The sequence below is a fragment of the Arachis ipaensis genome, chromosome B8 (assembly GCF_059453495.1).
Source record: "Arachis ipaensis isolate K30076 ecotype BB chromosome B8, ASM5945349v1, whole genome shotgun sequence".
Taxonomy (NCBI): domain Eukaryota; kingdom Viridiplantae; phylum Streptophyta; class Magnoliopsida; order Fabales; family Fabaceae; genus Arachis; species Arachis ipaensis.
The window spans coordinates 140,376,969-140,519,233 of NC_142443.1; the positions used below are offsets into that span (position 1 = coordinate 140,376,969).

Genomic DNA, 142,265 nt, shown 5'->3' on the forward strand with positions numbered 1-142,265 from the left:
AATATTATTTTTATTCTTTTATTATCATTTAAATTAAAAAATATAAGCCAACGAGATATAACAACGTAGTCTTTTCATACTCATTTAAAAAATTACAATCTAACCAATAAATTATAACTCAAATAGAATAATCTTTCCATAAGCAAATCGAGTCTTCCTTTTTTTTTTTTTTTTTTTTAAAAAAAGGTTACAATCGAGTCTCATTCCAATAAAAAATAGCTGTCTCCAAGTGTCCTGCCATATAAAATCCACTTTTACTTATAAGTTATTTAAAAAATTATTTATTTTTTATTTTTTTTTAATCTAAAAATAAAATAAAAGACAATATTTTAAAAATAATAAAAATTTATATGTAATTATTTTTATATAAATTTAATAGTTAAAAAAAGTTAAATTATAATTTAGTCAAATTTTGTAATTATTTAATAATTTTTAAATATCAATTTTACATAAAAATAATTATACGTGAATTTTTATATTAAAAAAATATTTAATTACACTAAATAAAAAAGAGAAATGCTAGAGATAGTAATTTTTGTGATTTGTAATTATCAAATAATCATCAATGATAGTTTTAATGGTGTAAGATTGGTGTGAAATTTTATCCAATAACTTATTTTTCTTTACTGATTATATACCGGTCAAAATTTAATAAAATTGCTGCCGCTATACTTTTTCAATAAAAAATTAGATGTCAGTGTCCTGCCATCTAAAATCCTTTGCACCAAAATTGACATTTGGAACGTCGCCACGTCACAAATCAGAAAAAAATATTATTATGTTGCAAACTACGCGTAGAAAGCAGCAGTGAAGCACAGCACCCACTCCAACTCCATTACATCTCAAAATGGAAAAGACAATAATCTCCATTCTCCAACAATCACGATAACTCGATAAACTTGAATAAAATAATCGTATCTCTCTAACAATGTCTTTCTTTCTTTCTTTAAATCTTTCTCCATACATAAATTAACAAGCTAAAGATATCTCCTTCTTCTTCTTCACGCAGTTGTGACTTGAGTCAACAACTTTTGCATCAGAATATCCGTCACTAATAACATGGAAAAATCTGATGAAGATTTTTATAACCGTCACCACCACCGTCGTGATAATTCCGACATCGAACTCGTCGCCGGTGATAGAGTTCCTCATTCTGGCCCTCTAAGCAAAAGACTGGCAAGAAGAAGTTCCAAGTTGAATAATAATAATAATAATGAAGCTCTTCTTGTTCATGGAAATGATGACGTCATCACTTCAACTTCTTCTTCTTCTTCTTGTAAGCAACAAGTGGATCATGATGATGGAGGAGGACAAGACTACGTTGAAGTCACAATGGACATTCATGGCGGTTCCGTTGCGCTTCACAGCGTCAAAGACGTTTCAGGTAACGACCTTAACGAAGACGAGAAGCTTGTTCTTCTCGGTAAAGGAATGGAGAAGAAGAGATCCTTTGGTGCTACTGTTGTTAGAACCGCTTCCATTAAAATGAAGCAGGTTTCTCAAGAACTCAAACGACTCGCTTCGATTTCTTCGAAACAAACAGCACCTTCTTCTTCTTCTGATGCTGCTGCTGCTGCTGCTGCAAGAAGAGGACACTACGATAGGACTAAGTCCGCGGCTTCGAGTGCTCTCAAGGGACTTAAGTTCATCGCTAAGGGTGGCGGTGGTGGTGGTGGTGGCGGTGGCGGTGGTGGTGGTGCAGGGTGGCATGAAGTTGAGAAGCAGTTTGATGTTCTTACTGCTTCAACTGATGGATGGCTTCATCGGTCTCTCTTTGGAAAATGCATAGGTAATAATTGAAATTGAAGAGTTCATAACAAATCTGCACTATTTTTTTGTTGTTGCTTTCCAAGTGTTTGTGAAATTGTTTGTGTGTGTGAGTGAGTGAAATAAGAACTTGTTCTGAGTAGTTTTCTTTTAGGATGTGTTTGGATAACTATGGTTTGGATTTGTTGAATTGTTTGTATGTAGGGATGAGCAAGGAATCGGAGGCATTTGCTGGTGTGCTTTTTGATTCTTTGGCTAGGAGGAGAGATATTCATGGGGATTCAATTAACAAGGCTCAATTGAAGGACTTTTGGGACCAGATTTCTGACCAGAGTTTTGATTCCAGGCTCAGAACCTTCTTTGACATGTAACTAATTCATTACCTCTTTACTTAATTTTAGAAGTAGGAAAATAAATTGGTTGGTATTTTCTTTAATTCCCACCATTAAGTATGTTAACCTTGATTTGGAATAATGCAGGGTTGATAAAGATGCAGATGGAAGAATCACCGAGGAAGAAATTAAAGAGGTTTATATGAATTTTCTTTTTAAATTCATCAACAGAAAAATTAGAATGAGGATAGTGAAGTAGTTTTTATCAGCAACCTTTTTTCCTTTCCTAGCTTTGCATTTGGTTCCCATGAGAATAGGAGTTTCCGTGATCACAAATGATCAATTCTGTTTTCAGATCATCGGCCTTAGTGCCACAACAAACAAACTCTCAAACATACAGCAGCAGGCTGAAGAATATGCAGCTTTGATCATGGAAGAACTAGACCCTGAAGAGACAGGATTTATCATGGTATTTACATCATCCTATTTCATATCGTTTTGGTATAAAACTTATCAAAATTAAGTAAAATTCGTCACTATTACAGTTTTACATACAGATAAGTACTTATATTTCAAATCATAAGTATGAAGTTGATTTATATGTAAGATGATGAGAGGGACTGATTTCACTTGTATTTAGGAAATTAGATCAAATCCATAAGAAAAATTTTACAAAGACCAAAATCATAAGTAGCTAACTCTAGAAGTGACTAGAAATTTATTTGAAAAGAAAAACAAAAACCCCATATTACTCATGTTAATCTCATTTATTTGGCCAATTGGTGATTACTTCATCAGCTGGATAGCCTAGAGATGCTCTTATTGCATGGGCCAAGTCATTCTACAAGAGGTGATAGCAAGTACCTAAGCCAAATGCTAAGCTTGAAACTGAAGCCTACATATGAAGACAGTGCTATTAGGAGGTGCTATACAAATACCAAGTACTTCATACAGGACAACTGGCAAAGAACTTGGGTTATGGCACTGTGGATTTGTGTGATGTTAGGTTTATTTGCCTACAAATTCATACACTATAGAAGGAGAAAAGATGTATATCATGTTATGGGGTATTGTGTATGCATGGCCAAAGGTGCAGCTGAGACACTTAAATTGAACATGGCTATTATCTTGTTACCAGTTTGCCGGAACACTATTACTTGGCTGAGGAATAAGACCAAGCTTGGCATCATGGTTCCTTTTGATGACAACCTTAACTTCCACAAGGTACTATTTTTCACTTGCCCCAAATCTTTGTTGGGACTTGTGTGTTTTCACAAGTCAAATTGTCAAAAGGGTATGAAGAATATTGGGAGTGTTTCATGATTTAGAAGTGGCAAATTTGCTTCTCAAGGAACATATTTGTTTCTCAAGATTCCCTTGCTGAATAAATGTGTCACCATTTTAATAAAGTTAGTAGTACAAATAAAGTGAGGGTATATATGTTGTTGTTCTTGCAGGTGATAGCTGTGGCAGTAGCAATTGGTGTTGGAATACATGCAATTTTTCATCTTTCTTGCGACTTCCCTCGCCTCCTTCGTGCAAGCCCTCAAAAGTACAAGCCAATGGTACAGTATTTTGGACCTCAACCAAAAAGTTATTGGCATTTTGTGAAAACATGGGAAGGAGTCACAGGGATTATAATGGTTGTTCTAATGGCAATAGCATTCACATTGGCCACACCTTGGTTCAGGAGAAACAGGGTTAAGCTTCCTAAACCACTCAACAGTCTAACTGGCTTCAATGCATTTTGGTACTCACATCATCTCTTTGTCATTGTCTATGCCTCGTTGATTGTTCATGGAATCAAACTTTTCTTGACCAAAGAGTGGTACGAGAAAACGGTTAGTAACTTCGATCCCTTTTCCTTTGTATAAATTGCACTGACACTTTCCTGAGGTTAAAGTTAAATTATATACAACACTTTATTTTTTTAATGTTTGCATTGACTTTGTTAGTGTTGTGTTTATAAAAGAAATTAATATCACAGGCTCACAGCTTACAATCTATAGAAATATTAAGTATTATATAACTTTAAATTGCACTAGAAATTCATTAAAAATTTAAAATATACTATTGGAAATATCAAAACAGAGAAGTATTGTGTGTATTATTGTCTAATGTCAAGACTAGAGAGAAGCCATCGCAATTTACCCTTTTCCTTTTTAGAATAAATTATCATTTTTAATCATAAAGGATTCAAATGCCGACAATTTTAACTATAACAAGCTAAACTAATTCAATATTTAATAAAGATTGAGTTAGTTTGACAAAATTACTTAATGAATTGTCCAATTTTAGTTTACATCTTTGTTGGTTATTAGAAATGATAGTTTATTTTTTTATTTGTTATTGTTTATTTATCTTTTTTACCCTGCAAAATTTGATGTTGTATGAATATGTTTTGTAGACTTGGATGTACTTGGCAATTCCCATGACCATTTATTCATTGGAAAGACTAACTAGAGCACTAAGATCTAGTATCAAACCTGTAAAAATATTAAAGGTGAGTATCAAATCAAACAAATAGAATTCATTTACTCATTATATGAAAGAAACACATTTGCTAATATTAGCACATAAAATAGTAATTCTTACCACATTTTCACTGATGACTAATTTGAAGGTGGCTGTATACCCTGGGAATGTGTTGGCTCTTCATATGTCAAAGCCTCAGGGATTTAGATATAAGAGTGGACAATACATGTTTGTTAATTGTGCTGCTGTATCACCATTTGAATGGTATGATGAATAGTTTGGAGAAACCTAAGTAACTTTTTTTTTTATATAGAAATTTTGCTTCTTAGTTTCTTTCATATAACTTTTAGTAGTATTAATATCTAAATTCTTATTATGTTAATTTGTTTATGCTTTTACAGGCATCCATTTTCTATAACATCAGCCCCTGAAGATAACTATCTTAGTGTTCACATTAGAACATTAGGGGATTGGACCAGAAGTCTCAGAACAAAATTTTCAGAGGTGAATTACCCTTCAAGTTAACTTTTGTTGGTAATACTATTTTGCATAAGAGTTTCATTAAAATAGTAACAACAGAATATCACTAGTATATAAATTATTACATTTGCTTCTAGAATTGCAATATCACATCAATTTTATTTTAGTATTATTATTTAATTATCATTATTATTTTCAAATCCGCGTGCTATCATTGTCTTGTGTACATATGTGGTCTCTTTTTGTCTCCCTCATACATAATTTAATGTTAGTGTATCCTTTTTAAATAAAAAATAAATGAACTGGGTTTCTTGTAATTAAACAATGAATAGATTAATTCTTTGGGTCCTTTCAGGTGTGCCAGCCACCCAACAATGGCAAGAGTGGACTTCTAAGGGCTGAGTGCATGCCAGGAGATTGCTGTCCAAGGTCAGCCACCTTTTTAATTGGGAAAATTAGAAGAACAAATGCCAGTTCCATAATGAAAAAATAAAATAAAATTTTGCAGTCTCAAAAGTGGACTTTAAAACGATTTAAGGGAAAAAAGGGTTTATATAAGTTTTAAATTCTTGTAAAATTAGCAATCTAAAATTTTTAATCTTATATTTTCTAATTATATTTTGGTCTAAAAATTTGGAAAATAAGTAAATTTGGTTTCTACTATCATTCCATGTACAAATTATTTGGGATATATATATATATATACACAATCATGATGTACACAAAAAATTAGTCATTCGTATAAAATACAGTTGAGATACAAAATATATTAAAAATAAGTTAAACAATACATATATTTATACACAAATACACGGTGACATAACATTTTTGATATACATATATATACTTGAATCACAAATATATGTGAAATTTTGTGAAGTACAGACAAGGACTTGTTTCATTTACTTATAAAAAAAATTGTATCGAAACCCAAAAAATATTAGAGAGACCAAAATCATAAATCACTAATGTCAGACAAACATTACCACAACATACATAAGTATAACCAAGCCTCTATATATATAAAAAAAAAATAAGTATAATCAAGCATGCAGTTTATGGCGTACCAAAACTACTTGGTATGGTTTATGAAATTTAAAGAAACTATAGAAGTATAAATGATCTTATTAATGTTTGTTGACCAAACAACATAAATAGAACTTATTATATATTTGGCCTTTCTGGTTTGGTTGTAAATAAATAGCACTTGTTGCGGAGATTCCCTTAAATTCTTAATAATCAAAGTGACCAAATCTAATAAATATTAATAATGATTGTTAATGAAAACATGTGATTAGTTGTTATTCGGATCTTGGAAGGTTGATAAGGACTCCAGTTGAAAATTCTTGCCTGTGTGTGATAGGTAGTCAAACCAATCAAATTACTGTATTCATGAAATAGTTGAATCAATCAATACGTAACTAATTATAGATTGTGAGTTGTGATGAAATGAAATAGTTGAGTTGAGTAGATTGACATTTTTTATGGATTTAGATTTTTTAAATTTTGGATTTCACTTTAGAGGACAAAGTGTAACATCTCATTGTTTATTTTATAAATAAGACAAAAAAAATATAAAAAAAATTATTTAAACATAAGAAATTACACTTTATCTTCTAAAGTAAAAATTTAAAATTCGAAAGATTTAAATTCTTTTCTTATAACCTATATTTGATATTGCTGCCGACATATTAATACTACTTTTGCCAAAAAAAAAAAAAATTACCCTACTTTATAATAAAATATTCAATCAATATAAATAGTTATCCATTACATAATTACTCGTTATGATTTGCCATTGTACTAAAATTTTATCTACTAGTAATATAAAATTATTTAGAGTAAAGCGACAAATAATCCCGAAAAATTTATACTTTAAATAGATTAGTTTTTAAAGAAAAAAATATTAATAAAATTTTTTAAGGTAGTAAATGTGGACACACTATTTTTAAATTAGTCCCTATAAATATAATTAGAATAAAAGAACTTAATTTAAATTAACTTGTTTACGTTTATTATTTTAAAAGATTTTATTAGTACTTCTTTTTTTTAGTGATTAATTTGTTCGAAATATAAATTTATTTGTCACTTTTCTCAACTATTTAACACTTTCAACACATGAAATCAATATATATGTGGATATTTTTTTGTTAAGAATATATAATTGATACTTTGTCAAAATCAAATTCTATTGCCTAAAGACAATCAAGATTATTGATGATTAACTTGGTCACATCATGGTGCAGTACCTTCCCTAAGGTCCTAATTGATGGTCCATATGGAGCCCCAGCACAAGACTACAAACAATATGAAGTGGTTCTATTGGTAGGGTTGGGAATTGGGGCCACCCCTATGATCAGCATATTGAAGGACATAGTGAACAATTATAAGGCCATGGAAGAGGATGAATTAGGGTCCACCATGGAAGAAGGAGGAGTAGCATCAAGTGATAACAAATCACCAAAAAGGAGGGGTAATTTGGTAAATTTCAAGACTAGGAGGGCCTACTTCTATTGGGTGACAAGGGAACAAGGTTCATTTGATTGGTTCAAAGGTGTAATGAATGAGGTTGCTGATGCTGATCGTAGAGGAGTGATTGAGTTACATAACTATTGCACTAGTGTTTATGAAGAAGGTGATGCTCGTTCAGCCCTAATTGAAATGCTTCAATCCTTAAACCATGCTAAGAATGGTGTTGACATTGTTTCTGGGACAAGGATTAAGTCTCACTTTGCCAAACCTAATTGGCGAAGTGTTTACAAGCGTATTGCACTAAATCATCCACATGCTCGCATTGGTGAGTTTTCTTATGAAGTTTTTATATCTATATTTCTTTATTCTTTGCTTTTTCCAAAATTTTAAAGGGAAAAAAAATTAAAGTTAAAAGAAAAATAAAATCAAAAAAATTAAACAAATCAAAATTTTTCTCCTTATTTTCTAAAGAGTAAATAACAATTTTGACACTCAACAAATTTTAAGACAAAATAGACTTCGATTTTTGTTTTTGACAAAATAAATTTTTAAATATCAGCCCTGCTTGACAAAATAGACTAATTATTAATCCATCATTTTAGACGTTTAGACTATTTTATCAAACAGAACTAATATTTTAAAGTTTATTTTATCAAAAATAAAAATTAAAATCCATTTTATCAAAACAAAATTTTGTTGAGTGATAAAATAATTATTTACCCTTTCCTAAATAAAGTTGCATAGAAAGAAGAATATGTCTAAAAGATTTTTGATAGATATAGAGATGATCTCTAGATGAGATAAGCATGATCATTAGATGACATTAGCAATAAACACATATTATATGATTCTAACAACCAAACTTTTTTCCTTCTTTCTTTTAACATAAACATAAAAGCAATAAAACAATGCCTTTTTTCAACAGATGGCAATAATCCATGTATCTTTTAGAAGATCGCATAGAGGCCCATTTAATTAAAGAACATTTATGTTTATGAATCATTGTCTTCCAAAAAGTTGGAGTAATAATGCTTATCATCAATTAATATATATGTCTGCATCATAACAAAAAGCATAATGTTTCGTGTTTGCAATAATGTATGTAGGGGTTTTCTATTGTGGTCCACCAGCACTAACAAAGGAGCTTCGTCAGCTAGCTTCAGATTTTTCACACAACACAACAACCAAATATGATTTCCATAAGGAGAATTTCTAATATACTGAGAAATTATTGAAGACAAAGGGCAGAAATTTTGGCAGAGATAAGATGGTCCTCTATCAACCTTGAATATGACACTATATATATATATATATATATATATAAGGATATATTGATGTACATTTAATTTGTTGATTATAATTTGAGGTAGTTCAAGTAGCAATTATTATTATAGGTATATAATTAAGATTAAGAATGGAAAAACAACCAAGAAGGTTATTGTTTGCTAACTCTTCTTGTGTGGTTTCTCTCTTGAAAGATCTTAAGATCTTTTAAAAATTATTTATGTTCCACCTAAATGTATTATTAGTTTAATTTCAGCTCCTATAAAATTTTTATATATCATTTTCCCCCTCCTTTTTTGTTGTTTCTACTTTCTATTCCATGTTGTTTTAAATTTTGCTTCTCATCATTCTAATGTTACAAGTTATTCAAACAATTCAAGGAGTAATGTATGTGGTTAAGGGTCTGGCGCTGTCCAATAGGTTACTAAATGCACAAGGTAGGATTCGAACTCCCGACACTTGTTTAAGCGGATGAGTGAGCTGACCACTCGACTAACCAAAGTTGGTTATTTTAAATTTTTTATATAAAGAAATAGTAACTCCGACATTTGTTTAAGCGGATGAGTAACCACTCGACTAACCCAAGTTGGTTATTTTAAATTTTTTATATAAAGAAATAGTAACCCCTTCTTCCCAATAAAAGGATAGTCAATTAGTCACATTGTAAAAACAAAGAAAATGTTTTTGCTTTGGGTCATATAAACTTGTTTTTGTTGGAGTCAGGAAGTAATGTGTCAAATTCCAATAAGTAATGTATACGGGCTAAACGATTGGTAATGGGTTTTATTTTATATGGCGTGAAACAAGCAATGTGATGTATATGTTGGGTCTGTCAAATTAAGCCATGAGATTGAGGGGAGTGTTCTTCTCACAAAAACTATTTGATAATTTCCAGCCAAAAAGACAAAAACTATATGTGATAATTTATTAATAGATTTTCTTGCAGCTGAGGCCTGGATCATATGGGCTATGGCAAATTGGTTGTCTCTTAAAATGTGTTCTAATTTAAGAACCCGAAAATGTATGAATAGTATTCTGACCCAAAAAAAAAAAAAGGATCTCATTTCTTATTTGAGAATAATATGACACTTTTGGTAATATTAAAATTAAAACCATAACCAAGTTGGGTTGGTCTAGTGGTTAGCTCACTAGTCCGCTTAAGCAAGTGTCGGGGGTTCGAATCTCGCCTTGTGCATGCAGCAACCCATTGGCCAGCGGCAAACCCTTAAATGGAGCTCAGTACCGCGACGGATTAGTCCTTGACCTGCCGGGTTGGGGGATACCGTGGGAAACAAAAAAAAAAATTAAAACCATATTTTTTTATATTTTGGTAATATTTTTTTAAGTAACACTTTTAAAAAAATATTATTTAATAATAAAAAAAATATTACTTTAATTTTAACAATACTTTTTAAAATATCATAATCACTGTAGTCATTCTAACATAGTTATAATAAAATGACTATATATATATATATTATTTTTAAATTGTCCTCAATGCCTATCAGTATTTCTCATCGCCAAATAATAATAATAATAATAATAATAATAATAATAATAATAATAATGTTGGTGAAAGATAATTTGGACAAATCACATTAGAAATGAGTAACATTATTAAATTCAGAAGTCACAATATCACTCTTCAATTATGATGTCAACCCACAAAAATTGTGGTAAGGGATTGTGAATTTTGGAATAAGTTACGTTAGGTATGTAATTTTTAATGGACGAGGAACTACATCTGTGTGGGAAATGAATTTATTTAGTCAGTTTCATGGACTGTTACAGTCTATCAGTTTGGTGAGCAAGAAAGCGAAAATAAGGTGGTGAGACAATTTGATAAAAAAAATATATTTTTAATTATCTCTTTAGTGAATGTGTTATGGATTGAGACGCTTCTGAAAGACACTAGGATGAATATTCTTGAAATTAGTAATAATATTTGTATTCTTTGTAAGAAGAATGTTGACATCGCTATATATTTGTTTGTTGTTTGTGTATTTAATTGATAGGAGTGGTGTGCATGATCCCAACAATTTAGACTAACATGGATGTACCTTGTTGTAATGAAAGAACATTTTGAGAATTAGCTGACAATCTATATGAGAAGGGAAGATTAAAAGAAGTGATTGATATATATAAATATATTTTTGTAATTTATAAAATAAATGGTTAAATTGGTCTTTAAAAAAAATTATTTTTTAAATTAGTCTCCAAAAAATTTTAATTTATCCTTTAAATATTTTAAATTAGTTATGTTAGTCTTTTCGTTATTTTTTTTATGGTATCAAATTTTTCTAGTGTGACACGTTAAGTGACACCCAATACACACCTACGAGTCTCAATTGACTATTAATATGATAAGTTTATGAAATTAAATCAAATCAAAACTTAATTGAGAAGAAAACTTGAGGCATTAAAATTCCTCAAATTAGGGTTAATTTAATCTAATTTTTTAAGGACTAATTTGATCATTTATCCGTAATTTATAATATTTAGTCGAGTAAAAATAAGAATATATTTTAAAATATATTGACAGAGATAAATGAATTATAATATTTTCATCGTAGAATTATTCTTCATTATTTAATATTTATATTGGTCTCATGTTATTATTCCTTACCTTATGTTGAGCTCTTTTTTATTAAAATAAAAAAATAATATATCTCACAACTATAATACTGAATTACTGGTTGTCGGTGGAGCATAATCATAGATCTATATTCAGTGTTATTAGTTAGATTCTTTGCTTAAAAAGACAATCTAAACTTCAAAATTTTGAAGTATAATTGATTAATTATTTTTCAAACTAGTGAATGCCAGCAAGCTAATAAGTAGCTTATATCAGAGCCAAAAATAAGGGAGAAAAAAAGTCAAATATTTCACATACAAACAAATGAAGAACCACAAAACCAAAACCTTCATCAAATTAATACCAAAACTCAATTACTAGAAACCAAATTAAATCGCCTTAGAAACCATATATGCATTGATTCAAAATAAGAATTAACCCAAAACATTAATTAACAATACACAGCCCTTTCAATAATTGGTTTTTATGTATATGGAAGTAAAGTACTAATTTCTAATTAAGAATCACAGCAAAATTACTTGGAACTTGGATAATAATGATCCATCCACTAATTAACTTAATTAGAGGATCATTATTATTATATCTATTCACTAATATGATATTTTTTTTATCTTTTATGATATCTTTCAATCCGATAGCACGAAGATTAATCTGTCGCAAATCGAAGTTACATTTAAGAGTTTGCCGTGATCAGTGAATTGCTACTTGTATAAGGCGAGATTCGAACCTACCTGAATATAATTATGATTAGGAACCAGTGATACAAGAGAACATTCTCTGACTTCTAAACCTCATTAGTTGTTGTTGCTTTGAAATTGGAGGGGGTGATGATATTGAAGAAGAACCAACAACCCCGTTTCCAAAATCTTCAACAGATTTATGTCTCCGATGATGATGATGATCTACATCACTTTGTGCATGATGATGATGATGGTAGATCTCAGCCATGGTGATGTTATAGCTTAGAGATGAAGAATCAAGACACTCATATTGGCGTCTATTTCTGTTCTTCTTTAATGCTCTTAACACCAAAGGTACAAGACCCTCCATTTATAAAATCTTGATCTTCAATGAAGGATATGAAACTTGGAACCAAGTATTTGTAGTTAGAGAAAAGAAAATGGAAAATTTGAGGAAATGGGAATGAAGTTGCTGAGTTAGGTGGGTTTTAATTTGGATTCTATATTTTTGTTGTTATTGTTGTGGGCCCCACCAACGAACATTGTCACACGTTAAACTTGGTTCTTTGACTTTGATGACAATGACCAAAATGGTAAAATTAGAGCCAATCAAAACAAAATAAAAACAAAAATACAAATATGGAAATTAATTACTACTACTTGCTATGAATAATGAAAAATAAATCTTGCAACATCACAAATTAATACTTATCAATAAAAAAGAGGCCGGCCCAACATAGTCAGCAATTAGTGGAAATTCTTAATAATTTTAGGTAAACAAGTGGCCTAATCCAATTTGTCATGTAGTTGGATTCCTTCAATTATTTAGTTTGGGGGTTCAAATCCTAACAATTTGTGAGGAGGGTTTCTACTAGTTTAGCCAGCAGTTAAAAAACCGTTTACCATCTCAACTTTCAAACCAAAAATCGTTAAAAAATTAGACGATTTTTTTGATTTATTGGTTAACCGTCAATTTAATCGATTTTTTTATTGATTTTTTGTTAGACAGTTTTTGACATTATTCGAACCAGTTAAATAATTGGTTTTCAATTATTCTAGTTGAACTGGTCGGTCTAGTTCGGTTTTCAGAACCATGGCCAACACCCATGCCCATTTGAGAAATCTTTAGTGCAAGTGAATTTTTTTTTTGTCTAAATATGCAAAAAAATAAAACAAACACTATCTTATATCCGAGCGGATGATTTGTTAGAGATTAACACAGGGCTCAGAACAAATAACATGATTAGAGTCTTGGTACCATATCTAGTCATCCGCAGCCCTATTTACTTCTTAGGACACCCACTCAACGTGACAAATCAAGATTGGGATAAAAATTCCTGAATTTTGTGAACTAAATCTGTTACTTCAGATAAATATCCACTTATAAGATGCGAGTAGATTTAATTATTACTATAGATAGTGGATGTTCTAGATAATAATAATAATAATAATAATAATAATAATAATAATAATAATAATAATAAAGAACTTATACTTTTAAAAAATCCAAACACTAATTATATAAGCAGAATCCGCTAAAATACTCTTTCAAAAGGAAACTGTTTGGTAAGTAATTTATTTTGCAGTAAGTTTGACTTTTCTCAATCTCCTATTTTGGACTTGCAAGTGGGAAGTGCTAAAGACTATATAACGATAGCTTTATAAAAACATGGAGCAGTTGGGTCTGAAGTATCAACCTTTTGTGAAAGGGGAGAAGAATATGATGATAAAGAGAAACAGAGCAAGAGGAGGATGCCCTACAAGGCTAGGGAAGCAAAATTTCTATTGATGTCAATTGTTAAGTCCATGTTACAATCTTTGTGTTAACAATTGCCTTGAATGAAATATGATCCTTAAAAGTTATGTTAATAGCAAAAATAATGACTGAATTGGTTTATGGTCATACTTAATATACAGTACAAAATTAGTAAAATACAATTTCATGATAGCAAATACCCTTTTAAAAAAGGGTTGCCATACAAGCAAGATTTAAAGTACAAATAATTTATTTATTTTTATTATATTAAAGTTTTTGTACAGTATATTTAAGTTATTTTTATTTTTCTAATGATGTCACATCAACACATTTACTTGACAAAATTTAGAAATCAATCAATCAAATTTTAGAAAATAAAAAATAAAACCATAACTCCGACAATTAATTAATTAAATACAATAAACATCTACATTAAAAATGTTATAATAATATTATCACAACAAATTCTAAGTTATAAACTATTCAAATTTCATACTATTTTTTTTATGATCATCGGGGCAGAAACACCCAAAAAAAGAAAACTAAATAGAAACTACTCTAGGGAGAGCCATACCTATAGAATTAGCATGAAAAGCTAAGGAAATACAAGAAGGCAGATTGAAAAAAATATGATAGCCAGATGGGAGACTATGACCAAAGTGAGCCAACCTATCAGCACAAGTATTTGCTTCCCGAAACTGGTGATGAATATTCCAGCTAGTAAGTCTGCTGCATCTGTTTCTGATAGCCAATACTAAAGATCTAGTAGGATGTAAGTCAATTTCCTCTTGGCGGCAAAGCTTCACTGCAACAAGGGAGTCCGCTTCAATAATCAGATGGGAGCAACCAATATTCAAAGTTAGCTCCAAGCCTAGTAAAATTCCCCAAAGCTCCGCTGTCGTCACTGTTCCGCCGTCCAAATTCGCACTAAAGCAAGCCATAAATCTTCCATCAGAGTCTCTTAGGATCCCACCACAAGCTGCTCTTCCTCCATCTAACACAGAGCCATCCGAGTTGAGCTTAATAAACGGGTGATCTGGTGGCTTCCATTTAATCTGTCTTTCAATGAAATTACAAACCTTCTTCCTGCTCTGAGCAAGCTCGAGCTGTGCCAAAGAGTAGTCCTTCGCTAAGTGGAAGGCCAAAAAATGAATGATATTCTCTGCTACGGCCTCATTGCTATCAAAGATCACCTTATTTCGACGAAGCCATAGTGCATTCATTGTGCATACAAAAAGGAGGGGCCAGTGAACCCCTTTAAAGAGTGATTGGGATGATAAATTCTCCAACAACCAAGGGAGGAGGGGGTGTTGAAAAAATTACCAAATCTCAATCTGGCATCAATGCTCATCCATGTTTGTCTCGCGACTCTGCAGTCTCGGATCACATGGAGCATCGATTCGGTTGCCTCACCACAAATAACACAAGATCCATCCTGGGCCATATTTCTTTTGACTCTAATCTCATTTGTTAATAGCACCTCATTTGCAACAAGCCAGCAAAAAATACGCAGCCTTTGGGGAACTTCAAGCTTCCAGATCTTCAAAAACAGCTTAGCGCTATTACTTCCAGATCTTTTAACTTCAAATTTCATACTATGTGACATACTTATATATCATAAATAAGACTCTTACCGCTATTACTTTATTTCACAATTTGTGGTTTGTCTAAGAAAAATATTTACACCAACAAATAAAAAAAATCTATTTATTTAAAAATGATTCTATTAGATGATTTGGTATAAAATAAAAATATTTATTATATTTTTAAAACAAATTTACAAGAAAAAACGTTATTATTACTTTTACTATTTATACTTTTTTCATTATTTTGTAAACATATAATTATATTTTAAAATTTTTATAATTATACTTATTTAAATATGCTATTTAAATAAAAAAATCAATTTTAATTATTTTTTAGTATTATTTTGAGTTTGTATTACTTAAGACATTGTTTGACAAAGTGAGTTAAAAAAATATTAACAGATATTTTTACTTTATGCTATTTAAATTATTTTTGTTGAAAATAACTTATTCAATATATATACACACACAAAATACATATTTTAAAAATTTTTAATCTTATTATTATAAATGTCATTGAAAAACTGTATGTACTAGAAAAAAAAATAAGTAAATATCAAAAGAAAATCCACAAAAAATAACATTTTTGTACTACAAAACAAAATATTATTAACATGTATTTTTACTTTATACTATTTAAGTTATTCTTATTAAAAATAGCTTATTCAATATATTATATATACACATACAATAAATATTGTAAAAATTTTTATTCTTATTATTATAGATGTCATTGAAAAACTGTATACATTAGGAAAAGAAGAATAAATAAATGTCAAAGAAAAATCCATAAAAAATACAAAAAATTAAAATTTTTGTGCTACAACATAAAAAAATATTATAGATTCAAATTATAAAAAATTTCATCAAATTATACCTATTCATACAAAATTTCATCAAATTATAAATTACTAACTCAATAATTATGAGTTAATAGTCAAAATCGTCCCTGAAAGATACCCCGATTTCTATTTTTGTCCCCGAAAGATAAAATTAATCGAATTCGTCCCCGAAAGATAACCAACATGGGTCACGTTCGTCCTTCCGTCATCTACTTCGCTGAGATGGCAAACATTTGATGACGTGTCTCGTTAATTGCCAGCGTGGCAAACGCCAAATAACACCCTTTTATTGCTGACAAGATAAGTCTTTTAAAATAATTCAAATTAATCCTAAATAGATGAACCCTAATCCCAAATGCAGGAGGCTCACCGGGCTAGCGTTGAGGTCCCAGCAGCTTTCCTTAGCATTATCACCTCCCAATTCATGCTGGTTCCACCGGTGCTCGATGGGCCCACGTGTCCCGCGAACACCAGAAGGAACGGCGGCAAGGACCCGAGCTCGTAGATCAGTACGCTCTTCTAAACCTCCATCCACCTCTCTATCCTCTTTGTGTACCCTTTTATCCTCCACCTCACCAAATCCATCACCATCACCATCAATCCCGTGTTGAAGTAGCAGGGCCTGCGCCCCTCAAATGTCCCCACAGTGGTGGTCCGACTAGAACGCCGCCATGAAATACTTGCTGAAGTTGGCGTGGCAGTACTCGAGTGTTCAGATGGTCCTGGAGCTTAGGCTGGGGCTCCAAAGCTTGGATATGTCGTCCACGACAACCAAATCAGAATCGAGATAGATGACTCTGTTGATGCAAGTTTCGAGGTCAGCGAGGTAATTTCTGGCGTAATTTAGCAGTTACTTGATGGAAGTTGAGATCAGGTTGCTAACGATATTGGGATCAAAGTAGTAATTCTAAGATCGTGAAGCTTATTATCCATGCCATAGCAACAATTTGCATGCATTGTACAAACTTAATTTAAATATTTGCTTGGTTCACAAAGGCCACCAAAATTTACTGTATCCAAGAACCTCATTTCCAGTTCTATATCAATGATGAAAGGGTCTACCTTAATGAAATTGAGCACATCCTGATCATGGTATCCCGGATAGACTTCTTGCAAAGAGTACCAAAATTTGTAAAACTCTATTGATCTAATATTGGACTTTACAAAGTTAAACCCGTCATTGGGTCTATTCTCTAAATCATATGAGCTACCCATGAAAATGATCGCATGCTATCTGGAAATCTGCATCATGGTGAAACTGAGGAAATGGGTCCCTGAACCACATGATATCGACATCCTGGAAGAGGAATATAATCACATCAATCTAATGTATACATCTTAGAAATGTATCTTGCTTTCTATATAGAGTATTTCAATTCTACTTTTCCTTTTAAAATTTTTATCCACCATGTAAAAAAACTCATTGTGTGTATAATGAAAGAACAGCCATTAAAATACTTACTGTGAATACAAAATTGTACCCCATCTCAGGAACAGAACATAGGAAATTGTCCTATTAACTGCGGAAAGGTGGATTGAACGAGGAAATTGAGATTGGAGTCAGAGACAAGGAAATGGAAGAAGATGTTCTCAGGGCAAGGGAGTGCTGGAGGATGAAGTGGACGGCAGCAATGGAGCCGGCAATGGAGTTGCGGAGGTACTCGAGGTTGAGGGTTAAGGCAACACGGACAGGGGAACGGTTGCAGACGGTGGTTAGGGTGCAGTTGTTGGGACGGCATTGCTCTGCATTTCTAAGTAGCTAGGTAATTCCAAGAATTTGGGATTAGGGTTCATCTACTTAGGGACTAATTTGAATTGTTTTAAAAGACTTGTCTTGTCAGTAATAAGAGGGTGCTACTTGGCATCTGCCATGTTGGCAGTTAAAGGGACACATCAGCGAATGTTTGCCATCTCAGCGAAGGAGATGACGGAAGAACGAACGTGACCATGTTGATCATATTTCGGGGACGAATTCGATTAATTTTATTTTTCGAGGACGAAAATGGAAATCGAGGTATATTTTAGGGATGATTTTGACTATTAACTCCAATAATTATTATAGATTCAAAATTAAAGGTTTTAGATCAAAGTGCTACAATAACTTTTGTGCTATTTGATAGAGAAGCAAAAAAATTATTGGACACAACTATCTAAAAATCTAATTACACTCCAAGATAACAATGACACTCAAGCACCATCCTAATTGAAAAATTTATACGTCATACTTATATTTGAAGTCAAAGTAAATTATTTTAACTATAACTATGCTCTCATCAATACATTATTACCAAAACATTTGTCCCAACAAAAAAATACCAAAACTCAACTCCTATTACAACAAATAAAATAGGTAATACAACAAAAATTTTATTTATTCACAACATCATTTATATTGCTCATTTATATTCTTCATTGATTATAGAAACCAACTTCATCAACACTAATATCATCACACCTAGATGACATAATAATCAAGTAATTAAAAAAAAAACAAATCTAAGAGACATCTTCAGATGAAAAACATATATACAAAGATGAAATAAAAAAAAGATAAGAAAATACATACAAGTCAATAATTCAGAAAAAAATATGTCTCTACAAGAACATATAATAGAAAGAAGAAAGAAACAACTCCAACAACCAAAAATAAAAAAGACAAACACGATATAAAAAAACTAAATCCGTTAATTAAAACAAATACAAAACTAAAAACAACAAATGAAGATATAACTCTATACAACTTCAATATAAAAAACTTATATTATAAAATATTTTAAATAAAAAACACGTCGAGTTTAATATTACTTAAGTTTGTATATATTTTAATTAATTTTTAAATAATATAATATTTTTTAAAATATACTATATACCATCATTAAATTATCATCCCGCTGGGATGTCACTCTAATTTCTTTGTTAAAATGTATTCTAGGTTTAACCGTTTTAACTTTTAAGTCAAGAGGCAATCTGTTATGAAAGAATGTAACTATCTTTACAAAAATGCCTCAACTGTTGCAAAGGAATATAATTCAAAGGAAAATTCCTTTTACTTCAGTACCCATTTGGCGTTTTAAATGAGGATTTTGGTACGGAATACATACAATGCTACTGTCATTAATTTCTCCTCTTAAACACTAAAACGTGCTTGTCTTGCCTATTATTAAACAAAACCAGGCCTAAATAATTCCATGATTATCATACAAATCAATTTTTGAATTGTCCAGTTATAATTATACAGTGCTAAAGATCTACGTACCTAACCATAAGTAAGGCCGAAAATTGCTCATCCTTTATGTACAATATTAAACAGGCCAACATCAAAACAATAGTCTCCAAAGTATAAAGGAATTCTCTCCTCCTCAAGCTTCCATTTTATAATTAAAATCAGAGAAAGATTACAAAACACTCGACGAGACTAATGGCGCATGCCTCCCGAAAACACTCACCCAACACAATCAGAAATCAAATTCCCCTGTCGCCTGAAATAGGGTAAAGTAGAATTCATTGTAACATTTTGAAAAAGTGAAATTAAAGGATGAAAAATACCATTTTTTGTCCTTGAGACCAACATACCTTATTGAAGAGAATGTCTTTATTATTTATGTGCATGATGCCATCCTTCAATGTGCATTTCCACCTGCTCTTGGTACGTGTCACCTGTATTTATAGTAAGTATAAGACTTTTACTCAGCAAAAGGATTCGACAACCTTGAACCATTAACTACATCATATTACAACAGCACTCATATCTAACATGTACACAAGGAGGAAGGTTGTATCACCTTGTCAAACTGAGCCAAAACAAGATGATGTGTATCTTGATCTTCTCCTTGATCCAGATCATCAAAATCATCATCGTCGTCATTCTCATTTAATGGCTCATCATCATCATCGTCATCTTCATTGTCATTTGCTGCCTCATTTTGAGCTACAAGAGCAGGGGTGCTTGCTGGTATCTCTAATAAAACGGCAAAACATCATCAGCAATATATATCTTCAAAATAGAACACTTATATAACCATGTTCCAAATATACCAGGAGGAGCCGGTGTATTTGCAATGTTGTAGTCTTCACTCAACACTCCTTCATAATTGTATATCTGCCACAGGATCAACAGAACCCAGCACAGATTATTGCACAAAACATGGTGAGAGTAGTGTTAAATGAAGCACGAAATGAATTACCAAAGAAAGATTGAATCTGCAAGCAAATAAAGAATCGACTAGGATTACAGAATCCAATCTTATTTCTTACCAATTATTTGGCTAACTATTACCAGCCACCAAAAGTAGCACCAAGTGTGATATGTATCATTCTCAAATATGCAACTACTTCAGGTTCCTTACATTACAATATCCACCTTTAATTGAAAATTTAACCACTAAGAATTCGAAATGCTTAAATGTTTCCTCAAGACTGTGAAGTCCTGTATTTGGCAATAATGAACAGGGAAAAAGGAGCTCATATTTACAATAAATCAAAGAGAACCGTGCAAATGTAATCTACAAAATTCCTTACTAATTATTACCTACCAGAAAGATCAATTCTGAAGTGATTATGAAGGAGTCCCCAATCCCAACAAATTAAATAGATAACAAGTGAATGTAACCTTATTTTAACATTGTACACAGTTATTAAATGCTAAATTGAAAGCTAAGGTATATATTAACATTTAACAAAGACCAAAAGTTCAAGGGATATGTATCCATTTTCCCCCAAAAGGAAAGGAGGCCCATAAAAAGAAAAAAAAATATCTACTCACATTAGGAGTAGAAATCATATCATCATCAAAAGGAATTGGTCCATCAAGTTGCGGAATCCTAGAAGTTGGCCTCACTAAATCAGCTGGTATTTTCTCTTTAGAAGTTATAAGACGTGCATTAATGGAGATTCCGCCTCCGCATACCTGAAAAATGTGAAATTAATAAAATGACAGAAATATAAGTATCTGCAGATAATGTTCAACCATTTTTCCCCCTCTTGAAAGATTTTAAATTTCAACCTATATGAGGGTAAGATTTAAAACTGAAAACAACACAGGCTCTTTTGACAATAATAGAGTAGAGTGATAGTCAACAGATTAACTGCAGATCAATGTCTAACAGATTAGTGTACTCCCAGTTAAATTGTGAATTGTCATAAACATAAGTGTAACTTTGATTCATTCAGGGTAAGTCAATAATCACAAATTCAGCAGAAATAACAAATATGGCAAATATTGACAATTAACATCAATATCATTAGTTATTGCAGAAGTAATTACAAACAAGATGAACCACCAAGAATTAAAAAAAAAAAAAAAAAAAAAAAAAAAAAAAAAAAAAAACTTGCCAATAGAAAACAAGATGTACCTCAACTTCAAAAGATCCAGATGCAGAATCTCCAGCCCCATCCTGCTGAGGTATATATCCATCAGCATTGTTATATTGTGAAGCCAAATCATCGCGTTTTCGTTTTCCCATGGGCGCTTTGAAGAATTCCTTGGTGTTTTTCAAGCATAAATAATATCTAAATGAGATGACCATATTTTACCTCTATAAGCTCACACTTAGCATTCTATAACAAATCACCCATTTAATGTGTGCAACAAGACAGGAGTATTTGCTGCTTCATACAAGAACACTATCATATGATCCCTTCAAGTTTTAACAGCAGGGAACAACAATTCTTCTTAATACCTCATTGGTTTGCTTACCTGTGTAAGAGGTTGATTAGAAGTTCCTCTACCAGCTTCATCCCGTCCATCATCGTAAGCTACAATAATACACATCATCATTGCACAAAGACGTTTCACTAAAATTTTGTCCCAAGTTTAAATGGACTCACCAACATTAACATCAAGTGAGGGCCTCTGGTTCATCCAGGGAGAGGGAGGCAGTTGTTGCTGCAAGATTTAAGAACAATCTCAATGTAATGATAATTAAAGACCCATGTGCAGATTTCAATAACAAGGTTCAGCCAATGACTATGTATTGATCCAACTGAATAAATGGAGAATAGTGATTGAGAAACTAAAACCAATTGGGGAAATTTTTCCGAAACTTTGTGATACAATTATGGAGCCAATCAGACAAAAAAAAAAAAAAAAAAAAAAAAACTTTACCACGTATGGACTAGGTTGTCCTCCTTTTACATCAGCATCATTTCCAGAAGAAGTGTAGTCGCTCGGTCCAGTTGGGATGTTATACATAGAGTTATCCACGGTTCCTGGTAAAGGGGTTTGCATTGGAGTTTGCAGAGGCGTCTGCACATTCGGAAAAAAGCCCATAAGTTATTAACTCATGAAATCACATAAAAGGGATAACCTTAGTGGTGAAAACTTATGATTAAGACTCACAGGTGGAAAAAGCATTTCAGCAGTAGGAGTTTCATACTCTTCATTCCCCTCATACGGCACATTAAGATCGTGAACTGCACCGGGGTTTGTCTTAGTTCCACTGGACCTTTCTATGGGAGCAACAAGAACACCAGCTTGTATCATCTTTGATTCCCACAACTAAACAAATCAAAATACAATAAACAAAATAAATAATAGCAAAACCAATAACCGATCGGATCTAACCCTAGATCAAGCAGGTCCAGCTCAGAAACAAAATATCTTGCAAACAAAATCAATTGAAGTAGGAATCTAATTCATGTAACTGAAGAAAATGATACGAAGGAATCAAAATGAGAAAGGGAGAGAAGATGAGATTACAGCTTGGAGCTCCTTGAGAACTTCCTCGCCGGGACCAGCGTTGTTGATGAACTCGTCGCGAACCTTGACGATGACGTCCTCAATTACGTCGATATAGACCTGGCTTGTGGTTACGGTGGCCGTGGCCGCCATGACGGAAAATTGCGGAAGCTGGGAGGTGCGTATTAATATTATTGAGTGTCTTGTGCTCTGAAATTGGGTCCGATTGGAAAGGAAGTGGAACGGTGTTTCTAGGGTTTGGGGGAGAGAGTGGAGTTGGAGCTGAGTGATACGGCGAAGAGAGAGAAAGAGACGGAGGAGAGAGAGATTTAGAGAGAGAATAAAAGAAAGAAAGAGAGAGAGAGGAATATAAATAGGTTTGCATCCGATTTTTAATCATCGATCCACGTGTTAATAATGTGTGTTTCCTTCTTTCATCTTTTTTTCCTTTCTCACTATACTTGAGATATTCACAAGGAAAATAAAGAATGTTAATTCATCAATTAGGGAATAAGATTGACAGTTATACTTGCGTTTAAATTGTAAAAAATACATTTAGAATATAGGGTCTGTCTTTGATAACTACATTCATTTTGAACCTTTGTAATATATACACATTAATTATTAACTATATAGACGTTTATGATTAGGTGAAAATTCAGGTATAGTTGATTTTATGTGAAGTTGATAGTTGAGATTTGAGAGTTGTTAGATGAAAATTTAGTCAAATCTGTTAAATTATCTAACGACTCTCTGTTATTCACTTCACGTGAAGTCAACTGCACTTAAATTTTCACCTTAAGATAAATATTTAAGCCTCCTATCAACTATACAAAAATTAAAAAAGAAAGTTACATTTAAAATCATCAAAGATAAAATACAAAAGAAGGTACAATCTTGAAATAGAAATTATTGTCAACAAGTGAAAGACATGTCCTGATTATAACTGTTGAAGAAACAATCCCTGTGTATACCCTATCCTGTTTTAAGTTTATTGATTCACTTTTAGATGAGATTCATAGGATTTTAACACAATTTTGGTGGAGTTAAAGAGGCACTGAAAGGAGAATGTGATAAATTAGCTGGGACAAAATGACAAGATCCAAAAGAGAGGAAAGATTGAGTTTAAAAGACCTGCATGCTCAAAATTTAATTTTGCTTGAAAAACAGTTTTGGAGGTTGGCTGTTAATTCTAATGTACTACTTAATAAAATGTTAAAGGGTCAGTATTTTAGATATAAGTATTCTTTGACTGCAGACAAAGGGACTAACCCTTCTTGGGGTTAGCAAAGTCTCTTAGAAGATAGAAAAATAGTGAAAAAAGGATTGTTGTGGAGTATAAGATCAAGAGATGATGTTAATGTTTGGCAAGAACGCTGGCTGTCGTCCCCATACCCATATCATATCAGTCTCAACAATCAATCTAGCAACAATATGTTTTCAATAATTAATAGAGTAAAGGACTTACTGACCACAGGAAGAAGATGGAACAGAGAGCTTATCGATTTAATCTTTTTTCTTGAACTAAGTACCTGCATCCTCTCCATAGAGCTGAATAATAACGGCAAGGACTCTCTGATTTGGGTCTTGAACTCGAAGAAGCAATATGATGTGGCGTCAGGATATGTGGTGGCGTATGGCTTTGCGCATGAGCCGATCAATCAACTACCTGCAATCATGCAAAATCCAAGAATTTAGAAAAAAAATTAAGGCTTACAGATACTAACAAAGATAAAAAAAAATTTTTGTGGAGAGCTGTGCATGAAAGATTACCTGTACTGAGGCTCATCCACCAGCGTTTCCAGTCGACTCCACCTTTGTGTCCCAGATGTAGATTAGCTCCGAAAACCATCATCCACAGCCTTCGATGGTGCAGTCCTACTCAGGAGGTACGGGGAGCAGTAAATTTGAAGCTGGTGCCGCTATTGCAAATTAAAGTGTTTCTCCCTTTGTGTAGTGGTGGATCCAAGTACTATTAAGTGCTGGAAGTGGGAGAGAAGATGAGGACGCCCTCAACATCTTTGTTGCTTTTGTTGGGCATTATGAAAAGCATATAATAAAGAGGTGTTTGAAAATGAGAAAATTCCTATCCAACAGATTTCGAACTCAACAAGAAAGATTTGCTAGGAGATGAATAGAAGACAAGTTTCTTAATTTCCTAATATATTTCTTTTTTTTAGTTTATTGGTTATTAGCGTAGCCACTTATTGCTTCAATTGGAAGAACCTCTACTATTTTTTTAGTCTCATATAGAACTTTGTATCACTTTCTTAAAGTAATGCAATTACTTTCACTTTGGAAAAAAAAGAATAATTATTTTAAATATTATTCTATATGGATTAATAGTAATTATTAATTTTTTACATAGGATACAAATATTTTTAAAATAAATAAAATATATTTTTTGTTCCTAATATTTTTAAAATTTTAAAAAATTATCCCTAATATTTAATTTGTTTCAATGTTATCTTTAACGTTTTCGATAAGTTTCAATTTTATTCTTACTATTAATTTTTCGATAGTCAACATATGGTCAATATTTTTCTTTTTAATTTTACTCCTCCTCTTATAATCACTACTATCATCATCATCAACATTTTTCTCTTCCACTCCATCCACCAGCCACTATTGTCATCCTACCCTCACTACTAGCTCTCCATTACCCACCATTCACTGCACTACTAGCACTGCTTCAGAGTACCCTCTCTCCCTCATTTCACACTACACCCACTATATCATCAACCTTCAAACCACACTACTGCCACTATCATTGAACCGTCCATCATCCACATCAACAACAATAGCCACCATCCTCTTTCCATCAAATCGCCACCCCCTATCTTTCTCTCTCTCTCACCAAAGCCTTTGCCATTTTCTTTCTCATCATCACATTCCACAACCTTGTGCCCCACCATCACAAATCCAACCTTAGTTCCATTTAAAATCATCATTAACAACAACAAAAATAACATGCAACAGAGAATGATGAGAAATTAATAGAAGAAGAAATTGAAATTGAAATCAAGAAAATGCGAGATCTGAAAAAAGGAAGAGGGAGAGCGAGAGTGGTGCGGTGGCACAATGGTGTCAATGAAGGGTCGTGGTGAGGTAAGGTGAAAATATGTGATTTTGTTCATGTTGATGATGATAATGATGGAACAGTAAAATGGGAAGATGTGGTCATGCAAATGTAGAGGGATCAGGTAGTAGTAGTGAGTGATAGTGGTGTAATAGAGTGGAGCAGTGGTGCAATACTGGAGCGGCTTGGGCAATGGGATAGGTCGGAGGTGGTGAGTTTAAGCACTGTGTTAGAAAGGTGCAGAAAGAGGGTGGTATATGATAATGAAAAAATATGGGAAGAAAGCGATACATGAGAGAGGGGTAAAATTAGAAAGAAAAACGTTGACCATATGTTGACTATTAAAAAATTAACAGTAAGGATAAAATTGAAATTTATCGAAAATGTTAAGGATAACATTGAAACAAATTAAACCTTAAGATATTTGTGAAACTTTTCAAAAACGTTAAAGACAAAAAGTATACTTTATCCTTTTAAAATTTATTTGGTGTAACCCTAATATCTTTACTTTGTAACTTATATGCTGAACTCTTCTCTCTTTTCACAGAATCACCACCTCTATTCCTCTCTGGTCTCTGTCGTCGCTGTCCAACCCAACAATTGCTGCCATTCTTAGTCCCTATCCCGGTGTCGTTCTTAGCCTCTCTCTCTCCACATCGTTCATTCTCAGTATCTCTCTTCACATCGTTCATTCTCAGCCTCAGAGCGTCGTCGTTCTTTCTGCCATCGTCATGGCACCGGCGCCCTTCCATTGCCGTTCAGCGTCGTCGTTTTCACTGCTCAGCGCCGTCGTTCTCATTCTTTAGAGGTGTCATCCTTAGCAGGCAGCGGCAGCATGGTTCTCAGCAAATCATCATTGTCATCAGCATCATGTCGCCATGGTGTTCCGTCTCTCCCTTCATAGCTACGTTTCAAGAGTTCCAATGGAGCATCAACCTTAGGTATGAATTTGTTTCATTGATTTCATTCAATTTTTTTGTTCTATTTATCTCATTTTCTTAGCTAGCTATTTCGGGATCTACTCACATATGGCATGTACTAATTAGGTTATCATTGATCATTCAAAGTTAAAAAAATATCACGACCACCCTAAAAATCAGATGAATTATAACTGACACACAACGTATGGTTCTAACCTAAGGTTGCGCCTGGCAACCCTTGGGAACTGGTAGCTAGGGGTGTTCATGGGTCGGGTGAAACCGGGTTCGATGTGACCCAGACCCGGCCCGAAATATATACCAGGTCTATTTGTTAGACCCGAACCCGATGAAACTTATACACTTTCGGGCCACGATTATACCGGGTAAAAACCGGGCCATTAACATTACATTACTTTGATACCTTCTTATAAGTTAGCATGTGAAAATATCCAAATTTCTAAGACTCCAACCATTATTTGACATGGTAAAATTCACTTAGAAAAATATAACAAGAACCAAATCTTCTCTAAAATTAAAGCATAACCATAATCAATACTAATATTGTCTAATAACACAAAATTTTTAAATCAATACAAATAACACAATATTCTGCCATTAGTCTAAAGTCTTATGCATTTTAAACATAAAACATTAACTTATAGTCTTATAATGACTAATAACACAAAGTATTAAAGTTTACAATACTTAAATTCCACATAAAAATAGTCATCATCCATCATTAATAACACAAAATATTAATTGTGTATGATGACCGGGCCGAGTTTGGGTGACCCGAGTTATGGCCCGAACCCGACCTAAAATAATGACCGGGTCTATTTTTGAGACCCTTACCCGACCCTAAACCCGATGAATTCACACTAAATTAGCCCCTAAAGTGTTCGGGGCCGGACCGGGTCTTCCGGCCGAGCCGGGCCATGTACACCCCTACGTGGTAGCGGTCCACGACATGCCTGGCGCGAAGCAAGCGCACTGGGGCAGCGTGTTCGGCGATGACCCAATTTTCCGCAGGCACTACATTTTCTCTTCTTTGGTTCATTTGTTACACGAGAATCATTTCCTCTACCAGTGCCTTTTGTCCGCACGCGGACCTGATCATTTATCCCACCACCCCCCTCATCGTTAAGGTGTGGATTCACATCTGGGGCCACACGCAACCCATTCTTGACCTCTAACATGATAGCATCTCGTGCCATTTTTTCATTGAAGACCTTGTAGTCCTCGTCCCTTAGACAAGCCACATTGGCAAAAATCTTACATTGGTCTACAAATGCACCAAGTCTGCTACGGTATCGGGATGCAGCATCGCCCGTATCAGTAACTTGTCTATCGGCAGTCACATTGTTCTTGGCGCTTTTGCACCACCTCTTGAGGACCAGAGTCTTTGGCAAAGAACCGATATCAATACCAACCAGAACTACAATTATGTGAACACAAGGGATCCCATATGACTCCATTCTGCGGTAATTACATTGAAATGTTCCATTGTGCAGTTGATGCAAGACTTGCCAGGTTACCTCCGGGCAGCAATACTTCTGTATCACATAGCAACATTCATTTTCACAATCCTGCCAGTATACAATGTAAAATCTTACGTCTCGCAAAGTAGGTGCCACGCGCAAAGTCTATGATGAGCATCTGGAAACACATGCATAATAGCTAGCCTCATAGAAGGATCCTCATCAGTTATAACTGCCTTCGGGGCCTTTCCCGGCATGCATTCCAGAAACCGTCTCAGCACCCATTTATACGAATCCTGTAACTCAGATGAAACCATTGTTGTTGCAAACACGCATGTTTGATTATGATGATTAACCCTGGACAAAACAATGACAGGAAGGTTATACGTGTTCCTCCCATAGGTCGCATCAAAGGCGAGTACATTACCGAATGCCTCATAATCTTCCTGGCTTCAGCCATCACTCCATATAAGGTCATACATATGAGAACCAGCCGCTACCTCATACCTCCAAAACAGTTTTTCATCATTTCTGGCAGCACGTTCGAAAAATCACAGTGCGGCATTTACATCTCCATTCTGTAAAGCACGTTGCTTTCGAACCTCATTGTGCATATCTTGCTTAGTAAACCTTACTAAGTTAAAGCCCCCAACCTGCATCGCAAATGACTGGTATATCTTTGGAATGCTTATCCCAACTTGCCTCATGCTATTCATTTGAGCAATTTCTACATCGGACATATTTCTGTGTGCAGATATCCAATAAACCTTTCTGAGAGTAGGGTGTGGTTATGATCATCCACAAACTGTGAAACAAACCATTTTCCATTTGTCTGATTCTTCTTTATCCTCATCTCTGCTACACACCTGCATCGCGTTATAGGCTTGTGCTCTCTTTTCCTATCCAGCTTATCTAGCCACTTCTTGTGTCTAAATCCTTGTCTATTTGCAAACAAAAGTGTATCTAATGATCTCTCCTTTGGCATTTTTTACCCTCTTAGTCTTCCTTATTGCAAAATCTTTTAGCTTACTATAACTCATGTAGAATTCTCTTGCTTCCCCAGGGGTAAAGAACTCCATCTTCAACGCTGACATGACTTGGTACCTGAGCCGATTGAGGCTTTGTGTTTGTCTGCATCATTTTCGGAAACCCTGTTTCGTCCCCTAAGATGCTCATGTCAAAAAGTGTCTCCTGCACAACAATTAACAATGCTACAATTACCCTATTTTTCATTAACTTATACCATTCATCTTCACAAAGACAAAAAACTAATATAATACCAATATGCAAGTTCTCCCCTATCATATACCTCATTTAAAAGCCCGTCCTCTGGATCTGGAATCGCCGATTCATGATTGGTTGATGTCGATATCGGCTCATGATTAATGTTGTTCATTTGTTTCCTAATAGGCTGAAGCTGCTTCTTCTAAAAGATCCCTTCACTTGTGGTTCTTAAAAACTTCAACAATTGCATAGGCAACAATAATAGCCAGTCTGGTCGTCACAATCTGGCCAATTGATGCAACCCTGTTAACAAAGCAAATTATTGTAACATGTTAACATAGGCAACACAGAGCTTCTGCTCCAATTTCAATACTTCCAGGAATCCATTACACTCACTACATCATCATCGGGAAAACCCATCCTATACAAACAACTACCCCACCTTGTTCTCGAGGCCCTTTTTCATAACACATGAATTTATCATACCAAACTTTACTTGGAAGATTTCATTCAAACCCCGAAACATAATGCAAACGATTCAAATACAGAAGCATGGGGTTCATTAGCATTTCCATCATCAACAATAAATGAGGAGTTAACAACACTCACCTTAGCCCAAGTAGTCGAGGCACTATGACGTCTGCGGCGTATACCCAAACAGATCACACTGCATCAACGTCGGCCGCCCATTCACTCAACGAGACGCCCGCGATTCATGCGTAAATATCCAGATTCGGCGCAGGTAAGATTTGTTCTGAATCTGATCCGCTTGATCCAAACACCTTCCTCAACGCATGCTCAGCTCAGAAATCTCACCAAAGTGTTTACGTATTTGATGATGACCTGCCTCCCTTTACTCTTTCTCTTTGCTATCCTGCCCACAAACCAAAAGACCCCAGCTAAAAACTTGTCTTTCTCATTTTAGAGCTGTGTATAATAGACTTTTCTTATTAAAAATTAAGGGTAAAGTAGTCATTCACCTCCACCTAAAAGACAAAAAAAAAATTGGAACTTGTTCGTACATGGCTCACCAGTATGCCAAGCCCGTATAATGCCTCACCTGAAATGTTTCCTAAAGTTTAAACTCAGTTGTCGACTTTGACGTGGAGAACCAAAATAGTAAAATGATATATCAATCAACATACGTATGGAAATTACTCTAAAAACAGAAAAAAAATATATTATTTTTTTGAAGGCGATTTTTCTTCTATATTAATAAAAATTAGTAAGAAGATATAATAAAAAGATGAATGAATAATTATAACCAAATATAAAAACATAATTTTGTATTTTATAAAAAATGATAAAATCTCTAAAAAAAATACATATGGGAATTAGTAGTTACTATCTTATTACCAATGTTAATAATGAGGCTTAGCACAAATGACAGCTAGTTTAGGCTGTGTTTGTTTGTTGAGACATAAACATTAATTATTAGACACAGCAGTATGTATTTATCGTTTGTTTATTAAAACATAGATTTAAATAGACACAACGATTCATAAATACACACAAAATATATGTATATCGTATTCTTTTTTAAAATTGTGACACAGTAACACAATACATAAGACACAAAATTTGATCTTTTATATTTAATTATTTTTAAAATTACCAATTTTATCCTCGTATCTTCTTTTCACTTCTGTTCTTCCTCTTCTGCTGTTAATGATTTTCTCTCTTGCTTCCTCTGTTACTGTCGCTGCTACTGTCGTCGTGCCATCTTCACTTCATCCTCCCTGTCTCACTTTCTAAATCCCCTTCTCTTTGTTTAGACGTGTACTCTCACACCTGCAGTTCAAATCAACTAATATCCAAAAACATAGAGAGAGAGAGAGAGAGAGAGAGAGAGAGAGAGAGAGAGAGAGAGAGAGGTGGAACTGGAGAATAGGATATATAATGGAGGTTGTACGTGCGGTGGATCTTAGTCAGAATCAGAGATTATTGGCGAAAATGAACAATTTCGTAGTTATTGATAGCATAAGAAGAACGAGACCAGAGTTCCAGGTGAAGATGATAGCGGGACCAAAGCTGACTACGAAGCCATCAGCGAGCCAATGAGATTCCAAATGCTGAGTGTTGACAAACATTCCCAATTCTGCGCCGCAGCACTTGATTCCTCCACCTCTATCGGCATACTTCTTCCATTTTTTTCTTTTCTTGTTTATATCTGGTTTAATTTTTTTCTTTTATTTTTTTAAAAACATAAGAAGTGTTGAGTTCATTATTGATATAGATTTTTTGTTGAGTTTTTCGTAGTAATTTAGGTTGATGTTAATTTTAGTGATAATAACGATAAAAAATAATAATGATTATGACAATAATAAAATATATTAAAGAGAATAAAATTAATATTTAATTTATACATTTGTATCTTATACATTATTACTAGATACATTATAAGATTTGTGTACTTTTATGTTTATGCATTTTTATATATTTATGTATGTGTATATATATTTCTAAGACACTAACTAAATAGTGCCTTAATTTTTATAAGCATTTAGTCATCCTGATAATTCTTATCCATTGTTAATAAAGACTTAACATAATTGACACTTAACAATTTAGCATCGGTTAAAGTTTTTATTTTTCACCCAAAAAGTTTTTATTTTTCAAAAATACTTTATTAAAACACTTTTAAAATTAATAATTTAAAAATTATAATATCTATGTTTGACGATAAATTAAATTAAAATTAATTTTTAATAAATATAAATAATAATTATATTTAATAATATAGATTTTAATTTTTTAAAAATTATAATAAACATAAATATAAAAGTAAATTTTAATATCTATTAATACATACAATTGTATTAATTTTTTAAATTTAATATGCACAAACTAAATTTTAAAAACATCTTCTTAATGCTTTCAAAAACACTTCAAACACATAATTCTTTTCATTTAACATAAACATATTTTTTTACTTTTGAAAATCACAAACTTTTCTATAAAAAAATTACCAAAATCATACCATAGTCGTTATCTCAAAAAAATATGTATCAATATTTGTTTAGAGATTTTATTAGCCAGCATCCACGTCCATTTAGGAAGTCTTTGATGCGGGCATAGATATGTATATTATATTATTATTGTTAATTTTGATACATATATCTGTTATATTATAAAATTAATAGATATTTTAAGGTGTATATCAAAAAAATTAAAACTGAAAATAACATTCTTACCAATTTTAAATGTAATTTAACATATAAATACAGTAGAACGTTAACATTCACTCATTTAGAGGAAAGAATGAAGGTTGCAAATTTTCACTTTATAAGAATAAAGAATAGCAAATATTATAAAATGAGTAGCTTTACAAGCACTCTATATCGTTATTCTTTTTATTCAAATAAGTTTAGATGTTTTATTTTATATATTTTATTATTTAGTGTTTAATACTTTAATGTGAGAATAATTATAATAGTTGGTCTAGTAGTTAATTTACTAGTTTGTTTAAGTAAGTGTTAAGAATTTGAATTTTGAATTAAATTTTATCTTATCGAGTCAGAGGATACTATAAAAAAAAATTAAAAGAATTAGACAATTATTGTAAGCAAATTTACACAATAAGGGGTGGTGGCGCAGTTGGCTAGCGCGTAGGTCTCATAGCTAAGAGTTATCCTGAGGTCGAGAGTTCGAGCCTCTCTCACCCCAAACTTTTTTTTAAACATTTTATGTTGTGTGTGTTTAACATTTTGAATTTGCTATAAAAATAATCAAAAGAATTAGATAATTATTGTAAGCAAATTTATTCAACAAGGGGTGGTGGCGCAGTTGGCTAGCGCGTAGGTCTCATAGCTAAGAGTTATCCTGAGGTCGAGAGTTCGAGCCTCTCTCACCCCAAATTCTTTTTTATTTTATTTATGCGTGTTTAACATTTTGAATCTCCTAAATCATTAGATGCTTATAGTATAATGTACAAAATCAAATCTTACTCTCATTATATAATGTATTAGCCAATTACCTAAGGTTAAAATTCCATATATATTTTATATATATATATATATGGAAGTGGATAATGAAACTCCTAAATTAATAACATTATTCCTTATCTATTAAATTGTTAATTTTCTTCCTATATTATCCCTCAATTTAAAATAAGCTTACGAATTTAACCAAAATAATCTTGAAGATCAAAACACCAGAAATACAAACTAAATCTATTTCAACTTCTATCATCTTCTTCGCTTTTATTGGCTCCCAAGTCCCAATTTTTTTAATTTGATTTTATTTGTGTTAGAGTGTCTTTTGTTAAGATAGAGCTAATTATTTTAATAGTTAACTCAACTTATTTGTTTCGTTAAACTCTTGTTTTTTGTTCTCTGTTTGTAGTCGAACAAACCAACTAAAGATCGAAACATGTGTTAATATAGTTATTAAACCTGGATTAAAACGAGTATTTAAATAAGTCTGAGTATTGTTTGAATTGAATAAATAATTAACTCGAACAAATTCATATAAAATCGGTTAAAATCATTATTCTAAGAACTAGACCAGAAACTTGTTCAATTAACTGAAAATTAGTCATTAAATTAGTTCGGTTTAGAATAAAAATTGACTAACAATAAATCGATCAAAAAATTAGTTAAACAATTGATTAACTGATTGAACCAGTTTATTTTTTAACAGTGAATTATTTAACATAATAAAATATAAAAAATTATTTTTTTAATATTTAATTGAATCTTTAAATTTTTGGTTTTATTGGTTTGATTATTGATTCAAATTTCAAAATTTTTGTCAAAATCAAAATATATTAAAAATGATATGTTTTGTTTGTCCTTCATTATACAAATGGGTCGCCGGGTTTAAGAGGAGTCTTTGGAGATTGATTAAACAACTAGCTCATTAATCCAATAATTCAGTGCGTTAATCAGATTGATTATCGGTTTGAACTTAATAACTGTGGTCGTTGATAATTTCACAAATAATGACGTTAGACTTTAAAGAAGTTAATGGATATCTGTGGATATGGTACGTCAAACTTTTTACAAGAGACATTCGAAGTCAAAGGTAGTTTATTTGCTAAAAACTTTAGCGTCATTAAAGTGGGATACTGCGAATACAACAAATAACAATGCCCCGATTTAGGTATTTTATTACTTTTAATGGTGGTGGATGTCAATATCACTCACACCCTTAATTGTTGCTACTTGGTTGTTGGAAAAGGAGAAAGAAAATAGAGTAAACTACTAATTGACTAAATTATTAATCCAAATTTTGCATAGTTGGAAAAACGAATCTTAAAAGATATTAGTGATAAATAAATTTTTAAAAGATTTTAAAATATGATAAAAAAAATAGATATTAAATATATTTTAAAAAATAATTTAAAAATTAAATTTTGATGCAAATTTTTGTAATCATTATTAAAAAAAATATTTTTGTAATTATTATCTTTTGTAATCATTACTTTTATTATGAACGACCACAATTGTTGGAAAATAAAAAAATTTAGAAATCAAATTTTGAATTTCTTTGTCTTTTTTAAAATATTGTCACAAAAATTTAGATTTAATAGATAAATTGTTTGTTAAATATAAAAAGTTTTTTTATTATTTATAAAAAAATATAATATTTATTAATTTTTTTTTGTCATATTTTTAAATAATTCAAAAACTGTTTTGTCGAAAACATATTTCACGACTTTTTTTTTAGCGGTCGAATCTTTTAGGTAACGAATTAATAATTAATCAATAAAATAAAGGCTTTACAAAAAAACAAAAAATGATTTTTTAATATTATTTTGTATATTTTTAGTATGTTGGTAATATAAAAATTAATTAATTTTAATAAGAAGTAAAAAAAATATATAAAAAAGTGTATAAAAAATAGTAAGGATAATAATCTTTTTAAAAAATAAGAATAAAAAATATCATTTTCCATGTTCTCTAATAATAGCCACGTGCTCCTTTAGCGCAAGCTTGGTAGTTGGTAGTTGATACTCACTAGTACTAAACACTTAAAAGTTAAAACTTAGCAGATGCAATATTTTTTTCTTGAATCAAATCCGAAATTCTGATCTCAAAATCTTATGCCATGAAATACCTAAAAGATATATCCTAATAATTCATAGTCATTTTTATGATTTGAAAATTATTTTTTGAAATTTAAATTTATAACTAATATTTAAATTAAATATAATTTATCTTTAAAAGAAGAATACATATAATTTTAAAAGAGAATGAAATTTGAATTCATATTTTTATCTTTTTTTTTTCTTTTTAAATCAAAATTTCAATTTATATAAAGTGAAATTTAATTTTCATATCTTTATTCTACCTTTTTTACATTTAAATTATAATTTTTTTAAAGATAAATATTATTTTATTAATATAAAATAAAAGTATTTTCATAAAGAAGTACAAAAGAATTGGGTACTTCTATTTATTACCAACTGTGACTGAAAGACCTAGCTTAAAGAAGAGTAAAGTAAGAGTAAAGAAAATTAGTAGCATCTATCAGGTATATTCACTTAATGAAAAAAAAATCATAATTCATAAAGTTAAAAAGAGTGAAAATAAGATTATTATGTTAGTTATTATTTATTCAATTAAACAATTAAGAATTTTTGTTTTTTTAGAAAATATAACTAAATTAGTAAATTCAGTTATTATCTAATAACAATTTTTTTTTTAAATTTTAAAAAATATTATAACATAATGATATAGAATTTAATTTTGATATACTACCATTATAAAATTGTTTTATAGGTATATTTAGGATTTATTTGGGTGCCATTTTTAAAAAGATTTTTTTAAATGATATTTTTTTAAAAAATCTTTTACAAAAATAAAAGTAATTTTATATTTGCATATCTCATATAAAAAGATCTTTTTATCTATCAATTATGTTTAGATAAAATAAGATAAAAATACTTATTTATTTATTTATTTATTATATAAAAAATAAAAATTATAATTTTTCAAAAAAATATATTTTTTATTTTTAAATATTTTTATTTTTATTATTAAAAATTTGTCAAATATATTAAAAAATAAAAAATATTCTTATTTAATTACATATATATTAATAAAAATAATTATTTTTTATAATAATTATTAAAAAAATAATGATATAATTATAATTATTTAATTATATAAAATATTTTATATTACCAATGTATTAAAATTAAATTATAATGGCGAAATATTATCTTTATTCCTAACGAGAATGGATAAGTTGGATGACAGTTTCGTAATTATTGGAAACTCTAGGGTCATTCTGTAATTCAGCTCATAACCCACCCACTCTCGTCCGTGTTTATATATATAACTCTCTTCCTTCGAAACACACTCTTCGCTTCTCTCTGCATCTTTCACTCTTTGTTCCGCCGCTGAATCTTCTGATATCTTTTCTTCTTTGCACGCACGCTCGTGCTTCTCATTCCGATCCCAAAAAAAAAAATTACAAAAAGAAAAAAAAAAGTAAACAAAAAATCACCTTAATTTTTTATTTTTATAGAATTCAGTGTTTTTTGTTTCGGTTTCAGTTCAAACTCTTTTTCAGAGATCCCGAACTGAGAGCAGTTTCAAGGTAACAGCAAATCGCCACACGTGATCGCATTCTTCGATCCGTGTTTTTCTTGTTTTTCAATCATGCATGCGCTGATCCATCTTCATTTTTCTGTTCTCTGTTTCTGGATCTAAATTTTCCAGCTCTTGGACTTTTCTCCTTAAAGTTAATTATGCAGAATTTAAGATTTCTTTAAATGCGTCGTGTTTTAAAAGAGTCTGTGAATGTGTAACAATGGATTTGACCTTGTGTTCAGAAAACTTGTTTTTTTTTTTTAATATAATTTGAAATTTATATATTTTTGTGTGTTGTGATGGTTGCAGATCGTGAGGTAGCTGTTGAAAATGGCGTCAGCAGCGGCTGGACCGGGTTGGTTCAGGGGAAGGGTGAAAGCAGTTCCTTCGGGGGACTGTTTGGTCATTGTGGCCTTGTCAAGCTCTAAGCCTGGTCGCCTTCCTGAGAAGACTCTCACCTTATCATCTCTCATTGCTCCTAGACTGGTAAGAGAATTTCACCTTTTTTTTTTGTTTGACTTCATTGATTTAGGTGTTAACTTGTTATGCTGTTATGTATTTATTTATTTGCATGAATGAATTTATATATTTATATCTGATATAATGCTTTTGGTAATTTATCTGGCATTGATGCTATTTTTGCTACTGATGATATAGGCACGTAGAGGTGGTGTGGATGAGCCGTTTGCGTGGGAAAGTAGAGAGTTTCTGAGGAAGCTCTGCATTGGGAAGGTGGGAATCATGAGTTAGTTTTTGTTGTTCTGATTTTTTTGTGATTGAGTGATGTGGTTTTTTGTTATTTTGGTTGCCATTTATGTCCTTCTGATGAAAATCTGATTTTTTGTTTTGTTTGATTAGGAGGTGATCTTCAAAGTTGATTACACTGTGCCTTCCATAGGCAGAGAGTTTGGGAGCGTTATGCTTGGTGACAAGAATGTTTCACTGCTGGTTGTTTCTCAAGGATGGGCAAAGGTTGGATACTGTGTGCTTTCATCTGACTGTGGCAAAAGCACAAGAAATTATCATTATTAATTATTAACACCAGATTTCATTTATTTTCCCACACATATTTTCCGCCATTATATTGCCATTGAAATAGTCATATATTTCTAATTTCTCAACCTAACCTTCACAAATTCTAACACAATCTTCATATATTTTTTATTTTTCAACCTAATCTTCACAATTTCAACACAAATACATCTCTATCATGTATTAGGTATGAACTACTATCTATTTATATTATTTTTTGTTCGTTGTTTTTGTATTTTTTAGTAGATGTTTGTTTTTCTCTCTTCTTTAAAACGTGAAGAAGGAGACATTGGATAGAAGGAGACATTGGATTATCAGTACTAACATTGGATTACATACAAGTTTTATTATTGACTAATGATAACTTTATTTATATTAATATAGAGAGTAAATCAAATAAATATTTAAATTATTGGTCTCTAAAATTTGAAAAAAAAAATATTCTTCGTTATAAATATGTTTATTATAACTTTTTAAATTTTTAAAAACTGTTTTACCAAACACAATTGCAGTGCTTGTGCTTATTAAAAGCTATTTTTAGAAGACAACTTTCATAAGCTACTTTTGAAAAGTAAAAGTTTTGCCAAACCAAGCCTGTGTTTGTTTGAGTTACTTTCCGGCTGCAGGAGTTTTTATTGTTGCAATTTCATTCTTGCAGGTCAGAGAGCAGGGGCAACAGAAAGGAGAGGCGAGTCCCTACCTTGCAGAGCTGTTACAATTGGAAGAACAAGCTAAACAAGAAGGTCTTGGTCGTTGGAGCAAGGTTTGTTTGAGTTTTCCTGTTAATGAAGGTTTCTGTTTCCTGCAAAACATTAAAAATTAGACTCCATCCTGTATGTTCTGTTGACTTGGTTTACTTGAAAGTTGAAACCAACCTGCAGTATGTTAGGCATCTGTGTTTGATGAAGTTAGCCTTTTCCTACCACCATTAATATCTCTTAAGTTAACTAAATAACTGGTTGCATGAAGTTTGTGTACTCTTGTACAAGATAATTCAGGTCTATTTTCAGAAAGAATTTATGCTTTGATATCCACTGTATCATAAGTATGATCTTCTGCTGCCAATCAAAATTAACTGGACAGAATGATGCTAGAATGAGACAGAAAATAGGGATGTAGTGACAGACTGACGGTTCCTATCTAATTATGAAAATCTCTCGAGTACAGCATATGTGATTTTTGTTTTGGCAATTGCAGGTTCCTGGCGCTGCTGAGGCATCCATTAGAAATCTTCCACCTTCCGCCCTTGGAGGGGATGATAGTAAGTTCAATGCTATGGCTTTGTTAGATGCTAAAAAGGGAGTACCTATGGAAGCAATTGTTGAGCAGGTTCGTGATGGGAGTACCCTCAGGATATATTTGCTCCCAGAATTTCAGTTTGTACAAGTTTTTGTTGCTGGAATTCAGGTATGTTCATGAATGCTGCTCTCATTGCCAACCTTTTTAGAATAAGCTGCTTAATATTCACCCTTTACATCAGGCCCCACAAATGGGAAGGAGAGCTACATCTGAAAGTGTTGTTGAATCAGAGTTGACAACTGATGACACTAATGGAGATGCTGCAGGGGAAACTCGAGCCCCACTTACCTCTGCCCAAAGGCTTGCAGCTTCTGCATCCATTGAAACTTCTGCTGATCCTTTTGCACATGAAGCTAAATTTTTCACTGAGATGCGGGTGTTGAATCGAGATGTGAGTAACCTTCTACAAGTTATATTACTGTTCACCATATCTGAATATTTTCTAAATTCTAAGTGGATATTCAGGTTCGCATTGTCCTGGAAGGTGTCGATAAGTACAAAAATTTGATTGGGTCAGTGTATTATTCTGATGGTGATTCAGCAAAGGACCTGGCATTGGAGCTTGTGGAAAATGTAAGTGATTTATTCGTGTAGTGATTACCGTGAATTTATTATGTAGACTTGGCTTTTTGTGATATTGAAACAAGTTTGTGTTCCTTCTCTGATTTTCCTTTTGAAAAAAAAAAATTTGGTTCCATCAAAAGGGTTATGCCAAATATGTTGAGTGGAGTGCTAATATGATGGAAGAGGAGGCAAAGCGAAAGTTGAAGAATGCAGAGCTCCAGGCAAAGAAGAGCAGGTTAAGGTGTTGGACTAACTACGTTCCTCCCGTTACAAATTCAAAGGCAATTCATGACCAGAACTTTACTGGAAAGGTAAAATATTTGCCACACAGCCATTTGTTTATGCCAAAAATTCAATTGCAAGTGTACATTTTTATAATATTGATACTTGAGTCTCACAGGTGGTGGAGGTTGTGAGTGGAGACTGCATCATTGTTGCTGATGATTCCATTCCATATGGTAGTCCTCTAGCTGAAAGGAGAGTTAACCTTTCAAGTATTAGGTGTCCAAAAATGGGCAATCCTCGTCGGGATGAAAAGCCAGCTGCCTATGCCCGCGAAGCAAAGGAGTTCTTGAGAACACGTCTCATTGGAAAACAAGTATGGAAATATCTTTTTATATATCTTTTGATACCATTGGTGACTTCGGTTATAATTCGTTTAATCTAATTTTTTCAGGTGAATGTTCAAATGGAGTATTCTAGAAAGATTGCTCCCACAGATGGATCTGCACCATCGGGAGGTGCTGATAACAGGGTGATGGATTTCGGATCAGTCTTCCTGTTGTCCAATGCAAAGCCTGGTGGTGATGATGCCCCTTCATCTGCTCCACCTACTGCAAGTCAGCAAATGGGGGCGAATGTTGCTGAGTTGGTAGTTGCACGTGGCTTCGGAACTGTCATTAGACATCGCGATTTTGAAGAAAGATCGAATTTCTATGATGTTCTTCTTGCTGCTGAAGCACGGGCCACTGCTGCAAAGAAAGGGATCCATTCTAACAAAGATTCTCCAGTGATGCATATAACTGATTTGACCACGGTGAGAAGAATGGTTACAATTTATCTTAAATCTTGTTATTACTCTGAAGCATACCAAACACAACTAAAATATGTTGTTTCCTTTTATCCATATTTAGTCGTCATCCAAGAAAGCCAGAGACTTCTTGCCTTTCCTACACAAAAGTAGAAAAATTCCTGCTGTTGTGGAATATGTACTCAGTGGACACCGATTCAAATTGTTGATTCCAAAAGAAACTTGTAGTATTGCCTTTTCATTCTCTGGTGTCAGATGTCCTGGACGTGGTGAGCCATATTCTGAAGAGGCAATTGCCTTGATGAGGCGGAAGATAATGCAGAGAGATGTTGAGGTAGTTTAGTTCCTCTTTGCGCCGAACTCCTTTATTTTGCTTTGGTTATTAGTCATCAAATAATTTTTTAACTTTCATGTTTGCAGATTGAGGTCGAAACTGTTGATAGAACTGGAACATTCTTGGGGTCTTTATGGGAGTCCAGGACCAATGTGGCTTTGACACTACTTGAAGCTGGACTAGCAAAACTTCAAACTTCATTTGGAGGTGACAGAATTCCTGATTTTCACCTTCTGGAGCAAGCTGAACAATCTGCTAAGAAGAAAAAGCTTAAAGTAAGAACTGATACCCAACCATTTTTGACATTACTACAGTTCCTCCCGTGCTAGCTATACTTATGTGAATTGTACTGCAGATCTGGGAGAATTATGTTGAAGGAGAAGAAGTATCTAATGGTGCGACACCTGTTGAAAACAAACAACAGGAAGTGCTTAAGGTGCGTAGGATATTGCGTCATTGATTACCCTTGTTTTTTATTTAAAAATCGTAAACAATTTGGATCATTGTTGTTCCATAGGTTATTGTCACAGAAGTCTTGGGTGGTGGCAAATTCTATGTACAAACTGTTGGAGATCAAAAGATAGCATCTATTCAGCAGCAGCTTGCATCTTTGAACCTTAAGGATGCTCCAGTGATCGGTGCTTTCAATCCCAAGAAGGGTGACATAGTCCTTTGTCATTTTCTTGCTGATGACTCTTGGTATCGGGCAATGGTAAGTTAATCGGAAACCTATTTATTCCATATCTTTACTCAAAGCATCTCAGTATGGTTTATATGTCATACCATATTTCACTTTGGCAGTTTGAACTTTGAACATAATTTTGCTTTTAATTGAGTAACGGTGTAAAACTGATTGAAATGTGTAGGTTGTCAATACACCTCGGGGACCAGTTGAATCTCCAAAGGACAAATTTGAGGTGTTTTACATTGATTATGGTAACCAAGAAGAAGTAACATTTAGTCAGTTACGACCTCTTGATCCGTCTGTTTCTTCTGCACCCGGTCTTGCTCAATTGTGCAGCCTTGCATACATTAAGGTTCCAAACTTGGAAGAGGATTTCGGGCAAGAAGCAGCCGAATATTTGAGCGAACTCACTTTGAGCAGTGGAAAAGAGTTCAGGGCCAAGGTTGAAGACAAAGATATTTCTGGAGGAAAAACTAAAGGTCAGGGTACTGGATCAGTCCTCGCAGTTACTCTCGTTGCCGTGGATGCCGAGATCAGTGTTAATGCTGCTATGCTAGAGGTTTTGTATTTTTCTACACATTTTTCATTTTGCCTTGTACTCTATTCACATTTCCCTACAAAATGCAATCCACCTGAACATTTTTTCTTATGGAACTTCCAGCAAGGACTTGGTAGGGTAGAGAAAAGAAGCAGGTGGGACAAAAAAGATAGGCAGCTAGCCCTTGATAATTTGGAGCAGTTCCAGAGTGAAGCGAAGACTAGCCGTCACGGAATTTGGCAGTATGGAGACATTCAATCCGACGACGAAGACTCCGCTCCTCCTCCAAGAAAGGCCGGCGGCCGGAGATAAGTGTAACAGAAGGTAAATTATAATATAGACATCTTCAGAGAGAACGTGGTAAGTGTTATTATAGGCATGAACATTGAGTTTTGAGGTAGAGAGGAGAATGAATATGCCATGCGGCAATACTCTGTAAGTTTTGTTTTGATTTTTGTTTTTTAATTTTATTTTTAGATAAAAGGATATTCGTTTCCATAGATGGCAAAATAAGGTGCATACAGGATTCTAAAGTTATGAGGACAGTAAGAGACGTTTCCATCATAGCCGAAAATTTCATGAATATCTTTTTAAATAATTTTTTAGTGGCAATTCTTTAAACAAAACACCCAAATCGCAAAATGAACTACATTTTCATTAAAAAGAATTTATACTCACTTCAATTTATCAGTGACATGACAATTTCGTGAATGAGAGAAGATTGTGAACGAATTTTTTTTTATCAAATAATTAGCTATTATTTTTTTTTAGTAAAGTATTGTTTTTGTCCCAAAAGTTTGGGGTAAATTCTATTTGTGTCCCTAACGTTTAAATCGTCCTATTTATATTCTTTATGTTTGTAAAAGTGATTCAATGTTATCCTGCCGTTAATTACACATCATGAGCGCATTAGTTTAAGTTTTAAAAATTTCTTCTTTCTTCTTGAAGTTAAAATACAAATGTCTGGGATAGAATCGATGATTTACTCCGAAAAATAGCTCATCAAATGTTGAAACTAATTTTTACAACATTTACATAATTTACTTTTCTAGGGACATAATTGAATCTAAACACAAATAGTGGATATAATATTAAAATCGACCACATCCAAGTGAGACCTAATTGAGAATGAATACATCCAAGTGAGAATAATTGAAAAATATAATCTGATTTGTTAGTATAATTAATAGTAGGATAACATTGAATCATTTTTATAAATGTTAAGGATACAAATAGGACAATTTAAACGTTAGGGACACAAATAGGACTTATCCCAAACGTTGGGGACAAAAACGATATTTTACTCTTTTTCTTTTTATTCTTTTTAATTTTTTCATCTACTATTTTATTTATCGCCTAATTGTTGATAGTTAAAAGTTAAAACTGTTTTTAAGTAATTCTCGGCCGATATAGTGTTTTTTTTTTTTTATTTACTCTATAGTGTTTCAAGTTAGAAATGTTGATTGTTTGAAGAGCAAATGAATAGGTAGTTCTATTTAAGGGGAGATTATTAATACTCTTTTAAAGAATAATCATGATCTGAATTGTATTTTCTTTTATTTGAAATTGAAAAGGTTTTCTTACATTTTAGTATTTCCTTTTCCTTTGTTCCCGCCTTACCATGTTTCGTCTTTATGTCGTTATAATGTGTGATTTTTTAAAAAGTTTTCTTTATATTATACCACCTGTTTTTGTTTTAAGGGATTTATATATTGTAACATAATTTGATTTCATATAGATTATGTTAAAATAAAATAAAAAAGATGAAAAAAAGCTTTTTGAGAACTTTGGCTGAAAATTTGATTACAAAAACACCTGTTTATCTGATATTTCTTAATTTGATAAGACAACATGTGAATAGGGGTGGTAATGGGGCGAGTTTTTTTTTTGTCCTATCATGTCCCGCTTTACAATAATTCCCGTTTTACAATAATTCGCATAGAACTTGTCTTGCTCCTATTCATTAATAGTAAAAAATTAAACTCTAACTTATCTTTGTAGGTATACATTCCGTCTCTACCCGTTTTTATAATTATTAAAGTTCAACAAATAAAATTAAATTTTAAAATTTATATAACTATCAGTATATATATAACATAAATTAAAATAAAAATTTAGATATGATACAATATTATTAATAATTTCACTAATTATTTTATATGTATTATATATACTGGGGTGAGTATTACCTAAATTCGATCTTGTCCCACCCAAGAATCTACCCCTGTTAAAAACCCGTTCCGAGCGAGCTAAGAGTAATAATATTGTGTATAATGCTACAGCAGCGGGGATAGTAAAAAAAATCATACGAAAAGAAACGATTTAAGTGCAATAATCGCACCGAGTGTTATTTTTACCCAAGACTTTGCTACTTCGGGTGTTTTAACCGAAACGCATCAATCTGCAATCAACTGTTTACCAAAAACACAGGTCTCCGCAAAGTTTCCGCAAAATCGTAAGACCATATATGGGGCTGACGCCTGCCTAGTGCCGGAAGGTCAAGGAAGTTGGTCCTGCCTAGGACTAGATCGCGGTACCAGTCCATAACGATCAAAGTCGGAAGTATCCCTGATCCCATTGATAACGAGTGGGGCTAAATAATTCAATCGGAGTTGTTGCTGAACCATACCACATAGTTCTAGCAACAACAAAAGCTGCAAAAAATACAGCTTTTCTTTCGAAATTGTCAAAATTATTCGTAATAAGATATTGGCTACAATAGAAAATGTCTTGTTAATAAAATTTTCATTTATCCGAGATCTAGGCATAGGTAGGAATCCATTCGAAAATTGAATTCTTTATCGGATTAGGTGGGTACTCGCGAGTTTAAATAGTGATGTCACCCCTACATGTAAACCTAATTGCAAAGGTTTAATTAATAAGGAGTGCAATACTATTTAACTAGTAAATAGTGTTTAAAGATGAATTAAAAAATGGAAAAATGTAATATGAACCTTGTAGGTAGATGGTCTACAACATTGTATTTGACAGATTTTAATATCATATACTATAATTGAGAGTGAATAAATTTGACTTAATTAATTAATTTTAAAGACTTATCAGGAATCAACTTTGTAATATAATTATTATAGAGATTTACACGATCTGCGGTTCAGCCTCGTTAAGAACTCATCAGAGAGAAACGAGAAATTATTAGGCACATTGTTACTAAAATAAGAGATTATTATTGCATGGTGATGAAATTTCAAACCCTCCTCGTTCTCTTAACAGTTTTTCTCTATCCACAAAACTATATATACATGTACAAGTTATATGATTTTATTTAAATTTCTACAAACTATAAACTCTCTAAAGTCCTCTAATCATATTCTACAACCAAGATACATGCATCTAAAAAATTTCACGTCTTATCGCTACTACCATTTGCTTTTCTTATATATATTTTCTTAGTCTTACTTTTTTGTCACATATGTAATGAGTGAAACATGTTGCTACATTGAAATTCCTGCACCATGAAAGAAAAGACGAAGTTCCTGAATCCAGCACATACATATATAGTGGCATTAGTATAATTTCGTTTCTATTTTTAATTTCTTTCATATCATATTATAGTATTAATTATGACAATTTGATTTGAGTTATGTGACATTTGTTGCTACCGTGGACTTTCTGAATAATTGCCATTGGCTGCCATTTGATGCCAACCAATATCAAAATTGGCACCTTCCCCCTCTTCTTAGCTTGATTAATATTCTTACAAAACTACAAAAATTAATTGGCTCATTTGTCTATTTAAATATGAGTTTAATTTTGATGTATTGATAGTGAATTACATTTATTCTTTTGAATGATTATTTACAAAATTAATGTAAAAAATAATTATTTTTGATAATGTAGCGTTACTTAATTAGATACATGTATAAAATTATTTTACATTGATGGTGCATCAAAATTAAATTCTCTAAATATATGTTAGAGGTTTAAATTTTAATTATGTATAAAATAATTGATATATTTTTAAATAAAATTTAAATTAATAATAAATTAATTCTTAACCTTATGAATTGAGAGTATTTTAAGAGAAAAATATAGGTATAGATGAAATTTTAAAGTTAAGATATTCTTTTGATACTTTTACAATGAACAACAGAAAGTATATAGGTTGGTTTGTTTTATATTTTCACTTTTTGTTTTTTAGAATTTTTGTAAAGAAAAAAATGAAAATAAAAAAAAATTAATTTTCTATTTTTACTTTATTTTTACATTTGTATAAAATTCTAAAAATAAAAAATATTAAAAATAAAAACGCAAACTAAACATATTCTTATTTCAATAAAAAAAAAATTAATACATTTCAAAATAGTCTTTCTTGATGCATACATTCCTTGTATAGTTTATATAACACTTCTTTTCTTAGATTAAAAAAAATGAAAAGTTTAGAGTAGTACACATAACAAAACATATTAAATTATTAATAAAGGCAAGGAATTATTTTCCATGCTCATCATGTTACACAGACCCGGGGCCAAGCTTTTGTCTCCCAATTTTCAACGACACCAATTAATTTATGAATAAAAGATTCCAATAATGTTCACGTTTTTTTTTCTTATTTTTAAGTCAAGATTCTGATTAGGTTATTTCATCTTGTTCAAAATTTTTAGGTCAAGATGCTGATTAGGTCATTTAATTTGATTTTGTTCAAGGTGATGATGGCTCTACCTAATAGCTATATTCCAGATCTCTCACACAGAGTTTGCATATATAATTATGACCACCAAAAAAAAATAGTTTTCAATATATATATATATATATATACAAAAACATTCACCCCTCAATTTGATTATCAATGTATTAATTCATGTTTTTTTCCTCTTTATACAAGGTCTCATGCATATTTAATTTTGTCACCTCATCGTATATATAAAATTAAATTATTCTGTCTTTATATTTTTTAAATTTATAATTAATTATATTTTTATATTTCAAAAATTTTAATTGAGTCCTTATATTAATTTTAAATTCGTAACTATTAGATATTTTTTAACCGTAAACGTTACAAAAATATTTTTATTTATCTCGCAACACTAACTATTGTGTTTTTGTGAAAATTAGTAAAGCTAATTTTAGAAAATAAATAAATAAATAATAACTAAATAAAATGAAAGATAATAAACAATCCTAATTTATAACCTTAGAATTTTAATGGTTGAAAAAGAGAAGAATTATATACCTCTAATTGACCAATGGTTCATATTGAAGAGACTCACCTATAAATTGAGTTTTTCTTTAATTCATTTCAATCAAGTCATCTAACAAGAACAATAGTAACATTGAGTTACATAGAGAGTTTTATTTCTTTAAGAGGTTTTCTCCTATATATAGAGAAAGGTATATTATTCTTTTGTCAAGAGAGAGTGTTATGATAATCTCTTTGTGATAGAGAGAAGTTGTAATTCTCAAAGAAAATTATTCAGTTATTTCCATATTTTATACAAATATCTAATTTTTCATCTCTATATTTTGCTGTGTCATTTGTCTGGTACCTAATTGTGGTATCAGAGCCAAATGTTGCTGATTAATATTTTCTTTTTCTGCTGCGAGTTACCGTAAAAAAATTACAGCAAAGTATGAAATTCTAAAATTCAGCGGGAGTAATTTTTCCGTATGGAAATTGAAGATAAAAGCCATTATGAGAAAAGGCAATTGTGTGACAGCATTTGAAGGTAGACCCACTGGAATTACAGATGAAAAACAGAAGGAGATGGACAACAATGCTATTGCAAACTTACACTTGGCACTAGCTGACTCAGTTTTATCAAGTGTAGTAGAGAAAAAGACAACAAATAAAATTTGGGATGCTCTCACCAAATTATATGAAGTCAAGTCACTTCACAACAAGATATTCTTGAAGAGAAGACTTTATACTCTTCGAATGAGTGAGTCCACATCAGCAAATCACATCAACAATCTAAATACGTTATTTTCCCAACTCTCATAGTTGGAATATACCATAGCAGAAAATGAACGTACAGAGCTCTTACTTCAAAGTCTACCAGATTCATATGATCAGCTTATCATTAACTTAACTAATAATGTTTTGACTGATTATCTTTCTTTTGATGACATGGCTGCTGCGATTCTCGAAGAAGAATCTAGGCGCAAGAATAAGGAAGATAGATTAGAGAACTCAAAACAAGCAGATGCTTTGTTGATGACAAGAGGGAGATCAATGGAGCTTGATTCCAGTGGAAGTCAAAGTAGACAAAAGTCACAAAGTAAGAAGCATGTCAAATGCTACAATTGTGGTAAGAGAGGGCACTTCAAAAAAGATTGTTGGAATAAGAAGAGTATAGAGAAAGTTCCAGAAGGATCAAGTTCTCAACAATGTGTTGCGAGCACCTCTGATGATGGAGAAATAATCATGTATGGCGAAGAAACAATTGGTTCTAAAGGTAGCAAACAACTCACTGATATTTGGATTGTTAATTTAGGAGCAACCTGGCACGTGACTCCTCATCGTGATTGATTTTGTACATATGAACCTGTCTTGGAAGGATCGGTGTTTATGGAAAACGATCATACCTTAGAAATTGTTGGAATGAGTACTGTCAAAATAAAATGTTTGATAGTTCTATTCGTTCACTTCAAGGGGTAAGACACGTGAAAGACTTGAAGAAGAATTTGTTGTCAATTGGACAATTGCATGAACTTGGTTGCAAGACCCATATTGAAGGTGGAATCTTGAAAGTTGTTAAAGGAGCTCTTGTGGAAATAAAAGCAGAAAAGATTACAACAAATCTATACATAATTGTGGGAGATACTTTGCGAGAAGCAGAGGCATCAGTTGCTTCATCAAGTCAAGAAAAAATGATGATGATATGGCATTGCAAACTGAGCCACATGTCAGAACGAGGTTTGAAGATTCTTGTAGAATGTAATCTCATTTCCGGGCTCAAATCGGTAAACTTACCGTTTTGTAAACACTGCGTTACAAGCAAGCAACATAGATTGAAGTTTGGTAGATCAACTGCTCGGAGCAAACACATATTGGAGTTGATTCATTCTGATGTGTGGAAATTACCGGAGATGTCCCTAGGAGGAGCAAATATCTTGTATCATTTATTGATGATTACTCTAGGAGGCTATGGCTGTACCCGATCAAGAAAAAGTCAGATGTGTTTGCGATGTTTAAAGAGTTCAAAGCAAAGTTAGAACTTGAATCCAAAAAAGATCAAGCGTTTAAGGACAAATAATGGAGGAGAATATGTCGATGGTGATTTTCTAACATTTTGCAAGCAAGCAGGTATTCAACGGCAATTCATAGTTACATATACGCCTCAGCAAAATGATATAGCAGAGCGAATGAATAGGACTCCCCTAAAAAGAGCACGAGCCATGTTGCAAACTGCAGGTTTAGCCAAGTCTTTTTGGGCATAAGCTGTTAAAATCTCCTGTGATGTGATAAATTGGTCACCATCAACTGCAATTGGGTTGAAGACACCAATGGAGATGTAGCAAGGTAAGCCACCTAATTATTCTTCTTTACATATATATATTTGGTTGTCCTATGTACGTAATGTACAATTCTCAAAAAAGAACAAAGCTAAACCCAAAGTCTAGAAAATGTATATTCTTGGGTTATACTGACGGAGTTAAAGAGATAACCACTGTTTAAATAGATGAAAAATGCAGAGAAAGTGATCTTTTTGAAGTAGAACCACAGCACGAAGAATAAGAAGCAGATGCTAATAACATAGAAGTTCGTCGATCCACTTGACAAAGAAGAACACCATCATGGCACTCAAATTATGTTTTGACAAACCATGATGCATATTGTCTTTTGACAGAAGATGGAGAGCCAACAACTTTTATGGAGGTTATGCACAATCCATATGCTTTTATGTGGATGACAACAATGCAAGAAGAAATTAAAGCATTAAATAGGAACCATACTTGAAAACTTGTTGAACTTCCAGCAGGTCAGAAAGCCATTGGTAACAAATGGGTTTACAAGATAAAACGAGATATTAATGATCAGGTGGAACGATATCGTGCAAGATTGGTTGTCAAGGCCTCAAGGGATATGCTCAGAAAGAAGGTTTTGACTTCAATGAAATATTTTTTTCAGTGGTGAGACTAACTACTATTAGAGTAGTTTTGGCTATGTGTGTTGTATTTGATTTACATATAGAGCAATTAGATGTAAAGACTGCTTTTCTTCATGGAGAACTTGAAGAAGAAATATATATGCTCCAACCAGAAGGTTTTAAAGTACAAGGAAAAGAAAACTTAGTTTGCAGGTTAGCTAAATCTCTGTACGGTCTAAAGCAGGCCCCAAGGTGTTGGAACAAGAAATGTGATTCTTTCATTATTAGCCTTGGATACAATAGACTTAGTTCAGATCATTGTACCTATTACAAGAGGTCTGGTGATAGTGATTTCATCATTCTGCTATTGTATGTGGATGACATGTTGGTGGTAGGTCCCAACAAAAATTAAATCCAAGAATTGAAGGCACATTTGGTTAGGAAGTTTGATATGAAAGACTTGGGACCATCAAACAAGATTTTAGGGATGCAAATTCACCGAGACAAAAGGGATAGGAAGATTTGGCTATCGCAAAAGAATTATTTGAAGAAGATCTTGCGACACTTCAATATGCAAGAATGTAAGCCAATTTCAACCCCACTTATGAATTTTAAATTATTCTCAAGTATGTGCCCTAATAGTGAAGCAGAGAGGATGAAAATGTCTCGAGTACCGTATGCATCAGCGGTGGGAAGTTTTATGTATGCCATAATCTGTACAAGGCCAGATATTACTTAAACAGTTACGGCGGTAAGTCAATTTATGGCAGATCTGGGTAAAGAGTATTAGAATGTTGTTAAGAGGATCTTGAGATATATCAAAGGGACCTCGGATGTTATATTATGTTTTAGAGGATCGGAATTCATTGTCAATGGATATGTCGATTCAGACTTTACAGGTGATCTTGATAAACGAAAATCTACTACAGGCTATGTGTTTACACTTGTAAGAGGAGTTGTGAGTTGACTATCTAAATTACAGACTGTTGTAGCTTTATCTACTACAGAAGCTGAGTATATGACAGCTACACAAGCATGCAAGGAAGCTATTTAGATCCAAAGATTGATGGAGGAATTCGGGCACAAACAACAGAAGATTCTTGTGTATTGTGACAGTAAGAGTGCCTTGCACATTGCAAGAAATTCTACCTTTCATTCAAGAACAAAATACATTGGAGTACAATATCACTTTCTTCGAGAAATAGTAGAGAAAAGAAATGTTGATATGTAGAAGATTCATATTAAAAATAACCTAATAGATGTCATGACAAAACCAATCAATACTAAAAAATTTAAATGGTGTAGATCATTATATGGCATATCAAATACATAAATAACATAAATTTTAAAAATTTACTAAAATTACTTAACAGTTTCAGCATATTCCGTTAAGTTAAACATTTTAAAAATGATAAAGATGCGATTATAACATTCCAATTAAAAACTTTTAAAATATATAGAAATTCAATGATACATTTAATAAAATTATAAAGACTAACACAATAATTTAATCTATATATAATGAATATGAATTACTAGAAGCTAGCATATATATTTGCATTATATATATATATATATATATATATATATATATATATATATATATATATATATATATATATATATATATATATATATATATATGGTGATTTTCTCTTTCAGGAAACAAACCAAAGATGAAATTAAATAGTATAATTAATTAATGTAATAACACAATCTTTAATTCACTTTCTTCCATTTCTGAATAGCTTGAGACACTGCTTGTTCCACTGATTGTGCATCCATGTACCGTGTGTCTTCATTGTTCTCCTAATTAAGGCACACACAAATTAAATATTTAATCATAATCACCCATGACAAATTAAAACAATAAGTACAAAGGTAAAACAGTTTAGTTTGTAATGAAAATCTAGATTTACGTACCCAGAAAATAATAAATAAATGAATAATGTGAGGCAATGATTTCTTTCCCTAATAATGAGTTGTATTACATTTATTTACATGTAATTATAATACTCCTCCTATACTAAGTTGACTCATTTTTTTTAACCAAAGGTATATATAATAGATCAACAAAATTGACCCTATTATAGTAGAAAAGAATGAATCAAATCAATGTATGAAGTTGATTAATATAAAAAAAAAAAAAAAGATAATATAAGTACAAGAATGATAATGAGTAATTGATTAATCAAAATTTACTCTCCTTTATTATTAGATAAATTTACTATCAACCTATTAACTAATCAACTTGGATTGATCTAATGATTAATTTTTTAATCTGTCGAATAGAAGATACTGTTAAAAAAAAAAAAACATATCAACTAATTCGTGACGTATGATCGTCACACTTTTTTTAGCATTTTGCTGGCACGTTAAAAAAAGTGACAAAAGAATAAAATCAACTCATTAATTAAAACAATTAAAAAAAGATGTGAATACCAAAATTAGGGAGTGGATCCTCTCTAGTGAAAAAAAAATTGGATGGTGTCAATTGTGATCTCTCATCCTTTATTGCTCTCTCTTATATTTAATTTTAACCCTACTTATAAAGTTAATAATGAGAAATCACACTACATTTTCTCAACTATTAAAAAAACTGGACAGGATCTATTTTTCCAAAATTACACCTTATAATTTATTAGTTTAATTTGTAATGAAAATTAGAGATGTGGGGGGAAAAAGTATTATAGAGATAGAAGTATATGATTTACTTTAACTCCAAATGTTTCAAGAGAAAAGGTGTCAACAGAAGAAACCCTAGCATGGAGCACATCAAGACCCAGATCTTCAAAGGCTTCCAATATGAACTCAAGCAAACCCTTGCAATTCCTTTCACTCACCACCTTTATCATGAACCCCTCTTCTTGTGCCTCAACTTTCATCTACAAAAACATCATTAATTAATTAATAATAACATGCACAAAAAATTAATTAATAAATACTAAATAAAAAAAAATTCTCCTTAGTATTTCCGAATAAAAAATATAATTACATAATTGGAGATTAGGGTGGATACATACCATAGGAATTATTGGATCATAGTCAATGGCTTCTTGTGCTGTTTCTCCTGCTAGTTGGTTCAGTTGATGTTGCAACTTTTGCTTTAAACGGCGTCGTATACAATAATCCACCGCATCCATTATTATTATTGAGGTTTGGTTCTACCGAGCTAGCTGCATAGAAAGCACCAAACAATTCCATCATCATCATATTATAACAACATATATATAGTTATTAATAATCTTTAGATGCAAAAGATTACAAAAAAAGAAATAAATAGTAATAATTAACTCACTAAATTTCCTTTTCATCCATATTTCAAACATGAAAGAATATAATATATAGTATATTAGAAAGGGAAAGTATGAGAAGCTAATGGAATATTTATACAATGTGTATAATGAAGGTTTAGGGAGTATTAGAGATATAATCATTAGTGTTATTTTTTTTCATCAGCTGAAGATTTTGGGATGAGTGGTATCATGACATGGTATTAGAGCACTAGATTCAAAAGGTCAAGAGTTCAATCCTTGGTAAACCCCAAAATCAGTTTAAACTTTTGGGAAGATGTTTATTATCGCTAGTACTCGGATGATTATTCTAGATAGTATGGAGATGTTCATTTTGTAACTTAATAATCTATTATACACATTGTATAAATAATCCATTGTCTCCCTAGCAGGATCTTATTAGAAAACATAGCATAGGAAATGATGAGATATGGAAGGAAAATTAAAGAGAGAGAGGGATACATATGTATGTATGTTTGACAGTTTGAGGGTAAAATTAAAGTAATTACCGAATTTAATGTTTATAATCTATTAGGCTATTCCTAATAAGTGTGGCTTTTTTTTTTCTCTTCAGAATAATAATACTGGAAATTAAACCAATAATTTGTATGTGTCTTTCTTTAAGTCTCACTCCCACTTCAGATCCACTCTCTTTTTATATATATAGAAAATGATAAATAGATCTTTTGACCTTTTGATCCACAAACATTTAAGTTTTTGAGGATTTGAAAATACATTTAAGTCCTTGATTTTTCAAAAACCTAGACATATTGATCTCTCATGTTCACTTGGATCCGTCCGACTCAATAAAAAAATCATAGATGACTCTTGTTGTACTAACTTGGTTGATACAGATGCATACATGAGAGAATTTTTAAAATTGGACAAATTAGATTCAGAGATCGATATGTCCAGATTTTAAAAAGGTCAGAGACTTAAATGTATTTTTAAATCTTTAAGAACTTAAATGTTTACAAATCAAAAAATCAAGGATTGATTTATTGTTTTTTTATAATCTATTTTTTATTAATTGACTTATGAAGTTCATGATATATGAGTGACGAGTGTGGGAAACTTTATTTATTTATCTATTTTATGCGATATATAAGTATAATTATATTGACTATTTTATAGGTTGACTTATATACAGTAATCTTATTATTGTTTAAAATAATAAAATAAATAAATTAAAATTATTTGTTTAATTAAAAAATTAATATTATTCTATTTTGTTTGAACTTCTAGAATTGGATGAGAATAAATAATCAAATATAAATAGAATTTCATATTTTGGTTTCCAAGATACTAAACTTAGGTTACAATTTTTATCCGTTTATTTGACCTGATAAGAACTCAATAGATTTTGATAAAAAAAAAAAAATCACACATTAGTATATATCAAGATTACAAATTAAGATAATGATAAAAAACTGATAAAGAATTAAGATTTTTTAATTATACTCATGAATAATGTAGATATGTTTTTACTCTTAAATGTTTTTCAATAATTTAATATAAATGAGCTGAAAGTTAGAAATCATCTAATATTTTCAACAATGAATTACATTTTGGAAAAAATAAGAAAAACGTTTTGATGAAAATTTATTAACATATTTTGAATGTTTTAAATAAGAGGCCTGCTACACATACAAGAATTTTTGACTTACAAGCTATACAAGTTGGTCCAAGTCCAAGAAAAAAACACGCGCACCACTCTTTTAAATTGAACGTCCAACGCACGCGCCTTACAACATGTTCATTATACTGCACTCTTCCTTTTCTTCCTCAATCAAAATGCAAACAGTCAAGATTCAAGCGACATTCGAAACAAACTACAATTCTGCGAAGAGTATAAAAAATCAAGAAGAAAAGATACAAATCTCCATAAAAAATCACCAGAAAAAACGAAGAAACATTATTCAAGGTACTGTTTTACTATTTTTCTAGATTTTTTTTCTAGATTGTCTCTGTCATGTGCTTCATCTTAACCAGCAAAACATTAAAAGATTTCAAGAAGAAATATACTGTCTCCCCTCTGATATTGGGTGTATTTCTTAAATCCTTTGGGTGTATTTCTTAAATCCTTTGGATGTATTTCTGTAATCCTTTGGGTGTATTTCTATAATCGTTTGGTTTATTTCTGTAACCGTTTGAGTGTATTTCTGTAATCCTTTGGATGTATTTCTATAATCCTTTGGGTGTATTTTTGTAATCGTTTGGGTGTATTTTTGAAGTTCCATTATCTTCAAAACAATTTCAAAGCTTGATTTCAGAAACCATGAAAATCGAAAAAAAACAGAAAAAGATCGAAGGCAAAGAGAGAACGCACTAAGGAGATCGAATAAATTTGGCAAGAAACTCGAAAAAGGAAACAAAATCTTTTGAAAAATGGAAGTTATACATTCACACATTAATTGATTTGGATTGATTTAAAAGTTTGTTAAAGAGGTCTGTAACATAAGCAGCACGTTTATGAGTTTCGTTCTCTTTAGACTTGTAAAATTTGTTAGCGCAAAACACTTATACGTAGAGATTAATTCTTTAAACAAAGGTATCTGATTTTATAAGCGTTAAAATTAATTTCATCAATGGATTGGTGATAAGAAATTAAAATAATAGGCATAAAGTATATTGTGTGTCATCTATATTTGCTTATTATTAGTGGTAGCTTTAGTTTGGAATGGAAAGGGAAATAATAAAAAAAAAAAAAACAGAAACTGATTCGATTTATACATCAAATGTTAAGATTTAAAAAATAAGAAATTATTTTATTTGTTGAAATTTCATGAGGTTTGACAGCTATGTGTATTTGAACTTTTATCAAAATTGATAAGAATTCATTTAATATAAGCTTTAAATATAAATCAAATTAATTAAAAAAAAAATCCTTTTTTTAGACAATCAAGTCCTACCTAATTAATGTACTTTTTTTTAATATAATAAAAGTTTAGATAAGTTGAGCAGCACAGTTGGCACAATTATCATATAAAGTTTACATAAACTTTTAGATATTTTAAAATATCGAAATTTCAATAATTTTAATTAATATATATATTTTTTATAATTAAAATTAACCGCTAAAATTATATTGGAATATTGGATCATCGATGTTCTAAGAACACTTAAAATTCTTTCTAAAATCTATGTCACAACGCTAGCCTTCAAACTTTACATACACACTGTGACCTACTATAAGATTATCTATTACAGGGATCATGACAATGACAATCAAACTTAAATTATTGATTTATTGTGGGAATACAAGTCCATTTTTTACTATAAAAATTACCTGTTTTGCTTAGCCCATGTAGGGTATATTTGTTGTCTCAATTCTAAGGAAATATATATATATATATATATATATATATATATATATATATTATGTTGTGTATGTGTAAGAAAAAAATATGAAATTAATTATTTATGTTAGAATATAATTAAGATCAATTAGTATTATTTAATATATTTAAATATTTATTATATGATATTACGTTTTTATTATTTTATTTTTTTAATATTTATAAATATTTTTTTATATTGTATCATTATTTCATACAATTTGAAAATACACAATCTTTTTTTTATTTTTTTTTCTTACTCTTTCTAATAATTCATATAAAATACGTATTAAAATATAAAATATATATTTAAAAAATTAAATAATATATAATTATAATAAAAATATAATAATCAATTTAATAATAGATTTTTTTTGTATATATATAAACCTTGAGCATTGTGTGGATTTGTTTTATGCAAATTATTTTTTATATTAGGGTGAGAATAATATTTCTCATGATCATAGGATATAAGGATATTAATTTTAAATGTAATATTATTTGATTTAAAGTGTAAAAATTAGATCATTTAATTTGTGGATTTCAGAATAAAAAGAATTACAACAAACAAAATAGATCCTCTGATTTAATATTAAATATTTTTTTTATAAAGTAATCGACCTGTCCAATTACATAGTTCCATACTAAAAATTAATAATAGATGCAAAACCAACATAATTAAATTGCACACTGTATTTATCCATAATAATTATTTTAAACTTACTGTATTTTTGCCAATGAGTTATAACTTAAATGACATAGTCTCTCCATACTCAATTAAGAGGTTGCGGGTTCAAATCTCCTATCTTTGATAAAAAAATAATAATAATAATAATTGTTTTAAACTTAGTGCATGTCTATACCTACCTCTTTGACGAAAGGCAATTAATTATTAGAGTAAGGTTGGAAGAAGCATTCGATTTGTTGGATTTAGAAGGCTAGAAGCTATAAATATAATAATCTTAGCTTCCCCTATTTGGAACGTGAATTAAGAACATCACAATTTTGTGGGCAGTAGCACTAAACAAGCAGCAAAAGACCCTGGTTTTAGGACATTCAACTTGAGCAACATTTAGGTGGCGATTATGTATATATATATATAATATTAATTTTTACTATTATTTATTATTATTAGAATTAAATGGATATAAGTGGCTAAACTTAATATAAGACAACTGTGACTATTGCTATAAAATAAGTCAAATTGCATTTAATTGAAATGACATTATTTCACGGGGATAATCTTTATAAAATATAACCTTTTAATTCTTTGGTTGGGAAGGGGCGTTAATGAAGAAAGAATGCAATAGTAACAGAAATGATTAGTTGGGTTTTTTTTTTTTTTTTGGTTACATGGATTATTTGGATGAGACTATTTACAGAAATAGAAACAGATAAATTGTGATTTGTAGTATATAATTTAGAAATTGTTCATAATAATATCAGAGATGATTATAGCTGACTCCACTTAATGAGAGAAGATTTTATTTTTGCTATAATGTCATCAGCATCATGATACACTACTAAGCTCTAATAAGAATGGAGTTAGGTTGAGTTTGGATAAAAATGAGAACCAATTTATTTTGATCGATTCAAGTTGAGTTGAATTGTTGTATTTTTTATAATTATATTTGAACTGAACATATTAAATTCGGAATTAGATCGGCAAATGCACAATCAATTAAATTTGTAAAAAAAGAAAAAAATAGAAAAAAAAAAAGAAAAAAATCAATAATAGTGAGAAATAAAAAAAATTAGATGAGTTACACATTATAATTATTTGTTTAGTGGCATGGAATAAGTGAAATTAAAGTTAGGTCGAATTTTTTCAGATTCGATATCCGGACCAATTAAAGTCTTATAATGCTTCGGATTAAATTTATTTGAGTTCGAATTATCCGTCTCCGTTTACACTCATTATTAATGATGGAGATTTTTTTTATTATTATTTTTGTATTTGTTTCCATCTTGTTGCTCCAATTTCTTATTGTATTAAGATCCTCGTATCAAAGGGAAAAAAAGGAAGAAAGAAATACACCAATTCTATTAAAGGCACTATTTTCGTTGTCTTGTCTGTAAACTAAATTATTAGTGACTTGAAGGTGGAATATTATAATAAAATTTAGTTGCCAAATATGCCAATTCAAAATAAAATATACCATGTATGTTGAATATTTGAATCTGATTAATTAATTATTAATTAGCAACAAGAGAAAGGAACCGTTAAAGTGCTTGTGAGGTGTTGTATGTGTGAAAACTGAAAAGAAACTTAATTAGGAACAATCAAATTGAAGAAAAGTAATGAATTGAATGATTTTGCAGAAAATAAGAAGGAACCAAAAAATCGTGGTCGGCAGGATTCGAACCTGCGCGGGCAAAGCCCACATGATTTCTAGTCATGCCCGATAACCACTCCGGCACGACCACCTTTTTGTTTGGTTCTTCTAGAATATATAATGAAATAGATTGCTAAGAAATTTTGCATCATCTCCAAAAATTTCATTACATTCTAGTATCTGAACTTTACAAAAATAAAATATATAGATTCTTTCATTATATTTTTAAGAAATTCTTTGTCCAAATAAAAATAATAAATTTGACTAAGATAGAGATGAAAATGTTTGACAAAAAATTTTTTAGAGATAAAAAGTTTGGACGACAAATTTTTTAGAGACCTATTAAGTATATACTCTTTTTTTTTTTCTATTTTTTAATATCCATGATATCATCTACAAGAATTTTTTTGTTTTCTTAGAAGTACATATAAAATTTTGTTAATAACATTTCGGTTAAATCCTAATTTTGTTTCTAGTTTTAAAAGCTAAAGTTTTTATTTCATTCTACATTTGTCTTCTGTTTAAAATAAAAAAAAAAATCTTTTAAAAGTACTCCATTCTCACATTCTTCTGAGTAATAATAACAATTATAATTGCGATGGCTAGTTGTAGTTATTTAAAAGTTAACTTGACAAAAAAAGTAATAGATGAAAAATAATAATTTTTTATAAAAAAATTAATTTTTACCCAAAAAAAAGACGAAATAATTAAAACATTTAGAACCAAAAAAACGTTTTAGATAAATGTTAAAGATAAAATTAAGGCTTATTCAAATATTAAGAATTTAAATAGTATGCCAATGAATTATAGTTTAAATGACATGATCTCCACATACTCAATTAAGAGGTTGCGGGTTCGAGTATCTTATTTTGGTAAAAAAAAAAGAATTTAAATAGTATTATTATAAAAAAATAGTACATTGGCAAATTGTACTTGTATGTATCCGGCCTCTTCTTCCCACAGTAATCAAAATATAGAAATTGTTATTATATAGTTTAGGAAATTAAAGAAATAAACTAATGTTATATTTGAACAACTATTAGTTACAATGAAGTGAAAACAATGTATTGTTAAAATTAGGTGTTCTCACAAATAACTAGTAAGCTAGCTAAATTATTGATAAGAATTAAAGAAAGGACACTAATTAAGGATGAGGAACAAAAATTGGTTTATTACCTAAAGTTTAGTTCTATGCATTGACCAAAAGGGCAACATAGGTGCTTGTACCAACAACGTGGCATGCTTTAACACCGAGTTATTCCATTTCTTGCGGGTTATGTATGTGACACAAGTTTCATCTCTTCAAAGTTCAATTTCCCAATATCCAAAACAACAACATCCAATTCTACCTTTCAATTTAGCTTCATTAATTAATTGTTGCTAAATCTACAAGGGATTGAGATAATGGGGCACAAAGAAAAATCTAAGGAACGAAAAGAGAAGAGATTGCATGAGATATCATTGTTGAGGACCATTCCTTATTCTGAACACCAAAGGTTTGAGAATAATTACTTTTAGTTTTGATCTAGCTTTCTTTACTTTCATTTTTATATCTATATGCATTTCTTCAAACATATTTGTAATTTTTTTTAATAATTTTATTTTTATGCACTGTTAGTATAAAAATGGTGTATTGTTATATCAACAAAAAAAATGAAAAAGTCTATGGGCCAGCAATTTTATTAAATTTTGGCCATCATGTAACTAGCAGATAAATGTGAGTCATTGGATAAAATCTCACACCAATCTCACACCATTAAATCATCATGGATGGATATTTGTGGCTACCAATCACAAAAATTACTGCCCCCTAACATTGCTCAAAAAAAATTTCAATTCATTACTTAAAAAGTCATTAAAAAAAATGAAGGATTAAGTGTATCTATTAATATTATTTGAATTTTACTATTGATAAATTAATTTGATTTTGTGCATTTTGGATATTATGATAAGGGCAATACTACGTGATCAATAAATATCATTATTTTTAGTCAATATTTTATAGCAATAATTTGCACTTATATTTAGTTCGATTTTCGCTAGAAAACCAACTAAGAGTGTAGCCAACTAGTTGAAAAACAGCATATCTGTTATGAAAAAGAAAAAAACAACCTCCTACTATTTGAATTTTTCGAATTTCAAAACCAGAAATACAAATGGTTGACTTGAGTTGGCTTATGCTGTAGTAGGCTCCCTAGATTTTTTTTATTTTATTTATAGAGATTTTACACATAAGAAGTATATAATTTGTATCTATATTTACTAGAATTTTGCACATATGAATTAATACAATTTGCCTTCACATTTTTCAGAATTTATACACAAAATTAATAAAATTTATTTGTTAAAAACAATTTAATAGTTGTGCTAGTTAAATGATGGTAAAAAATACTAAAAATTACGGCCCCAAAAGTTTCTCTTACAATTATTATGTTGTAGGTGGTGGTCAAAGGAAACCATTGCTGTGGTAACTGGTGGGAATAGAGGAATTGGGTTTGAGATTTCAAGACAACTTCTTGATCATGGAGTAACTGTTGTGTTGACATCAAGAGATGCAAGTGTTGGTATTGAATCAATGAAGGTCTTGCAAGAAGGTGGTCTTGATCATGTGGATTGTCACCAGCTTGATGTCTTAGATTCTTCATCTATCAATGAATTTGCTGAATGGTTGAAGGAAAAATATGGTGGTTTAGATATTCTGGTCAGTTTCTAACACAAAATAACTTTCTCAATTATTATTATAATAATATTGGACATTAGTATTTACATTTGAATAATTAATTACTACTTTGGGATCCATTATGTAAATTTTATTAATTTTAAGGTGGAAACTCAGGTGAAGTTGATTTCACGTGAAGTTGATACCTGAGAGCCGTTAGATGATTTGACTGATTTGACTAAGTTTTCATCCAACGGCTCTTAGGTATCAACTTCACGTGAAGTCGACTTTACCTGAGTTTTCACCTAATTTTAATTACTCTTTTCTATTATGTGCAAATGAAGTAACTTTAATTTGACTTTCTATAGCTATAATTAAGTTAAAGGTTACTAAACTTTGCTCTATGTGTATTTTAATTTCTACTTGTTCTTAAAAAAAAGGCAAAAACAATCGTTAAATTTGTATAAGTGTGCATTTTAGCCAAGAGAAATTATATACCCTTTAAACTTTGAAATATGCAAATCTTTTAAATTTTCTAATGTGTTTTGACATTTAGAATACATAGAGTAGATGACAAATTAATTTAATTAATTAACAAGAAGGTTTTTGTGGTATGTGTGTGATTAATTATTTGCAGGTAAACAACGCTGGAGTAAATTTCAATCATGGGTCTGATAACTCAGTTGAAAATGCTAAGAAGGTTATAGATACAAATTATTATGGAACAAAGAGTATGATTGAAGCTATGATTCCTCTCATGAAAGCATCCTCTGCTGGTGGCCGGATTGTAAATGTCAGCTCTCGCTTAGGTCGTCTAAATGGCAAACGAAATGTAAGTTAAAACTAATTTTCTTGTTTTACGAAAAAAATAATTAAGATGTTAATACGTATTATGTTAAACCCTCTTTAAGAGAAAAATTCAAAATAGCCCCTGACAATTATCTCAAAAGACAACAAGGTCGTTGATAAAAAAAAAAACCTAATCCGGCCCCTAACAATTACTTCAAAAGGACAACGAGGCTCCTGTGCCAAAAAAAAGTCAATGTTGTTTTTTTTGGCATAGGAACTAATCAGTTCCAAAAAAAAAAAGATCAGGGACTGGATTGAATGTTTTTTTTTTCTTAGGGGTCTCGTTGTCCTTTCGAGATAATTGTCAGATATCGAGTGAGGTATTCACTCACTGTTTAATGATTTTCAGTTATGATCTTCGTACTAAGATATTAGTAGTCATCTCCTTTCAAAGACCTAATTATCATAAGTTAAAACTAACTTTCTTGTTTTATGAAAAAGATAATTAAGATATTAAAACGTACTATGTTATATAGTTCAGTCAAATCTGTACCGTTTAACAATACTTAGTTATGATTTATAGACCTTATTATTATAAGTTAAAACTAACTTTTTTATTTTACGAAGAAGATAATTAAGATATTAAAACATATTATGTTAAACTATTCCATCAAACATGCTAAACTATTTAACCATATGCAATAATGATTCATGGACCTAATTATTATAAGTTGATGGAGTATGATACAGAGAATAGAGAATGAAGAATTGAGGGAGAAACTAAGTAATGTGGAAACCCTAACAGAGGAACTGATTGATGAAACCCTAACCAAATTCCTACAACAAGTGGAAGAAGGGACTTGGGCCCAAGGAGGGTGGCCTCAAACATTCACTGACTATTCAGTTTCAAAGCTTGCAGTGAATGCATACACAAGGCTTATGGCAAAGAAGCTTTCTGAGAGGCCAGAGGGCCAAAAGATTTACATCAATTGCTATTGTCCTGGTTGGGTCAAAACCGCCCTCACCGGCTACGCCGGAAGCGTCACCGTCGAACAAGGTGCTGATACTGGTGTCTGGCTCTCCCTTCTTCCTGAGATTGCCATCACTGGCAAGTTCTTTGCAGAAAGAAGGGAGATTAACTTTTAACTTGATAGTTAATATTTGCAAAGTGCATAGGGGAAAACACATACACTATAGAGACATTTTGAGATGTAATGGTAAAGAATTAATTCATGTATGTAAGAGTGACCATGTTTGATAATGTCATTCATCATTATTATAAGCTTAGCCTTAGGTTCATCACCAACAATTTGAAAGTGTTGCTTTTATTGTATGTTATTTTACATGTTTTAAGGTATATTACTGTTGCAATATATTGCCTTTAATTTGGTTCTTTGAAGACTAATTTTCTTGTGCTTTCGATTAGAATTCTTTTTAGGAGTTGAATGGAAAATTAAACTACCATGTTTCATACTCTATACTGTAAGAATTTATCAAATTTAGTGTTTAAAATCTAGATCTAGTCAACTATTAATAAAAAATAATAAATTTTATTATTCAGGTAACATTGTTCTATTTTTTATGTAGATATATTATTTATCATCAATCATAATTTAAAGACATAATTAATTAACAATAACTCTCTTTTTATTAAATATTAATTGTGTATAAATAATATTATTGACTAACAAATATTGGATAGTAAAGTGACTAAAAGAATTTTAAATACTAATTTAATGTAAGTGTCAAATTTCAAAAACTAAATTAAAAAATTATTTTATTTTTAGTATTTCCATTTGTATCTTTTTAATATATAAATTTATTTTGGATTATATACATTCACTGTAAGAAAAAAAATATTCACATAATTCAGAGACATATAATATTTGGCTAAAAAATTTAGATATGAAAGTGGGATGAGTGATATATTTTAATATTATAATTTTTGTATTTTTTAAAATTATGAGAGGTATACAAATCGGTGGGCTCCGATTTGTATTAAAAAAAAAAAGTTAAAGTGCACAAATTAAACCCTTCAATTTGTGTATATCAAAATTTTTAAATTTTTTTAAACACAAATTAGAGGGTCCGATTTATGTACTTCAATTTTTTTAATTTTTTAAACACAAATTGGAGGGTTCGAGTACAAAAATTAAAAAAATCAGACAGTTTGATTTTTGTATTTCTCAAAAATTAGACAGTCCAATTTTTACTCTTTAAATTAAATTATCCTACATTTCAAAAAAAGACTGCAATAGTCCACAATTAAAAAAATACCATTATTAATCCAATATCAAAAATAAAAAAGTTATTTTTGTATTCGCAAAAGCTAAAAAATAAAAACAAAAGAAGGCAAATAAATAAGAGAATGGTGATTATATATAAAAAATATAAAATTTTAGTAATTATTCTTATAATTAAAAATATAAATATATAAAAAATTATCCACATAATATTACTTTGATAAATAAATAAAGTAAATAAAACAGAGTTGTTGAGAGTTGAAAGCTCACACTTTTTCCTTATCCTTGGTGTTTGACTCCACTCGAAGCAGCCATGGCCACTAATAAACCCAATTCAGCACCGCCATTTCTCCACCACCTCCTCCTCCTTCTCCTTCTCCTCAATCTGCTTCCACTTCCAATTTCATCATCACGAAACCCTAAAGAATCTCCAGTTCCAATTCCAGCAGATTGGCCGCACCAATTCCACTCGGTGCTGTTCATGAACAGAAGCGGAGCACTGCAAAAGATTGACCTATGGTACGACTGGATCAATGGGCGCAACTTGAACATCATTCAAGAACAGCTTGATGACGTCATCCTGTACGACGCCGAGTGGAACAACGGCACGTCGTTTCAGTTCACTGTCCATCCAGCTGAGGCGAAATGCGACGTGTTCCAACTGGAGGTTGGGATCCTGAGGCCCAATTGGCTGGACGGTGCTAACTACTTGGGCCAGGAGACGGTTGATAATTTTGTTTGCAATGTTTGGGAGAAAGCTGATTTCATTGTTTACTATGAGGATGTTGCTTCTAAGAGACCTGTTAAGTGGATCTTCTACTCAGGTACCTCTCCACTGCTTCTTCAGTTTGTTAGATTTGGAGGGAAAGTTAGTTAGTATTTTCTCACGAGAGTAATGATGCACATTCAAGTCCTAAGTATTTTTTTTTATGAATTAAGTCCAACCAATTTAAATAATAAGACTTAAAATAATGCTAGTCATGACTGATTTTTGTTATGTTGGATAAACTTGGTTGGACTTAGTTAAGAAAAACATTTGGATGTGTAGCATTATTTTTAACTACTCTAACTAACTTCTCACATTGCAAATCAAAAATGCTATTTATATATCAAAATTAGTTACTAAAAATAACAACCAATGTATTTGTGTATAAATATATATGTAGTTTAATTTATTTTTAATATATTTTTGTATTCCAATATGTATTTTATACTAGTGACTGATTTTGATGACTAATTTTGGTGTATGCATAATATTGTTGATGTATTTATATATACAAATACATAATAGTTAGTTTAGTGGCAGATTTTTTATGTAAACTTACCATTTTTGTTCATCTAATTGGTGTCTACCAAATTTACCAATTTTTTTCCATTTAATTGTTACATTAATTTTAGAGGAATACTAGAGAGCTATGAGAATTTATTATTTTGGTTATCAATTAGCCATCAATGTTTAAAAGTGTTGGCTAAAGTATGTTGTTGGATTTCTAAATTAAAGGAATTTGATTAATAGCTAAAAGTGGTGTCAAAAACAATAAATTCTGATGAGAATCTGGTATTTCTCTATGTCCGAGTTCAATGATTATAAAAGATTATTCTGTTATGGAACGATAACTGACACTACCCGAATCTGATGAGAGAAACATTGAACATGAGATTATTTTCAGTATTTTATTGACTAAAGTGCTCACTTTCAAGTTTCAACACCCTTTACTGGTTGCAATTGAGTTCAAATGTCCAGTTTTTCAAGGAGTTTGATCTTCTCTGATGACAATTGTGCTGAGATTTGAATATATAAAATGCACGTAGGTTGTTATAATATAAGTATCAACTTAAGTATGATCATTGTGAATTCCTAACAAAAAGTATTCTGCAGTTGTGATGTTTTAAATGTTGTCTAGTTAGCTAGCTAGCTTGTTTTTTCGGCGTATTAGGTCGGAATCTTTATGCGCGCTTGTTGTTATTAGAAGTGTTAGATTCGGCAAGTTACTAGAATTTGTTTGTGAAGTGAGACTAATTTGGTGTGTGATTGCAGGATACACTGCTCATGTGATGACATTTGAGGTTGGAGCAGTTCTTGATGATCCAAATTGGCAAGCTCCTCTGTATTGTTTCACTGATGAGAATGAGAAGCAAACAAGAATAAGTATAAGAAAAAGAAAAAGTAGAAGCAGCTCCTCTTTTGGGAGGTTGATGAGGAGGATGGCTTATTCTGCACATGATCATATGGAATTATGAAATTGGTGTATATAATAAGAATAATAATAATAATGTCTCTGTATTTTTGGGATATGTCTCTCTATTGGTAGGTGATGTTTACAAAGATAAGAGTAACAATTGGTTTCTTTGACAGGGGATATTGGTGTAGAAAGCATGAATATGACCCGGCAGAGTCTTTGCTCTGAGGCTAGAACTGTTACAAGTTATTCGGTTGAATTTAAGCTTTAAAGTTTGCTAATTATTAATAAAGTCTATTGCTACTTTATTCCTGATTAAACCTTTTTTTAACTTAAATAAGTTTTTGCCTTTATAAAATATTTTTATTTGTTTTAGTCTTTGTAAAATTTTTCTTTTGGTTTTATTCTTATAAAATTTAAAAGGTTTCTATTTTTTGTGGTTTCTCACAGTATTCCCTATCCTGGCAGGTCAAGGACTAATCCGTCGCGGTACTGAGCTCCATTTAAAGGTTTGTCGCTAGCTAATGGGTTGCTGCATGCACAAAGCAGGATTCGAACCTCCAACACTTGCTTAAGCGGACTAATGAGCTAACCACTAGACCAACCCAACTTGCTATATTAGTCTGCTTTAGCTTATACCGATTAAAGTTGACGTCATAGGTTAAATGATAATGGCTCTTATTCTCATGAAGATATTTGTATTAAAAGTGTGATTTGTTTATTTAATAACACTTTAAATAAAGATAATATTTTTATAACATGTTAAAACTAAATTTTATAATTCATCATCTAATAACAAAAAAAAATATTTTCATATGAAGACAATTGTAGAATCTTTATTCTAATATCCACCAATGATAATATAGCAAGTTAAAACAATTATGTGATAAAATGTGCCACATCAATTAACCACACAGACTAAAACATTTTTTTTTTAATTTTACCGGATCGAAAAAAAAAATTACATAGACCAAAACAATAAAACAAATATTTTATAGATATTGAAAATTTATTTAAATAATTTTTTTCTACTATCTTTGTTTTTAAATAATTGTTGTTTCACCATTTTTTTCATTAAAATTAATCTATTTAGACTTATTTTGTATAAAAAATTTAATCAACAAAAAAATGTTAGTTACCTAGAAGAATTAAAATTTTTATATAAAGAAAGACTTACATATAATTCATAAAAAACGCAAAATATCAACATGCTAAAGTTCAAATGACAATCTTTCCATCTTCAGTTAGAAATTAAAAAAAATGGAAACTCAAGTGCAGTGGACTTTACGTGAAGTTAATAGTTGAAAGCCGTTCAGTCACAAAAAAAAATAATTGAAAGCCGTTAGATGAAAATTTAGTCAAATCAGTCAAACTATCTAACGGCTTTTAACTATCAACTTCACGTGAAGTCGACTGTAGCTAAATTTCAAAAAAAAAAAAACGCAGAATATTTGTTAAAGCATTATGGTGTGAATCTTGAACCTCATCTTTTATAGTTCTTATCTAGTTTTGTTTTGTAAGCATCAATGGGGGCACCCATGTCTTCTTTGTTCTTCCTCCTCCTCCTTCTACTTCTACTCCCCCCTTCTTTATCAATGGCATCAAAGCCACCACCACCAACCCCATCAGAGTGGCCACTCCAATTCCACTCCCTCATATGGTACAACAGAACCGGTGTCCTCCAGAAGGTGGAGCTATGGTACGACTTCATAAATGGCAGAAACTTGAACATCATCGAAGAACAACTCACGAATCATGTGTTGTACGATGTTGAGTGGGACAATGGCACCTCCTTCTACTACACTCTTGATCCTTATCAGAGGGAGTGTGATGTGAAGCATTTTCCTGTTGGGATTCTGAGGCCAAATTGGCTTCATGGTGCTACTTATTTGGGTCAGAGGATGGTTGATAACTTTCTTTGCAATGTTTGGGAGAAGGTTCATTTCATTCGCTATTATGAGCATGTTGCAACTAAAAGGCCTGTTAAGTGGGTCTTCTTTGAAGGTACATTGCTATTACCACAATTCATGTTTGCTTTGGATTTTAATAATTCTCAGATATTGATTTCATGGGTATAATCTAAAATGTTAAACTATGATTTCAAAGGGTGTATCTAACAAACTCCCTAGTATTTTTTTTTTTTTTTGCTAGATTTTCAGTACAATAGCTTAGACTTTTATTAGTAACGATGTAAACTTTTTTTTCTATAGTATCTTTTAATTCAATAAATTAAAAACTAATTTATTACGAATTTAAAGATTATTGTTAATTAATAAATTACTATATATATAATCAACGGAATTGGTCCAAATAGTAAATGAATTGAATTCGTTTAAGCAGACTTATTTTTGTTAGGAGATTTACCCACCATAATTAGGTGTGCGATTTTAATAGAGTCAGCAGATTAGTTGGGTAAAACTTTAGACGATAGACTAACAAAAAAAAAATATTGCATACATAAGACAATATATAAATTTTTGATGTTTACTTAAGTGGGTGAGTGAATTGATCACTCCGCTTGTCAAAATGCTTAAAACCCTGCAATAACAAATTGCAGTGATGTGAAATTATGAAAGTAGTGTCATTTGCTAGGAACCACTGATTTGGAAGTGAATGTTAAATATGATGCTAAGTATGGTTGGTGACACTACTACAGGTCCACCGGGGTACACTGCACATGTGATGACATTTGAGGTTGGTGCAGTTCTTGATGATCCAAATTGGCAAGCTCCTGTTTACTGTTTCACTGACGAGGCTAAGAAGGAAAATCCCAATCCCAAGATTGCTTCTCTCCAGAGTTTGATCATGACATGGATATCCCTTTGGAAAACGGCAACTGTGTAATAGTTAGTAAAATGCTTAATTACATTGTGTTTTAGGATTTGTTTCCTTTGTGTTGTTTTTTCTTAATTGATGTTTTCGGCAAAAATTACGAAATATAAAATGCACCGCATGTACGTGAATGCGACCTATCTTTTAGAAGTAAATATTAATATAGAACTCCGAAGATTCTGACGATTATAAATAGTACTTAATTTTTGTTATTAATAAAATAGTCTTTGAATAATTTTAAAATTTAACAAACTTGCTCTCGAATTGGTTGAAACACATATCCAATGAAAATACTACTAAGCTGGCCACAATATATATATCCACATAAAATTATTAAGAGAAAGTATAGAGAGCCAATGACCTAAGCGTACAATGTGTACAATGAAGGTTTAGAAAGTATTAGAGATATCATTATTAGTGTTACATTGTCTTGTCAGATTATGTTTTTGGGATGAGTGGTTTCAGGACATGGTATAAGAGTTCCAGATTCGGAAAGTCAAGAGTTCGAACCTTGGTGAATCCAAAATTAGCTTTTTATAACATGAGATGTTTATTATCCCTAGTATCCAAAATTAGCGTACACATTATACACTTAAGCTATTAGTTCCCTAGCACTACTCAATTATTAATTAATTAACTAAATCTCACTTGAAAAATCTAACTCCATAACCTAATCTCCTTTCTTGATGTACTCTCTTGCTTTTTCACTCTGAAACGAGCCAAAACAGCACCTCAACCTTCCCACTCTCATAGAGCCGCGGTCGCCAATATTGTGTGGTCGTCGTTTCGCCGCCAGGTCTTCTATATCCATAAGCTCCTGTGTCATCTGTTGTCAGTTTGTGCTTCATGGTGGTTCGCTTCTCTCCCTACGGTCAAACATAAGAAACACACATAGCAGTGGCGTCTCATCGTCGGGAAACTTTCTATGCCGGTGAATGTGGATTTTCTATTGTTGAAACAGAGGCGACAGCAACAACGGTTTTTTCAATAGTCTAAACGGTTTTGGCACCATCATCATCAATAGATGAAACAGTCACCACCTTTTTTTTTTTAACTTCAACTACTACGGTTTCTTTCACTTCTTCTCCCCCCATATCATCTTTGTCTGTTTTCGGGAGTTCAGAAACTTTTTCTTTCTCTTTCTTTTCACTTTCTTTCTCAGCAGTTACAGTTTCTTCAGGCTTGTGTTGTTACTTGGGTTGGTTAGAGACAGAGAAATAATGGTTATTAAGAAAATAGATCCTCTCCATTTTTTTTAACACTTAAAAGAATAAAGTGTGATTTCTCACTTTTAATTTTATAAGTGAGACCAAAAATAAATAGAAAAAAGAATAATAAAAAGTGAGATTAAATATTGGACACATCCATTTTTTTTACTGGAGGGGATTCACTCACAACTTCCAAATTCTTGAATTATTGTATATGAATCTATTTGCTTTCTCTTTTAAATGAACTTTATTGTTATTAATCTTTTTTAATTATAAATTAATCTAAAATTGACCATTTTCAGTGATTTGAATTTTTGAACTAATAGGTTCTTTTTTGGAGTAATTAGGATTCATGGGAATTTTTTAATCTGTAATTTACTGGATTAGGGGTTTAGAAAAAAAAATTTTAATTTGGGATAATTTTCCGGATCTCAAAGTGAGAAAATGCGCTGGGAAGGATAGAGTGCATTGGGAAGGGAGGTTTGGAAAAATTAGGATACATTTGGTGTGATTTGGAGAATTTTTTCTTATGGCTGTGTTAATTTAATTATTAATTATACCTAAGTAATTAGTTTAGGATGCTGTCATTTTAGTAAAATACAGTGATCAATTCAATAGTATTTTTGTTATAAATGTGTTACAACAAGTTTGGAAGCATGCTTATCAAATTTTAAAATTATTCAAAGACTATTTTATCAATAACAAAAATTAAGTACTATTTTATTAGCGTTAAAATCTTTTAAGTATTGATTTGGTTTTTTTTTAAGTTGTACATCAAAATTAGTCATCAGATAAAAATATACATTAAAAATAAATTAAATTAAATTTTATATATATATATATATATATATATATATATATGATGATGATTGAGTTTAATGGTCGATTGTAAGTAGTTTGTTTTAATAATAAAAAATAGGTCTTCATAATAATAGTTTTAAACATATTAGTTAAGAAGTTTAATAGAAAGAATTTTTATAACAACTTTAACGACACTTGTTATTAAAAAAAATCAGCAAATATTTGCTTTTTGATATTTGTTAAAGATACTTAAAAAGTTAAAATAGGAACTTTGATACTTTTATGTATTAAATGTCTTAAAAGTATATTAAAAATGCTAAAAACTTCATCTTCTAATATTTTCTTTTTTAATATGTATCGTAAAAATACATGTTAATCAAAATTTTTAAAAAATTTTACGCGTGATATTATCCTCGCAATCCTAGGAAATGGGACATTTAGTGAGTATTTGTTTAAAGATTAAAATAAATATTATAAGGGATTATATTTTCAAGAATAATTTGATTGGGAATATTATACCCGAATATTATAAGAAAAATGTATTTGTTTAAAGCTATAAATGTTTTTTTGTCACTAATGATATAAATGGTTGAACATTCGTTTTAATATTTTCTAAAATAAATTAGGGTTTGTTTTATTATTTTTTAATAATAGATTTTTAAAGACGTAAAATATGAAAGTGTAAAATCGTTCGACTTAGTATAAATTTTAGAATTGATTGACTCATTAAAAATTATGATATCAAAAGATTTTAAGAGTTAAATCGAGATTCTAATGATTATAATATTAGGAATCAATATTTTTAGTAAAAAACAGAAAATTTGCTAGTGTTTATAAAATAAATATAAAAAAAATAATATCGGCCATTTAATATTTATTTTATTTTTTTATTTTTCGTGACATTTCTTAATTCAACAAGATAAGGAGTCCGTCACATATTTAAACTCTATTTAAAGATTTATTATTGACCATTAAATTGCCACATCTTACGTACATAAGGCAGATTTCGAAACCATTTATCCTAATAAAATGATGAGTTTTTGTTTTATTGCTCATAGGATTTTGGGCAATTTACATAAATGAATTGTTACACCTTTAAAATTACGTAAATACATTGTTTCAAAAATGAAGACGCAAATGTATTGTTTTATGTATCTATAGAAACCGCTGCTAGCAGTAGCGGTTTACACAAACACAAAATCCGCTGCTGTCAGCCACGAATTACGTTGAAATGTGGCAGCATGAAAATCGCTGTAGCCTGCCGCGGTTTCTGCTTGATTTGAGTTGGTCATAAATTGCTACTAGCAGTAACGGTTTATGTGTATTGGGACACGTACGTAAACCGCTGGAGGGAGTAGCGATATATGTTAAGTATGGGTTGTGTTCTTTGCTGTTGATTTGCATTTGAAGTTCTAGCTAAATAATTTTTTTTTATTTGTGCAACTTTATTATCTTATGCCAAAAGCTAATGTAATGGCTAAGATTTAAAAATAATTTTTTAAATACATATTAATTGGTAAAATTTTATATTCTTATGAATTATTTTTATAAATTAAAAAAAATTACTAATACCTATCAGAATAATTATACCTTTCTATCAACATAGATTTAATAAATATATAAAAATTTGTATTTTAAAATTTAAAATACAAAATTAATTTTATTTTAATTTTTTTAAATATTTAAAGAAAATATAATTTTAACAAAAGACTTTTATAATTACAGAAAATATACATCTCTTTAAAAAATAATAGAAAAAACGGCTAAATAAATCGTGCAGCGGTTAATTTCACTATAGAATTCTCGTGCGAGATACATTAGTTGTGATTTCAAGGTGTGTTTTTGTGTTATAATAATCATAATGAATTCGTTTCAATGATATCAACTTCCTATAGTTTGGAATCTTCACACCCCATTTTAAGGAACTAAATATGAGGAAAAGAGTTTATGCTTAATCCATTTACTTTTTACTTATGCAAACCATATAGCTGTTGGTAATTGGTAATGTTGATAATGCAAATATTTTACTTGGACAAAGTTTCATACTTGCCTTGCCTGATAGCGATAAAATGCAGCTGATGGCCTATTTTATCGAAGCATTTACTCATCGGATACTTAATATAATGCGAATCCTATATAGTCCTCAATTTAACTAGAATTGTTATAATTTTTAAGAAATTCTTACTAGAACGTTCTTTTATGAGATTTTTTTTAAGTAGTATATATTTTTTGTGACAAATCAAACTATTATTGAATCGACGAAAGGTGAAAAGTGATTCGTATAATTGATCTTAATACTGTTGAACTTGCTCAATAAATTATGATTCTCCAAACTTTAAGTGCACCAAATAGCTCATACCAAAATTAAGCAGGCACTAGCTATAACTTTTATTTTCTCAACATTAGCTTTTGACATAAGACAATAAAGTTGCACAAATAAAAAAAATTCGTTTAGCTAGAACCTCAAATGCAAATCAACGGCAAAGAACACAACCCATACTTAACGTAAACCGCTGCTGCCTTCAGCGGTTTACGTATGTGTCCCAATACACATAAACCGCTACTGCCAGCGGTTTATGACCAACTCAAATCAAGCAGAAACCGCGACAAGCTATAGCGGTTTCCATGCTGCCACATTTCAACGTAATCCGTGACTGACAGTAGCAAATTTTGTGTTTGTGTAAACCACTACTATAGATACATGAAATAATGCATTTGCGTCTTTATTTTTGAAACAATGCATTTGCGTAATTTTAAAGGTGTAACAATTTATTTACGTAAATTGCCCGAGAATTTTTTAACTCGACAGGTTAAAGACTAATTTACATATATTTAAATTTTATTTAAGAGTTTGTCATTGACCAACAAATTAATGAGAATCTCTTTGACAAAAAATATAACAATTATACATATAATAGTAATTCACTTATTAATTTTTATTTCCTTAATATAAGAATAATAAAACTTTCTATTTTAAATAAAATGTTATTTTTAGAAATTAAATTTTAAACTTTAAAAATGAACAACTTAACAAGTGTGTCTCTCAATTTTTAAAGTGTAATCCTTTCATTTCATAATTAAATGTCCAAAACATAACAAAATGGATATAAATAACTAATATTAATTTATTAAAAATTATTAAATGACTAATATTTTTATGTCTATTTATATTTGAATTAACATTAGTTAAATCCTTTTATTACTAAAAATGTTGATTCTTAATATTTTCTAATTCAATAATCAAATTAAATTAAAAATGTCATTACAAAAATTAATTAAAACCCTGATATTATAAATAAACAATTATTTATATATTGTTTTTCCTTTTGGGCCCATTTAAAATGAAAAGAGTAATTAGCTAAGTGTCCATAATTCATCACAAACAAAAAAACAGAGTCATTAATTTCACCTAAGAACTTCGTTTTGTTGGTCGATTCTGGGAAAGAAAAAACTGGAAACTGTGTATTTCTTTTCTTTAATGAATTTTGGTGAATTTGTGAGTTGAAGGCAAAGAAAGTGGGAGTGACAAGTGGTGGCAAGTGGGGGTTGAAGAGAAATTGGAACCTCTTTTCTTTTCAGCTCTCTCTATCCCTCTCCTTCTTTCTGTGTTGAAGAAAAAGAAACGAAACCCTCTCTTACTCCAATTCCGAATTTCCGATGTTCATCATCTTCTAGAAACACTTGCTGTTTTCTAGTTACTGTGCCGATATGGTGTTTGTGTTAATGCCTCTACTAAAACCACCCACAACCTGAAACCAATCCAATCCAATTCAATTCAATTCCATGATTTGATTCCTCAAAACCAAACAGCACCTTCATTTCTTCACCAAAGATTGATAGATAGATGGGTAATAATGGGTCGGATTCGAACAACACGAATGTGTGGAACCGCGCAAGAGGGTTGGCTGTGAAGACCCTTTTGCTTATTGGCGGTGCCCTTCTCGTTAAACGCCTCAGCAAGTCCACCACTCGTTGGGACCATGCCCGTTTCGTTGCTAATTCCCTCACTGGCGAAAAGGTTTCTCCTTTTCCCCTTTTTTCAAAATGGGGTTTGTGTTTTGTTTCTTTGTTATTCTTATTGTGTGAAGTATTGTTTTTTTTGTGTGTGTAGTATTCAAAGGAGCAAGCTGCAAGAGACCCTGATAACTATTTCAACATTAGGTCCGTTCATATTGCAATTTGTGTAACACTTAGAATGCATTTATATTGTGGTGTTTTTGTTGGTCACTATTGTTCTATGTTGTTTCTTGTGTTAGTAGTAAGTTGGTTAAAAGAAATTCTTATGTGCTTCTAGACCACATTTAATGCATGCTCTCGGAACATTCATTGGGAGTATATGAGAATTTTTAAGTTGGTTGAGAGGAAAAACATTTACAAAACTTTGAATTTGGTCTTTGTAGAGCGCTTACATGCCCGGCAGCCGAGCTAGTGGATGGTTCGAAAGTCCTGTATTTTGAGCAGGTGAGCACTATGGTTCAAGTCTCTAAGTTTCCCATAGTGAATTGAGAAAGAAAATGAGGAGGTATTTATTTGTTATATCAATAGATTGCATTCAGTTTGAATCTTCCCAAGTTATCTGAAGGTGAATAACCTCCTACTTTCTCCTTTTACAAGGAATGCCACTTTATACATCCAAATCATTGTTTTCTTTTTCCTTATTTTTGTTTATGTTTTTATAATTAGCCCAGTTAAGTTTTTTCTTTGTGCTTCTAGGCCTTTTGGAGAAGTCCGCAAAAACCCTTTCGGCAGGTATGATATTATGGGAGTTGCAACATTTATTGCATTTACTCTTTGTTCAAACTTGAATTCTTAATAGGAAACTTAGGCTTCCATAAACCAGGAGCTTGTGTGAATGTTGTCATGAGTCAAGATTTTTGTGGTGTTGTTTACGATTGTCCCTATAGTACAAATTCTCATCTTTCATCGTTTTGCAGAGGTTCTTAATGGTGAAGCCCTGTCCAAAAGAGCTGAAATGTGATGTTGAGGTATGCATTTTGTCACTTTAATAATAGTGGTTAAGTTATCCAAACTACTCTTGTCTTCAGTACCATGATTTACATTGTAGTATTAATGGTGCTGATGTCGCTTAATTTTCACACTTCTAGCTATTTTCATAAAACAATACTGAGATCTTCTTTAAAGTGTTGAAGCATTTCTGTTCAATAGAAAGGAATTGAATAGATAACTTTACATCATGCCTTCCTTACCAAAATGGAACAAAGAAAAACTCGTTTTGAACTTCATTAAACTTCTTTTTAAGTGTTTCTGGTATTATGTATGCACTGTGAAGCGGGTCAAATGGGGATAATTGTAATGAAATGTTAGTTGCTATTTGGACTTTGTATATGAGTAATAATGCTACTCTATCGTGAACTATACTTTTACCAAGACCTAGATACCACTCAATGACTACATTTAACCATAATTTATCCAATTATTTCCCTATATTACATTGATGCATGCTTTATATGTTTGTTCTGGTTTTCAGACACATGATTCCATTTTTTTTCCTTCGGAGGAATAGTATACCCTTTTCTTGCTACAAGTGAATGTTGTATTTTGTAGAGAACGAAATCGGATACTAACTTCTGTTCAATGGCAGTTAAGTACATATGCAATTAGAGACATGGAGGAGTATAAGAATTTTTGTGATCGATCAAAGGATCAGCGTCCACAGCCGGAAGAAGTCATTGGGGTGAGCTGTCCTTCATGTTTGTAATTGTATTGTGATCTTAGCTTAGGGGTGTCTTTCTTCCGTATGCATTTGTCAACTTCTTGTTAGGGAAAGAGAAGTAGACAGGAACGAGTTTAGACTAAAAGAAACAAAAACTCTTCGATGTTAGAAATTCAGAGTTAAGGGTATGGTGCTGAAATCACGAAAATAAAGAAAAGCAAGAGAGAAAGAGACTATTAAATGGTACAAGATTGTCTTTTGGATGTTCGAGTGCTATGTAGATGTATACAATCATAAAAAGAAAGGCAAGTATAAGTTGTTATTGGGGGGAAAATTGGAAAATCTTAGTGTGAGGTTGTTTAGGAATTAGTATATGACATTGTAACTATTGTATTATCATTCTCCTTGTGTTAATGATTTTTTTTCCTTTAGTTATTATTATCAAAATAAAACATTGTAGTTACTGAATGAAAGCAAGAAGACCCTCTTGGTATTGGGAAAAATCTTGTGTAACCTTCTAGGATCATCACTTTTATAGAGAGGAGCTCCCCTATCTATTTTAGGTGATTAGAGACTAGACTTGGCAAAATCAATCATTGATCTGTGAGAATTTTAGATTAAAAAAAAAATCATATGGTTGCTGTTTTTATCAGCGGCAATGGCTTGTGTGCCCTATAGTTGCTTGAGTGGTGGTTGCTTCTTCCCATATTGTGTATTGTATCAGTTTTGCAGTAAATTATGAAAAGAATTAATCACAAATGTTCAGTCTTAGACTGAATTTAAAATCAAAGGATGCATTAACTCAGAAATCAAAGAAAAATTTCTGCTTGTACCAAGGTTACTTCATATTCATGACTAAATTGTTAAGTATTGCACAAAAATCTGTTTCATCAACAATTTGTTAAGTATCTACTAAGTGGGAATTCTTGATAAATTTATGTCTGTTTGATACTTTGTTGTCTTTAACTGGAGTGAATCACACAAATTTCTTTATTTAAAGGTATCTAGCTTTTTAGTTAAGTAAACATTACTATAATACTTCATTGTTTGGATTGCAGGACCTTGCAGAACACTTGACAACAATACATCTTAAACGTTGTCCGCGAGGGAAGCGTTGCTTATATGAAGGTTCAACCCCGCCTGGCGGGTTTCCAAATTCATGGGTATTTCAATCAACCTATTATCTTTATATCCTATTTACCATGTTCTTTCTCCACTACCACTGTATTTTGATCAAACTATTATCTTTATATCTTTATATAGCAGAATGGAGCAACCTACTGTACTTCAGAAGTTGCTGTTATGAAGAACAATGAGATACATACGTGGGATAGAGGTTTCGATGATGATGGGAAGCAAGTTAGTTTACTTTTAACTCCGTTGTCTTATTTAAATGTTTAATTTGATTTCTTTACCTTTATAGTTCTAGTTAATATTGGGTGTGTTTATTTAAACCTATTTTTGAGAAGAAAATTCACAAACTGAAAAAATAATTTCACATTTTTGTATATATTTTATAAAACAATCATAATTTAAAAAAAAATAAATAAATGCTTTTAACTTTCCTTGGGAAAACTATGTAGAATAATTTTTAGCAAAAATAAGATTTTAGCTTTTTTTTTTTTTTTTTTAAAACTATATAAAAGAAAACAAGTTGTGAATTTACTCTCTCTTATAAAAGATCAGATGTGCCCAGAAGATGGAGAAAACCCTAAAAATGTATTGTTTCTTATGTGATTGCAGGTTTGGGGACCAAAGGAAGGCCCTTATGAGTTTAAGCCCGCACCAACCTCAAGCTTTAGTGATATGTTTTCTCCATTAAATTTCCCTCCTCCACCTTCCATGGATAGAAGAATAGAGGGTTCATTTGTTTTGCAAGATTGAAAATTCACAATGTGTAATTCTGCCACTACACCTGTGTCAATATTAGTGTCCTTTTCTTTTATCATTACTATCTTCCTGTTAATATTTTTGGTATCAGTCATTCAGTCTTAATTTAATAGCCATAGCCTATAGAGAGCAGGCGTTTTTCTTCTTTTTCTTAGGTAAAGTTTGATGGATATTCATAGCATATTTATGAGAAGATAAGAGAGGTTAGTTATGATGAAACCAATAAGTTCTCTATTGACAAAGTGATGAGGAGAATGGATCTTCTAATGTTGATTTTTCACATGATCTTTACATGTGTTTTTCACCACTTATTTTCTATTACATGAATAGTGAGACATCATACATGATAAGACCATTTAAAAAATCATAGAAGATCCATTCTCAAACCATGACATCAACATTGCATTTGAAATTACCAGAGTTGAGGTATTAGAATAAAGGGTTTTTGTTAAGAGTATTGGTTAAAGTTATCATTTTTAGCAAGTCTTTGTTGTGTTTCTTTCTTCTTTTTATCTATAAGCCTAATATCTCTTTACCATTGAATTTATTGAAGCTAATTTAAATCAAGTAAAAAAAAAAAATACAAAATCTTGAGTTGTAGAAAATATCAATTGTTTCAATGTTTCTTATCACTGGCATACAATATGATATCAGAAGAAATCTTGTGTCCCAAGGTAATAATACAATATCTATGGAAGCTCTTTGCTCAGTCTTAGAAAGCAAAAAGAACCTAACATACTGAGTTCTAGATATATCAAAATCAAACTGAACAGAATGAACAAAATGGAATTAGTGAAAGGTGAACAGAAAAAACAAAAAGAAGATGAATAAATTAGAAGCACTTGTCTGATATCCTAAACAATGCTGCTATTGAGATAGAAGTAGAATCCAGCAGCAAGCACTACAATTCCCACAGCAACTGCAATAGGAACTGCTTTCCTGCACAAAGTTTGTCACATAATGTTATGTGAGTGAATGATTCATGAACAAGAAGCAAGATATAAAGATGGATGAGTGAATGAATTACTCACTCAAATGCTTCTTCTCTTTTGATCTCATCTTTCCTTGCCTTTCTAACATCAGTGTCATTTGCATTTTTTGTGACAGCTGGTGCATATGGTCTAAACCTTCTTTTTGGAGCACCACAAACTGCATAGTAAAACACCATTTTTGGCACCTATTTAGCTCAAACACCCTACTTTCTTGTCTTCATAATAGTATTGAAATTGAAGAGAGAATGGAATAATTACCAGGGCAGAAATATTTATCAGGCAATTTCTCAAATGGGGTTCTCTCATTATAAATATAGCTGCATCAATATCAATCACAAACATAAGATACATTAATCATTGACAGTTATTTTGAAGCAGAAGGAAGATTCGCACCCGCAATCACGACAGATATAGGTTTGCTTGGAAGCGACACGCATGGAGATCCTCGGAGTGGTCGAAGTAAGATTGTGCATTTGTTTAGGATTAAGCAAGAGGGTGAGTGAACCAGAGAATGATGATGAGTTCAAGGCAAAAGGGTTGAAGAGTTTTGTTTCATTTCTAACAAGGCTACCATTGTTGCCATGATGATACTTTGACTTTGACTTTGTAGTGCAAAGAGTGGTTGTATGTGGCTGCAGATGCAGGGCCATTGTTCTTCTTCTTTTGCTTTTTCTGTTCCTTAATTTGTGTCAATGAGTTTAAGAACAGAAGATAAAGCAAATGAGTGAATTGGTTTGGTTTGGTTTGTGTATGAATCCTACATGGAAAACGTGGCATACATACTCCCCACACAGGCTTGACAGAATAATCATGTTTTAACAATACAATAATCAAATATTTTTATAATGTAATAATTAAAATTGGAAAAAGTTTAGGGCCAGCAATTTTTTCAAATTCTGGCAAGCATGTAACCAGAAAAGAAAAGTAAGTCATTGGATGAAATCTCACACCATTAAAATCATCATTGATGTCTATTTGATGGCTACAAGTCACACAAGTTACTGCCCCTATCATTCCTCGTTAAAATTTTTATGAATACAAAAACTCACTCACTAATCGGCACTACTTATTTTTTGCACTTTTATTCACATTTTTATTGTAAATGTAAATTTAATTTAATTACTTATAAATATAAATTAATTTTGATTATACTATTTATAAAATTTGACTATAAATATAAATATGAAGTCATTCTGTGTTCCTGCATAAATGATTTGTTGATGGTTGATATTTTTATGTTCATGTAGAGTGGTTGTATTTTCAAACACTTTATATTTGGATTCACATTACAAAAAAAATGTTTGATATACTCAATTTGTGTGATAAATTATGTCTAAAAACACTATCAATGTAGAAAACACCTTTCAAATCCGAGTAAAATTATAATTATTACTAATTAATTATATATTTAGATTATCTTTACAAAATACCAAAAAAACTTGTGTATTTGTATTGATTGTTAATAATATTAATGTCAAAATAATATCTGCTATGAAAATGTGTAGCAAAATTATTTAAATTTATTCCATTTATTGTTATATAGTGTGAATTTAAAGAAATGCTTATATGTCTTTAGTGCATATTTAATATATTTTTTAAGAATATTTATAATTGTTTTTTATTTTTAATATCATTTTTAAATATTACAAATAAAACTAATTCATTGTAAATGTTATTAGAATACGCATTAAATTAAATATCTTACACTTTAAAATAGCTGCTTTAATTTACTTGACTATCTTCTTGTTAAGTATTAGTGTGGAATGCTTTGACACTTAAACATAATACTTTTATGATGTACGGATATTAACACGGACATAAGATAAATACGATACGGAACACGATATGACATGAGACATTTAAACATATGAAATTTAAAATTTTATAAGACATGGGACACGATATATATATAAAATATAAAATATTTTTAGATGAATTATAATATATTAATATTTTATTAATATTAAAATAAAAAATAATTTTTTAACTATTTTTAATGTTATTTTTTATTATAAAAAATATTTAAAATATTTTTTATTTTAATAAATAATAATATATATTATTTTTAAATTCATTTTAAGAATACATGTTAAGAATAAGACTAGACACATTAACACGTAATTATATTTAGGTGTATCCAAATGTGTTTGAATTTTTTTTAGTTTTTATTAAAATACGATTGGATACAACAGACCTACGAACACTGCAACTTAGCGAAGTGTCTGTGCTCCGTAATAATGCTTATTTTGGGTTGCTATGCTTGGGTTTTCTTATGTAATCTTTTTCTATGATCTTTTTTCTTTTCCTTTTTCTTTTGGAATAAAAATCAACAATGAATGAATGAAATATGAAATTGGGTCCAAGTTCAAATATTTTCTTTTCCTTTTCTTAATTGGTCAAAGGACACGTCATTAATTTGGAAACCAAGCAATGACAAAATTCTTAAAACCACATGATAGAATACAAGGACAAACGCCAAAAATAACCAACCGTGTTGAAAATATGAAACTCCATTGTTAATGCCAACCATATCAATAGGACCACCCTAGCAACCACTACCTTAACCAACCATATAACAATTCTCTAATCTTCAACCTTTCTTTCATAAGAATCAATATCTTTTATGAAATCACAAATTAGTGATTAGGAAGAATGTAAAAAACTAATCATGTATTACCAAATCATCATCATCCTCATTATCATAATACTCACATGATACTTATGATTTATAAACAAATTACAAACCATTAGTCCAACAAGAATCATCCATTAATCATTATTCTAAAGTTATGTACTGTCATCAGAAAAAACATACTTAAAGAAAAAACTTTGCCATCATCATTATTATTGTTCTTCCTTCCATAATTGAAACTAAGTTGTTGACATAAGGCAACATGCCGTAGCATAAATACAACAATAATAATGATAATTGAGAAAATTATCTCAGCAATCGAAACAGGCTACACGGATCAAACGATGCTACTGTATTCTGTAGACAACAACACATTATAAAGAGTAGGGGCATGAGAGCAATAAAGCTTGTAAATGAATTGTATTTGTATTTATCTAATGAATTGTCTTGAGAAAAAATCAAAATTTACAATCTCAACAAAAATCAACAACTCAACTACAAATCCCTATGAACACTTTGGGTGTATTGACCAAGATATGTAAAGAATTCTAGATGCTTTAAGAAAACTGTTACAACCATTACCAGGGTTTGAGATCACCGACCGGGCCGGCAGTCCAATTCAAGAACTTCTCCCCCGGTTTCAGGTATATACTCCGGTCATGTGGCAGCTTACGCGCAAGGCCATTGAGTACTTGATGGAATGCATCTCCCGGTTGAGCTGGTTGTGGAAACAGCATAGCTTGCTTCATGGTAGGGTTTGCAAGCAATCTCTGCTTTCTTAAGATAACTTCAGGTGGGATTGATGTTAGTATAGTGTCCAATTTAGGGACATCTTCCTCATCAACAAAAACACCTATCTCTTCCCATGGAATAGCATCCGCGAATGGCAGAACGATGTCATCAGCAATAATGATGGGAATGCAGCCGAAAACCACGGCTTCGACCAACCGTGGGCTCCACGGGGCCCAGCCGAGCGGGCACAAACAAAACACAGCTCTTTGCATGTCCTCATAGTATGTGGTTGGATGATCAGTGGAAATGTCAAACAGTGGATTGTCCTTGAAGTTCTCCCACACTGCTGCCCTTGCACCTCTGTAAAACAGCAAAGTACAGTCACTTTAAGTTGTCAAGAAATTTTACTATTATTCTATTTTGCTATAACATCATCAATAAATGGCACCAAGTTTCATACATTTACTCAGTTTTCAGTGGAAAAATGATCACGAATGGAGTTCATTTTAATATGCCTAATCAGTTCCAATAACCACTAAATAAAACCTTAGAAGAATGAGAGCCATTGCTCCTTGCCTTTTTGAACTCGATATAAGAATTATGACATACCTTGCATAGTAACCACCTTCAGGGTCATTTCCGACATCATAAAACAGTCCTCGGAAGTAAACAAAAATGGACCTGGGAGTGTTTTCAGGAATTAGGTGGGCATATATTTTCTGTGGCGGAGCATATGGTGGAATTGTGATTGAGCCGTCTTTCAGGCATACATGATTCCTCTGACCAAATGTTTGCACCAAGGTAGCTCGCTTTAGCAATGTAAGAATTCCTCTTTCAATTGCTTTCTCTTCCTGTAACAAAATAACACAATAAAAGTGCATTTCATGACTCACCAGATCCATGTACATCTATAGTGGAATCCAATGCATCTCTCAAGAAACCACATTATAAATTCAAATATCAAGTAGAATAAACAGTGGTATAATAGAAAACTTTGAAGCAATAAGCTATGCTCCTTACTTGATAATGGAAGCATGCTCCGAAGTCATGAGGGGTCAGAAAGAAATGATCTGCCCCTTCTGTCCGGTTCCAGTAAGGCCAGTTTGAAGAAATAAGCTGTATGGCACTTCGCATCATTCGCGGTGACTTAAAAGGTAAAGGGAGTCCATTTGGCGTCAAGTCACAGGTGGTGTATACGGGGGTGTAAAACCAATCAGCTTCTTCAGGATTAAGGGTTCGCACAGGACTCGATAAGAGAAACCGGTGCATAAAGATTTCGGCAGCAAACATATGATTAAGGCATCTTGGGTCCTTTTGCAGAATTTTCTTGTTATATTTGCTTGGAAGTTCGTAAACAAAAACCTTCAACCTTCCAACCGGATTATCTTCCAACACATCACCAGCACTACCTACAGTTGGTTCAACCATAGAATGCTTAGTAACCCATTTCATCTAAGTGAAATATAGAATGCTTTTGTTTTTATATGTTCTTCAGATACCGAAAAAATTTCCATATGGCCAATTGAAATCAAATCAAACCTATAATTATGATAAGGATATCATTTCAAATTTATTATTTTTTAAAGTGTTTGCTGGAGTTGCAGCTACCCTTCTTCAAAGTTTCCTTTGGTAAGTTTGCTAGAAATGATGAGGTGTTGAAATGGATAAGCCACAACAACAAAATCAATACAAAACTAACGCAAATGCTACTCCTCCTATCCTGTTAACCAGTTCACAGAACTTCACCAAAGTAATGATTGACAATAACATGAGCCTATGTTCAAACATAAGACTCTCAAAATGTTTCTTTTTCAAATACTCGATGTTTCAATCAATGGCTTGGTGAATTCCTAAAATGAGTTCCGCTACAAAGGGTTCAGGCTATCACCATCAATTGAACCAGAAAAGTGTTAGTATGTAGTATCTAAGTAGCAGGTTTGATTGAGACTTTGACATTGGGACTTCTAGAATAAATTGCTACACCAAATGTTCAATAACCAAAGTTTTCTGTTTGAAATACTAAACTGAAAACTAACATATCTCAATTAAAAATACAAGTAACAAACTATGTAACAGATATTTCCTAGCAACCTCAAACCAAATAGATCTTAATCAAATCCACACTCAGAATACACATAAACACAACTTATGAAATAGTCTAACCAATATGGTAGCAAAACCGTAAATAGATTTATCATAATCAAAACCCCAAATCATCATAAGTGAACCAAACTGACTACTAAATCAACAGAACATAGACAAAACAGAAGACAGAAAAAACAAAATTTTCAAACTTTGAAGAAATCCCACCTGAAATTCTCTCAGTAGGTTGGTTTCGACCGAGCTCCACAGCACCAATTCTCGAAACAAGAGCAGCACAAAGAAAACCAAAGAAAACCCACTTCCAAAAATCCATTTTTATTCACACCCCAGACACCAGAAACACCTTGATCCAAGTAAAGCTCACTAGGGTGCACCAAGGGTATCACAAAAAATAGCTAGCTGCAGCAACTGCACCAAGGAACAACACTTGAGAAAGAGAGAGATTATAAGGGGAACAAGAATTTAAAGTCCAAATTGTGGTCAACAGAAGAAGGTAGCAATGATGGTGATGAATAATGGTTAAGATGTCACAAAGGAAAGTAGTTGTGAGAGATTTCTTAGCATTGAGGTTTCATATAGGCATTTCCTCAAACATCTGGAAGACAGTGATATGGGTTCTTCCCCAGCAGCACAGAGAGAGACACATATGAGGGACCAAAAAGGAAATGGGAGCTATGGTGGATTTGCTTTGAAGAAATAGGTGGCAATTAGCAATGTTTTTCACACACCAACTTCAGAAAGAGAAAACAAATTGGAAAAAGATGGGCTCGTTCTTTCTTTTTTAAGAAAAAATATTGGTGAGGATTGAAGAAGAAGGAGGGAGGAAGAAGGGTGGCTAGTTTTGCAAAATTTCTGGTTTGGTTTGGTTTTTTTATTATCTTGGGTTTGATCATGTGTCCATCTCATAATACCATATAAGGAACAGAAAAAGAAAACTACGTCACGTTCCTAAATTCATCAAACAATTAATTAAAAAAATATTAAAAAATTATCAAAATTTATTTTTTTATTATTAATTAATTATTAATATTTAAAAATATAAAATAAAATATATTATTGAATTACTAACTAAAAGAATTAAACTAAAAAAATTGAATTAATAGTTAAATGATAGATAAATATAATAAATTTTAATGACTTATAGTTTTTTTCTTAATTAAATTAAGGCAATTTAATTTAATGGGCAATTTACTTATTTAAATTGTTTCACCTTTAATATTACGTAAATACATTGTTTCTAAATCTAATACGCAAATGCATTGATTCACATATCTATATAAATCGCCAGTAGCGATTTATAGGTGTGCAGAAACAGCTACAACGAGCCGTGGTTTACTATTACACATGCACACACATAAACTGCGGTTACTTATAGCGGTTTATGTATTAACCATTTTGCACATAAATCGCAGCTGGTTATAACGGTTTATGTGAATGTATTTACGTATTGGATTTGGAAACAATATATTTACGTAATATTAAAGGTGAAACAATTTAAATAAGTGAATTGCCCTAATTTAATAATACAGTACCTTCTTCCTTGTGTCAAATACTCAAATGTTTCTTTCAACCTGAATTTGTGTTATTTTATTCATCGTTAAAAAAAATTAAAGTACTCTAAGAGAATATATTAAAATTACTAATTAAAAATATTTTCATAGAAAAAATATAAAATTTAGTTTTTAATGTATTTATTAAAATAAAAAACTTTACAAAAATTTTATATCCTTTATTAAATTAAAAAAAATAACAGTTTGCTACAGGAAATTTTTATGGAGACAATAGAAGAGTATTTTTTTTTCTTTTTATTAATTGATTATTATAAATAAATAAATTAATAGTTGGGTTAAATGTAAAGCAAAAATTTTATATATTATTTTCCAATATATAAGATTTATATTGTTTTTGTCATAAACATTTAGCTCAAATTTTAAAAAATATTGTTTAGTTTAAACTTACTAAATTTTACATAAGTTTTGTTAAATTTTAATAAAAATTTTGCTTCAGCTTGTGCCATTTAGAGAAAACTTTTTTCCTTCTTTTAAAAGGGTCTAGAATTTGGACCATGGAATTTGGATAATGATGTAAATCAGATTTAAATAATAGAATTTAAAAGAGATTATAAAACACTTTTCAGATCTGACCGTTTGGTTAACAAAAATATAAGAATAAATAGTCAAATTCATTTCTAAAAAGTTATTGGTTTTTTAAATTAATTCTATTTTTTAATTAAATTTATCTTTTAAAAATTTTAAATTAATTATATTAGTCTTTTTATTATTTTCTTTGTTAACAGCACCAAAAGTATTTTAGTATGACTAAAATGACTAACTTAAAATATTTAAAAGACGAATTTGATTAAAAAATCTTTTAAAAACTAATTTGGAGAATGAATGATATTTCAAAAACTAATTTAACCATTTATTCGTTAATTCTTAAAATAATTCAAGTATTGTTTATTTTTTTATTTCAGTAAGACAAGTATTGTTCGAGTACAAGAAATTTTATAAGGGCAAAATTCAAAATTTTTAATATTTACACTTGTGGACTTTCAACCCAATTAAAATCATGTTTGTTATCACAGAAAATATTATTAAAATTTACTAAACTCAACAACTCAATCGGCCAAGGGAGTAGTCCATGCAATGGGGATGGTCGAGAGGTTTTTGTCCATGGAACTCACTTCTCTGGCATCCATCACATCACCTCTTTGATTTTCATCCTAATTTGAGCTTGTATGATTTTCATGGGTGGGATACTATGAAAGTAAATTTCTTTATTTATGAGCTTCCAAATCATCTAAGATGTTATCATAAAAACATCCATCCAGACCAGCTCGTTGTAATTTATTTAATTTGATCTATCCAAGCTGAAGAAATTATTAATATCCAAAAAGGACCTATAAGGTTCATCTAAATAATAGAGATCTTAAGAAAATCTCGAATAGCATGAAGAGGGTTTTAACATCACAATTGCAATGACTACAATAAGAATTTTTTTTTAATAGTGATTACTACTGTGTAGATTGTATAAAATTTCTATACGTGTAAAAAGCACGTGTCACACAGTGAGGTACTCTTTTTGTACTCTTCTGTACTCTTTCTGCTAGGGTTTAGGTATGAGTGACAGAGTGAGCGGGGGATTCACGAAGAGGGTGACACACAGTGAGGTAACCAGTAATGCCGGCGGTAGAACTAAGGGGGAGAGCGTTGGGGGTTTGTATCTGGTGAGAAGGAGGAAGGTACTAGGGTTTCTAAGGAAGAACATAGCTTTCAAAAGGTTTCCTTCCGCGACATGGTGACTGGACAGAAGTCTCCGTCTCCTATGCTTTGGAATGAGGCTTTAGATGGAGAGAGGCTAGCCAAGGTGATCAAAGGGAACCACGAAAATTCGCATCCTCCTCGGGTCATCTTCTCAGAAGAAGGGCTGGCGGCGTTATCTGTACCATATAAGGAAGCGATCGTCGTCAAAGTCTTGGGCAAGCATATGAGTTACACGGCAATGGTGCATAAAATGGGTATGGTGTGGAGATTGAAGGGTGGGTTTCAAGTTCTGGATGTAGGAAATGGTTATTTTCTGGTGAAGTTTGATGCTTTCGAAGATCAGGAGAGGGTATTACTTGGTGGTCCTTGGATGATATCCGGGTTCTATCTTGCTGTAAAACCATGGTCACCTGAGTTCTATTCAGAGGAGGAGGTTTTTGGATCCACCATGGTATGGGTACGCTTTTACGGCTTAGGGATTCGTTACTACCATGAGAAGGCTATGTTGAGGATCGCCGCTGCGGTGGGAAAGCCAGTGAAAGTCGATGTAGCAACTAAGATGGCAGCAAGAGGGAAGTATGCGAGGGCTTGTGTGGAGATTGATTTAGGCGTTCCCATTACTCGTAGTGTTGAGGTGGATGGGAGGGTTTTGGATGTTGAATATGAAAGCCTTGAGTTGGTCTGCAATACGTGTGGTTGTTATGGGCATGTTGGTGTGGACTGTAAATTGATTAGTTCAATTTCAGCGAACATTGATAAAACAGGGGTGAATGAAGACAAGGAACAAGATCATGAGAAGATAGATCAGGTGCCATTTTCTTCTAATATTGAGAAGCCTTTTGTTTTTGGTAGTACTACAATTGGGATAGAGAAGAATAAGGATAAGGAAGTGCATGTAATGGAAGGGGCACATGCAGGGGATACAACGTGGACCAAAGTGGAAAGAAAGGCAAAGGGCAAGAAGGTCTTTTTGGGTAGGCATGACCAGGATAAGTCCAAAAAAGTTTATGTGGATAAATCTTCTAATTATGTTGCTAAAGGAGAACCTGCTATGAAAGGCATCAATGTGGTTGAATTAGCTTTACACATAAGTAAGGGCAATCAAGTGCTAAAACAAGCGAGGAACTTTAAATTAGCTTCGTCAGGTTTTACCTCTGCTCAAGGTGTGACGGGTGGCAAGCAAGGACCTGGTTCAGAATGGGCAGGGGCTTATTCGCAAGGCGCGGGGACTTCTAAAACGTCATTCAAAAGCAATTTAAAGAGATTAAGGCCTAATTCTCTTCAGAATTCTCCGGTTGAGAATGGGCACAGTGTGGTTACAGTGGAGACCCCGTTCACTACCCTCAAATAATCTGAGGTGTGGGTCTCACTCCAAGTAATATTAATATGGATTGTGCAAACATTATAGCTTGGAATGTGAGAGGAGCTGGAAATAAGCTGGCTCGGGTGCATCTGAAACAATTGGTAAAGAATTTTCATCCGTACGTTTTTATCATTTTAGAGACTCATTGTGCTTTCCAAAAGATGGCTGTCTTTTGGAACAGATTAGGTTATACTCCTATTCATATTGAAGAATCTCAGGGGCATAGTGGAGGTATTTGGGTGCTCTCTGCATGGCCCGGAGTATCTTGCAATGTCGTGGTAGCGAGTTCGCAAGTGGTGTGTGTTGAGTTTTCGAATGGCGGTTTTTCTTGGGTATGTGCAGCAATTTATGCAAGTCCCGTTCCTAGCAAAAGGGAAGAAGCTTGGAGGGTTTTGACAGATTTTTCTAGAAATTATTCAGGTCCTTTATTAGCTATTGGGGATTTTAATGAGATCCTTCTTTCATCTGAGGTTAAAGGTGGGAACTTTGTCTCTCGAAGGGCAGAGCAGTTTGGAGCTCTCCTAGATGAGTGTGGTTTGATTGATTTGGGAGCCCATGGATCTTTGTACACTTGGTTCAGACATATGCAGGGTAATCGGTTCATCTCGAAGAGGCTGGATAGGGCTGTGGCTACTGATGCTTGGTGTTTTCGTTTTCCGGAAAGCTATGTGGAGAATTTGGCGAGGATGCATTCTGACCACTGTCCCATTATGATACGATGTCAAGGTAATGATAGAAGAGTCGGGGTAAAACCTTTCCGTTTTCAAGTAGCTTGGTCTTATCACCCAAGTTTTTTGTCGGTGGTCAGGGGTGCTTGGGACAAGGGTAGACCCAATCCTATTCGTTGCCTTTCTCAGGTCAGAGATGATGCTTTGGCCTTTAACCGAGATGTCTTTGAAAATATTTTTAAAAGAAAGAGGGAATTGGAGAGGCGTGTGACCAGTATCCAACAGCGAATAGAGAGAGTTGATGCTTTATCCCTCATACAGGAAGAAAGGGAGTTACAGGCTGAATATAGTAATCTGCTTATGCAAGAGGAGTTGTTTTGGTATCAAAAATCCCGAGAGCACTGGGTCAGATTTGGAGATAGAAATACTAAGTTCTTTCATATGCAAACCATTATGCGGAGGAACGTAACAAGGTTCAGGGGTTATTTTTGGAGGATGGAAGATGGAGTACTGATCCGCAAGAACTCGAAGAATGTGCAATTGGATTTTATAGAGATCTTTTTTGTAATGTGGAACAAGTAGAACTTGATGTGATGGGGGATCAGGAATTACCTTCTTTATCTCGTGAGGCTATTGAAAGTCTCACAAGAAATGTTTCTAAAGAAGAGGTTAGGAAGGTGGTTATGGGCATGAACTCTTTTAAGGCCCTAGGTGCCGATGGTTTTCAGGCTTTTTTCTTCAAGGAATATTGGGAAGTGGTTGGTACAGAGGTATGGGAACTTGTTAAGAAGGCTTTCGCTGGGTTTGATCTGGATAGTGCTCTGTTTGACACTTTGGTGGTGCTGATTCCTAAAGTTGATAACCCGTCTCACATGAAAGAGTTTCGTCCTATCAGCCTCTGTAATGTTATCTACAAGATTATAACTAAGGTGGTTGTGGAGAGATTACGACCTTTTCTACAAGATATCATTGGTCCTCTGCAGGGAGGGTTTATTCCTGGAAGGGGTGCCCCAGACAATATTATTGTAGCCCAGAAAGTTCTCCATTTTATGAAGAAAACCAAATCAAAGAAAGGTGTTCTTGCTTTTAAAATTGACCTAGAAAAGGCTTATGACAGGGTGAGCTGGGAGTTTTTGGAGCAATCTCTCCTAATGTTTGGCTTTCCAGGTACTGTTGTTTCTCTTATTATGAAATGTGTAAAGTCTTCCTCCCTTTCTCTAATGTGGAATGGTAACCGGTTGGATGGTTTTCAGCCAAAGAAGGGTTTGAGGCAAGGAGACCCGATGTCTCCTTATTTATTTGTTATTTGTATGGAGAGGTTGAGTTGCCTCATTGCTAGGCAAGTGGAGGTTGGTAGATGGAAACCAGTGACTGTGTCTAGGGGAGGTCCTGTAATCTCCCATCTCCTTTTTGCAGACGACCTTATCCTTTTTTGCAAAGCGAAGAAATCTCAAGTGCTTCATGTTTTGGACACTATGGCCACCTTTTGCAGAGCATCTGGTATGAAGGTGAATTTTGACAAATCTCGTGCTATCTGTTCTATGAATGTTTCTAGACAACGCAAGGATCTCTTCACTAGTATTTCTTCTATCCGATTTGCTAATTCTCTGGGAAAATACCTTGGTGTCCCCCTCAAGCATGGCAGAGTTACTAAAGCTGATTTTAATGATGTGGTTGATAAGCTTACTAATAGGCTAGCATCTTGGAAAGGTCGCTTCCTTAATAAAGCTGGTCGGATTTGCCTTGCTAAATCAGTTTTATCTTATATACCTATTTATAGGATGCAAGTAAGCCTTTTTCCATCAGGTGTGTGCTCTAACATTGATAAGTTCACTAGAAGTTTCATTTGGTGTGGTAGTCATAATCACCGTGGTCTTCATTTAGCATCTTGGAGAGTTTTGACGACTCCGAAAAAGTTTGGAGGTCTTGCTTTGCGGGAGTCGCGGTTGGTCAATTTTTCTTTATTAGGAAAGCTAGTTTGGCAAATTTTGATGAATCAAGAAAAACTGTGGGTCAAGATTATGCTTCAAAAATACCTCCAGAATAGAAACCTATTTGCAGTTAAAGCAATGGGTTCTTCATCGTATATATGGAAGTCTATTGTGCACACAGCTTCCGTATTAAAGGAAGGGTTTGTTTGGGAAGTGGGAGCTCTTTCTAAGAATTTCTGGTTTGACTCTTGGTTGCACTCTGGGCCAGTAGGAGCGAGGGTTGAATTTCTTGATATTTGTGAGGCTGCTTTGACCATTGATGATGTTTACCGTGATGGAGTTTGGCATTTGGAGAGGATTTACTCTTTTATTCCTATGGACTTAAGGGAAGACATTCTTAGTTTGGTACATATTTCGGCTTCTGGTCGTGATTTGGGTTGGAGTTGGGAGCACACTCTTTACTCTGCTAAACAAGGATATTTATGGTTAATTCAGAATAAGTTGAATTGGGATAGGAATATCAATTGGCTTTGGCTTTGGAAGGCGCGGGTCCCTGAAAAGTTGAGGCTCCTAGTGTGGCTTTGCCTTCATGATGCTGTACCAACTCAATATCTGCGTTTTCGGCGACATCTCTCCTCCTCATCCTTATGTACACGTTGCAATCAACTTCCGGAGACAATTCTTCATTGTTTTCGGGATTGTGAAGTGGTGCGATCAGTTTGGGTTTCTCTAGGTTTTTCTGATGTGTGTTTCTTTGACTCTCACGAGGTGCATGATTGGTTCAAGCATGGCCTCCTCAATGAAAGTTGTTCCAAATTTGCAGCTATAATATGGTCAATTTGGCAAGACAGAAATATGGGTAATTTTCAGGGAATTTTTGGATATGCTGGGTCAATTGCATACAAGGCTCGCAGGTGCATGGTGGATTTTGAATATACAACTCAGAATCGAGTGTGTTGCATCCAGGGATTAAAATCTCTGTCTTGGTCTCCGCCAGAACCTGGTGCTTGGAAGTTAAATTGTGATGGGAGTGATTGTGCTGGTTTTGGATGGGTAATTCGCGATAGCTCCAGTCAATGGGTAATGGGATGCTCAGGAAATTCCTTTGGATCTAGTGTCATCAAGATGAAGTTGTGGAGTATATGGAAAGGTTTGGCTTGGGCTTGGGATGCGGGTCTTAAGCTTGTTGTCTGTGAGACAGATTGCGCATCAGCTTTTGAGCTAGTGACTAGTTGGCAAGTTCCACTCTGGCATCTTGAAAAAGAAGTGATACAACTGATCTTTGACTTGAAGTTAAGAAGGGATTGGGATATTCGTTTTGAGCTTATCCCGAGAGAAGCTAATGTCGTGGCAGATCGGTTGGCAAAGATGGGATCTGGAGGTAGCGGAGCTGATGAGGTTCACCTTTGGCACCAGCCACCAGAGGTGGTTTGTCCTCTCTTGCTGTTAAGAACCTGATTTCTTTTCTTTTTCTTTTCTGCTCTTTTGTTTTTTCTCTTGGTTGTTCACCAAAAAAAAAAAAAGCACGTGTCATACTATATTACTATTAGATTGTGCACGAATGAGAAATATGTGAGGGTATTGAGAAATGAAACCCATGCATCATTGGGAATTAGTTTTTGTAGGAGATAAAATCTGTGGTATTTTAGTTGGGTATAAGATGTGTTAGTTAGTTAATTATAAAATAAACACACACTATTAACTAACTAACACACTCTATATCCAACTGAAATACCACTGACTTTGTCTCCTGTAAGAATCAATTTTCAATAATGCGTGAATCTCATTTTTTAATACCCTCACGTATTTCTCATACGTACACAATCTTAAAGCACGACACGTATTTTCTACGCATAAAGAAATTTTATGCAATTTATACCGTAACAATCACCTTTTTTATTTGTTGGCAGAGCTTTTTGTATATTTTTTGTTTGATATTTACTCTCCACATTATTTATTTTGGAGCAATAAGCTTACTTGTCTGAGTTGAGTTTGCCCAAATTGATCTTAGTATAAATTTTTATGGGTACCAACCATGTAGTTCATAAGATATGCAAAGAATTAATTACTAAATTTAACCCTAACGTTACATTTGTTTATAAGGACAAGATATTGAAATATTGACACAAATACAAAATTATATTTGGCAGATGAGACAATTTCTTTAGATATGTAGAGCATCATTTATTTGCGCTTTGTCTTAGCATAAAGATTTAGTTTCTCCCAGTGAACCTTGAGAACATATTCCTCCATTATTTTCACTACAAAAATATGTTGGCAATTATTGTCATGCACTAAAACTAGTAAAAGAATACATCTATAGCATCTCAATGTAAAGGAACTTGGTAACCTTATAACTGGCAAGGATACTCATGTAATCAACAGCAACTGAGCAAAGCAATTTAAAAACTGCAGTAGACATGGTGTCTTCCATAGTATTAAGAAACCTCAAAGATCTAAAACAAAAGGGAGAAGACAAAAAATTGCTGCCTAAGGTTTTTCTATATCAATTTGTGCAAGTCTTAATGAATTTACTATACTTCTACAGCATGTGCAGCTTACTTAAGGAATGCCTTCTGCAGCGTTACTTCAGCAGGGTATGCCATTTTCTTTATCTTTTTCTGTTGCGAAGCTTGAATCATTTCGACATGTGACAATATTCCTAACATGTCTTAAGGGCAGTGTCCAGGGGAATCAGACATAATCCTAACTTTTTAGAAAAAACATTTTCATATATGCTTCACCTTCACCCTTGAGCACATAAACATAGTTCTTTGTACAATCCTGACATGTGGATTGTAACAACCGGTATCTGCAATGACAATTCAGAAAAACAGAATATAGGTGGAAAGAGGAGTAGACTAGAATGATCTTCCCTCGTTGCTGTATGATTGACAGAAATAGCAAGTGATGAAAAAAAATACAATGGCTGAAATAGAGTCAGCCTCCCTCCTAAGCCTATTCTCAATTCTCACTATTTTTCTATCCTTCCCTCTACTCTACTGCTCCTTATATTCCCTTCCTACTCTCTCTCCAAATCATGTGAGATCACCCCCGCCTCTTGCGCGCGACCCTCACCCTCTGTGACATGCAGGTGGTTAGTTACGAAATTATTCCCCTTGTCACTTCTTCCCATGTTTCCCTCAATTCTTTTCCTCTTCCTATAATAGAAGGGTAGTGGCTGAATTTTTCTTGCTTTAGGGTCAGAATTAGAAGCTTCTATTGATTCAAGGTGTGTAACATGGATCCTCTTTGAAATATAATTACAGCTTCTGGATGGAAGGCAAAGCTTGAATGTTATGCATTTTCTTCAAGCAATTAATGTGTAAGTTATATTGTGTTATTTACTAACAAGTGATGTTTTTCCTTTGCTTTTTGTTGTTGCCTCCAATGTAATACATTTTATAATGTAGCATGTGTAATGAAAGATATCAAAAGATTTTCCATATATTATGACTGACAGAAAACTTAGCAAATTATAATTTCTTTTACATGAACTTGCAGAAGGCAGGATCTCACCGAGGATCTGAAGAACTTGCAATGTAAGACACTCATGTTTGCAGGTGAAAAATATTAGCATCGTATTTCATCGAATCGTCGATTGGGCTTCTTCTTTGGTGACAAAATCTTTCACCTGTCACCCCTGTCAAACCCAATTTAGAAGTAAAACACTTATTATGTGAAGCATTGAATTCAAAACAACAGCACAACTGTGTTGTACATCAAGTATAAGTAATCATGCATGAAAAAGAAAATCATAGCGGCTGGCTTAAATCCATAATGATCACAAGAATTTCCTTATTCCTATTCCTATTAGTAGATTGATGGTGATTGTCTACACAAACTGCGTAAGCATAAAAATGAGTCCAGTGTATAAGATTTATGAATGCATATACTTAGGAGACCAAAGTGTCCGACCTTGGAACCAATTTAGAAGTTAAATCTATCCAAAATGATTAGTCAAACAAGAACTTTATCAACAATAATCTCTCAACATGATATTTAAAAGAATAATTTGATATCCCATGTAAGATTGAAGGGCTAATTTCAACATTTACTAAATGTTAATCAATAACAAGCAGCTAAATGCCAACGTCAAAGTATGCAGCTAGTAACTAGAGAAAAGAGATAAAGAAAAAAAAAAAAAAAAAAGGGCCAAAACACTAAACCCTAATGTTTCCAATATCTCCAATTTCATTCCTATGAAGATCAAACCTATCCCTATATTGGAACGTATCTCCTCAGAGCCTGCTTCCCGGCTACAGTAGCAGCTGCTGCGATCCCACCGAGGACTCCCGCAATCGCCGCCGACCTTGGCCCCGCCGCCGCCTTATACAGAGCACCAGTGGCGAGCCCAGCGGCGGCGCTATTAACCATGTCATCCCTGTCAGTGAAATACTGGATCGTACTCTCCGTGACGGAGAAGATTAAGCCCAACGATCCGAGCGAGTTTCCGAGCCTGCGCCCCCTCTGAATCCCAGAATTGAGGACTCGGTTGACCCGAATCTTAAACGAGTCTCCTCGCTCAGCGGCCCTGATGCCCTCGAGGGTGCCACTTATGCCGCCGCCAACGGCGCCGGTGAGGCAGGCGATGCCGGTGTAGTAGGTGAGTTTTTCGTTCCAGGGACGGTAGGTCCTATTGACCAGTTCGGGGAAGAGATTCTCCGGCGAAGTTGGGAGGTTGTAGAGATTCTGGATTGGGACTTTGAGGTCATGGTAAGGGTTGTAGAGGCGCGTGTTCTGACTCTTGTTGTCGTTGTCGTTGTTGTTCAATGAATTAGCCATGGCAGCAGCAGATTAGAGATTTTGAGACGGGAAATTGCAGAGAAAGTTGGGATGGTGGAGAAAGAGAGAAAGAAGAGGTTTAGACAATTCAGGTGAAGGTTCTGGCGTAGGGTTTAAGGGAGGGTAATTGTTAATTTGACGGTCTTGGGCACTTTTGCCTATTAACCAACAAACAAGTTATTAGCGAGGAAAGGAGACTTAAGAATTTGGTCACTTTATAGTTTTTATACGTGATTAAGATTTAAGATGATAAATTAAATTAAATGGCGATTATATTATCACTTTTTTAAGGATCTTTTTGAGGGAGTTTTTTTTTTTTTTAACTTTTTTATTTTTTAAAAAAATTTATAAAAAAATAAAAATAATTTTATATTTAAATATCTTATCTAATTTTTTTTTATTTATTAATTATGTTAGAGTATAACAGTATAAAAATATTTTTTTGTTTATTTATTATATGAAAAATATTTTTTTTAAATATCTTTTAAAAAATTATATTTTTCTAGTGCTTTTATTTTTATTATTAGAAATTTATCAAATACGCTAAAAATAAAAAATACATTTTTTCAATGAAAAAGGTCTTTTTAATCAATTTAATGGGCTTGTTTGTCAATGAGTTATAATTCAAATGGCATAGTCTCTTCATATTCATTTAGAGGTTGTGGGTTCAAGTCTCTCTAACTTTGGTAAAAAAAAGGGCTTATTTGGACGTCATTTTAAAAAAAAAATTAAAAAAAAAAGATCTTTTACAAAAAAAATATGATTTTATGTTTGGATATCTCATGTAAAAATATCTTTTTATCTATTAATTATGTTTGGATAAAATAAGATAAAAGTACTTTTTGTTCATTTATTAAGTGAAAAAAAAAATTTTAAGAAAAAAAATCTTTTAAAAAATGATGTAAATTGTAACTTCTCAAAAAAGATGTTTTTTATTGGAAGAAGGGACAAAAATACACCTGAAAGTTCACACAATGGACACATTACACTTGAATCATTTAATGAGTCACACGTGCACAGTATTTATACACTCCGGCAGACACATTCACCCTTCCGGCCATCGGCGTGTGGCTTCGTTAGTTTGAGTGGACAGTTGGGAAGATCTTTTAAATTTTTTAAGAAAAAAAGATCTTTTAAAAAATGATGTAAATTGTAACTTCTCAAAAAAGATGTTTTTTATTGGAAGAAGGGACAAAAATACATCTGAAAGTTCACACGGTGGACACATTACACTTGAATCATTTAATGAGTCACACGTGCACAGTATTTATACACTCCGGCAGACACATTCACCTTTCGGCCATCGGCGTGTGGCTTCGTTAGTTTGAGTGGACAGTTGGGATCTTTGGTCCTTACTGGCAACGTTAGTTTGAGTGAGGTGTCCCTTTGGTGCCAACTCAAAATAAACCATTTAATTTTATGATTAAATTATTAAAAAAATAATTAGAAACCCTCCATCTCTTTTATCTTCAGAAAGAAGAGTTGAAATCCTAACGGATAACTAAGAACGTGGGTTCACTCCAGAAAAAATCGAGCTCGTTATCCCTAAATTGTGGCAGCGCTGTTGGTAGCGGATTTTCGTTATTGAGGAAGAAGAAGAAGAAATTTGACTACAACAATGGCAAGTGTTTGCACGGGATTGAAGCTGTGGTACTGAAGTCTGGAACAGACTAAAATCTAAACAGATTGTTTCTGCGATGTCCTCTGTAGGAGGTAAGTTTTGAAATTGTGTTGCTTTTTTTTTTTACTGGAATTAGGGTTTCATCTATTTCTTTTCTTTTGTATCTCTTCCGATTGTTGTGTCAAATTTTCAGAGTGTTGAACATCGATGTAAGTATTTTGTTTGGCTGGACGAAGTTGAAGGACAAACAAAAAACGTGGGGACAGAGATTGCATCTGAAGAAAGGCCATGAAAACAATCATACTAGAAGATGATTGAGCTTACAAAGGGTGCAACAAAGGTAGAAGAAGATGTGCAAAAATTACAAAAGACAGTTAATCAGATTAGTGGTGAAATAAAGTGTATTAAGAATATAGTTATGGGCATTTGTTCGAGGGTTAGAATTTTGTGCATTATGAATTTTTATTATATATGCTCAGAAGTGAGGATCATGTGTAATCATTTTCAAACTTGCATTGAATAAATGAAAAAAAAAAGCTCTATTTTCTTGTAAATTCCATATTGTAATCTGTGTAACATCAACCATTGACAAAACAAAGAAGTGTAAACCTGTGTAATGCAAATTAAGGACAAAACAAACAATTGTCAACTTTAACATACTAACTGTGACTCATAACCAAGCAATTCATTGTCATTGTAATCACTAATAATACACAAGAACTTATTTAGAAGTCTCTGCTTCATTATAATAACAAAATAGTCATAGTAGTGACATTAATCATTGAGTTTCCAAACAAGGCAGAAATATCTAATTAAGAGGCAAAGTCACTTCTATATTACAATAAACTAAACAGCCTTATCCATAAGTTGTTCAAATAGCCTAATAATCAAAAAACAAAACATGCACAACAGCCTTCATACTGGGTCCTATGTCTTTGTTGCAGATCCTTACATGGTCCTACCTCCACTTGGGCCAACTTGGTTAGTTGGTGCAGCTGGGCCAGTGGTTCTCCCAAAAATTCTTCTTAAGACTAGTTTTGATGGTCTTGGGCCAAGCTTAGGTTGTTGTCTTAGATTTGGGGTTGGTATGAACTGTTCAAACCTCCCTTTTATAGTTGGACTTGCAGCATTTATTGTTTCATTTGCGACCATAGGGTTAGATTTGGGTCTTGGAGCCATGATTAGGGTTCTGTTGGTGGGATGCATTAGTTGGAGGGTTTTCTTGTGGCGGCGGTGGCTATGCAGGTTGCTATTGGTTTTAGTTTTCAGTTGCAGCAGTAGCTTCCTCTGCTTCCGTAGCTGCTACCTCATCAGCCATATTATCAAGCTTCCTTTAACAACTCCTACTATTGTGGCCACTCTACAATATATAAATATGTCTTAGTGTAAATATAACATTATAAGTGAGTTCAATATCAATACATAAAACAACACATTCATACCTCACTACAGTACTTGCAAATAATTGTTCTATATCTCCTTTTAAGTTTGTGTGGGTTTGATGTCGGTCTTGCTTGATTTCTCTCATTTCTTCTCTTTTTTGTTGGTTTGCCAATAAGTGTCTTGTAATGAGAAGGCAGTGGGAGATATCTTTCAGCCTTATCCCAAAATTCTTTACTTGGTACAGGGTTGATGTTTCTTAGTCTGCGATGAATTCTGGCCTCCTGTATTTGTTAGTTTTCTTGGTCTCAGAATCCTGGTTGGGGTTAGAGTCCTTTATGCCCTCTTCTTCGTCCTCCCACTGGATGATTTGTTTACTGTATTTGCATTCGCATTGGATGGTTCCGTTTCGGAGATAGGCACCTCTTCTGCATCTACGTCAACCATCTCAACCTCAGTTGAAATGTCTACAGTGTGCTCCCAATACACATGTACCACCCTATCATTATTTCTAATTACATCTTTATACATGTTCACCACATCCCTATCAAGCCTAAGTAGCTTAAGAGCAATACCACTTCCTGCATCAGGATTTCCCTAGTTAAAATCCTTCCAATGCATATATCCTAAATCCTTGAATAACCCCTCTATGAAAAAAAAGTTCAGCGTATCCACATTAATTCTGGGTATTAATGACACTTGACCTCTACTATATACTATAACCCCTTTTGAATTTCTATCCAACCTCCCCCTATGGTGATACACGAGTGTGATGTGACTTGACATCTACGGAGAAAATAAAACTCTCATAATCACTACTAAACCCAAAAAACCCTCATTTTTTGGGACAATCACTAACTAGTAACTAACCAAAAAGCTAATAGCATGTTCGATCATAATCGGTATAGTCGGAAATAGAAAAGTTAGTACCTTTTGATCATCGCTGACTCCAGTGCGTGATCGTCGTTGTTGTGGTATGGGTTGTCTTCTTTGAGTAAACTAGCAAAGAACTCCTCCAACGATCAAGCGAGCGAGAACTTCACAGTAATGACATTGCCTCTGTGTTAGGCCTCTATAACTCTCTCAACGTGCAAACTCTCTGACGTTGAATAACAAATGACCTTGACACTTCATAATTCAATTAATGGAGGGTTTCTGATGGTTATCAGTGGCTAAGAGAAGAGGGGTTGAATCTTAGCCCCTTTTCCTGAGTAACTCTTGCTGCCCTTTTAAAATGCTTTAGGAAATATTTCTTCTTTTTGTCTCGTCACTAGTCAAGAGACTTTTTCTTTTTGTCTCGCAACCAGTGGGGAGATATTTTTTTAATTTTGTCTCCTACGAACAGAATCAGAAATTGAGTAGAATAAAAGAGAGAATCACACCCAGAAGTATCCTGGTTCAGCTGTTAAGTGCAGTGCAGCCTACATCCAGTCTCCATCACAACAATGATGGAATTTCACTATAATCAAGCAGATTACAGACACCAATTCTCTCTAGGAACTACCCTTCCTATCTGGGATAAGTCCAAAATCTATCCCCAATTCTGAACTTGATTTGGTCACCTGCTAAGCTTTCAACTGCTAAGTGCTAACCCAACTTGCAAGGGGATTCCCACAGAACCATGAAATACAACACAGATGTACAAAGGACCTCTAGGACATCTATGGCTTTTTTCTTTTAATTTTGTATACTCTGCCTTTTTTTGCTCTATGACTTTTTCATACAAACCTCACTGTTTACCTTTTTTCATGAGACTCAAGACAAACAAAACTAAACAGAAAAATACAACATGAAAAGCATTGAAGGAGAATAACTTCTGTTAGCTTGGGTAGCTATGAGAACTTTGTGCTTACACTCCTTTCTCCTTGCTTCAAGCCTTGGCTGTGTACCCTTATTATAGAAGAGGAAGCTTCCAAGGTTGAAACCGGTCCAACCGAGCTAATCTTCTTCTTCTTCAACACTAAACCGGTTAGAACAGAGAGAGGAGAGAGGGAACCGAATGCAAAAACCAACATGCAATTACCTCTTCCTCATCCCAACATTTCAAACTTCATCAATCTGAGCCTTCCATCTTGACTTGGTCTCCAAGAAGGATTTCTGACCTTTGATGAACCCTTGATCCTTGACAGCTCCTCCTGCTCTATCTTCTGCTTCTTCCCCACGTAGCTACAGTAGCTATCTCCTGTGATGGATAAACAAAAGTAGAGACGAGCCATACCCCAGGGATCTTCTTCTCTGACCGAATTGGATCTTCCACCCATTTTAGGCATGGTGATTCTGAGACTTCTTCACCACATCTTACCATAAGTGGCAAAGATCTCAGTCACACCATATTGTAAATCTTTTTTTTACTAAGGACATCATCACCTTAGCCCTTTCCTTGCTTCTAGCTTCTTCTTCTTTCATCTGATAGCTTGTTCTTCCTTCCATCTTCCTCTGATGGATGTGACTGAATCTGAAGAGAGAGAAGAGAGAGAAGAGAAGAGAAAAGCTTTGGAAGTAATGAGTGGAATCAATTAAAATCAATTAAAACCAACTTTTCATACTTTTTGCTTAGTAACGTGTAAAGCTCATTTAATGCCATCAAATCACTTGCACTTTCTCTTTCATGTTATCAAGGCAATTAAAGCTAGTTAAATGAATTTGAAATCCATCAAAGCGGAGAGTGACATCCGTGTGAAAGCATGCAACCTTGCTTTTTTCCTTCTTTTAATTCAAACCATAATGTTGGTGTTTTAATCACAATAATTTTGGGCTGCACCAAAATTTCTTGGCCCAATTTATGTTGTCTAATAAAATAATTCAGCCACATATTATAAGAACATTTTTTGCACTAGGCTGATTATTTTTGCCAACATTGTTGGGTTTTAAGTTGCATTAAGCCCAATCACCAAAATCTGCATGTAACATAGAAATTATTAATTCAACATATTTGAAGCATAAATCAATTTAATAATTTTTAATTACTATTTTAATAATGTTTGATCAACATCTTAATTTGGAGTTTTCCAAACTCATCAGTTTCTAATTAATTTTCTTTAATAATTTAATCATAAAATTAAATAGTTTATTTTGAGTTGGTACCAAGGAGACACCTCACTCAAACTAACGTTGCCAGCAAGGACCAAAAACTCCCAGATGTCTGCTCAAACTAATGAAGCCACACGCCGATGGGTGGAAGAGTGAATGTGTCCGCCGAAGTGTATAAATAATGTGCACGCGTAACTCATTAAATGATTCAAGTATAATCGTGTCCACCGTGTGAACTTTCAAGTATATTTTTGTCCCTTCTTATTTTTTTATTTTTCTAGTACTTTTACTTTTACCATTATAAATTTACCAAACACACTAAAAAAATTATTTAAAAAAATCTTTTTATCAATTTAATTACGCCCAAATAGGGGTGGCAAAGCGGGCCGGCCCGCCCAACCCGCCCCGCCAACTAAAATAGGTTTAAAATGCTAGCCCGCCCCACTTTATGGCGGATTGGCGGGCTAGCCCGCTTGACTTTGTTTTTTTTTTTTTTTGAAAAATAAAATTCATTATAATTAACCAAAAAATAATAATTAAAAAATTAAATACAAATAAAAAATAATTAAATTATAATATAATTTTTTCATTATTTTTTTTTTAATTTTTAACTTCAATAAAATTGTTCAAAATAATATTTGTCAATAGAATCATCTTTATTTTAAAAAATAAGTCACATAATTTGAACATATATATGAAATTGTAAAATAAAATAAATAAAGTTAATAACTAAAAGAAGAATATAAACAAAAAATAAAAAAAAGTGTTTAAAAATTCTATAATTATTAATTTTATAATAGTAATCACTCTTTTATTTAATAAAAAAAGGGAAAAAAATATCTTCGGCCCGGCGAATTGGCCCGCCCCGCCCCGCCAAAACCCGCCAATTTGGTGGTGCGAATTTGGCGGATTTTTTTAATTTGGCGGATTTTTTAAATTTGGCGAGCTCCAAATCCTAGCCCGACCCGCCTTTTTAGCGGGTTTAGCGGATCGACCCGACGAGTTAGACCCGTTTTGCCACCCCTACGCCCAAACAAGCGCAATGACATCCAAACAAATACTTATTCTACTATTTTTTATTTTATAGGTTTTTTTATTAACTTTCTTTATTTACTTATTTATTTTTATCATCATCATTATATTATTCTATAACGGATAGTTTTCTGATGTCAATAATACTAACATACATGACACGTTTTGGTGTTAGTATGCGTACATCTCTCTTCTCAATTTATTTTATAAAAAATATTTTTTATATAATTATATAAAAAGTAGTATTTAATACATAATTATATTAATTGCCTATCATTAATATTTTTAATCATTATAATTATATTAATTGTCAATTATTCTAATTTTTAATTGTTATAATATAATTTTTAATCAAACCAAATTAGGTTGGTCTAGTGGTTAGCTCATTAGTTTGCTTAAGCAAGTGTTGGGGTTCGAATCCCATCTTGTGCATGCAGCAACCCATTGTCCTACGACAAACTTTAAATAGAGCTCTGATACACGACAGATTAGTCATTGGCCTGCCAAATCGGGAGATACTGTGGGAAAAAATTAATCAAATATAATAATTAGTCATAAATGATATTAACATTAATAGATTTGTTAATATTCTCTATTATGCACGGGTATATATAGTATTTTTTTTGTGGTTCACGAGTTTAAATTTAAGAGTCAAAGCATTTAGTTTAAATTTTTTATTTGTTATTTTTTTATAACTACTTCATAGAATAAGAATATATGTTTCGTTTTTCATCGAAGTTGACCCTTTTAAAATACAAGTTACATTTTTTATGAAGCCATTCTATTATTTTTTGATAATTTGATTATTATTTTTATATAAACTTATTTTTTTTGTCTAATGTTACAGACAGCATAATTGTCCTTTGTGCAATCATTTACAATGCACTACATCTATAAAATACCACCTCGAATTGACAATATTCAATGATATTTTTATTCTTTATTATTAATATCATCATATGCATAAATTTGTAATCTTCATAAATCATGGTAATCTTCATTAATATCAGTAATTTTTATAAATAATTATTAAAGACATGACTTGTATACTAATTGATTGTGTCTAATAAAAAATTAGACTAATTAGTAAATAGTCTAATTAATATATGATAATTTTTTTTTAATAATGCATTCATGCAAATAGTAGTATAATAAAAATAATTATTATTATAATAAAAAATATTATGATTACGTAAAGTATTGTCAATTATAATTGTGCATTCATTTAACAGTAATAATGATAGGATTGATCTGCTTTAAAATAAGAAAAACAATTTTTTAATTAATGCTAAATTAATTTGACGCATCAAAAAGCTAGTAATTTCTGAAAAAAAAAACACAATATGTTAAAAATTATTTTTTATTATAAAAAGTTAAAAAAAAAACACAATTACCAATATTTGAAATTGCATCTCCAAGTCTAAAACAATCTTTGAAAACTAAACCTAAATTAAGAAAACTCAATCTCATTATATACTCTACTTCAAAGATTTTCTTGCAGACGTAAAAAATATGGAGGGGATAGAATTTGAACTTGGCTGGTAAATCTCCTTGGAAGCAATTGCTCAATCAAAAATCGAGTTTCTTCTAAAAAACTAACTTTACATACATTACATTAGGAATATCCAACCATAACAACAACAAAGCCTTGTCCCACTAAGTGGGGTCGGCTACATGAATCAAACGACGTCATTGTGCTCTGTCATGTATCATGTCTATAGAGAGACCGTTTACATGTAGATCTCGTTTGACCACCTCATGGATGGTCTTCTTAGATCTTCCTCTGCCTTTCGCCCCTTGTCCATCTTCCATCTCATCCACCCTCCTGACTGGATGTTCTATCGGTCTTCTTCTCACATGTCCAAACCACTTGAGACGCGATTCAACCATCTTTTCCACAATGGGTGCTACTCCAACTCTCTCCCTTATATCTTCGTTTCTTATTTTATCCAATCGCGTATGACCACTCATCCATCTCAATATCTTTATCTTTGTCACACTCAGCTTATGTTCGTGCTCTCCTTTAGCCGCCCAACACTCCGTACCATAAAGCGTAGCCGGTCTTATAGCAGTGCGATAGAATTTACCTTTAAGTTTTAAAGACACTTTTTTGTCGCATATAAAACCAGATGCACTCTGCCATTTTGACCAACCTGCTTGGATCCTATGATTTACATCCTGTTCAATCTCTCCATTATCTTGTATGATACACTCTCAAGATACTTAAAACTTTTAACTTTTCGTAGGATGTTTTCTCCAATCTTCACCTCTATATTAGGGTTTTCCCTTCTTAGACTGAACCTACATTCCATATATTCCGTCTTGCTACGGCTTATGCGCAGACCATACACTTCTAGAACTTCTCTCCATAACTCCAACTTCTTATTTAGGTCTTTCCTTGACTCTCTCATAAGAACGATATCATCGGCAAAAAGCATGCACCATGGCACAGGCTCTTGGATGTGCTCTGTGAGTACTTCCAAGACTAATGTGAAAAGGTATGCACTTAAGGACGATCCCTGGTGTAATCCTATACTAATAGAAAATTTCTCTATCACACCACCTTGAGTCTTCACACTAGTTGCGGCCCCATCATACATGTCTTTAATTGCACGAATATATGCGATCCTTACTCTCCTCTTTTCTAAAACCTTCCATAAGATCTCCCTTGGTACCCTATCATACACTTTTTCCAAATCAATAAACACCATATGTAGATCCCTTTTATTACTAAGATACCTCTCCATCATCTTTTTTAATAGGTATATCACTTCAGTGGTATCGCTTTAGTGGTAGATCTGCCTGGCATAAATCCAAATTGGTTCTCTGTTACTTGTGTCTCTTTTTTCAACCTCCGTTCTATCATCCTTTCCCATAACTTCATGGTATGACTCATAAGCTTGATCCCTCTATAGTTTCTACAACTTTGTATATCCCCCTTATTCTTGTAGATAGGTACCAAGGTGCTCTTTCTCCACTCATCAGACATCTTCTTTGACCTTAAAATCTTATTAAAAAGCTTGGTTAACCAGTTGATGTCTTTTTCTCTAAGACCCTTCCAAACCTCAATTGGGATATTATCAGGTCCTACTGCCCTGCCATTTTTCATCTACTTTAGAGCCTCTTTTACCTCGAAGTCTCGAATCCTTCGATAGTAGTCAAAATTTTGATCTTCTTCCCTTGTGCATAACCGACCAAGACTCGAAAGAGTCTTCTGTCCCTCATTAAATAACTCGTAAAATTAGCTCTTCCACCTTTCATTAATCTTCTCCTCTTGAGCCAACACCTCTCCATCCTTATCCTTTATACACTTAACCAGATCCAAATCTCACGTTCTTCTTTCACGGCTCTTTGCGATTCTATATATACCTTTTTCTCCTTCTTTCGTACCCAAAGACTGGTAGAGACCTCATATGCTCTTGTTCTTGCTTCACTTAGAGCCACTTTTGTCTCTTTCTTAGCCGCCTTATATTTTTCCCAGTTATCTACATTACGGCATAAAGATCACTTTTTAAAGCACTCCCTTTTTATCTTTATCTTTTCTTGTACACTCGCATTCCACCACCAGGACTCCTTGTCTCTTGGTCCTATTCCTTTAGATTCACCAAAGCTTTCTTTTGTTGTTCTTCTAATAACTTCTGCCATCTCCCTCCACATCTCTTCCGCGCTTCCATTCCCATCCCACTTTGCCTCTTCTCCTACCCGTCTTAGGAAGCTTCTTTGTTCCTCACCTTTCATCTGCCACCACCTCGTCCTTAGGTTCTTTGTATGATGTCTTTTTCTCAACTGTTGCTCAGCGAAAAAATCCATGACAAGTACCCTATGTTGTGTTGTCAAACTGTAACACCCTAAGTTTTATACTATCGTGGGGGTCTTTAAAATAAGGTGCCACACTTGATTAAGCAAAGAAATGACTAAATCGTTACGCAAGGAAGGAGTAAATGCGCGTAGAGCGGAAAATGGGTAGCACTAAAACGTTGAAATTTTAATAAAAATGAAATAAACATCTTAACCATGAGTACGTTTCAAAATAAAAATACGTATAGGAAACTAAAACAGGAAAAGAAGCTAACTACATCCTAAACTAATCTCGTCGAAGAGGCTCCCCTACTTGCATCCTATCCTATCCTTGATCAGGAGTCTTTAGTTATTCACGAATCGAGGTACCAGGGGTCTCCCTCCAACACCCTTTCGCACAGTGAAGACCCGGTTCCGTTGCGTGGGATGAACCAAAACTCGACGGGGTGCCGAAGTGGGGAATAGGGTACGTATTCCACCTTTGGACTTCCGCAAGGGTTCAACTCCTCCTCTGGATCCTCCTCCATGGTGTCTTCCTTCTGGCCAGGGTCGTCGAATTCCTCTTCCTCGGCCTCGGAGTCGGACTCGAGGTGTACCACTTAGGTGACCGCTTTCTAGATGTTGAAGCATTCCTATCTAGGAAGGTTATGACGGGCAGCTGGGGTTCTTTTTCCACGGGTTCTCGACCTAAGTAGATAGTCTGGAGCACGGTAGTAGTGGTCGCAAATACCCACGCGTGCTTTGAGGGGTCATACTCAGAAGTTACCCTCGGGGGGGGCACTGCGTCGTCTCTATCTGCTGTGCCATGTTCCTCTGGAGACAGTATGGGAAAAGAAAGGGAGTGAGAACCTAGCGTCTCAGTAGGAGTGCTATGCAACACCTCCATATCCATCTCCAGCCCACGTACGGGATTTTAAAAACAAGCGTATAACATGGCATGTAATATGCATCTTCTTTTTTGTAAAACATGTGTGTAGAAGAAAGGGAAAACATATAGGAAAATAGAAGGATAACATCAACATAATCATAATTAAATCTAAGGAAAACATAGAACTCAAGCTTTCATTCGTGCCTTCTTCTTTCTTAATTTATAACTTATATGGAGGGTATTGAGCTCAAACCGGTATAAGTGGGAGTCCCTTTCCCTTACCGAAGGTTCTTATCCCAAACATTTTGGCGATCACCTTCCCTTACCGAAGGATCATCTCGATCGATCACCTTCCCTTACCGAAGGATCATATCGATATCTTGTCTTTGGGGGTCACCTTCCCTTACCGAAGGATCATTCCCTCAGTTTAATTTACAATCAAGGTTATTTAGACATACACAAGAAGAGAGTCATATAAAAAGATATATTATTATATAAAATTGATGGGATAGTCCCCTTCCCTTACCGAAGGTTCTTATCCCAAACGTTTTTCGATCACCTTCCCTTACCGAAGGATCATCTCGATCGATCACCTTCCCTTACCGAAGGATCATATCGATATCTTGTCTTTGGGGGTCACCTTCCCTTACCGAAGGATCATTCCCTCAGTTCAATTTATATTTAGGTTGTTTTAAACGTACACAACGGAAAAATCATATAAGTGCACATAATAAGAATATTAAATATTTTGAAGAAAAACATGTACTCTTGACTTTAAAGAAATAATGATAGAAGAGATCACATAGATGCACATAGGATTAAATTTTTTAAATAAAATATTTGAGAAAGCATGTACTCTTGACTTTAAAGGAATGATGATAACATAATGGTATAATAGGTTACATGGATGCACATGATGTAATAGGGTAATTTAAATAATTGAATTAAAATATTATAAATAATAATATAACCATGTAAGAGATCACACATATACCTATATGTTGAACAAGACATAAGAAGGCATGTACTCTTGGCCCTAAGGGAATATCAATATAATAATATAGGATATTGAATAAGCATCTTAAGAGGGCATGTACTCTCGACCTAAAGGGAATATTAACAACATAATTATATGAAAGAGCACAAAATGGGTATAGTAAATAATTGAATGAACATCATACGGAGACATATAACAACGATTCAAGAAGACGTGAATGGCATGGTGGAGAGACATGATCATCATGAATGAAAGGTGAGTGAGAGAAAATTTATGTCATGATAACATGGAAGAAAATAATAATAAAGAATGGAACATAACACATGCCAAGCGTTTAAAAAAACATAATTCCCTACCTTCTTTTCTAACGCTTCTTTGAGCTTGCCTCTTGTGTTTGCCCACAGAATGTTATTTCTTTGTAGAGAGAGAAGGGAGAGGATAAGTGTTTGAGAGAAGTGATTTTCTACCTATGGATGCTCCCCTATTTATATACATTTGGGGATGGGGTGGTTGGGATATTTTAAATTTCAAACTGAGGGTGGTTACCAGGTTCCTATCCAAAATTTCAAAATTCTAAACTTATCTCCTAACTGATTTTCAAACTTCAAATTTAATTTTGTTTCTAGAAGGGGCGGTTGTTACATTATCACCCTCATAAGAAAAGAATTTGTCCCCAAATTCCATGTTTGAACTTGGTCGATAAGGGTCGTTTAAATAACTTAGGGGTCCTACTGAAATTTCCTTACTGTTGGGGAGAAAAGGAGATCCTCACCATGATTGTTACCTGTAAATAAGTCCGGGAGCTTCTGTCTCATGTCTGCCTCTTTTTCCCATGTGTAGTCTCTGGAATTGCCGCTACCCCATGCCACCTTTACCAGTCGTATCGTCTTGCTCCTTAGTTGCTTCGTGCTTCTGTCTACAATCTCTATGGCTGGTAGTTCAAAAGTCAGGTCGTCTTTGAGTGTTACATCCTCTTGCTGCAACACATGGCTTGGATCGTGCTGGTATTTTCGGAGTTGGGACACATGGAACACGTCATGTAGTCTTGATAGATTTGGTGGTAGGGCAAGATGGTATGCCGACTTTCCTATACGCTGGAAGATTTGGAATGGACCCAGGTACCGGGGGCTTAGTTTTTGTACCTTAAGAACCCTCCCTACCCCGGTGGTGGGGGTGAATTTTAGGAATACGTGATCGCCTTCCTGAAATTCGAGGGGTTTCCTTCGTTGATCTGCATAACCCTTTTGTCGACTTTGGGCGGTGCGCATTCTTTCCCTTATCCTCTTGATATCTTCCGTGGTCTGTCTTACTAACTCCGGTCCTAAGCAGCCTTTCTCTTCTGGTCCGTACCAGCATAAAGGAGATTGGCATCTTTTTCCGTACAGTGCCTCATATGGTGCCATCCCGATGCTACCATTATAAGCAAACTCGATCAGTGGTAGGTGACTCTCCCACTTTCCTGGTCTGTCTAGGACACAAGCTCGTAACATGTCTTCCAATGTCTGGATGGTCCTCTCCGTTTGTCCATCTGTTTGCGGGTGGTATGACGTGCTTAGGCACAATTTCGTCCCGAATGCCTTCTGCAATGCGTTCCAAAACCTCGAGGTGAATCTTGGGTCTCTATCCGAGACTATGGTCGTTGGTACCCCATGTAACCTCACGATCTCTCTGATATATAGCGTGGCTAGTCTTTCCAATGAGTCGGTCGCCTTAACTGATAGAAAATGGGCAGTCTTTGTAAGCCGGTCCACGATGACCCATATAGCGTCACGCCCTGCTTGAGTACGGGGTAGTCCCATGACGAAATCCATCGATATGTCTTCCCATTTCCACTTCGGGATGCCAAGGGGTTGCAATACCCCTGATGGTTTCTGATGTTCGATTTTTACCTTCTGACAAATCAGGCATTTATTCACGATCGTGGCTAAATCCTTTTTCATCCCTGGCCACCAGAACATCTTCTTCAAATCATGGTACATCTTCGTCATGCCAGGATGAATGGTAAAATCTCCTTTGTGGGCTTCTTCCGCAATCTTGCTTTGAAGGTCTCCTTCCCTTGGGACACAGATTCGACCTTGGTATCTCCATACCTTGTCCTCTCCTTCGGTGAAGCCCTTCAATCTTCCTTCTTTGACAAGGCGCAGGGTTTCTTGAAAGTTGGGGTCAGAACTCTGTGCCTTAGTTATTTGTTCCTTGAATTGACTTGCCACTGTTAGGTGGTTCAGACGTATGCTTTTTGGAGCGAGGGTGACTTGTAAGTTCATGTCTCTGAAATTCCTTATCAACTCTGCCTCTTTTATCATCAGCCATGATGCCTTGAGTACCTTCCGACTCAGAGCGTCAGCCACCAAGTTAGCCTTCCCTGGGTGGTAATTTAGAACGAAATCGTAGTCTTTAAGAAACTCCATCCACCTCCTTTGTCGCATGTTGAGTTCCTTCTGGTCGAACAGGTACTTTCAGCTCTTATGATCGGAGAATACATGAAACCCAACTCCGTACAAATGATGCCTCCATATTTTCAGCGCAAATACTATCGCGGCTAGTTCAAGGTTGTGAGTTGGATAGTTGGCTTCGTGGGTCTTCAGTTGTCTTGACGCATATGCTACTACCTTTTTGTATTGCATTAGTACGCAACCCAATCCTTGTCCTGAGGCATCGCAGTAAACTTCGAAGGCCATGTCGGGGTTAGGCAAGGTTAGTATTGGGGCGGATGTCAAACGACACTTTAACTCTTGGAAGCTTCTTTCGCAGTCTGGCGTCCAAGTAAACAGGGTATCCTTCCTGGTTAAACGAGTTAACGGCAGGGCTAGTTGGAAAAACCCTCTTATGAACCTTCTATAGTAGCCCGCCAATCCAAAAAAAACTCTTTATTTCTGTTACTGACGTCGGCCTTTCCCAGTTTAGTATAGAGTCTATCTTACTGGGATCTACTGATATTTCGTTGCCGGAGACCATATGTCCAAGAAATTGTACCTCCTTCATCCAAAACTCACACTTGGATAGTTTTGCGTACAATTTTTTTCTCTCGAAGGGTTCCCAGTATTACACGCAAGTGCTCCTGTGTTCTTCTTCTGTCTTGGAGAAAACCAAAATATCATCTATGAATACCACCACGAAACTGTCGAGGTAAGGTCAAAAAATTCTATTCATGTAGTCCATAAAGACGGCGGGGGCATTGGTCAACCCAAAAGACATTACTGTGAACTCGTAGTGTCCGTATCTCGTTCGAAATGTTGTCTTTGGAAAGTCTTCCTCTCTTACCCTTATCTAATGATACCCTGATCTCAGGTCGATCTTTGATAACACTGTTGCACCTTGTCGTTGGTCTATCAAGTCATCTATTCTTGGGAGGGGATACTTGTTCTTCACCGTGATTTTGTTGAGTTGCCTATAGTCCACGCAGAGACGCATGCTGCCGTCTTCTTTCTTCACAAACAATACTGGAGCTCCCCAGGGAGAGACGCTTGGTCTGATGAATCCTTTTTGCAGCAGCTCCTCTAGTTGGTTCTTCAGTTCAGTGAGCTCCACTGGAGCCATCCGGTAAGGGGCTATGGAGATTGGCCCTGTCCCAGGCATCAATTCTGTAGAGAACTCAACCTCTCGTGTTGGAAGAAATGAGGGTATATCTTCGGGAAAGACATCTGAAAAGTCGTGTACTACTGGTATCTCACAGAACTCCTGATGGGAGTCTGCTTTTACCGAATTTAGCAAGGCATATTCTTGCCTCGTACTGGTGTCTTCGGAGGATCTTGGAAGGTCACGTGTGTCTCGTATGGATTGAGAAGGGAAGATGACTTTTCTCTCAAAACAATCTAACAAGACTCGATTTTCGTTGAGCCAGTCCATTCCTAGGATGATGTCTAATCCTACTAAAGGGAGGCACACTAGGTTAGCAAGGTATAATCTACCTGAAATGAGGATGTAAACCCTCTTACAGACTTGCTGAGGGCAAAGACTCGTCCTTGACGTTGGGGTGCATCGGCAGAGGGTGGGGAAACTGCTGGACATTCCCTGTTTATGGATAACCATAGGAAGAGGCTTCATTAGTCATATCTCCTAGGATCGACTTTGCTCTGATACCAATAATGTAACACCCTAAGTTTTATACTATCGTGGGGGTCTTTAAAATAAGGTGCCACACTTGATTAAGCAAAGAAATGACTAAATCGTTACGCAAGGAAGGAGTAAATGCGCGTAGAGCGGAAAATGGGTAGCACTAAAACGTTGGAATTTTAATAAAAATGAAATAAACATCTTAACCATGAGTACGTTTCAAAATAAAAATATGTATAGGAAACTAAAACAGGAAAAGAAGCTAACTACGTCCTAAACTAATCTCGTCGAAGAGGCTCCCCTACTTGCATCCTATCCTATCCTTGATCAGGAGTCTTTAGTTATTCACGAATCGAGGTACCAGGGGTCTCCCTCCAACACCCTTTCGCGCAGTGAAGACCCGGTTCCGTTGCGTGGGATGAACCAAAACTCGACGGGGTGCCGAAGTGGGGGAATAGGGTACGTATTCCACCTTTGGACTTCCGCAAGAGTTCAACTCCTCCTCTGGATCCTCCTCCATGGTGTCTTCCTTCTAGCCAAGGTCGTCGGATTCCTCTTCCTCGGCCTCGGAGTCGGACTCGAGGTGTACCACCTTAGGTGACCGCTTTCTAGATGTTGAAGCATTCCTATCTAGGAAGGTTATGACGGGCATCTGGGGTTCTTTTTCCACGGGTTCTCAACCTAAGTAGATAGTCTGGAGCACGGTAGTAGTGGTCGCAACTACCCACGCGTGCTTTGAGGGGTCATACTCAGAAGTTACCCTCGGGGGCACTGCGTCGTCTCTATCCGCTGTGCCATGTTCCTCTGGAGACAGTATGGGAAAAGAAAGGGAGTGAGAACCTAGCGTCTCAGTAGGAGTGCTATGCAACACCTCCATATCCATCTCCAGCCCACGTGCGGGATTTTAAAAACAAGCGTATAACATGGCATGTAATATGCATCTTCTTTTTTGTAAAACATGTGTGTAGAAGAAAGGGAAAACATATAGGAAAATAGAAGGATAACATCAACATAATCATAATTAAATCTAAGGAAAACATAGAACTCAAGCTTTCATTCGTGCCTTCTTCTTTCTTAATTTATAACTTATATGGAGGGTATTGAGCTCAAACCGATATAAGTGGGAGTCCCTTTCCCTTACCGAAGGTTCTTATCCCAAACGTTTTGGCGATCACCTTCCCTTACCGAAGGATCATATCGATATCTTGTCTTTGGGGGTCACATTCCCTTACCGAAGGATCATTCCCTCAGTTTAATTTACAATCAAGGTTATTCAGACATACACAAGAAGAGAGTCATATAAAAAGATATATTATTATATAAAATTGATGGGATAGTCCCCTTCCCTTACCGAAGGTTCTTATCCCAAACGTTTTTCGATCACCTTCCCTTACCGAAGGATCATCTCGATCGATCACCTTCCCTTACCGAAGGATCATATCGATATCTTGTCTTTGGGGGTCACCTTCTCTTACCGAAAGATCATTCCCTCAGTTCAATTTACATTTAGGTTGTTTTAAATGTACACAAGGGAAAAATCATATAAGTGCACATAATAAGAATATTAAATATTTTGAAGAAAAACATGTACTCTTGACTTTAAAGGAATAATGATAGAAGAGATCACATAGATGCACATAGGATTAAATTTTTTAAATAAAATATTTGAGAAAGCATGTACTCTTGACTTTAAAGGAATGATGATAACATAATGGTATAATAGGTTACATGGATGCACATGATGGAATATGGTAAGAGATCACACATATACCTATATGTTGAACAAGACATAAGAAGACATGTACTCTTGGCCCTAAGGGAATATCAATATAATAATATAGGATATTGAATAAGTATCTTAAGAGGGCATGTACTATCGACCTAAAGAGAATATTAACAACATAATTATATGAAATAGTACAAAATGGGTATAGTAAATAATTGAATGAACATCATACGGAGACATATAATAACGATTCAAGAAGACGTGAATGGCATGGTGGAGAGACATGATCATCATGAATGAAAGGTGAGTGAGAGAAAATTTATGTCATGATAACATGGAAGAAAATAATAATAAAGAATGGAACATAACACATGCCAAGAGTTTAAAAAAACATAATTCCCTACCTTCTTTTCTAACGCTTCTTTGAGCTTGCCTCTTGTGTTTGCCCACAGAATGTTATTTCTTTGTAGAGAGAGAAGGGAGAGGATAAGTGTTTGAGAGAAGTGATTTTCTACCTATGGGTGCTCCCCTATTTATATACATTTGGGGATGGGGTGGTTGGGATATTTTAAATTTCAAATTGAGGGTGGTTACCAGGTTCCTATCCAAAATTTCAAAATTCTAAACTTATCTCCTAACTGATTTTCAAACTTCAAATTTAATTTTGTTTCTAGAAGGGGCGATTGTTACACAAACTCTCTCCTGGGATAATTTTACAATTAGTGCAAAATTTTCGGTCGACTCTCCTCAACAAGAAGAAGTCGATTTGAGAGCTTGTCATGCCACTCTTATAGGTTATAAGATGTTCGTCTCTCTTTTTAAAGCATGTATTTGCGATGAGAAGATCAAAGGTTGAGGAAAAGTCCAAAATAGTTTTACCCTCGGCATTGATCACCCCGAAACTATGGCATCTGTGAATACTCTCATATCCAGTTACTTCTCTCTCAACATGGCCATTTAAATTTCCTCCTAAGAAAATCTTATCTCATAAAGGTATGTCTTGAACCAAACTCTCTAGATCCTCCCAAAATCTTATCTTGTGTTGTTCGTCCGAACCCACTTGCGGTGCATCGGTGCTAATCACATGGAAAGCACCTCCCTCCACCACAAGTTTGATAGAGATGATCCGATCTCCCACCCTCTTGACATCCATTACGTCATTTTTCCACTGTTTATCCACAATTATTCCAACCCCATTCCTATTCTTCGTCTTTCCTGTATACCAAAGTTTGAAACCAGAAGTATCCAACTCCCTAGCTTTCGCACCAACCCATTTTGTTTCTTGCAGGCACATAATGTTAATCTTCCTTCTTGTCATGGCGTCCACCACCTCCATGGACTTTCCTGTTAGAGTGCCTATGTTCCATGTCCCGAATCTCAACCTTCTGTCGCTCCGACCTTTACCTTTTACTTTGTGAACTAGCTTATTTACCCTCGTTCGTTCACGAAAACGCGAGAACCCTTGCTCATTTAACACCGCATCCGGACACCGATGCAGCGGCTCTTGCTCATTTGACACCGTACTCGAGCCATACAGCGCGTTGCTTCCGGGCAACGACCTAGCTTTAGCACAATAATGTCTTTGATTCATGTCATGGGGATTCGACTATATTTTTATGTTGGTTGTCGAAAACCTAACACAATCCTCCTCCTTTGTCCGGGCTTGGGACCGGCTATGTACCGCAAGTGTAACATAGGCGGAGTTAGGAATATCCAACCATCATTCAATAAAATAGAATTCACTTACCCCTTCGTTAAACTCTTACATCCATATAATTAGAATTTGAATATGGACGGAGACATTATATTCTAGCCTCTTAAAAAATTGAATTAGTGTATTTTGTATCTTTTCTGACAAAAAAAACTAGAAAGGAGACAAAAGCACTAGGTGAATGAAGATAATTTATTTTTTTTTCTTTTATGATCACTATCAAATTTTCATAATTATATTTTTTATCATTTTATTTTTTATTCTAAATTTTGTGTGAAGGAAAAAATGAAGGTAAATTAGATATTTTATTAATTGTTCTATCTTATATTTAATTAGTTTATCATCAAATAAATACAAAAAAACATTAATTTTAGTATCCCTATCTTTTGTGTCATATTCTTGATGTCTTATCTTGTTCTCAAAACTAAACATAATCTAAAAGACAAAAAAAAAAAAAAAATAGATGTTTATCTTTTTTTCGAATAAATTAGATAATCTCCTAGTATTACATCACAAACTTATATTCACATCCATACACAACTATATAGGTTTTTGTATTCTACTATATATGAGTTAAGGCAAAGTATTTGATGGAACTTCATAGGAAGGTTTCATCCAACGAAGCTATGTAAAATATATACAAAATTATCCTATTCTACTATTTTATATTTTTATATATACTCATATCAACAGATATCTTATATATTTTTTTAATAACCCCTCCATCAACAAGGAGTTTTGATACGAAACAACAATATTCATTTCTACTTAATTGCTAAAACCAGCATAGACATGACCTGAAATAGGGACTCATAGACATTAATAAAAAAATATATATATAGGTAACCAATAATAATGGTGAACAATAGATATATCGAATATTTATTTTACTAGGTATATAAATGATTATTCTAATATTAAAATTTAGATAGATAATTTAGAAATGTAGTGTATTTTTATTTTATTGATAGTTGTTCATATTATTCAAAAAAATCATAGATTACCTAACATTGCCCTAACATATATGATGACGATAAAAAAAATAAAGAGTGATAATATAAATATGGTCATTGATGGAGGAGTTAATAAAAATTATATAAAATAGTAAATTGAGATAATTTTATAAATATTTTGCACAACTCCATTTGATGAAAGTCTCTTATAAAGCTCCATCAAATACTTTGCCATGAGTTAAACCCATGTTTCAAATACTTGGGTGCAGCTTGATATAAAAACTAATAAATCTACCATTTATCCCATGTCTCGTCTCAGTTGTTTAGATTATTTAAGTATCTAGCAAGTATAAAATATATGTTTTTTTACTCTTTGGTATTAATTTTTTTTAAAAATAAATTTTGTATTTGTGGATGCAATGTTAAATACATTGTGATCAATTGTAATAACATGAAAACTCATATTTAAATTCATGTAAAGTTGATAGTTGAAAGTCATTAAATAATTTGATATGTTTGATTAAATTGTCATTTAACGACTCTCAACTCTTAACTATTAACTTCATATAAAGTTAACTGTACTTAAATTTCTTATAATAATAGTGATATAGCATCCTAATTAGGGTAAAATTCTCAATAATTAAGAGTTTTCCATTGATAGGAAAAGTTAGTCACGAGTGACACCCTCCATATCCTAATAAGTAGCATGCATTGTGTGTATATTCATATGCATTATTATTATTGCATAAGGCACCATCCATGGCTAGATTCTCTTGCACCAAAATTATTATTATTCTCTTCTATGTTCTTCTTTTTCTTCTTCTATCATGTACTACACTCCAAAATACCAAAACCAAAGTGAAGGCTTTTCCACTTCACACCAATGGAAGGTGGATAGTGGATGAAGAAGAAGGAGGGAAGAGGGTGAAGCTTGCATGTCTTAGTTGGATGGCCCATGGGCTTGCTGTAGTGGCTGAGGGCCTAAGCAAGCAACCACTTGATTCCATTACAAAGAGGATAAGGCCCATGGGCTTTAACTGTATTAGGCTCACTTGGCCTCTTGAATTAGTCATCAATGAGTCTCTTGCTTCTCTCACTGTTAAAGAATCATTTAACAGGCTTGGGCTTTTTGATGATATTAATGGTATCCAAGCCCACAACCCCTCTATCTTAGACCTTCCCCTCATCAATGCTTTTCAGGTAATTTTTTTATGATAAACCTTCTCAATCTACGGCATGGGCTTTTTTTTTTTAATGTGAAATTAATAGTGAAAATAAGAAAGACAAATTCTATGGTGCCTATAATTTTAGTGTCGAATTTGCCAAATTTATCTTGTATGGTAAATTTTAAATATTAAAAAATTATTTACTTATATTTTTTTAATTTAAATATTAGTTTTTATCTTCTTTTAATAAGTTAGGCAAATATAGATATGCACTATAGAATGCACCAATAAGAAATAGAAACGAAGTGAAATTTTATTGTTTTTATTATTTTTAAAAATTTATGTTAAAAATAAAAATAAAAATAGAAACCAATGTTTTATTTTCATAAAGTTCTATAAAAAGCAAAAAGATTTATGTTGGCAAATTCAGATGTTTCTTACTTTTTAGTAAGTGTAGCTGGTATTCATGTGAAGTATTTAAAAAGCATTTATTTATTAGAGGAAATAAAAGTTTCCATTTTTTTTCATGCATGTTATCAATAATTCAATACTTAGGCCCTTTAAAAAATAGTTTATTAAAACTAATTTTCTAAAGACAGATTTTAAATTTTTTTTTTTTGCCATGTTTGGTAAATAAAAATAAAAGTGATTTTCAACTACAAAAGTTGTGTTTAGTAAAATTGTTATATATTTAACATGACTTTAGTAGACATAATATAACCGTAATAAATAGTATTAATAAATATACATATTCATTAATATATAAAATTATATTAAATTTTTTAATTTAAAAAAAATATAAATTAATTTTAAAAAATATCTTTATAGAACTATAGATGGTTTCAAAACCATCTATATTTTCTCAAAATTAAAAGTATAGTCACATGATTTTTTTTAATCTGTCAAGCAAAAAATAAGATATTTATTACTTTTCAAAAGGATAAACACTTTTTTTAAAAGTTTTCCACTTTAATCCTAATGTTGGTTTCTAGTCTCTAAAAATAAATTGGCCACTCCTCATTATTTTATTTTATTTTATTCACTAGTAATATTTTTTCTAAATAATTTATCCTTTTTTTTTGTGTATATTTACTAATTTGCCCCAGGCAGTGGTAAAAAGCCTAGGAGACAACAATGTGATGGTGATTTTGGACAACCACTGTACCAAACCAGCAATGTGTTGTTCTGAAACAGACCAAAATGGGTTCTTTGGAGACAAGTATTTTGATCCACATGTTTGGATCAAAGGCCTTACCAAAATGGCCACCATGTTTAATGGAGTCACTAATGTTGTGGCTATGAGCTTAAGAAATGAGCCAAGAGGTCCCAGATCCAACCTCAAAGATTGGTACAGGTAACTAGGTTTCCAATCTACCCTATCTACTTCTGATGATTGCATTAAATACTATTGGAAACATTTCAAGTACACCAAGAGAGTATCGGTGCACCAGTTATTTTAACAGTTAATTTTAATTAATATATATTATATATATTTTTTATAATTCAAATCAACGGATAAAACAACTGGAGCACCGGTACTCCCGGTGCACTTAAAATGTTTCCAATACTATTTCTCTCTAAGAGATAAAAATTTAGAAAAATTTTTAAATATACTTAAAACACTAATATTTCAGTAATTTTAATCGTAAATTTTAATTAATATATTATATATTTTTTTATAATTAAAATAACGATTAAAATTACTAAAACGTTGGTATTATTCTAGATATATTTAAAATTCTTCCAAAATTTTATTTGGTTATTAAGACGAAAACAAAAAATATTATACTAAAAAAAAGAATATTCTCTGTATTTTCTAAAAGTAGCAATAAAAAATAGTTTTTTTTTATCTCTATATGTTTGTCTCTTTGTATTTGTATTCCTATCTCAAAAATAGAATTTAAAGCATGTACTTAAAATTCTAAATCTTATGCATACTGAATTTCATAGTAAAAAATAGTAGTTAACTTTATTATTAAAAAAAATATTAATTTTTTTCTCTCAATAATTGAAACATAAAAACGATTTCAAAACCTATTTTACTTTAAAGAACGACAAACAAGCTTTTATAAATTGATTTTTTTTTTTAACCAAGAAGCCATTATAATTAACATTTTTTTTTTATAAAAATCATAATTTATAAATTTTATACACAAAATTAATTTTGTTCAAAAAAAAAAAAAAAAAAAACTAACCTACCCTTAACTAACATTTGAGCTTCCTGGTTATCATTATATTTTATCTTAACTGCATTAATAAATTCATATATTTAAATGACTTTTAAGTAATAGATTTAAAAATTAATATTTTTTATTTATGATATAACAATTTAATACACTATTAGATGTAAGTATAAAATTAAACTTTTTTTATATTTTCAGTATATAGAAATTAAATTAAATGCCAATGAGTTATAACTCAAATGGCATAGTCTTCTCATATTCAATTAAGAGGTTGTGTGTTCGAGTCTCCTATCTTTAGTAAAAAAAAAAAAGTATATAGAAATTAAATTCTTTAAATAATAATACATTAATATTGCTAGGTACATGGCTGAAGGAGCAGAAGCCGTTCATGGTGCAAATCCAAATGTTCTAGTAATTGTTTCTGGCCTAGTTTGGGATCAAGACTTATCATTTCTTAAGAATCAACCATTAAAACTCTCCTTCAATGGAAAACTAGTATTTGAGGTACACCAATATAGCTATGGGAAAGGCCCAGGTTGGATCATTGAGAATCCAAACAAAATGTGTGCAAAGATCTTAGGAGAGGCAATGAGGAACTCTAGCTTCTTGCTCGAGCAAGGTCGACCAGTGATGTTGAGTGAGTTCGGCGTGAACATGAAAGGCACAAACTTGGGTGATAATAGGTTTTTGAATTGCTATTTGGGTATGTTGGCTGAACTTGACATGGATTGGGCTTTGTGGACATTTGTTGGCAGTTATTACATTAGAAATGGAGATTTTATAGTTGGAGCTGAAGAGGTTTATGGTGTTCTTAATGAGGATTGGATTAGGGTTAGGAATGCAAGTATATTGCACAAGATCTCAGCTGTTCAACTTCCTTTTAGAGGTAAAATATTATTTGTTCATACATTCATAATTTAATGTATTTATTAATTACTATTTTTGGCATGATTATTGATATTTAAATATGAAAAAGTTTAAAGAACCAACATCAATTCAGTTAATTAAGATAAAAATAAGTTAATAATTGAAAAAAAAATTATCTGAAACTAAAACAATATAAACATCCAAATTTTAAGTAGAAAAAAATATATGGAAGTGAAATAAATAAGTAAAACTAATTCAGAGTTTAGAATTTAGATTTAGAATTTAAGTGGCTGGAAGCGATGGTAGGTGGGTTAATGGCGACGGATGGGCGACCGACGGTGGTGTGGTGGGTGACTAATAATATCGGGTGAAATTGTGATGTTTGAACTTCGAAGAAAGAATAAAAAATAAAATAAAAAAAATAAAATGATTATTTAAAAAAAAATAGTGAATTTATTTGGTTGTGATCTAATAATTAATTGTTTGCTAAGTTGTCTTTTTTTTTTTTCTCCCTAGTACACTTGCAATATATCAAAATTTTGTAGTAGTAGATATAACTTTGTTTTATTTTTTAATAAACTCATTTAACACATGTTGTTTTTATAGATTTCCATGCTAATAATACTAGTGAGAAATATAAAGAAACAGACATAAAAAAAATTGCCATCGGACAAAATTCATGCAATTTTTTGTTCATAAAAAAAAATAAAAAAACTAAAAAAAAACTTTTTATTTTATGTTATCTTAATATCATATCTTTGTATTTTAACTTTTAAAAAATAATTAAATAATAATTTCCCATTTTATAAATTTTGGTCACCCTAACTATATTCCTATTGACATGAATGCAGGGCCAGGATTGTCATCAAAAGCTAAGCAACACAAAGTGATTTTTCATCCGTTGACCGGTCTATGTGTTTTGACAAAGTCAACAGTTGACCCATTAAGATTGGGACCTTGTTCTAATTCTGATCATTGGCAATACAAACCACAAGAGAAAAAGCTATCAATAGAAGGTACCCTTTTGTGTTTGAAAGCATATGGAGAAGGGAAGGCACCAAAACTTGGAAGAAAATGTTCAACATGGAAAATGGTGTCTGATTCTAAGATGCACCTCTCATCTAGAGTCAACAAAAATGGTTCTAGTGTTAGGGTTTGTTTGGATGTAGACACTACTAATAACATCATTGTTACCAATACTTGTAAGTGCTTAACCACACATAAGTCATGTGATGCTGAAAGTCAATGGTTTAAGCTTGTTGATAGTGTGGGAGGAGGAGTTTAAACTAAATAAATGATGTATGCTCCATTATTCTACTAAATAAATTTGGAACATTTTAGACCATACCATAGTAATTAAATTAGTAATTCTCTTAAATTAACACATAAAATTTGAGTGAGTTGCCCTAATCTATAATACGCTTGTGTAATTCACTATTCATTCATGAATCATGAGTACTAATTGAAGTAGAATAATAATTTTATTAACTTGGTTACTTCAAAGTTTAGTGCAATAATACTCTATATTCTTCTTCTAATTGACAAAATGACAATGATTTTTCTTTATGAAAGATGTTTCATTATATTATAGTGTATTGTATATGTTGTTTAAAGTTTAACATATTATAAATAAAACAAGCATATCGAATTCATTTCGTACTATGAAACATGGATACTAACACGAATATAGGAATACAGAACATGATATGATACAGAATATGTAGACACACGAATTTAAAATTCTTATAAGACATAGAAACACGGTATATATATAAAATATAAAATATTTTTTGATAAATTATAATAATATTTTGATATTTAATTGATATTAAAATATAAATTAAATTTTTAATTATTTTTAACATTTTTGTAATTATATAAAGTATTTAAAATGGTTTTTTGTTTTAATAATTAATAATATATATTATTTCTAAACTCATTTTGAGACTACATGCTAAAAATAAGGCTGGACACGCCAACATGTGATGGTATTTAAGTGTGTCTAAGTGTGTTCAATAAATAATTTTTTATTTTTTATTAAGATATGGTTGGACACAGAAAACACACGTATATTGGACATGTATCGATGAGTCGTGTCCGAAATGTATCAAATCAAGAAAGTGTAACAAAAAATCAATAGAATTAAAAATCAAATCCGTTATTGAATTAATAGAATTAAAAAATTTAAAATTTAATTGAAAACTAATTAGATATAACAAAATAATATATTTATAAATAATATATTGATTTTAGAAAAAAATATTATGTTTTATTATTTTAAAAATATTAACTGTTAAACAATTATATCGCTCAGTTAATAAATTTTTTGACCAATCTAATAATTGATTCAAAATTAACAGAGTTAAACTGACCGATTGAATTTGATTCTCATGATTTCTCGTATTGAAGTTGCGTACTTTTTAATTCCTAGGTGGAGGTGGTGACCACTTAATTAATATAGGATTTTGATTTCTAATTTTGACCCAACAAGATGTGGCTGTGTTTCTTCCATTCTTGGGGTAATTGATTAGTGCGGTTAGTATGTGACCACTTAAAATGTACTTATTTGACATATTTGCCACCCAACTCATCCTATCATGTTTCCGTGAGGTGAAGAAAAATATTATGTTTAATATTATGTAATAAATCCGTATATATAAGATTTATGTTAATATTTATGATGACCAGACACTGACATTGACGAGACACGACACGAGATACGCCCACACGCAAATTTTAAAATTTTGTATGATACGGAAATACGTGTATATATAAAATATAAAGTATTTTTTAGATAAATTGTAATGATATTTTGATATTTTATTGATATTAAAATATAAATTAAAATTTTAATGTCTTATTTTAATTATATCAAGTATTTAAAATATTTTTTTATTTTAATAAATAATAATATATACTATATCTAAATTTATTTTAAGAATATATGTTAAGAATAAGACTGGACACACTGATACGTGATAATATTTAGATGTGTCTAGGTGTGTCGGAGAAGAATTTTTTATTTTTTATTAAGACACGGTTGGACACAGCAGACACGCGTATCGAACGAGTGTCGATCAGTGTTGTGTCTGAAATGTGTCCGACACGCAGACACGACAACTCAACGAAGTGTCCGTACTTCATAGGTTAATATATATAAAAATCAAAATGTGAGTTCTACTTTGATTGGCTTTTATAATTTATAATTTTATCTTTTATTTAAATTTTTTTACTTTTTTATTTTTTAGTGAAAAAAAAAATACCAATACACTTTAGGAATGGCTAGAATATTACTATTCCACTTATCTATGCCAAAATACTTTTAGAATTTTGCAGTAAAACATGCTGTGCATATTATTAACATATTGCCAAATCAATTTCTCAATAAAAAATATCTTTTAAACTATTTTTCAATTACATTTTTTATGTGTGCAATTTAAAAATTTGTTGGTGTCTTGTCTATGTCTCAACTCTTATAAATGGAAGAATTAAATTGGATTCAAGAGCATAAAAATATACTTTTTTTAGATTAAAAAAATGAACAAAAAAATTCACACTTATTGATCTAAAAACTAAAAGAATTTTTACATCTGGAGATATTATTTTTTATGAAAATCATTTTTCATATTTTGCACGTAATTCTGATCTATACAAGCACTGAAAATTCACAACAAATATCAACCACCCAATATTGTAATTTTGATCCATTTACCTATGATTTTCGTCTAATTTTTTTGTATATTAAAAAAATTTTGATGTAATACTCAATCATTAAATTTTATGGTGTTTTTTAAAATTGTAGAAGCACGACAATACACCCTCTTTGTATTTAAAATATACAATACAAGGGAGACATATTGTCAATAAAAAGGGGCGTATTGTCTTGTTCTAATAATTTTAAAAAATACCATAAAATCTAATAATTGAATATTACACCAAAATTATACCAATATATAAAAAAATAAACAATAATTTTGACTCATTTGTTCCCAATTTACATCAATCACACATGTCCAAGGAGTTCATATTTCACTTGCACATCATCAAAAATTTCAAATACCATCAAATTCAAATTCTGAATTTGTTGAACCCATCATTAATAAACCAGCTCATTCTGTAAATACTGCTGAAGAATCTCAAAATCTTGCATCACATATATCAAATCCAAACCTTCAACCAATTGAATTCAGAAAACCAACAAAAATTAAAAGATTATAAAACTATCTCAAAGACTATCATTGTAAGACAACACAGTACAGTTTTTAGTTTCTAGTTTCATTAATCTTTTTTGTTGGTATCTAATTTTACAACAAATTTCTTATGATGCACTCAGTCCAAAACAATAAGATGTTAGTGCAGTTAAAAATGTGAATTAGAAAAAAAAAAAGAATTGAAAAAGATGAAAATTGTGATTGATTCATCTACTTTTTTGCATTACATAACAGGGTAGGGGGAAATGATTCCCTAACTTAATAATTTTTATACAAAAATTTATTTATTTTACAGTTTAGCCTTTCTAATTTTATGTTTTTTCTCTTTTCTCAAGTTATTTATTGCATGTTGGCTCCTTCTATAAAAAATTTTTAGCTCCACCCTTGATTACACAAAAGTAGCAGTTCTCTAATAATCCAATAGACTGACTGCACTAATTTTTTATTGAAGAGTGTTAGGGGACAGTAACTTTTGTGATTTGTAGCCATTAAATAGTCATCAATGAAGATTTTAATGGTGTGAGATTAGTATGAGATTTCATCCAATGACTCATTTTTCTTTGCTAGTTACATACTGGCCAAAATTTAATAAAGTTGCTAGTCTCTAAACTTTTCCTTTTTTATATTGAGCTAACAACTAACTAACTTAATATGCCTAACTAACTTTGTCAACTAACAATTCTAACTAACTAAGACTACGAGCAACTATTAACCAACTAATAAGTTCAGCTCTCTAAGTCCATTAACTTAGGCTACAACACTAATCACTTTTTTGTTAAAAAAAAAAGAGAGAAAGAAAAAAAACTTCGAGATTTTCAATGGTCTAAAAAAGAGGGGATTAAATCTAGAGCTGCTTTTTAAGTTTTTTTTTTTAACTTCAATTTCAAGAACAAATTTTGCTGTGTCTACAAAAGTGATTATGCAGGAAGTAATTTATTTTTGTCTCATAACGAATGGATTAGAAACAGAACAAAGAAGAAAAAAGTATACATCCATATATCTTGATTCAACCACCTTGTATAATATGGTCTATATTCAGTCTCTACTATAAGCATTGTAGAATTTTCATTATCTTTTCAAATATTTACATTTACCAAATTTCTAGGATTTTTTCTAATCCTATCCGGGACAAACCAAATTTTTAACCAAGATTGATTTGACTAGGTTCACTCTCTATACTTTCAACCCTAAGTGCTCACCCATCTTAGTAAAGAATACCTCTCAAGTACAAAAAACAAAACAGAAATAGATTATAAAAGAGATAGAAATAATCTTTAGACTTTTCTCCAAACTAACTCTCTTTGTCTTTTCTTTCAATGACTTTTTTTAAATCCTCACATTTATGCCTTTTTTTCATTGATTGAAACAAAAAAAGATAAAACTGAAAATAGAAGATTCGATAAAGAACCATGAAGGAGAAGAATAAAACAGCTTGAAAGTTATAAGCATAACCCGATTTTAGAACTCTTCAATGTTGTCTTCCATCTTGGCAGAATGCTCCTTTTAGTATAGGTGCATTACTTCCAAAACTTCAGACTTGAGTGGTGAGGGTACTGGATAGGTTCAAATTTGTGGGTTCTCTCTCCTTACTTTAATTTCTAGTCGTTTACGCTTTTATATAAGAATAAAGCTTCCAAAACTTGAACTTGATACTTTGTGCTTCTTCTCAAAAATCAGAGCAGAAATATAAATAAGTGATGGGATAGCAGCAAAATTACATGGCTGGTAGAGTTGGCTAGTTGCTTCTCTTTCTTCTTTTTTCTTTTGACTTCAAAAATCTAAACTATTGATTCATTCTTTGACTTTAAGTTTCAATTGTAACTTTTTACAACAGAGATAACAACCTGTATTTTCTTTTTCTTACCCAAAAATGTGTAACAAAAAGATAGTAACTCATCTTCTTTGATTTTCTTCTGCATCAAATCAGATTTGATTTTATTTTTTTGGCTCCAACTTTGACTTTTTCCTCTTTTTCCCTTTTAATGCATAAATCTGGTGATACATCTTTTTTACTTTGCTTGAAACCATCTGAACTTACCATTTGGTTTGTAAAACATTTTTTCATCTTTAATTTGTGGGTAATCACATGGGTTTTGGCTTAGAAAAGAAAAGAAAGTGTTTGGGTACAATGGTTACGGGCCAGTGAAGAGAAGAGTGTGTTGCCAAGAAAATTTTGGGCGGTTTATTTTTATGTACAATAACCAAATAAATTATACACATTATTGAATTTTTAGCCCAAATTATTAATGTTTGTCATCATCAAATAAATGTTATTGTTCTTCTCAAACTCAACAAAACCTTTGTCCGGACAAGTTAATCTGCATCAAATCTCACGGGTTTGCGCGAATTTTTTTTTTTTTAATTTAGCGAATTTCAAATTTTAATCCAATCTACTCTTTTTGATAGGTTTAATAGGTTAGTCCATGCAGAATAACCATCCGGATACCAAGGATAACCATCCGGATACCAGGGATAATAAACATCTCATGTTATAAAAAGTTAATTTTGGGTTCACCAAGGTTCGAACTCTTGACCTTCTGCATCTAGAACTCTTATACCATGTCCTGAAACCACTCATCCCAAAAACGTAACCTAATAGGATAATGTAACACTAATAATGATATCTCTAATACTTTCTAAACTTTCATTGTGCGCTTAGGCCATTGGCTCCCTAGACTTTCTCATATATGATTGATGTTTTTTCTATTCTTGTCTAATTTCGTTAATATAAGTAATATTTGACTACTTAACCGACATATCACTTAATTGAAAAATACTATATGTATTAAATTCATAGTTTATAATTTTATCTTTTATTTAAAGATAGAAAAGATGTTAAAAATTCAAAATTTTATATTTTTCAAATGAGTAATAAAAAATTATATTCGTGGATAAATTTATTGATGGTTAAAAATAAAAAAAGATACAGCTAATTTTTGAAGATAAAAGAGAAAAAAAAAAAAAACCACATAAGAGACAATTAAACAGCTATAATTTTGTATATGTTAAGCATAAATTTTGTTACTTATTATCTTAGTAGTTAGTTAATTTCAAAACTATTATTATTATTATTATTATTATTATTATTATTATTATTATTATTATTATTATTATTGATGATGATAAACTACCCTCATATTTCTTTTATATAATAGATAAATAACAAGAAAAAAAAGGACAAAATCGCTACTTACTATTTAGATATTTTTTTTAAAAGAAAAATTCAAATCGTATGATATCATTTCATGACACTTTTATTTAAGATTTTTTTTTTGAATATGGGAAAAACTTTGGTGTAATACTTAATTATTAAATTTTATAATTTTTTAAAAATTTTGGGGGTGGGACAATATGTCCCCGCCATATTGTATACCATATAATCCAATAATTTTATCAATATCTAACTTAATTGCTTATGACTACATTTCTCTTGTACATTGAATTTTTTTAGCCGAAAATTTCGGAGAAAAATTTGACTTTCTAGCATTTTAACACATATCACTATATTCATATTATTATTCTTAATTGTTGTGGTTTATTCATATTATTGCTGTTCTTATTCTTATTGATATTGTTATTATGAGCAGAAAAAAACACCAAAGGAAGGATGCATAAGAGACAAAAATGAAACAGAAAAAAAAAAATCAAAGCACACAACTTATTGGGAATACGATGTGGTAGTTGAAGTTGTGTAAATTTCAAACCACCAAAACCACAGAATCGCTATCAGAATTTAATTTTAATGATGAAAAAAAAAATCTTCCCTTTCTGGCACCATCTCAAGCACTTATATATATTTGATAAACTATGATCCATATTATTCATTTATTATTATTATTATAGGAATTTTGTATTGCTCTTGAGGCTCAAAGAAAAAATTCCCAGAGAAGAAATCTAAAAGAGAATATAATATAATGAAGTCAACGAATCCTGAACCTGAAAAATCATCATCACCATCATCATCATCAAAGGCAGAAACATTAGATTCGGTGAAAGAAAAAGAAGAATCAACAACAACAGCTCAAAATGGTGGTTCATTATTGAAGGATAGCAGTGATGCTGAGGTCACAAAAATCACTCTCATGAGAGCTTTTGTTGAAAGCAAAGATCCGGCTTCTAAGGTACCAAATTATAGTTTCCAACATCATCATAGTACTTTTGTTTTTCCTAATAATGTTGGATCTGTTTTTTTACCATATTGATGTTAATTGATGGGGATATCAAACCCATTTGGATGAAGAAATTTTCATGGGACATTTTCTTTTTTAACCATTTGTGGCATATAATTTGGGTCAATAGATATATATGTTATGATTTGTGAATCGTTGACCTTGATTTTTATGCCTTTTGGGATGATTATTAAGCATAATTGAAGAATACCCATTTTTTGTTATGGGAAAAAGTTTATAACTTTGATGATTTGAATGCAAATTGTGTTTGTTTTTGATGATGGGTCATGGGGTGGCATAGGATGTAGATGATTTAACACTTAGAAGGTTCTTGAGGGCACGTGAGTTGGATGTGGAGAAAGCTTCTTACATGTTCCTTAAGTACCTGAAATGGAAACTCTCTTTTGTGCCAAATGGAGTGTCTCCATCAGAGATTCCTGAGGAACTTGCACACAGGAAATTGTTCTCTCAAGGCTTTGATAAACAGGGTAGACCTATAGTTCTTGCATTTGCTGCCAAACATTACCAAGGAAGTGATGGTGGTGATGGCTTCAAAAGTATGTTACATTGTTACTCATTTCTCACTTTTATTTCCTAAATTAGTATTACCTTAATTAATTGTCCATATGTTGGATATTAAAAGGTGAAACACAAAATTTAGAGGAAGATGTTTAGAGGGGTTTTGTAAGTTTAAATATTGACACGTATTATGTAGTTTCAACTAATCGTGTTTATCGTTAGGGGCAGAGTTAGCATAAAATTTGGAAAGCGGCCAAAGTTTAATTTTTTAATATAAACAGATTAAAATAAAAATTTTAAGAGAGACCAAAATTTATACACAATTTATAAGGAAAAGTTGAAGTTTAGAGGGGTTATTATCTGTTAGTGTTGCAAGTGTGAGGTGTGTTAAAGTTAGTCCCACATCCAAGAAAGTAAGGAAGAGTGAGGAGTTTATAAGATGAGAGACCCATTAACTTATTATCTTAAGGTTTTGAGTTGGATGTGTTGTCTTCTCCTTTTATGTTCTCTCGCTTGATTCATCCCCGAAATCTCCCAGTAGTCGAGAACTCTCTGGCAAAGGTAGAAAAAAGGGGATTATTTTCAATAATCTTTTATTTGTACTAGAATCAATGACATATTAGATCTAAAATATATATGCATTTCAAACAAGTTTGTAAATATAAAAAAAAAAAACGAATAATTCTTTCAGTTAAACCGATAAACATATATGTCAATATTTGAATTTTTTATCTTTATGTGAAAATAACTCTAGACATCTTGGTCGGAATTTTTACCCAACGACAATTAATTAAAAAATGGTTGACAAATTTCAATGCTTCTATACCTTTTTTGTTAACTCTTCAACAAGATCTCAGTTCAGATGAATATTGTAGTTAGAAACATGAAAATCAATATACTAAGATATGATAGACCAGACCAACTCTGCTCAAGTTAGATTAGTTTATTCTAGTGGAATTTAGATTTTACTATAGATAAAAGAAAGAAGAGAAAACATGCAATTTAATAATTTAACATTGATTCATCTGAAATTTACCTCTCTAAACTTCTTAAAATGTATAATTTGATTTCTTAAAAGTCATTAAAAAGTGCAAAATCTATATATTTTCTGCTAATTTTTTTCCATAAATTTATCTCCCTTAATGTATTATAAGAATAAATTTCAATAAAAACTTAGCAGAAACTTTTCCTTGGCAACATTTTAAAAGTTAAAACATAAAAAATTGCACTAAATCACATTTTCTCCGAGAAAGAAATATATGAAGTCCTTGGTAAGACTTAACTGTGCATTAAATCTTAATTTAATTTAAGATGAAAACTCAGGTGTAGTCAATTTCACGTGAAGTTGATAGCAGAGAGCCGTTAAATGATTTGAGTGATTTGACTAAATTTTCATCTAACGGCTCTCAATTATCAATTTCACGTGAAGTTGACTGCACCTGAGTTTTCACTTTTAAATTGCAACATTTTCCTAAATTTGAGGATAGATAGACTCTTGCTTTCTTTTTATAACTTAGTAGAAAATTCCCTTTTGAGAAGGTTGTCCCCTCATTTTTTTTCCCCTTCTTTTATGTGTTTCTGTATAACAGGGTTCGTAGCATTTACCATTGATAAGTTATGTTCAAGGTACTTACCCCTTTCTCTTATATAATTTTGCGAATAAATTACCATTTGTATCCATAAAAGATACAGATGTTGACAAATGTACCCATATAAGAATAAAACGACAATTATACCTACGGAAGATGGTTTTCGTGTGCCAAGAGTAGCCGGACGTTGGTTATACAATTAGTCCGTTAGGGTATTCTTAGCACACGGAAGGTATCTTCTGTGGATACAATTGTCATTTTATTCTTATATGGATACATTTGTCAACGTTTGTATATTTAATAGATACAAATGGTAATTTATTCTAATTTTGCTTATAGAAATGAAAAGCAAGAACCTTAAATTGTAATAAGAATGTTTTAATTTTGATGAATCAGGATGCCAGCGGGGCAAGAAAAGTTTTGTGCTATAGCAGATATTAAGGGTTGGGGATATGCAAACAGTGACATTCGTGGCTACCTTAATGCTCTAACCATTTTGCAGGTGTGCCCTTCTATCTTCCATTGTTCTTAGCTTATTATGAATCTATGCTTACCAATAATTTTAATTTGTTGAAGTAATTGCAGGTAGTTAGTGTCCGTTACATTTCTGTTTTTGGTGTTGTTCAACTTGCTAAATAGTTAGTTGATTACTTTGAACATTGTAAATGGAAAATAAAAAATATTATTATCTTCACACAAAAAATTAGCTATCAAGCACGATTGATTTTTTGTATGTACGTAGCATGTTTGATATAAATACATGATAGAAACTTAGAAGACTAATTAAAATATCAATAATATCTACTTAGAGAAAAATGACAAATAAACTCTTGACAATTTATGTTTTGGATAAATTTAATAAAAAAAAGTATTAATAAAATCTTTTAAGATAAAAAATGTGGACAAGTTAGTTCAAATTAAGATTTTCTATCTTAATCATAGGAAATTAATTTAAAGGTAGTGTGTTCACATCTGCTATCTTAAAAGATTTTATTGATATTTTTTTTAAATTAATTTGTCCAAAGTATAAGTTCTCAGGATTTATTTGTCTTTCAACTCTTAATTGCTAAGTGATAAAGTGCATTTGACTTAGAAGACCTAAACTATTTTAGGAAAAGTATAGATAACTAACAACATTTTTGAACAATGTGTGAACAATGTGAATTAATAAAGTTAAAAGAGTAAATTAATCTTAAATTTAATCAGTAACATTAAATTAGGATATAGTGTATTTTTATTTGATTGGTGGTTATTTATGTTATTCAAAATGGTCATTGTTTACCTAGCACTCCCCTTTTAACTTAACACTTTGAATACAAAAATGATGAAATAAAAGGAAACAATATTGTTGGTCATGAAAACAACCCCTTTTTTTGGATGCAGGATTACAACCCAGAAAGAATGGGGAAGCTCTTCATTTTGCATGCACCTTATGTGTTTATGAAAGTGTGGCAAATTATTTATCCTTTTATTGACAACAACACCAAAAAGAAGGTAACAACACACACTTCAAAGAAATTTCTGAAATTGATGAGATATTAATTAAGTTGAGATATTAATATTAATATATAAATATTTTGAAATTTTGCATTTATTATTGTGCAGATAGTATTTGTGGACAACAAAAAGATAACACGAACATTGCTAGAAGAAATAGATGAGAGCCAGCTTCCAGAGATTTATGGTGGTAAATTGCCATTAGTCCCAATCGAAAATTGCTGATTAATTAAATAATCACACATTCACAATTCAATTAAATACAACATAGAATTTTCTAATTAAAAATTATTATTAAGTTCTAAGAAAAATGCACTCTGCGTATTAATTTATATATATATATATTTTGTTCAATTAGTACATCTCGTGCTATGTACAACAGATTGGAGCTATATAGATAATCAAGACTATATTGGTATATTCAATTAATCTTTCTTTATTTATTTAATTATTTATTATTTATTTTTGCTATGCTTAAAAGTTAAAAAGGATATCGTACATGATGAACTTTGTTATGTGCTTCAAATATAATAAATCGAATCCTAAGTGCAATTATATTTGTATCTTAAAATGGGTCGTCCTTTAAATTAAGAGTAAAAGTAATAAATAAAATATTAAAAATTTACACTTTGAACAAATTAATTCTTAAAAAAAAAAAATCAATAAAGTCGTTTAAAATAATATATATGAACAATATATTTTTAAATTAGTCCTTATAATTAAAGTAAAAGGTCTTAATTTAAACTAATTTGTTTACATTTGTTATTCTAAAAAATTTTATTGGTATTTTTTTCTTTAGAAATTAATCTATCTAAAATATAAATTCTTTTGGATTTATCTGTCATTTTACTCTTAAATTAATTAAGTCATAACATTGTTAATGAAGAAATTCATTACGCTACAATTTAGATAAGAATAAACTGTTTTAGGAGCTGATAATTTAGAATTAAAGTGTTTGGTTATAATGAGGGAAAAGAACTGAAGTTGTGGTTTGAACTTTGAAGAACATATTTTGGTATTATGGTGAAGGATTCATGAGAATACTTAGGATAGATCACATCAAATTAAAGAGAATCACAAAAACTAAACCATTGATTTTAGTTTAGTTTCCGAATGTAGAATAATGACATTGCATAAAATTATTTATATAAACCCTTGAATAAAAGTTGAATTATTAAGATCAAGCATCTAGTCCAATTCATGGATTCAAAAACATATATATAATATAGTTCTACACTTAAACAGGGTTTCTTTTTTTTTCATTTCCTATTCAACCTTTTAATATCTATTAATTTTTGGATGAATAACAAGAACATAACAAAGCTCATTTAAAGGGAAAAGAAAAACTAAAAAATGAACATGTGTGCGAGATTGTGTGTATATGTATTCACTAGTAGTAGTTTGTTTTTGTCCAATGTCTAGTTTCTTATCGGGCTCAAAGTTTGGGCTTAATTTAAAAATTATGGCATAACTGCATCATAAGTGTAAAGTGTAGTACACTTGGGCTTATTGTTCATCCTTAGTTGACTATTGAGCTATGAAACATAGACACTTTGTTAAATTATCGTGTCAATGTATCAGATATATTTTGGACACGACACTAGCTCATTGATACTTGTTCAATATACGTGTTTGTTATGTCTAACTCAATCTTAATCAAAAATAAAAAATTTTACTCCAGACACACTTTCACACTCTTAAATACCATTACGTATCAATGTGTTCGACCTTATTCTTAATATATATTCTTAAAATAAATTTAGAAATAGTATATATTATTATTTATTAAAACAAAAATATTTTAAATATTTTATATAATTAAAATAAGACATTAAAAATAATTAATAAAATAATTTACATTTTAATATCAATAAAATAACAAAATATCATCATAATTTATCTAAAAAAACTTTATATTTTATATATATGTCTGTCTCCATGTCTTATAAAATTTTAAAGTCTGTGTGTCAACGTGTCCCATGTCTGCGTCAGTATCCGTGCATTATAGCTCTACAGTCTACAAACAGCCGCACCAAAAAGAGAAAAAAGAAATCCTACGGTGACAAAAACAAATGTCGAAGGTTCGAATCTCGCCTTGTGCATGTAATAACTTATTGGCCAATAGAATTCAGATCCGTAACAGATTAGTTCTTAGCCTGTTGAAGCAAAAAAGTGTTGCCTTGATCTAAGGCAACGGCCGCATCTGCAACGCTCCTCAAAAACGTTGCCTTAGGTCTAAAAGTGCTGCTATAGATCAAAAGCAACTTTTTGTCAGTTTTTAGGCAACACTTTTTAAATGTTGTCTCAACCTAAAAATATTTTAATGAGAGATACTATGGGCAACAACAAAAAATAACACTAACCAACTATAACTAATCGAGTAATCAGTTCACTTATATGTTCGAATTGAAGATACCGGGGATAACAAAAAAAATAATAACACTATATTTTTTCAAAAATTATAAACTTAGGATAATATTACGATGACGAAGAGTAAAGATGATCCTTTTTAGTAAAAAAAAAAAAAAAAACTCTTGTACTCTCTTCCAAAACTTTCACCCTTTTAGAAACATCCAACAAATCTTGGACTTGGAGTTAAAACCCTCCAATTTTGAGAGTCAAAGTAAAACCAATGAAGCTCCTCCTCATGTCAAATTCAAACACACTCTACCACTCTATACAATAAGGGCAAATTATAAAACATTGTGTGTGTTTAGATCAATAATACATAATAATTATGAATTGAAAATTATATCGTTCACACATTAATATTATTGGAAAATTTTCCCGATTATATTATTTTTCATAAAAGAAATGAAGGTATTCACTGTAAAGAAAAATATAGTTGCATGTTCAGACTAATATATAAGATTGAACTATTAAAATAAAAAAAATTAAAATAGATATAACCACATCGAAACATGTAAATAAGATTGATTAATTAGAGTGCAAATAGTTATAAAATATATATAAATTTATTCCTAAGTATTCTAATACTTCCACACCTGTGAGGAAAACAAAAAAAAAAAACAAAAAATGGGCGTTGAAAATAAAATCAATAAAAAAAATCAAAGATATGAATAAAATCATGAAAAATGTAAAAAGTATACTTTAGATTATCAAATTATAATATTAAAAAAACTGTATTTACATAAAAATACCTGACTTTATTTTTTTAATATAGTTATAAAAAAATAAAAATATAATTAGATATTAAAATAAAAAAATATATGTGTTAGAGTAGATAAATTTATATTTGAAAGAATAAAAAATTAATTCTTTTACATCTTTTCATAATCATAACTTTAGTAAATCACTGCTCACTCTTTATTATCTATTCAACAAATAAGTATTTTTTTGTTTTTTCTTATAAGAATATTTTTCAATGAGTAGTTCTTTCTTTTATAATAGGTTTATTATTCTTTTTATAGGAAATTATTACGATCTTCTTTTTAGAAGAGTAGAAGAGATAGTAAAAATTAGTTACTTATTTAAATAAGTAGAGTTGTGTTTTAATTACTGTGTTCGATTTTTATGAAATCAGGTAATTGTTTACTATAGATAATATTAACTAATTAAACCCCATTTTTTTTAAATCTGACTAAGTGATGAGCCAAAAGTATGAACAACTTTAAATTAATTTACAACACAAATAAAATTTAGGGCTATGTATGTCTCATGTTCACAATACATATTAATGTGCAATGTGATAGCATATATAGCTAGCTAGGTAGAAAGAAAACTAAATAGCAGTAGTAATATAGAAAGAATTTTAAGTGTATCAAAAACATTGATATTTTAATTATTTTAATTATTGATCTAAATTATAAAATATATATATATAATATATATTAATTAAAATTAATAATTAAAACAATTGAAATACTGACAGTACACTTGAAATTTTTTCAGTAATATATAGTAATTCAACTACTACAAAATGAATGCTTTAATTTGTGAAATGTAGATGGATATGAAATTATGAGGGAACACGTTATTCAAGATTTTGTTATGAATATTGTAAGAAGCTAAAGAGGTGTAGGGTTGTAATGGGGACCGAGTGCATTGGCATTGCATTGATGGATGATGATTCGTTACTGTTAAGTGTGTTAAAAGAGAATCAGATCAAATCTCACTGAGGTTTTTAAAGTTAAAGGGCTTTTCAGATTGCAGGGTTTCCTGTCCTCAGACAACATACAACGTCAAAACAGTAATTTCATTTAGTTTAATCAACCATCATCATTTGCAAAAAGAAAAAAAATAGTATTCCTACATTAAAATTAATGATTAAAATTAATTATTAATATATTTATATATAAATATATATATAATTTAATTTATTTTTTATGTATGTTTATATTTTAATATATATTTTATAATAATAATTAAATTTTATAATTAATTTTAATATATACGTAATATAATTATTTTTAAATATTTAATATATTTTTAGTATAAAATAATTTTATATTTATATTTAATTATTTAATTATTAATATTACATTAATATTACACAACTATAATTTATAAACGAGAAATAGATGAAAGTAAACAAGAATATAAACAATAATAAAAATAATATGATAAAGTGGCAAAATTATATTCTCTCACAATACATAGAGAAGTCTATAATATTCTCTTATATATTATGAAAATTCATACAAATGGATTATATATATGAAAGATTTTACTACTTTTTTCTCTAAGTTTCACTCATTAATTCTATGCAAAATATGACATACATTAGTAAATACCTTAACCCTCTATATATAGTATTTTGTGAAGATACATTTGGTTTATAAGTTGATTAAGTTGTACATAAATTGTACAAGTGTGTACTATAGCCTTTTTTTTTTTACATTCATCTCTATTAAGTTGTATGACAAATTTATAAATATCAACTTATATAACAACTCATTTTTTTTGACTAAATCAAAGATTGTAATTAAGTTAACTTATCTTTAAGTTATAAATTTTGACGAGTAAAGTATCGTTTTTATCCCCAACGTTTGGGGTAAGTTCTATTTGTGTCCCTAACGTTTAAATCGTCCTATTTGTATCCCTAACGTTTGTAAAAGTGATTCAATGTTATCCTACTATCAATTATACTAACAAATCAAATTATATTTTTCAGTTATTTTCACTTGGATGTATTCATTCTCAATTAGGTCTCACTTGAATGTGGTCGATTTTAATATTATACCCACTATTTGTGTTTAGATTCAATTATGTCCCTAGAAAAGTGAATTATGTAAATGTTGTAGGAATTAGTTTTAACATTTGATGAGCTATTTTTCGGAGTAGATCATCGATTCTATCCCAGACATTTGTATTCTAATTTCAAGAAGAGATTTTTAAAACTCAAACTAAAGGCTCATGATGTGTAATTGACGGCAGGATAACATTGAATCACTTTTACAAACGTTAGAGATATAAATAGGACGATTTAAACGTTAGGAACACAAATAGAATTACCCCAAATATTGAGGACAAAAACGATACTTTACTCAATTTTGACTAAAACTTTGATTATGCAAGTTGGACAACTTACAAATAGCTTTATGAATTTTTTAACTTGATAAAAATCATTTGTATCATATTTAATTTTAGATCAAATTTAAATTCTTTAATTTTCTTAAAATTTTATTATGTTCTACTTGTATTACTTTGTTATTTAATTTTTTTTTAAAGTGTCCACTTTTATATATTAAATTTTTTTGTTGTTTCTAATATAATATTTGAAACTAAATCATTAAAAAATAATAAAAAAATTATTATTTTATGTAATTTGACATTTATTACCTTGCAAACATTTAATAAAAAAGTAATAATAAATGAATAAAGTAAAAAAGAAAAAGAAAGAAAAGACACATAGAGATACAGTGATGCAGGGAAAGTACAATTGTTCCAGTTGGGCTTTAAAGGCTCCCTTTGCAAAAAGGCTGAATTGTATGTACTTGTTCTTGGAAGAAGCCACTGCACTACTCTTCAGTCTTCCCCACTTCAACACCTCATACATTGAGAGAGAAAGACAAGAGACTCTTCAATCTTCATTACTCATCTCATCAATCACTCTCTCTCTCTCTCTCTCTCTTTATTCCCAATGCAGTCATTGCACAACTTGAATTTTAAGTATGTGCAAACTTTCCTTCTTATCTTAGACACACAATTTATCATTGTATGAATTTATGATGAAATTTTTGTTTTTCACATTGGATGGTAAGTGTTTTAGAAATGTGGACGGTTGAACTCTTATTTTTAGGTTTAATTATTCTGCTAGTCTCTATAGTTTTGCAAAATTTTTAATTAGGTCTCTATATTTTTTTTTCTTTAATTGAGTTTTTGCACCAAATTTTTTTTTAATTGGGTTCCTATACTTTTTTTTTCTTTTATTTAGGTCCATATACCAATTCTTTTTTTTAGTTGGGTCCCTATAAAATTAAGTCAATTACTACTAAGAGGGAC

At 32.0% G+C, this 142,265-nt stretch overlaps 16 protein-coding genes, 3 non-coding genes and 1 pseudogene across 24 annotated transcripts; 11 read left to right on the top strand and 9 right to left on the bottom strand.

Moving 5' to 3' along the window:
- The first annotated feature begins 828 nt into the window (after positions 1-828).
- RHD2 (NADPH/respiratory burst oxidase protein D) lies at positions 829-9,101 on the top strand. The gene is made up of 12 exons (XM_016315464.3): positions 829-1,789; positions 1,972-2,134; positions 2,247-2,295; positions 2,455-2,568; positions 2,898-3,323; positions 3,557-3,940; positions 4,507-4,602; positions 4,723-4,838; positions 4,976-5,078; positions 5,410-5,483; positions 7,301-7,851; positions 8,633-9,101. The coding sequence occupies exons 1-12, from the start codon at positions 1,060-1,062 to the stop codon at positions 8,740-8,742; spliced, it is 2,916 nt and encodes a 971-aa protein (XP_016170950.1). The 5' UTR covers positions 829-1,059; the 3' UTR covers positions 8,743-9,101.
- Positions 9,102-12,002: 2,901 nt separating this feature from the next.
- Positions 12,003-12,549, bottom strand: LOC107614392 (uncharacterized). The gene has a single exon (XM_016316603.3). It carries the CDS (start codon positions 12,454-12,456, stop codon positions 12,154-12,156), a length of 303 nt encoding a protein of 100 aa, XP_016172089.1. The 5' UTR covers positions 12,457-12,549; the 3' UTR covers positions 12,003-12,153.
- Positions 12,550-16,532: 3,983 nt separating this feature from the next.
- Positions 16,533-17,485, bottom strand: LOC107611770 (putative galacturonosyltransferase-like 7 pseudogene; annotated as a pseudogene).
- A 1,958-nt stretch (positions 17,486-19,443) lies between these two features.
- Positions 19,444-23,445, bottom strand: LOC107613308 (transcription initiation factor IIA large subunit). 3 transcript variants are annotated; one of them, XM_088497311.1, is made up of 11 exons: positions 22,968-23,445; positions 22,608-22,766; positions 22,374-22,514; positions 22,097-22,154; positions 21,966-22,024; positions 21,622-21,750; positions 21,033-21,176; positions 20,306-20,369; positions 20,053-20,228; positions 19,844-19,927; positions 19,444-19,749 (listed from the first exon to the last, which is right to left on the bottom strand). In XM_088497311.1, exons 1-11 carry the CDS (start codon positions 23,097-23,099, stop codon positions 19,726-19,728), a joined length of 1,170 nt encoding a protein of 389 aa, XP_088353437.1. In that variant the 5' UTR covers positions 23,100-23,445; the 3' UTR covers positions 19,444-19,725. The 3 variants fall into 3 exon arrangements, with proteins under 3 accessions (XP_088353437.1, XP_088353439.1, XP_088353438.1); XM_088497313.1 differs by having other exon boundaries at positions 21,966-22,000; positions 22,968-23,327; XM_088497312.1 differs by having other exon boundaries at positions 20,053-20,219; positions 22,968-23,327.
- A 4,390-nt stretch (positions 23,446-27,835) lies between these two features.
- Positions 27,836-28,420, bottom strand: LOC110266147 (uncharacterized). Its single transcript, XM_088496538.1, has one exon. The coding sequence runs from the start codon at positions 28,418-28,420 to the stop codon at positions 27,836-27,838; it is 585 nt and encodes a 194-aa protein (XP_088352664.1).
- Positions 28,421-33,229: 4,809 nt separating this feature from the next.
- TRNAM-CAU (transfer RNA methionine (anticodon CAU)) lies at positions 33,230-33,313 on the top strand. Its single transcript is given in 2 exon segments — positions 33,230-33,267; positions 33,278-33,313. It is a non-coding gene; the product is annotated as a tRNA-Met (tRNA).
- Positions 33,314-33,418: 105 nt separating this feature from the next.
- On the top strand, positions 33,419-33,502 carry TRNAM-CAU (transfer RNA methionine (anticodon CAU)). The gene is given in 2 exon segments: positions 33,419-33,456; positions 33,467-33,502. It is a non-coding gene; the product is annotated as a tRNA-Met (tRNA).
- A 3,363-nt stretch (positions 33,503-36,865) lies between these two features.
- On the top strand, positions 36,866-43,244 carry LOC107612930 (ribonuclease TUDOR 1-like). Its single transcript, XM_088497119.1, has 17 exons — positions 36,866-37,195; positions 37,498-37,674; positions 37,846-37,920; positions 38,047-38,160; positions 38,879-38,983; positions 39,418-39,627; positions 39,701-39,910; positions 39,985-40,092; positions 40,224-40,394; positions 40,484-40,681; positions 40,760-41,119; positions 41,217-41,447; positions 41,534-41,722; positions 41,803-41,883; positions 41,965-42,159; positions 42,314-42,691; positions 42,794-43,244. The coding sequence occupies exons 2-17, from the start codon at positions 37,519-37,521 to the stop codon at positions 42,980-42,982; spliced, it is 2,970 nt and encodes a 989-aa protein (XP_088353245.1). The 5' UTR covers positions 36,866-37,195; positions 37,498-37,518; the 3' UTR covers positions 42,983-43,244.
- Positions 43,245-52,369: 9,125 nt separating this feature from the next.
- LOC107612435 (uncharacterized) lies at positions 52,370-53,903 on the bottom strand. Its single transcript, XM_021109060.2, has 3 exons — positions 53,742-53,903; positions 53,433-53,603; positions 52,370-52,527 (listed from the first exon to the last, which is right to left on the bottom strand). Exons 1-3 carry the CDS (start codon positions 53,859-53,861, stop codon positions 52,438-52,440), a joined length of 381 nt encoding a protein of 126 aa, XP_020964719.1. The 5' UTR covers positions 53,862-53,903; the 3' UTR covers positions 52,370-52,437.
- Positions 53,904-59,694: 5,791 nt separating this feature from the next.
- Positions 59,695-59,776, bottom strand: TRNAS-AGA (transfer RNA serine (anticodon AGA)). The gene has a single exon. It is a non-coding gene; the product is annotated as a tRNA-Ser (tRNA).
- Positions 59,777-61,086: 1,310 nt separating this feature from the next.
- On the top strand, positions 61,087-64,372 carry LOC107612497 (NAD(P)-binding Rossmann-fold superfamily protein). The gene is made up of 4 exons (XM_016314187.3): positions 61,087-61,181; positions 62,125-62,386; positions 62,982-63,176; positions 63,884-64,372. Exons 1-4 carry the CDS (start codon positions 61,090-61,092, stop codon positions 64,277-64,279), a joined length of 945 nt encoding a protein of 314 aa, XP_016169673.1. The 5' UTR covers positions 61,087-61,089; the 3' UTR covers positions 64,280-64,372.
- A 1,255-nt stretch (positions 64,373-65,627) lies between these two features.
- On the top strand, positions 65,628-68,314 carry LOC107614335 (uncharacterized protein At4g14100). 3 transcript variants are annotated; one of them, XR_015896941.1, is made up of 3 exons: positions 65,628-66,200; positions 67,415-67,809; positions 68,025-68,314. XR_015896941.1 is itself a non-coding variant. In XM_016316547.3 (2 exons), the coding sequence occupies exons 1-2, from the start codon at positions 65,690-65,692 to the stop codon at positions 67,615-67,617; spliced, it is 714 nt and encodes a 237-aa protein (XP_016172033.1). In that variant the 5' UTR covers positions 65,628-65,689; the 3' UTR covers positions 67,618-68,314. The 3 variants fall into 3 exon arrangements, 1 of the variants encoding a protein (XP_016172033.1); XR_015896942.1 differs by having other exon boundaries at positions 67,415-67,801; XM_016316547.3 differs by having other exon boundaries at positions 67,415-68,314.
- Positions 68,315-68,742: 428 nt separating this feature from the next.
- On the top strand, positions 68,743-70,556 carry LOC107611899 (uncharacterized protein At4g14100). The gene is made up of 2 exons (XM_016313769.3): positions 68,743-69,560; positions 70,213-70,556. Exons 1-2 carry the CDS (start codon positions 69,083-69,085, stop codon positions 70,398-70,400), a joined length of 666 nt encoding a protein of 221 aa, XP_016169255.1. The 5' UTR covers positions 68,743-69,082; the 3' UTR covers positions 70,401-70,556.
- Positions 70,557-75,740: 5,184 nt separating this feature from the next.
- CRL (crumpled leaf) lies at positions 75,741-80,442 on the top strand. Of its 2 annotated transcripts, none has more exons than XM_016316033.3 (9): positions 75,741-76,415; positions 76,509-76,558; positions 76,798-76,858; positions 77,111-77,146; positions 77,332-77,382; positions 78,000-78,092; positions 79,130-79,234; positions 79,335-79,430; positions 79,815-80,442. In XM_016316033.3, exons 1-9 carry the CDS (start codon positions 76,242-76,244, stop codon positions 79,953-79,955), a joined length of 807 nt encoding a protein of 268 aa, XP_016171519.1. In that variant the 5' UTR covers positions 75,741-76,241; the 3' UTR covers positions 79,956-80,442. The 2 variants fall into 2 exon arrangements, with proteins under 2 accessions (XP_016171519.1, XP_016171520.1); XM_016316034.3 differs by having other exon boundaries at positions 79,338-79,430.
- Positions 80,443-80,556: 114 nt separating this feature from the next.
- Positions 80,557-81,698, bottom strand: LOC107611950 (uncharacterized). The gene is made up of 4 exons (XM_016313811.3): positions 81,347-81,698; positions 81,212-81,270; positions 80,993-81,110; positions 80,557-80,900 (listed from the first exon to the last, which is right to left on the bottom strand). The coding sequence occupies exons 1-4, from the start codon at positions 81,601-81,603 to the stop codon at positions 80,816-80,818; spliced, it is 519 nt and encodes a 172-aa protein (XP_016169297.1). The 5' UTR covers positions 81,604-81,698; the 3' UTR covers positions 80,557-80,815.
- A 2,294-nt stretch (positions 81,699-83,992) lies between these two features.
- LOC107613664 (putative beta-1,4-xylosyltransferase IRX10L) lies at positions 83,993-87,314 on the bottom strand. Its single transcript, XM_016315763.3, has 4 exons — positions 86,628-87,314; positions 85,338-85,726; positions 84,927-85,168; positions 83,993-84,677 (listed from the first exon to the last, which is right to left on the bottom strand). Exons 1-4 carry the CDS (start codon positions 86,731-86,733, stop codon positions 84,164-84,166), a joined length of 1,251 nt encoding a protein of 416 aa, XP_016171249.1. The 5' UTR covers positions 86,734-87,314; the 3' UTR covers positions 83,993-84,163.
- Positions 87,315-91,207: 3,893 nt separating this feature from the next.
- On the top strand, positions 91,208-92,296 carry LOC148550089 (uncharacterized). Its single transcript, XM_088495930.1, has one exon. The coding sequence runs from the start codon at positions 91,208-91,210 to the stop codon at positions 92,294-92,296; it is 1,089 nt and encodes a 362-aa protein (XP_088352056.1).
- A 3,750-nt stretch (positions 92,297-96,046) lies between these two features.
- On the bottom strand, positions 96,047-98,580 carry LOC107611771 (mitochondrial import inner membrane translocase subunit TIM23-3). Its single transcript, XM_016313665.3, has 2 exons — positions 97,861-98,580; positions 96,047-97,288 (listed from the first exon to the last, which is right to left on the bottom strand). Exon 1 carries the CDS (start codon positions 98,428-98,430, stop codon positions 97,867-97,869), a length of 564 nt encoding a protein of 187 aa, XP_016169151.1. The 5' UTR covers positions 98,431-98,580; the 3' UTR covers positions 96,047-97,288; positions 97,861-97,866.
- A 21,764-nt stretch (positions 98,581-120,344) lies between these two features.
- Positions 120,345-125,160, top strand: LOC107614273 (glycosyl hydrolase 5 family protein). The gene is made up of 4 exons (XM_016316497.3): positions 120,345-120,799; positions 121,872-122,119; positions 123,308-123,834; positions 124,667-125,160. The coding sequence occupies exons 1-4, from the start codon at positions 120,359-120,361 to the stop codon at positions 125,098-125,100; spliced, it is 1,650 nt and encodes a 549-aa protein (XP_016171983.1). The 5' UTR covers positions 120,345-120,358; the 3' UTR covers positions 125,101-125,160.
- Positions 125,161-131,458: 6,298 nt separating this feature from the next.
- LOC107613906 (uncharacterized) lies at positions 131,459-136,225 on the top strand. Its single transcript, XM_016316096.3, has 6 exons — positions 131,459-132,147; positions 132,497-132,752; positions 134,304-134,340; positions 134,700-134,805; positions 135,687-135,797; positions 135,909-136,225. Exons 1-6 carry the CDS (start codon positions 131,941-131,943, stop codon positions 136,023-136,025), a joined length of 834 nt encoding a protein of 277 aa, XP_016171582.1. The 5' UTR covers positions 131,459-131,940; the 3' UTR covers positions 136,026-136,225.
- Positions 136,226-142,265: the final 6,040 nt, after the last annotated feature.

What these genes read in the sequence shown, in the direction of transcription:
- LOC107614392 (XM_016316603.3), bottom strand. Translation starts at nt 12,456, where the DNA reads ATGGAGGGTCTTGTACCTTTGGTGTTAAGAGCATTAAAGAAGAACAGA.
- LOC107611899 (XM_016313769.3), top strand. Translation starts at nt 69,083, where the DNA reads ATGGGGGCACCCATGTCTTCTTTGTTCTTCCTCCTCCTCCTTCTACTT. An exon ending in TAAGTGGGTCTTCTTTGAAG is followed by an intron (nt 69,561 to 70,212) that starts GTACATTGCTAT and finishes ACACTACTACAG; the next exon opens with GTCCACCGGGGTACACTGCA.
- CRL (XM_016316033.3), top strand. Translation starts at nt 76,242, where the DNA reads ATGGGTAATAATGGGTCGGATTCGAACAACACGAATGTGTGGAACCGC. An exon ending in GATAACTATTTCAACATTAG is followed by an intron (nt 76,559 to 76,797) that starts GTCCGTTCATAT and finishes TGGTCTTTGTAG; the next exon opens with AGCGCTTACATGCCCGGCAG. An exon ending in AGCCGGAAGAAGTCATTGGG is followed by an intron (nt 78,093 to 79,129) that starts GTGAGCTGTCCT and finishes TTTGGATTGCAG; the next exon opens with GACCTTGCAGAACACTTGAC.
- RHD2 (XM_016315464.3), top strand. Translation starts at nt 1,060, where the DNA reads ATGGAAAAATCTGATGAAGATTTTTATAACCGTCACCACCACCGTCGT. An exon ending in TCTCTTTGGAAAATGCATAG is followed by an intron (nt 1,790 to 1,971) that starts GTAATAATTGAA and finishes GTTTGTATGTAG; the next exon opens with GGATGAGCAAGGAATCGGAG. An exon ending in AAGAGACAGGATTTATCATG is followed by an intron (nt 2,569 to 2,897) that starts GTATTTACATCA and finishes TTACTTCATCAG; the next exon opens with CTGGATAGCCTAGAGATGCT.
- LOC107614273 (XM_016316497.3), top strand. Translation starts at nt 120,359, where the DNA reads ATGGCTAGATTCTCTTGCACCAAAATTATTATTATTCTCTTCTATGTT. An exon ending in CCCTCATCAATGCTTTTCAG is followed by an intron (nt 120,800 to 121,871) that starts GTAATTTTTTTA and finishes AATTTGCCCCAG; the next exon opens with GCAGTGGTAAAAAGCCTAGG. An exon ending in TGTTCAACTTCCTTTTAGAG is followed by an intron (nt 123,835 to 124,666) that starts GTAAAATATTAT and finishes ACATGAATGCAG; the next exon opens with GGCCAGGATTGTCATCAAAA.
- LOC107614335 (XM_016316547.3), top strand. Translation starts at nt 65,690, where the DNA reads ATGGCCACTAATAAACCCAATTCAGCACCGCCATTTCTCCACCACCTC. An exon ending in TAAGTGGATCTTCTACTCAG is followed by an intron (nt 66,201 to 67,414) that starts GTACCTCTCCAC and finishes GTGTGATTGCAG; the next exon opens with GATACACTGCTCATGTGATG.
- LOC107613906 (XM_016316096.3), top strand. Translation starts at nt 131,941, where the DNA reads ATGAAGTCAACGAATCCTGAACCTGAAAAATCATCATCACCATCATCA. An exon ending in ATGCTCTAACCATTTTGCAG is followed by an intron (nt 134,806 to 135,686) that starts GTGTGCCCTTCT and finishes TTTTGGATGCAG; the next exon opens with GATTACAACCCAGAAAGAAT. An exon ending in ACAACAACACCAAAAAGAAG is followed by an intron (nt 135,798 to 135,908) that starts GTAACAACACAC and finishes ATTATTGTGCAG; the next exon opens with ATAGTATTTGTGGACAACAA.
- LOC107611771 (XM_016313665.3), bottom strand. Translation starts at nt 98,430, where the DNA reads ATGGCTAATTCATTGAACAACAACGACAACGACAACAAGAGTCAGAAC.
- LOC107613664 (XM_016315763.3), bottom strand. Translation starts at nt 86,733, where the DNA reads ATGGATTTTTGGAAGTGGGTTTTCTTTGGTTTTCTTTGTGCTGCTCTT. An exon ending in ACCTACTGAGAGAATTTCAG is followed by an intron (nt 85,727 to 86,627) that starts GTGGGATTTCTT and finishes AACCAACTGTAG; the next exon opens with GTAGTGCTGGTGATGTGTTG. An exon ending in GAGCATGCTTCCATTATCAA is followed by an intron (nt 85,169 to 85,337) that starts GTAAGGAGCATA and finishes ATTTTGTTACAG; the next exon opens with GAAGAGAAAGCAATTGAAAG.
- LOC148550089 (XM_088495930.1), top strand. Translation starts at nt 91,208, where the DNA reads ATGGCTGTCTTTTGGAACAGATTAGGTTATACTCCTATTCATATTGAA.
- LOC107612497 (XM_016314187.3), top strand. Translation starts at nt 61,090, where the DNA reads ATGGGGCACAAAGAAAAATCTAAGGAACGAAAAGAGAAGAGATTGCAT. An exon ending in CCTTATTCTGAACACCAAAG is followed by an intron (nt 61,182 to 62,124) that starts GTTTGAGAATAA and finishes ATTATGTTGTAG; the next exon opens with GTGGTGGTCAAAGGAAACCA. An exon ending in GTCTAAATGGCAAACGAAAT is followed by an intron (nt 63,177 to 63,883) that starts GTAAGTTAAAAC and finishes AGTATGATACAG; the next exon opens with AGAATAGAGAATGAAGAATT.
- LOC107611950 (XM_016313811.3), bottom strand. Translation starts at nt 81,603, where the DNA reads ATGGCCCTGCATCTGCAGCCACATACAACCACTCTTTGCACTACAAAG. An exon ending in TATATCTGTCGTGATTGCGG is followed by an intron (nt 81,271 to 81,346) that starts GTGCGAATCTTC and finishes ATATTGATGCAG; the next exon opens with CTATATTTATAATGAGAGAA. An exon ending in AAAAGAGAAGAAGCATTTGA is followed by an intron (nt 80,901 to 80,992) that starts GTGAGTAATTCA and finishes AACTTTGTGCAG; the next exon opens with GAAAGCAGTTCCTATTGCAG.
- LOC110266147 (XM_088496538.1), bottom strand. Translation starts at nt 28,420, where the DNA reads ATGGAGTCATATGGGATCCCTTGTGTTCACATAATTGTAGTTCTGGTT.
- LOC107613308 (XM_088497311.1), bottom strand. Translation starts at nt 23,099, where the DNA reads ATGGCGGCCACGGCCACCGTAACCACAAGCCAGGTCTATATCGACGTA. An exon ending in CTCACTTGATGTTAATGTTG is followed by an intron (nt 22,025 to 22,096) that starts GTGAGTCCATTT and finishes GTATTATTGTAG; the next exon opens with CTTACGATGATGGACGGGAT. An exon ending in CTGGATCTTTTGAAGTTGAG is followed by an intron (nt 21,177 to 21,621) that starts GTACATCTTGTT and finishes CACATTTTTCAG; the next exon opens with GTATGCGGAGGCGGAATCTC.
- LOC107612930 (XM_088497119.1), top strand. Translation starts at nt 37,519, where the DNA reads ATGGCGTCAGCAGCGGCTGGACCGGGTTGGTTCAGGGGAAGGGTGAAA. An exon ending in TGCGGGTGTTGAATCGAGAT is followed by an intron (nt 39,911 to 39,984) that starts GTGAGTAACCTT and finishes GTGGATATTCAG; the next exon opens with GTTCGCATTGTCCTGGAAGG. An exon ending in CACGTCTCATTGGAAAACAA is followed by an intron (nt 40,682 to 40,759) that starts GTATGGAAATAT and finishes TAATTTTTTCAG; the next exon opens with GTGAATGTTCAAATGGAGTA.
- LOC107612435 (XM_021109060.2), bottom strand. Translation starts at nt 53,861, where the DNA reads ATGGATGCGGTGGATTATTGTATACGACGCCGTTTAAAGCAAAAGTTG. An exon ending in ATGATCCAATAATTCCTATG is followed by an intron (nt 53,604 to 53,741) that starts GTATGTATCCAC and finishes ATGTTTTTGTAG; the next exon opens with ATGAAAGTTGAGGCACAAGA. An exon ending in TTGAAACATTTGGAGTTAAA is followed by an intron (nt 52,528 to 53,432) that starts GTAAATCATATA and finishes TGCCTTAATTAG; the next exon opens with GAGAACAATGAAGACACACG.